This window comes from Dysidea avara, chromosome 10, assembly GCF_963678975.1.
Source record: "Dysidea avara chromosome 10, odDysAvar1.4, whole genome shotgun sequence".
In the NCBI taxonomy this organism is placed as follows: domain Eukaryota; kingdom Metazoa; phylum Porifera; class Demospongiae; order Dictyoceratida; family Dysideidae; genus Dysidea; species Dysidea avara.
The window spans coordinates 21,048,397-21,185,995 of record NC_089281.1 but is presented as its reverse complement, the minus strand read 5'-3'; the positions used below and the strand labels follow the sequence as shown (position 1 = coordinate 21,185,995).

The 137,599-nt window shown below is 38.1% G+C and overlaps 9 protein-coding genes and 1 non-coding gene across 22 annotated transcripts; 7 read left to right on the top strand and 3 right to left on the bottom strand.

Moving 5' to 3' along the window:
* The first annotated feature begins 838 nt into the window (after positions 1 to 838).
* Positions 839 to 4,066, top strand: LOC136268022 (uncharacterized). 2 transcript variants are annotated; one of them, XM_066063252.1, is made up of 8 exons: positions 839 to 987; positions 1,351 to 1,449; positions 1,504 to 1,566; positions 1,624 to 1,671; positions 1,735 to 1,809; positions 1,866 to 1,925; positions 2,247 to 2,354; positions 2,406 to 4,066. In XM_066063252.1, exons 1-8 carry the CDS (start codon positions 954 to 956, stop codon positions 3,944 to 3,946), a joined length of 2,028 nt encoding a protein of 675 aa, XP_065919324.1. In that variant the 5' UTR covers positions 839 to 953; the 3' UTR covers positions 3,947 to 4,066. The 2 variants fall into 2 exon arrangements, with proteins under 2 accessions (XP_065919324.1, XP_065919323.1); XM_066063251.1 differs by having other exon boundaries at positions 1,624 to 1,686.
* Positions 4,067 to 6,403: 2,337 nt separating this feature from the next.
* Positions 6,404 to 8,046, bottom strand: LOC136268023 (uncharacterized). The gene is made up of 8 exons (XM_066063253.1): positions 7,910 to 8,046; positions 7,439 to 7,546; positions 7,322 to 7,384; positions 7,202 to 7,264; positions 7,079 to 7,153; positions 6,963 to 7,022; positions 6,637 to 6,916; positions 6,404 to 6,589 (listed from the first exon to the last, which is right to left on the bottom strand). The coding sequence occupies exons 1-8, from the start codon at positions 7,941 to 7,943 to the stop codon at positions 6,406 to 6,408; spliced, it is 867 nt and encodes a 288-aa protein (XP_065919325.1). The 5' UTR covers positions 7,944 to 8,046; the 3' UTR covers positions 6,404 to 6,405.
* Positions 8,047 to 8,054: 8 nt separating this feature from the next.
* On the top strand, positions 8,055 to 53,609 carry LOC136268021 (protein NLRC5-like). Its single transcript, XM_066063249.1, has 6 exons — positions 8,055 to 8,138; positions 8,196 to 8,328; positions 28,154 to 28,432; positions 40,546 to 41,052; positions 44,155 to 44,244; positions 48,513 to 53,609. The coding sequence occupies exons 2-6, from the start codon at positions 8,304 to 8,306 to the stop codon at positions 53,477 to 53,479; spliced, it is 5,868 nt and encodes a 1,955-aa protein (XP_065919321.1). The 5' UTR covers positions 8,055 to 8,138; positions 8,196 to 8,303; the 3' UTR covers positions 53,480 to 53,609.
* An 11,873-nt stretch (positions 53,610 to 65,482) lies between these two features.
* On the top strand, positions 65,483 to 78,231 carry LOC136236513 (AP-5 complex subunit beta-1-like). Of its 12 annotated transcripts, XM_066026675.1 has the most exons (36): positions 65,486 to 65,694; positions 65,746 to 66,783; positions 66,840 to 67,133; positions 67,177 to 67,239; positions 67,288 to 67,714; positions 68,655 to 68,729; positions 68,781 to 68,831; positions 69,331 to 69,390; positions 69,776 to 69,850; positions 69,924 to 70,001; positions 70,049 to 70,104; positions 70,157 to 70,207; positions 70,260 to 70,316; positions 70,542 to 70,661; positions 70,879 to 70,917; positions 70,968 to 71,042; positions 71,164 to 71,219; positions 71,330 to 71,417; positions 71,468 to 71,567; positions 71,897 to 71,956; positions 72,008 to 72,161; positions 72,890 to 72,979; positions 73,189 to 73,324; positions 74,038 to 74,173; positions 74,227 to 74,274; positions 74,717 to 74,775; positions 74,828 to 74,900; positions 74,999 to 75,074; positions 75,134 to 75,207; positions 75,340 to 75,422; positions 75,466 to 75,565; positions 76,661 to 76,724; positions 76,772 to 76,871; positions 77,681 to 77,745; positions 77,809 to 77,924; positions 77,974 to 78,231. In XM_066026675.1, the coding sequence occupies exons 14-36, from the start codon at positions 70,605 to 70,607 to the stop codon at positions 78,120 to 78,122; spliced, it is 1,998 nt and encodes a 665-aa protein (XP_065882747.1). In that variant the 5' UTR covers positions 65,486 to 65,694; positions 65,746 to 66,783; positions 66,840 to 67,133; positions 67,177 to 67,239; positions 67,288 to 67,714; positions 68,655 to 68,729; positions 68,781 to 68,831; positions 69,331 to 69,390; positions 69,776 to 69,850; positions 69,924 to 70,001; positions 70,049 to 70,104; positions 70,157 to 70,207; positions 70,260 to 70,316; positions 70,542 to 70,604; the 3' UTR covers positions 78,123 to 78,231. The 12 variants fall into 12 exon arrangements, 11 of the variants coding, with proteins under 11 accessions (XP_065882747.1, XP_065882745.1, XP_065882748.1 ...); XM_066026673.1 differs by having other exon boundaries at positions 66,840 to 67,411; positions 67,569 to 67,714; XR_010692151.1 differs by lacking the exons at positions 77,681 to 77,745; positions 77,809 to 77,924; positions 77,974 to 78,231 and adding exons at positions 76,252 to 76,408; positions 76,465 to 76,504; positions 76,570 to 76,606 and having other exon boundaries at positions 65,483 to 65,694; positions 66,840 to 67,714; positions 76,772 to 76,802.
* On the top strand, positions 74,453 to 74,524 carry Trnah-gug (transfer RNA histidin (anticodon GUG)). The gene has a single exon. It is a non-coding gene; the product is annotated as a tRNA-His (tRNA).
* A 1,468-nt stretch (positions 78,232 to 79,699) lies between the features above and the next one.
* LOC136236844 (protein NLRC5-like) lies at positions 79,700 to 133,132 on the top strand. The gene is made up of 6 exons (XM_066027076.1): positions 79,700 to 79,756; positions 79,814 to 79,945; positions 99,821 to 100,099; positions 112,967 to 113,473; positions 117,670 to 117,759; positions 127,857 to 133,132. The coding sequence occupies exons 2-6, from the start codon at positions 79,921 to 79,923 to the stop codon at positions 133,115 to 133,117; spliced, it is 6,162 nt and encodes a 2,053-aa protein (XP_065883148.1). The 5' UTR covers positions 79,700 to 79,756; positions 79,814 to 79,920; the 3' UTR covers positions 133,118 to 133,132.
* Positions 118,933 to 120,722, top strand: LOC136268657 (ATP-dependent DNA helicase Q1-like). The gene is made up of 3 exons (XM_066064052.1): positions 118,933 to 119,396; positions 119,446 to 119,728; positions 119,777 to 120,722. Exons 1-3 carry the CDS (start codon positions 119,186 to 119,188, stop codon positions 120,603 to 120,605), a joined length of 1,323 nt encoding a protein of 440 aa, XP_065920124.1. The 5' UTR covers positions 118,933 to 119,185; the 3' UTR covers positions 120,606 to 120,722.
* On the bottom strand, positions 120,619 to 123,861 carry LOC136268656 (uncharacterized). The gene is made up of 6 exons (XM_066064051.1): positions 123,485 to 123,861; positions 123,305 to 123,436; positions 122,208 to 122,884; positions 122,054 to 122,156; positions 121,695 to 122,000; positions 120,619 to 121,649 (listed from the first exon to the last, which is right to left on the bottom strand). The coding sequence occupies exons 1-6, from the start codon at positions 123,542 to 123,544 to the stop codon at positions 120,681 to 120,683; spliced, it is 2,247 nt and encodes a 748-aa protein (XP_065920123.1). The 5' UTR covers positions 123,545 to 123,861; the 3' UTR covers positions 120,619 to 120,680.
* A 22-nt stretch (positions 133,133 to 133,154) lies between the features above and the next one.
* Positions 133,155 to 135,481, top strand: LOC136236514 (uncharacterized). Its single transcript, XM_066026684.1, has 4 exons — positions 133,155 to 133,394; positions 133,455 to 133,519; positions 133,572 to 133,760; positions 133,819 to 135,481. The coding sequence occupies exons 3-4, from the start codon at positions 133,695 to 133,697 to the stop codon at positions 135,364 to 135,366; spliced, it is 1,614 nt and encodes a 537-aa protein (XP_065882756.1). The 5' UTR covers positions 133,155 to 133,394; positions 133,455 to 133,519; positions 133,572 to 133,694; the 3' UTR covers positions 135,367 to 135,481.
* On the bottom strand, positions 135,114 to 137,366 carry LOC136236515 (uncharacterized). The gene is made up of 2 exons (XM_066026685.1): positions 137,087 to 137,366; positions 135,114 to 136,886 (listed from the first exon to the last, which is right to left on the bottom strand). Exons 1-2 carry the CDS (start codon positions 137,298 to 137,300, stop codon positions 135,487 to 135,489), a joined length of 1,614 nt encoding a protein of 537 aa, XP_065882757.1. The 5' UTR covers positions 137,301 to 137,366; the 3' UTR covers positions 135,114 to 135,486.
* Positions 137,367 to 137,599: the final 233 nt, after the last annotated feature.

Here is a 137,599-nt window from a genome sequence, read left to right as displayed (position 1 = left end):
CAAACATGGGATCGGTATCGGCCATTGATTTCAATATCGGCTAATGGGATAAATCTCTTATTGGCACATCACTAGGAAATTTGACACTAGAGTTTGTTAAATCCCCTGCCCCATCCTACTCCAAGGTGGGGAGGTGGACACTGATAGGTGCATAACACATGACAGGTACATTGCTCTCAACAATGAAAAAAGAAAGCCTACACTTCAAGTATCAACTAGCTATAAGCCATACCCTATTTATCTGCTAATGTGGAAGCCAACCTCAGTGGTAGCAGATATACCTGTGCCACTACTAGCTGCAGACTGATGAAGCAACTCTTAATTGTCTGTACCCAAAGTTCAGAAGTTACAACCATAGATTCATGTTCCAACACAACACAAGCGGGGAAATGGGAGTGCTTCTTAATTTTCATCAGTCTAGTAAATGATCTAGTCACCATAGACCAGCTCACTGAAAAGCATAAACTTGCATGGGTAGGATGGAGGCTAGGAGCTATACCCATGAAAGCTGGACCGTACGTACCAAGGTACGTACCCCTCATTCCCTTTATAGTGAGAATTCACCTTCACTCAGCTTCTGGTCTGGTTCAGCAACTGAACAATCACTGTCATAGTCACCCTGACTCACTTCTCCACAATCACTACCACGTACTGTTCACCCGGTCATCACGAAAACATTTGAACTGATCAGTATCCGCTAGAGAATCCTGATCTACAACAGTACAAGCGCCCAGATAGTATCCGTATATCCTCTACCAGACACTTCGACCATATAGTTCAAAAATAAGGCCTTGTGCACTATTGAACTATATGGTCAAAATAAGTACGAGAATAGGTTGCGTATTTAGTTGCAGCGCAATGGACCTTATCCGCATTGACGTCACGATATAAAAATGGCGGCGTTAGTGTGGGGAGTTTGTACAGGCAACCATTGAGAGGGTTTGTATTTCGCCATGAACAGTGTGAAGAATTCAAGAGAAAGTTCAGGTAAGGTATTTTATTTATTGTCCGATGTAGAAAGGGCCATTTTCGTACTAAATAAGAGTTCTAAGGATGGTTTTTTAAAAGATGGTTCTCGTGAGGCTCCTCCGAAGGGTTGTAAACGCTAGGCAGACCAACTTATTTCCTTCCACAATCTGCTTAAAGGTTGTTGGGTAGTGCGAAAATGCGTAGTAGTGCGATAGCATGCCGGCCCAAGTCGTGTTTCTTGTTGACCCGTCGGCAGTGCGGCGGCGAGGTAACGTGTTTTGTTCAGGCTCTTATACATATACATGTATTCATGATAACAGTTTGTAGCTCTTAATAGAGATGGTCGGTGATTTAGCAAAATTTTATGTTGAATGTTGACAGATTCTACCTTGCTGTCCACCTGGAGTCAAATTGTTAGTAGTCACAGTTCAGTAGATCATGCCAGTGAGACCACTGAGAGTAGTGCCATGAGAAGGCTTGGTAAGAAAATGATCAAGATTGTACATGTGAACTGACTTCAAACATTTTATGTAGAAGCTGAAGGTGATGTTTGTGGCTTTGATCATGATGTAGCAGGTGGTGACAGAAGATATTATGGTTAGAGGCTTTCATCATATCAGCTAGCTAAATAATAATTTGTTTATTTGTATGTAGATGCTGAAGATAATGTCTGGAGTCTTGATGATAGCAGTGTTGCAGTAGGTGACAGAATTCTCGGTAGCTAAGATATATATGTATTTTGCTTACTTATACGATAATTTACAGATGCTGAAAGTAACATTCCTGGCTTTGTAAACCAAGATCACAGTGTGATGGAGGATGAAACAATGCTATCCAATGGTTAGAGATTATATATCACAGCTACTTGCTGATTTGTTGGCATATCCATTTTATAGATGCTGAAGGTTATGCCCAAAGTCTTATGTGTCACACAGGAAAGGATCACAAATTGCTTGGTGAGATACTGCATCATTTGTTTATATAATACAGCCATTTATGTAGATGTAGAAGGTAATGTCCTAGCAAAACCTAAGGGTGTGATGGAACTTGAGTATGATAGTTTCAGGCTCTTACTTTTTGTTGACACATTTTTGTAACCAATATAAAGGGTTTGATGTTGGCAGATTCTGTCTGCCAGGTGGAGACAGATTCTATCTCTACCTGGAGCTTGTAGTGGTAGTGGCGATCGCTTTGCACATTCTGTAGCTGCCCAACAGACTGCAAATCATAGCCATATACCAAGCTTGAGCCATACATGTTGACTTGCATTTTTATAGATACTGAAGCTGATATTTTGTCATTGCCAAACACCAATATTGATGTCAACATTACAATCAGCTCTGGGCCTACAAAATGTGTAGAAGGAAAGACTACAAATTCTTCAGGTAACTAATTGTCGTGCATTGTGATATCTATTTGTAATCATTTCATTCCAGACTCACAATCATTGAACAGTACTAGTTTTCACAGAGCTGTTGGAAGCTCAAGCAAACCTTGGAATGGGTACAATTGTTGTGTGCCTGGGTGTTACAATTCTTCTGGCGAGAATAAGTTTAGGGATGAGTCCTCAAAAGTTTCCTTTCACAACCTTCCTGATGTCAAGTCAAAGAAGGGAAAAACATGGATTGGGTTGATTCATCGTGATCTTAATGAGGATTTTGTTGTCACGAAAAGTACCAAAATTTGTTCTGACCATTTTCTTTCTACTGATTTTCTTTTAAATTGTGAGAGACGGCGGCTAAAACCTGATGCAGTTCCATCCTGTTTTCCTTGGAGAAAATGCTTTAAACGCAGATCACGAACATCTCAAAAAGCATCACAAGCTTTATTGGAGGATGAAAAACCTAATGAGAGGATGGCTAGTGCAACGAATAGCAGAAAGAAAATGAAAGCAGAAATTGTTTCTGTCAGTATGGATTCTACTGATATACAACCTAGTGCAGAAACCGCTGAGGAACCTGACCAACAGGATGTGATTGTTAACCTTCAAACTCAGGTTATTAGTCTTCAAAATCAACTGGCAGAAACAGAAAACAGGCTTAAAAAGAGTTTATTTAGGCTTGAGAACATCAGGGATGATGCAAAGTTGATGAAGTTTTATACAGGATTTGTAGACTACGAAACTTTAATGGCTTTTTATGAGATGTTGGAATCAGATGCATTAGTGATGAGACAGTGGAGTGGGAGGCGCTGTGGATCTAATTATGATGATGTAAAAACTGGACCAAAGTACAAGCTTCCATTGAAAGAGCAATTCTTTTTAACCCTTGTTAGGCTCCGAGCTGGACTACCTGAGCTAGATGTTGCTAATAGATTTGATGTTTCACAAGCAACAGTTTCAAGAATCACTAATACGTGGATTAACTTGATGTTCCACACCCTTAAGTCCATTGAGAAATTTCCACCATGGCATGTAGTAAAAAAGTATATGCCTGATTCATTCAAAAAAGAGTACCCAAATATAAGAATTATTATTGACGCAACAGAATTTGCAGTTGAAAGGCCATCTTCCCTGTTATCTCAAGCTTGTACATTTTCTGCCTACAAAAACAAGAATACGATAAAAGTTTTAATAGGTGTAACTCCCAGTGGAGCAATTTCATTTGTTTCGGAAGCTTACGAAGGATCGATATCTGACCGAAAATTAGTAGAAGTCAGTGGACTATTGGATAAACTAGAGCCAGGAGATGAGGTCATGGCTGACAAAGGTTTTACTATTCATGACTTGTTGATTCCTCGTGGTGTACGTTTGAACATTCCGCCATTTCTTCAAGGAAAAGTGCAAATGACACCCAATGATGTATTTCTTACCAAGAAAATTGCTCATCTAAGGGTGCATGTGGAAAGAAGCATTGGACGAGTCAAAGAGTTTAAAATTTTGCAGGACACTCTTCCTGCAACTATGTGGGATTCTGTTAGTCATGTTGTGTATGTTTGCTGCATGCTTAGTAACTTTGGACCTCCATTAGTATGTTAGCAGTATAATTGTAATTACATTATTGTTTGGTAGAATTATCAATGGACATACATAAATACAAAATAGTAATTGTACGCTAAATTTTTACATGTGATTCATAAAGAGTTTGTGGAATCATAATGATTTATGCCATTATAAATAATGAGAAGAGGTGGTGGGTTATACTTATTCCATTGATCAAGCAAATCTTCCAAGTCCATAGGAATGAAAATCCCACCTCTCATTTTAGGTACAGGTGGAGGGTGGCATAAAAACCTCCGTGCAGAGGTGCATTTATCACCTGATCTTGTGATTACCACTATTTCCCTTCCTATTCCAATGGCAAGCAAGCGTATTTCCAAATCACCACCCCATTCAGTAGCCTGCAAAACTATTTTTTTGTCTCCCATTGCTGTTGTGAGAGTCCTTCCTCAGTTCTTACACCTGGATACTTCTGCATGGTAATTAGGGTTAACATCCTTAATTGCTGTCCAACACATTTGTCTCCACGTGAAGACGGTTCAATATAACCAGCCTGGTGAGCAATGGAATAATACAAACAATTTCCATCACCACACACTGTGTGTGGTGTACAGTGCAGTTACTGTAGTATATTGATTGGTGGTTGTGGCCTGCTCACTGTTGAAACACACAAAAATTCAACTTCATCATATGATTCTACAGGGGCTCTCTTCACTGAAAGGTTGTCTGTACTCAGATCTGTACCTATTGCAGAATGTTCATAAGCCTGTGATATGATGAAATATGGCACAACGGATGGCAAAAATTTATCAAAATAAAATACTCTGGCCTTAGATATTGCTTCTTCAATGAATGCTTGGTCGTAGAAAATCCTTTCTATGTGAATGTCTCCTCCTGGAGCCCACAAAACAAAATCACCCCAGGACAATCGAGTCACGAACAACTGGGTCTGCACCTGATAAAAGTATTGATGGCTTCTCTTAAGTTGCAATTCTCCGTTACTGTTTGTATGCAGACAAAATGTTTTCTCCATAGCAGCTGCAGTTATGGGCTTTTTTGCACATACAAAAGGACATTTTACCTCTAAACATCCCATGTCTTCACCATCTATTATAACAAGGGAATCAGGAGTGGCAGCTAGCCAAGGTATGGCAACATTAATAAACAAGCCGCATTTGTGGACTGTTACGTCTATGCCCTGTTTCTTTTGATAATGAATATAACTATCAATTGCTCTACTTTCATTCTTTCGTCCATAGTTGATGGCTGGAGAATTGATGGATTTTTGAGCCAACTTATTAGTGATAAATGCCTTAGCGTCAGTGTCTTTCTTCCTATGACAAACAGTTTTCATTATTGATGCTGAGATTCGTAGCATCCTCTCATCATGCCAAACATTTGATATAGACTGATTGCGTGTGCTGGCTTCAATATCAATAGCTCTTGAAGGACCAATACAAATATGATCTTCGTACAGATTTCTCACAAGATACGACGGTGGAGGTACTTCAGAATTATCAACTTCATAAGGGACTGCTGTATTAGTAGAGGAACTATAACAATGATCGTGATTGATAATATCTACCAAATTACACAATTCTTGCTGAAATTTTGATTTCATTGCTTTAGCTTTTGAAATCCGTTCTTCTCTAGCCCTTTGAAGTCTATCTTCTGATGGTGCTGGTTCATCATCAAGCAATTGCAAAAAACAAGATGTCCCATATCTACTGAGCATTGTTTGTGCTTCAATGGCTTTTTTTGTCTCTGCTACATTAGTGGCTGAAGCAACGGCATGGACAGCAGCCTCTTTCTTCTTTTGGTCTATAGCTAACAGCCTACTTCTTAAATTAGGCCTCCTGTCAGGTGGAACAGCTCTTCTGGAAGTTGGTCGACAGTCCCATTGGTTAACAGTGCAAACTTTGATTCTTTTCTCTACACCATACACCTTCTTTGTTAGTGTAACTAAGTTGGTAGGTCTTGCATCTACTTTCTTGTCTCTTGGCTGGTTCCAGAGTTGACGTTTTTCTGTACAACTTTTTTCATCTTCTTCATTCAGCTTTAAATGGAAATAGTTCTGTAGACAGTAGAGAGTAGCTGTGACATGATTACAGCAACCAGATAGCCCAGCTGGGCATGCACAGAAAGCCTTAGCGACATCACTTGTTAGTTCTGATAGGACTATATACACTTTATAAAGTTTGTCTTTCTTCATAGACGGTAAGACATCGGCCCCAATGCAAATGTAGTTCAATTGGTTGGGCATAGGATGGTATCTGATGTTTTGAACATGCCCATCCTGAAAGAAACGGTATGCCTTGTCCAATGGTCGAGTGAAACCAATAGATTCCTCTGAGCCAAGATTACTTATCAACTTCTGTTTGCCAACATCCTTAACTGAACAGCTATCTCTCCTCTCCATAGCACTTTCAACATAATCTGCATTTCTTAGAAAACATTTTCGATCGACTAGAAACTTAAAAATGGTGCCAAATGTAATTTTAGGACATTTGTGTATATCCTTGGTCCATTGATTGTCTAGCTTTTGGTACTGACTGTAATAGGTTTTCATCAAGAAAATTTCTATGCTTTGCAGATACGGATTGTAACTTATTCTTAACGTTTATGCCATCATCTGGATCAATCAGATATAGGTCCCATCCATATTTAATGAAATCACAAACTCTGAAATTTTAACTATTGATTTAAAATACATGTATTGATGAACATACCTTTCAATCAGTTCTGGCTTTTTCCCATTAGTTGGTGCCCCACGGCAAACAAGCCATCTTTTCAACTGCATAACATTCAATTCAGATGGATGTTTACCATCCAGCGAAGAGCCAGGAACATCACACTCTGCCAGCAATAGAATACCAGTATCCAAAATATCATCAGGTTCTCCTTCAGCATTATTACAGCCCTCGATATGGTTCTCAGTTCCCAATAATTGGCTATCATACTCAAGTTCCATCACACCCTTAGGTTTTGCTAGGACATTACCTTCTACATCTACATAAATGGCTGTATTATATAAACAAATGATGCAGTATCTCACCAAGCAATTTGTGATCCTTTCCTGTGTGACACATAAGACTTTGGGCATAACCTTCAGCATCTATAAAATGGATATGCCAACAAATCAGCAAGTAGCTGTGATATATAATCTCTAACCATTGGATAGCATTGTTTCATCCTCCATCACACTGTGATCTTGGTTTACAAAGCCAGGAATGTTACTTTCAGCATCTGTAAATTATCGTATAAGTAAGCAAAATACATATATATCTTAGCTACCGAGAATTCTGTCACCTACTGCAACACTGCTATCATCAAGACTCCAGACATTATCTTCAGCATCTACATACAAATAAACAAATTATTATTTAGCTAGCTGATATGATGAAAGCCTCTAACCATAATATCTTCCGTCACCACCTGCTACATCATGATCAAAGCCACAAACATCACCTTCAGCTTCTACATAAAATGTTTGAAGTCAGTTCACATGTACAATCTTGATCATTTTCTTACCAAGCCTTCTCATGGCACTACTCTCAGTGGTCTCACTGGCATCACTGGCATGATCTACTGAACTGTGACTACTAACAATTTGACTCCAGGTGGACAGCAAGGTAGAATCTGTCAACATTCAACATAAAATTTTGCTAAATCACCGACCATCTCTATTAAGAGCTACAAACTGTTATCATGAATACATGTATATGTATAAGAGCCTGAACAAAACACGTTACCTCGCCGCCGCACTGCCGACGGGTCAACAAGAAACACGACTTGGGCCGGCATGCTATCGCACTACTACGCATTTTCGCACTACCCAACAACCTTTAAGCAGATTGTGGAAGGAAATAAGTTGGTCTGCCTAGCGTTTACAACCCTTCGGAGGAGCCTCACGAGAACCATCTTTTAAAAAACCATCCTTAGAACTCTTATTTAGTACGAAAATGGCCCTTTCTACATCGGACAATAAATAAAATACCTTACCTGAACTTTCTCTTGAATTCTTCACACTGTTCATGGCGAAATACAAACCCTCTCAATGGTTGCCTGTACAAACTCCCCACACTAACGCCGCCATTTTTATATCGTGACGTCAATGCGGATAAGGTCCATTGAAATTCATGAAAGGGGCGGTGTCAGATTAGCTATTACCACCCCCGCCAAAAGTCTAGTCCGTTCCTTTTGTTTGCATTTCGATGGTAGCCCTATGTAGGTAAGCTTCGCATGTGTAACAATTAAAAGTGATTCATCACTTCCTTGTTGAACTTAGTAATTCGGTGAAAAAAAACTGATCAAGTTGAAAATTGCTGATGTGTGCAGAGTGACCGACTGACCCTCGGACTGACCGACCGCCACTGATTGGAAAAAGACTCGAAAGATGACCGAAGGACATCATGATCAAGGTAGTTCTGCGATGTTTAGTACCCATGGTGACGGTTATTAAATGCAATTAGATGACAAATGTGGTGTGTAACCTTTTACAGTGTGAAATTTAAAGTGCCAGATTGAATGGCTAACATAAAGTAGCTATGGGCGTGGTTGAATACGTACGCAGTCAATCCCATCCAGCAAAACGCGTTTCTGCAGGATTCCTGCAAGGTTTTGGAAGAGATGACCAAATTTCTTGCAAGAGGAAACTCTTGCAGAATTCTTGCAAAATCTTTGAAAGCACTTGCAGGAACTCCTGCAAGAAATGACCGGTTTTTCTTGCAGGATCGATTTATCTGGCCATGAATGCACCGACCACAGGGTTGGTCAAGCAGAGTTGGGTGCAACTTTTAGTTACAAATTGGCTACCATGTTTAGAGGCATTTTACCTGCCCCAGTAGAGTATAATTATGTATAAATTTTAAGTCACAATACCGCAGTAGAACTGTAATAAAACTGACGGCTTTCTCTCTCTCACATTTTCTTTCTTTCCACCAGACCTACAACAACACCCAGTTTGTGGCTGTGTGGTAATCATCTATATGGATATGTATTAGCATACTAGAAGTACTAGTCTAATTTCTTATACACAATAAAATGTCCCATCTGTTTGTCCACGTATGTTACAATATGGCAGGTATACTGTGGTATTTTAACACTGATTATTTCAGCAAGTACTAACTACATCCTTGTGCTTCATTATCCATTAATAAGTGAATGTCATACTTCCATGAATTAGTAAGGCTGAAAACTGGTAGATCAATTGTTAATTGTAGAAAGACCTTTCAGAAGAATTGAATTAGGATACAAAAACCAACTACGTGTAACCAGTGGACAATCAAGATGCTCTACATAGTACAGCCTCCCTATTAGAGCATTTGGTTATGCAGTACTGTATAGAATGTTCAGCTACATGATATTATGTAACAAGTAATCCTGTAGAGAATTCGGCTATGTCACAAGCCACTGCGTAGAATGGATAGTGCTTGTGGGAATTATGCTCAAATTTTCATCAAATTATTTCCAATTTTTATAACTTTTCTTTTAGTTTTGTGATTAAATTGCACAGCAAGACTTTCAAATAGTAATAACTGATAAATCTAGTTGTATCAATTTGTCAGAAAAGTTATTTTTATAGTTTAATGAGTAATGAACTATTTCATGTTGATCGTTCTATTAGAGTAAGTAACTGCTTTATTGGAGTATCTTGATCTTAAACTGCATCAAAGTACTAGAATAAGTATATGTTAAAAACTAGTTTAACAAAATAACTCATGCGTATTTCACCATAGTATGGCATGGTAGACATTCATTGCATCTTTTGGCAGGTTTTGCTCTCAACCCACAATTGATTCTATTGTGAGTCAGTCACATGGTGAAATAGTTCTGTGATATCTTCAGGACTTGTCCGTTTACATTAACAACGTAACAGCAATGTTACCTTCTCCCACCCATCATTGAAGCATTTAGATATGCCTATAAAAGCAATCCAGTAGTAGCGCTCATGTTGGCTGTGGTGATTGATCACTCAGCACGGTGATTAGTGATTAGTCGTACTGGCGAGAGCGCCACGGGATAATTAGCCTGCACTAGAACATGTGGGCAACTGTGGTTTATTGCCGACAAAGAGTGCTTTATTGCACCACAAAAAGTGCTTTATTGAACGAATAAAGCACTCTTTGCGGTGCAGTAAACTGAGCACTCTTTGTGGGCAATAAAGCACTGTTTGTGGCCTAAAGTGTGCTTTATGAAATTTAAAATACATTTTTCCCTTTGATCTCGCCCATGCAAAGTTCTATAATGTTCTATATTTTATCCCATCAGTATTCCCAAATAATTTGGGCATATAATTCCCACATCCCTAGTATTAAGTCATTCTGTGGAGCATTCAGCCATGTAGCAAGTCATATAATTAACTACAACTGAAATAGTACAAATAAATTATCACATACAAATGAAAATATTTATTTAGATTATTTAGGAGCATGGTGGTGTGTTCTGATCATTTAAGGGCATGGTTGCAATCTGATTATTTCATAAAGTGTAGTTACACATATCTACTCTCTCTTACAAGCACTTCAAATAGTTTTGTGACATCTAAATAATTATGCTTATCTAAGGAGGTGTTGATACGAAAAATTAACTCCTTGGTATGGTTTCCTTGTATGAAGAAGAAGGTGGCAATGTAATTGAAGATAAAATGAAAGACAAAGCACAAAATGCAGACACCTGTGAGTTCTTGACAGTATGTGACAAACCTTCAAATTTCTAAAGCCATATGTACCTTAGTCTATGATTCCTGAAAGTGTGAATGTATCAAGACACATGATAGTGTGTCGTGTGGCCAAGTACAGGCAGTGCGGGTGCGACAGACAAGTGTGTATTTTACAGGAACCAAGAAAACGCCGTTTTCACGCATCCGTAGCTTGATAATGGCTGGACGGAAATTAACCATTTTTGCTGTGGAAACTCCCTCGGGGTAGGGCACCTCCCATTTCAAATTTAAACGGAATCTGCCAGGCCATCACTGAGATATACGCCTTCAATGTTCGTCCCAGTTTATTCGTATTTTCTTCATCTTCTTATTCTTCTTCTTTTTGCACCACTTCGAAAAGTTGCTATAATTCGCGCATGCTTTAGTCAATTTTCTTCAAATTTGGGGGGCTGTAAGAACGTAAAAAAATTATTTAGCATGTTTACAGTCCAAATTTTATACACTTTGGATAAAGAACAAGGGAGTTATACACGATTTCGAAAAATTTGATAGCGATTTTTTGTTGCCGCCACCGGGTAAACCGTTTGAAGGAATGACTTGAAAATCGGTGTGTACATAGAGTAACCCAGGGTAGTGCAAACCTTTTATGGTTTGAAAGAAATCACACCAACAGTCTTGGAGTTATAACAAAACGCCAGCCATATGTAAAATGCGCACGATTGAGTTTTGTTAATAAAAAAAACACCAAAAAGTAATACTTGCCACACCCGAGCCACACCCGAGCCACACCTACCAGGCAAACTAGTTAGTGGAATCAACTGAAATCAGGTAGATAGGTAGATAAATCATTTTAGAGTGATCTTACATTGGTTTACAAGGAATAAGATTAAAATCCACTGAGCTACACTATGGAAGTGAACTAGGTGTAACAAGTGTGCAATCGAGATACTCTAATAATGCAGTCACCCTATTAGAACATTCAGCTGTGCAATAAGTTGCTCTATTAGAATGTTCAGCTACAATCAAGTCACCATTCAGCTAAAAACATAGGGAGTTCAAGTCACCCTTCAACTAGTGTCAACATTCCAGCTCCTACAAACTATTTTATTCTTTAACTTGTACTCTTTATAGCTACCCCTTGTAATTATTATTTGTAGATATATAGCTTATTGTAATTTATAAGTAATTAATTATGGCTACCAGTGCAAGACACTGGTAGACCTTCAGTTCTGTAATTTAACCGTTTAAGCTATTAAATTTTGTTTAATTTTGTTTATTGATCTGTACAGTCCTGTAAAGTATTAATAAAAAATTAAAAAACAAATAGCCCTGTAGAGAGTTCAGTTACAAACAAGTCACCCTGTAGAGAGTTCAACTACAAACAAGTCACCCTGAAGACAGTTCAGCAGCAAACAAATCACTCTGTAGAGAGTTCAGCTACGCTTCAAGTCACCCCATAAAGAGCTCAGTAGAGATCAGCTAGTAACATGTCACCCTGTAGAGAGATCAGCTAGAAACAAGTCACCCTGTAGAGAGTTCAGCTGGAAACAAGCCACCTACAGAGAGATCAGCTAGAAACAAGTCACCCTATACAGAATTGAGCTACATTTCATAGAGTGTTTCAGCTAGAAATAAGCAACCCTGTGGAGAATTCAGCTACAAACAAACTCTTTCAGTAGAAAGATCAGCTAGAAGCAAGTTATCCTGCAAAGAGTTCAAATCCATTTTGAAGTCACCCTGTAGAGAGTCAAGTAACCTTGTAATTAAAGAGATAAGCTACATTTCAAATCATCCTGTAGAGAGATCTTGTAGAAACAAGTCACCCTGTAGAGAAATCAGCTAGACACAATTCACCCGGTAGAGATTAACTAGAAACAAACTACCCTGTAGAGAGATCAGCCAGAAACAAGTCACCCTGTAGAGAGTTGAGTTGAAAACTATAGAGACATCGGCTAGAAACAATTCACCCTGTACAGATCAGCTAGAAACAAATCACCCTGTAGGGAGATCAGCTCAACAAAAATCACCCTGTAGAGAGATCTGGTAGAAACAAGTCACCCTAGCTAGAAACAATTCACCCTGTAGAGATCAGCTAGAAACAAATCATTCTGTAGGGAGATCAGCTGGAAATAAGTTACCTTGTAGACAGTTCAGCTAGAAACAAGTCACTCGTAGAGAGATCAGCTAAAAACAAACCACCTAGAGAGAATCAGGTACATTTTGTAGAGTGATTCAGTTAGAATAAGCAACCCTGTAGAGAGTTCAGCTACAAACAAACTCTTTCAGTAGAGAGATCAACTAGAAGCAAGTTATCCTGCAAAGGATTCAACTACATTTGAAGTCACCCTGATAGCCTTGTTAGGAGATAAGCTACATTTCAAATCACCCTGTAGAGAGATCAACTCGAAACAAATCATCCTGTAGAGAGATCTGGTAGAAACAAGTCACCCTGTACAGAGTTCAGACTGTAAGAAGTCACCCATAGAGAAATCAGTTAGAAACAAGTCACCCTGCAGCGAGATTAGCTACATTTAAATCACCCTGTAGAAAGATCAGCTTGAAACAAATCACCCTATAGAAGGATCAGTTAGAAACAAGTCACCCTGTAGAGAGATCAGCTAGAAACAAATCACCCTGTAGAAAGATCAGCTTGAAACAAATCACTCTGTTGAAAGATTAGTTAGAAACAAGTCATCCTATAGAAAGATCAGATAGAATGAATTCTGCACCATGTAGCACTACCATGAAACACCTATGGATTATCCATGAACAGTAAAATAATCTCCATTAAGTGCCATGAAAGTCATTTCATTGATATTTCATTGTAATATCCATGCCATGAAATAATACTCATGATTTCATGGTAATTTTATAGAACTGACAAATTATTTCATGGCACAAGAAAATTTCATGATTGCAGTGGCCATGAATTGTCAAATTTTCATAGGCAGTGTCCATGAATTTTTATAGGCAGTGTCCTTGAAAATTTCATGATTTACCATCACATTTTCATAGGCTCTTCTCTGAGAGTTCAGCTAGATATAAGTCAGATCAGCTAGAAACAAATCACACTGTAGAAAGATCAGCTGGAAACAAGGCACCCTGTAGAGTGAGGCTGTAGATAGATCAGCATGATTAAGTCACCCTGTAAGAGCCCAACTACTTTTCAAGTCACCCAATAGAGAATCCAGCTATGAACAAATCTCTCAGTAGAAAGATCAGCTAGAAATAAATCACCCTACACAGTATTCAGTTAGAAACAAATCCCCTGTAGAGAGAGATCAGTTAGGCAAGTTACCCTGTTGCCTGCAATGAGTTCAACTATTTTTCCAAGTCACCCTGTAGAGAGCTCAGTAGAAACAAGCAGCCCTGTGTGCGCCAAGTTAAAAAATCGTTTTAAACAGATTGTATACTGTTTCCAACTTTCACACAATAACTAGAATTGTGCTAGAATTAGTTTGCTTCTGCTATAAACATGCTAGAAAACATTTGCTCGACAACTCTATTTAATGCCCACTGCAAGAATGCGTTGTACAATCGTCTAATCTGAACAACGATCACCTAGCTAAGCTGTTAACCTATTTTTTTGTAAGCACTGGTAATATAACATACTGCAGTTTGCGAACTCTCGTAAATCGCTGCCAATAATGGTAGAATTATAGTCGCTTCAGAAAACCAGCGACACATGTACAAAAAGGTTTGAATACCACTACAACATGAAAATACTACAGTAGTTTACCTCTTGGAATGGTAAGGAAGTACTTCTACAACAGGATTAAACTAAACTGGATGGATTTTATTTACACACATCTTACCATTTGGTGGGTATTTAATAGAACTTTTGAGCGAACGATTACTAGCATGCCTATAAATAGAAACAAACCGCTAATTCTAGCATAATTATAGTTATTGTGTGACAGTTGGAAATAGCGCACAATCTGTTTTAAACGATTTTTAACTTGGCGCGCCCCCTGATCGATTCCATTCCGTTCCGTTCCATTCCGGCTTTCATCAGTACCCAAATCACCCTGTAGAGAAATCAGCTGGATCAAGTCACCCAGAAGGGTGTTCAACTACATTTCAAGTCACCCTGTAGAGAGTGTAGCTAGAAACAAGTCACCCTGTAGAGAGATCAGCTAGAAACAAGTCACCCTGTAGAGCGTTCAGCTGGAAAAAAGTCACCCTGTAGAAAGATTAGCTAGAAACAATTCACCCTGTAGAGATCGGTTAGAAACAAATCACCCTGTAGAGAGATCAGCTAGAAACAAGTCACTCTGTTGAGAGATCAGCTGGAAACAGGAGAGAATTCAGCTACATTTTGTAGAGTGTTTCAGCTAGAAATAAGCCACCATGTGGTGAGTTCAACTACAAACCATTTACCATGTAGTCAAATAGTACAGTTACATTATGAGGCTCCCTGTAGAAAAGAACTACATACACATTTCCCTGTAGCTGCAAGCAGTTTAACCTGTGTGACTTATTTTTATGATCTATCAACACAATTAAAAAATTATTGCCTAAAGTACATGTAGCTAAACAAATCATTAAAATCTTCTTCTTCAAAATAATCTTCTTTCTAGATCTGTGGTAAAGAAAAAGACAAGTTAAAAGAAAGCGGCCATAGGCTGGCTTTAGGTATGAAATTACAAAAGAAGTGATATCTAATCAAAAACAGCCAAGGTGTAAAAAAAGGGTGCATCTAATCAAAAACAGCCAAGCTGTAAAAAAAGGGTGCGGCCTCCAAAAAAGCCACGGTGAAAAAAGATGTGAAATCAAAGGTGGCGGCCAAGAAATGGCTGTGATGGTAGGCTAATGGCAAAAAAATTAATAACGACAATTCAGGTGAATTTGGTGCCAAATCCTAGTGGAGGAGGCAACACAAATTCACCTGAATTGTTGTTTTTAAAATTTTTGCCATTAACCTACCATCACAGCCATTTCTTGGCCGCCACCTTTGATTTCTCTTTTCACCGTGGCTTTTTTGGAGGCCGCACCCTTTTTTTACAGCTAGGCTGTTTTTGATTAGATTTTAATTACAAACACTCTACCACCTTACCATTGCTTATGTAGTCAATTTTCCTTAGCCTCTTAAGAGATTCTCTGAGCTACGTAACTCCATTGTTCACCATTTCCAGGTCTTTCCATTGCATAAACTATCATAACGGTACAGCAACTAACCCATCATGGTTAAAATTACCTTAAACAGTCAAAGGACACGAATTTTCCAATACAAGTCCGATCAGTGGTGATTTCCTCGTAAACAGATGCGCATGTGTATAAACAAACATTATTCCTCTGGGAAGGGTAATTACTCTGGCATAAAAAAGCCGATGACTAGAGCCTTTGAATAAGTGCAGTATATCCCTTCTTAGTTTGAATGTCATGTGTAAGTGTCAGTGTGAGCTACTACAACATTAGAAATAACACGGATAAAGTACAGTGCACTTCTAATGTCATTTTCATGCCAAGAATAACAGGCTAGCATAGTACCAATTAAGTGATAAACAAACCTCTAGTAACAGTCCAAAACTGGTAGAACAACAAAACAAGGCAGCTTAGTGTTCTGAAATTCCGTGTTTCTATAATTAGACAATAATACGCATCGAGCTGGCCAATAGTCAATAATTGATTGTATATACTATTATGAAAATATCATACAGTGCGCTAGTACTGTATAGTAGGGACATTGAAGATGTTGGGGGGTGGCCCACGATAAACAATTGCCCAAAAAACAGCCTCAATGTTTCCTCACAATGACATGACATATTGGTTGGGTAAAAAATGCCTTTAGATTGATCCAAAACATTTTCATCAAGTTGCTACAGAATTTTTAAAAATTTTTATTTGACGGAATTTTCTATTGCCTGCCTGATGTGTTCAGTCAAGCGTAGCAGAGAACTGGCTACAGCTACAGCCCTACTTCTTTCACAGAAACGTTTCAAATTCACTTAAGAAGAAACCTTTGGCATATTTATGAACATACAATGCTTGCGCTATTGTCATACTTTTATCCTTCTTTACCAGGGTTCTCCATCATTAGTATAGGGCTTCCATCCACAGGCGTACATGTATATACGTCATGCAATATTATGCAATTACTATTGCATAACGTGTATGTTCTCACCCATGTGTTGAAGACGTAGCGCTGTTGAGCAAGATGCTGAAAGTGAGCTATTCGAGAAGTTCGCAGTGAGCTATTCGATGAGCTAAGCTGAGAGTGAGCTATTCGATACTGAAGTGTTTGTATTCTGTAAAAGGTAACCGGAAAAGTTAAGCTGCTTGCGTTTCTTAACGCATTCTCGTTTGCTGCAACCAGCGTTGTTTACTAGCTGCTATTCTTGTAAAGATTTTGTCACGTAATTGCGTTATTTCGTTAAGCAATTCCTGTGTAGCAAAATAGTAGTTAGCTGACGGATTTTGCTGTTGTCATTGCTTTGTGTGCCCTTTTTGACTGGTAATCTGGAGCTTTAATGTCTTCAAAAGAAGCAGCATGTGGAGGACTACCTTGAACGAACTGGAATGGCCCATAGTGGAACATGGGGTACTGACTTTGAAATGGCAGTACTGGCCCATTTACTTCAAACAGTGGTCTATTCTTTCAAAGCTGGTGAGTTTTGGTTGGTTGTGTTTCCTTGTAGCATTGATAGGACTATTCCAGAAGATCTAGCTAAGTGGTAAATCCATGTACATATACTACACAGGGAGTTGTTACTGCTGTACGGAGGAGGTAACCATACCTGTAGTGAATTATTTAAATCTATTTCAATAAATGCGCATACCTTTTGTCTTTGCTTTAGAAGGACTTGTACTTAATTTCAACCATTGTTATAAACTATTAATTGTACTATTTTCATTGCACATAATGGAACTGTTGCCACTCAAGTAGTACAAAATATACAAATATTGGGTTATAGAATTACATCAAGAGTTAATAATATTAACTCTTGATTACATCTTCAGAAAAATTGGTCGGTCAAGCAGAACACCCCAGGATGAAAGAATAATTTCAACAAAGTAGCATCTCTGGTTTAAAGAATGAGCTTCAAATCAACAGTACTTAGTCTAGCTCTTTATCACAATTGAATATTCTAATGCTGTTGCATAGATATCCTGTCTTTTGCTTCATCATCATCCTGACTGGTAGCATGCTTTCTCTTTCATGACTTTCATTGTGTTTTTCATGTGTAAACTAAACAGAAAAATTATATGCTTAGCTAAGTGCTAAATGTAAACAAAGTTATACAAAAGTAGTGAGTGAACCTTGTATCAAACTACAGTAGATAACTTGCTCAACTTTTAAGTTAATACAATTTAGCAATAAAATGTGGCAGTGTGTTATCAAGACACACGGTAGTGTGTCGTGCGGCCCAAGAAGCCGGCGCGCAACCCCGTGAGTATATTGACAGGAAGAAAGAAAACGCAATTTTCGCACCTCCGTAGCTCTGTGCTGCCTTGATGAAACAAGACAAATTTTACTGTGTACATTCCCTCCAACTTCAGTACTCTACATTCCAAATTTGAGCGAAATCGCTTCAGGCATTCCTGAGATATGCGACTTCAAAAATTGGCTTAGTTTCTTCATTTTTTTTTCTTCTTATTTTTCTTCCTCTTTTCGCACACTTACAAAAACTGCTATAAAACGCGAACGCGTTATCCGATTGCTTTGAAATTTGGCACACAGAAGGGGGGTATAAAGGTGCATCTCTGTACCAACCTTGGCTGGAATACGATAAACAGGCAAAGAGTTATGAGCGATTATGCACGAAAAATAACACCAATATGTTGTCACGCCTACAGGGTAAACCGCGTATGGGAAGAAGCTGAAAATCGGTGGGTGAATAGGTTAACTATTGAACCTCAAACCTTTTGTGGTTTGAAAGAAATCGAGCTAAAAACCAGGAAGATACAGCGAAAAACTCAACAGTGTGTAACAATTACGCAATCGAGATTAGCTAATTTTTATAATTATTATTATTATTATTATGCTTGCCACGCCTACCAGATAAACCACTTGGGGTAATGCTTTGAAAATCGCTGTACAGATGGAGTTATCATCTTAGAAAGGCTCTTCAATGGTGTAGAAAAATCAGACTTAAAGCCACGGAGTTATAACACGAAATCCAACTTGGTGTAGCAAGTGCGAGATCGAGATACTCTAATAGAGCAGTCATCCTAATAGAGCAGTCACCCTGAACAGAATTCAAGAGATCAGTTAGAAATAAGTAACCTGTATAGAGATCAGCTACAAACAAATCACCCTGTAGAGAGTTCAGCTACAAACAATTCACCCTGTTCAGACATCAGTTAGAAGAAGTTTTCTTGTAGAGAGTTCAGTTACAAACAAATCACCCTGTTGAAAGATCAGCTAGAAGATGTCACCTTATAGATAGTTCAGTTACAAAGAAACCACCATGTAGAGAATTCAGCTACAAACTAGTGACCCTGTAGATACATTAGCTAGAAGAAGTTACCTTGTAGAGAGTTCAGCTACAAAGAAACCATTCTGTAAAGAGCTCAGCTGCAAACAAATCACCTATACAGAATTCAGCTACAAACAAATCACCCTGTAGAGAGATCAGCTAGAAGAAGTTACCTTGTAGATAGTTCAGCTACAAACAAATCATCCTGTAGAGAGATCAGCTAGAAGAAGTTACCTTGTAGATAGTTCAGCTACAAACAATTCATCCTGTACAGATCTCAGTTAAAAGAGGTTTCCTTGTAGAGAGTTCAGCTACAGACAAATCACCCTGTAGAGAGATCAGTTAGAAGAAGTTACCTTGTAGATCGTTCAGCTACAAACAATTCACCCTGTAAAGAGATCAGCTAGAAGAAGTTACCTTGTAGAGAGTTCAGCTACAAAGAAACCATCATGTAGAGAATTCAGCCGCAAACAAATCATGTATAGAGAGTTCAGCTACAAACAAATCTCCCTGTAGAGAGATCAGCTAGAAGAAGTTTCCTTGTAGAGAGTTCTGCTACAAACAAATCACCCTGTAGAAAGATCAGCTAGAAGAAATCACCTTGTAGAGAGTTCAGCTTCAAAGAAGCAATCATGTGAGAGTTCAGGTACAAACAAATTGTCCTGTAGAGAGATCAGCTAGAAGAAGTTACCTTGTAGAGAGTTCAGCCGCAAAGAAACCATCATGTAGATAGTTCAGGTACAAACAAATCACCCTGTAGAAAGATCAGCTATAGAAGAAATCACCTTGTAGAGAGTTCAGCTACAAAGAAACTATCATGTAGAGAGTTCAACTACAAACAAATCACCCTGTAGAAAGATCAGCTATAGAAGAAATCACCTTGTAGAGAGTTCAGCTACAAAGAAACCATCATGTAGAGAGTTCAGCTACAAACAAATCGGCCTGTAGAGAGATCAGCTAGAAGAAATTACCTTGTAGAGAGTTCAGCTACAAAGAAACCATCATGTAGAGAGTTCAGCTGCAAACAAATCACCTGTAGAGAGTTAAGTTACAAACAAATCCCCCTGTAGAGAGATCAGCTAGAAGAAGTCACCTTGCAGGGAGTTCAGTTACAAAGAAATAAACCATGTAGAGAGTTCAGCTGCAAACAAATCACCTGTAGAGAGTTCAGCTAGAAACAAGTCACCCTGTAGAGAGATCAGCTAGAAACAAGTCACCTTGTAGAGAGTTCAGCTAGAAGAAGTCACATTGTAGAGCTACAAAGAAACTACCATGTAGAGTTCAACTGCAAACAAATCACCCTGTAGAGAACTCAGCTACAAACAAATCGCCCTGTAGAAAGATTAGCTATGAACAGATCACCCTGTAGAGAGTTCAGCTACAAACAAATCACCCTGTAGAGAGTTCAGCTACAAACAAATCACCCTGTAGAGAGTTCAGTTACAAAGAAACCACCATGTAGAGAGTTCAGCTGCAAAAAAAATCAATCACTCTGTTGAGAGTTCAGCTAGAAGAAGTTACCTTGTAGAGAGTTAAGCTGCAAATAAATCACCCTGTAGAGAATTCAGCTACAAACAAATCACCCTGTAGAAAGATCAGCTAGAAGAAGTTACCTTGTAGAGAGTTCAGCTACAAAGAAACCACCATGTAGAGAGTTCAGCTGCAAACAAATCACCTGTAGAGAGTTCAGCTAGAAACAAGTCACCCTGTAGAGAGATCAGCTAAAAACAAGTCACCCTGTAGAGAGTTCAGCTAGAAGAAGTCACATTGTAGAGAGTTCAGCTACAAAGAAACTACCACGTAGAGAGTTCAGCTGCAAACAAATCATCCTGTAGAGAGTTCAGCTAGAAGAAGTCACCTTTTAGAGAGTTCAGCTACAAAGCAACCACCATGTAAAGAGTTCAGCTGCAAAAAACTCAATCACCTTGTAGAAAGATCGGCTAGAAGAAGTTACCTTGTAGAGAGTTCAGCTACAAAGAAACCACCATGTAGAGAGTTCAGCTGCAAACAAATCACCTATAGAGAGTTCAGCTAGAAACAAGTCACCCTGTAGAGAGTTCAGCTAGAAGAAGTCACATTGTAGAGAGTTCAGCTACAATGAAACTCCCATGTAGAGAGTTCAGCTGCAAACAAATCACCCTGTAGAGAACTCAGCTACAAACAAATATGCAGTGTAAAAAGATCAGCTAGAAGAAGTTACCTTGTAGAGAGTTCAGCTACAACGAAACCACCATGTAGAGAGTTCAGCTACAAACAAATCACCTGTAGAGAGTTCAGCTAGAAACAAGTCACCCTGTAGAGAGATCAGCTAGAAACAAGTCACCTTGTAGAGAGTTCAGCTAGAAGAAGTCACGTTGTAGAGAGTTCAGCTACAAAGAAACCACCATTTAGAGAGTTCAGCTGCAAACAAATCACCCAGTAGAAAGTTCAGCTATGAACAGATCACCCTGTTGAGTGTTCAGTTAGAAACAAGGAATCCTGTAGAGAGATCACCTAGAAGTATCGCCTTGTAGAGAGTTCAGCTACAAACAAATCACCTGTAGAGAGTTCAGCTACAAACAAATCACCCTGTAGAGAGATCAGCTAGAAGAAGTCACCTTGTAGAGAGTTCAGCTATAAAGAAACCACCATGTAGAGAATTCAGCTACAAACAAACACCCTGTAGAGAACTCAGCTACAAACAAATCGCCCTGTAGAAAGATCAGCTAGAAGAAGTTACCTTGTAGGGATTTCAGCTACAAACAAATCACCCTGTAGAGAGTTCAGCTACAAAGAAACCATTCTGTAAAGAGCTCAGCTGCAAACAAATCACTTGTACAGAATTCAGCTACAAACAAATCACCCTGTAGAGAGATCAGCTAGAAGAAATTACCTTGGAGAAAGTTCAGCTACAAAGAAACCATTTTGTAAAGAGCTCAGCTGCAAACAAATCACCTGTACAGAATTCAACTACGAACAAATCACCCTGTAGAGAGATCAGCTATAAGAAGTTACCTTGTAGATAGTTCAGCTACAAACAAATCTCCCTGTAGAGAGATCAGCTAGAAGAAATTACCTTGTAGAGAGTTCAGCTACAAAGAAACCACCATGTAGAGAGTTCAGCTGCAAAGAAATCACCCTGTAGAAAATTCTGCCAGAAACAAATTGCCCTGTAGAAAGATCAGTTAGAAGAAGTTACCTTTTAGAGAGTTCAGCTACAAAGAAACCATTCTGTAAAGAGCTCAGCTGCAAACAAATCACCTATACAGAATTCAGCTACAAACACATCACCCTATAGAGAGATCAGCTAGAAGAAGTTACCTTGTAGATCGTTCAGCTACAAACAATTCACCCTGTAGAGAGAGCAATTAGAAGAAGTCACCTTGTAGAGTGTTCAGTTACAAAGAAACCACCATGGAGATTTCTGTAATCAATATAATATTATGTGACCGGATTTGCGAAAAGGGGTCTTCCACACACATCCAATTCCGTAACCGTTGGAGACCATAACTCAGTGTTCAAGTAACATATTAACCTGAAAATTCACCACGTATTCAGCTATAGTGGTGCTCACCACTGTCCAAAATTCAAGGCAATAGCTCTTTCCAATCTGAAGTTATCAATTGTCAAAGTTGGCAAATTGGATGTGTGTGGAAGACCCCTTTTCGCAAATCCGGTCACATATGTATTATACAGTATATATAATTTGTACATTTACTGATAAAATATTTAAAGTACATCTACTTCATCTTTTCTTCTTCCTGTAGTAAAGAAAAAACATAGGTTAAAAAAGTCCCAAAGCTGGCCATAGGCCGGCTTTGGGGTATACAAATACAAAAAGAAATGAAATCTAATCCAAAACAGCCAAGCTGTAAAAAAAGTGTGCGGCCCTCAGAAAGGCTATGGTGAAAAAAGATGTGAAATCCAAGGTGGCGGCCAAGAAATGGCTGTGATGGTAGGTTAATGGTAAAAATTTTAATAATGACAATTTAGGTAAATTTTGTGAAGCGGCACAAAAATTCACCTGAATTGTCGTTATTAAAATTTTTACCATTAACCTACCATCACAGCCATTTCTTGGCCGCCACCTTGGATTTCACATCTTTTTTCACCATAGCCTTTCTGAGGGCTGCACACTTTTTTTACAGCTTGGCTGTTTTTGGATTAGATACATTTAACTAATCAGCTAAGATTTGCTCACTACTTGCGTATATATAGCTGCAATTAACAATGCCACTAAATGTGAGATTGTGAAAAGGGGTCTTCCACACACATCCATTTTGCCAACTTTGACAATTCATAACTCCATACAGATTGAACAAAGTAAAGACTTTAAATCTGGTCAATAGTCAGCACCAATATACATGTATAGCTAAGCAGCTGTAGCCCTGAAATTTCATCAATTTATAAATTGCAGGGCTACAGCCGCTATATTTAAGTTATAGTCTGATAATTGGATATGTGCTGAAGACTCATATTTTCAAAAATATGGTAAATACAAGGTACTTAGTTGTCATAAACTTGTAAAAAAAGTTCACAAACAAGTATAAGAAAAAAATTGAGATTTTAAATTAAAGTAGGGACAATATAGTGCTACAATAAAAAGTACTGAAACAAGCTGTAGTATGTAATGTCCGATTGCTGTAAAACAATAAGGAGCAAATATACCTACTGTGCTGTGGAGATTGAAACACACAGTAGGGATACTTGCTTCTTATTGGTTTACAGCAATTGGACATTACATACTACTCCAATCCAGCTTGTTTCATGATCCAGCTTGCTTCAGTACTTTTATTGTAGCACTATATTGTCCCTACTTTAATTTAAAATTTCAATTTTTTTCTTATACTTGCATATAGGACTATCAATGCTCACCTATTTAGATAGCTTCCAAATCAGTGTAGCTCAGTCTTGTCCCAGGACATTAAACCTCTCTGTCTTGTTCTTCACACTGACAGGTTAGTGAGCAGGTTAGAATAGTTAGCAAGGCTAAGGTGGTTTGTTGGGCTGGCAATTCACTCATAAAAAATTATAGTAGAGAGAGCAGTCACAGTGGTGACTGCAGTCACGAGCAAGGTCACGACCCTATGGAGAGTTCAGTAATAAACAAGTCACACTGTAGAGATCTCAGTTACAAATTTGCATTCAGTGGTGTAGCGGAGGGTGGGCCTGGGTGGGCACGTGCAATTTCTTTAAGTCTCTACAGGACCAACTCTCTTTACCATATTGCAGCCGCAAACAAGTCACCCTGTAGAGAGTTCAGCTACAAACAATTCACCTGGTACAGAGTCCAGCTACAAAAAAATCATCCTGTTGAAAGTTCAGCTGTACAAACCTGTGGAGAATTCAGTACTAAACAAGTCAGACAGAAGAAATTTAAGCTCCAAAAGTCACTCTTTAGAGAGTTTGGCTACAAGCAAGCCACCCGGTAGAGATTTCAAGTCACCCTGTAGAGAGTTCAGTTACAATAAAGCCACTCTGTAGAGAGTTCAGCTACAAACATGTCACAGTTCAAATTACCCTATGGACAAATCAGGAACAGAAAAGTCACCCTGTGGTGAGTTCTGCTACAAATGAATCACCCTGTGGAGAATGCAGCCACAAACATGTAACCCTGTAGAGAGTTCAGTTACAAACAAATCACCTTGTGGAGAGATCAGCTACAAAAACGTCATGCTGTGGTGAGTTCAGCTACAAACAAATCACTCTATGGAAGTCACACTATAGAGATTTCAGCTACAAATTTGCATTCAGTGGTGTAGCCAAGGGTGGGCCTGGGTGGGCACGTGCAATTTCTCTAAGTCTTTTTAACTCTACAGGACCAGTTTTCTTTACCATATTGCAGCCACAAACAAGTCACTCTGTACAGAGTTCAAATCACCTTGTGGAGAAATCAGCTACAAAATAGTTACCCTGTGGAGAGTTCAGCCTCAAACAAGTCACCCTATATAGATTTCAGCTACACACAAATAACCCTGTGGGTAAATCAGCCACAAACAAATCATCCTGTAGAGAGTTCAGCTACAAAGAAGTCACTCTGTAGAGAGATCAGCTACAAAAAAAAGTCACCCTGTGGAGAGTTCAGCTACAAACAAGCCACCCAGTAGAGTATTCAGCTACAAACAGTTCACCCAGTACAGAGTTCAGCCACAAACAAATAACCCTGTAGAGAGTTCAGCTACCAAGAATTACTCTGTAGAGGGTTCAGCTACAAACAAGTCACCCTGTAGAAAGTTTGGTTGTACAAACCTGTGGAGAATTCAGTATTAAACAAGTCACCCTGAAGAGATTTAAGCAACAAAAAAGTCACTCTTTAGAGAGTTCAGCTGCAAATAAGTCACCCGGTAGAGAATTCAAGTCACCCTGTAGAGAGTTCAGCTACAGTAAAGTTACGCTTTAGAGAGTTCAGCTACATACAAGGTACAGTAGAGAGTTTAGCTGCAAACAAATCACCCTGTGCAGAGTTCAGCTACAAACACAGAATGTAGACCCTGAACGGTACGAAAATTACCCTTAAAATACTACTATTAAACAAATTACGGTGCATTAATCGGTTGCAGTAAAAACAAGTTTTTCAAAATTCCTGTAGTGGGACTTTTTTGCAAACAGAAACGTATAACTCAGGCCTATCGTCCCTCGTCATATACCTGACGATCTAGTAACTACTAACCCCCTTATACAATGTTCCCAATACACGTTCCAAGCCTCCCATCGCCTTAAAAGATTGTTTTGAATAAATGCACACCATAATTTATTCATATACAATCATGTGCATAAATCTAATAATAGAATCAATTGTTCTCCCCCAGGTTTCTTTACTGTGGCTACACCACCATCACAGTGACTCAACAAGGAAGTCAGAGGATCAATACTGCAATGGTATTATGACAGATGAAAAAGCAGTTTCAAACACACCACTGTTTACTTCTCCACAAAACTATCACAACTGTTTTTACTCTGTCATCATTTCACTGTTCCTGTCTAGCCTCATTTGTTTCAAACAAAAGTCTACCGAATTGCAGTCAATTACAAATCAGTTAAGATAAGCATGCCAAATACTTACGTCACAGTTTTCACTTGTTCACAACAGATTCTATTCTCAGTACTTGCAGATTCATTATTTTACTGCTCCTGTCCTTAGTTATTTCAAACAAAAAAAGGGACTACAGAATTACAGCAATTAAAACAGTTAAATAAGCACACCAATACTTACATTTCCACTTGTTCACTATTTATCCTGTAGCTTCATTATTTCACTGCTCCTGTCCAACAATGATGGACTAATTCAACAAGTTCAATAACAACACAGCTACATAAGCATGCTACCGCTTACACTTCACAACTGTAACCATAGTCTTCATTCTTTCACTGCACTACCCCAAGCTAAGAGGGATCTACAACAGAATTATAGTCGATTACAAAACAGTTTGATAAACATGACAACACTTACATTTTCACAACTATTTCTTTTCTGCCCGTATATATAGTTTCATTATTTCACTGCTCCTGTCCTTACAAAATCATTTACAGTATATCATGAAATGGGGTAGCCGTGTGTTGATATACGATAATGTCCCATGATTGAGAAAATTAACATTAACCTGTTAACAACTGTTTAAAGGCCTTCAATCTCCTGTGAAACAAGTCACCCTATGGAGAGCTCAGCTACAAACAAGATACCCTGTAGATATAGCTCAGCTGCAACAAATCATTCTGAAGAGAGTCCAGCTACATTGGAAATCACTCTGTATGCAAACAAGTTTCTGCTACATCTTAGGGATTCTACCTGTAGGAGAGAGGGCATGTGATAATTTTCACTTTAGTAGAAAAAATGCATCATAAAAAATATCCATAGAATATAGCTCTTGATGTATTCCTCCTTTCTGCAGTAAAGAAAAAGACAAGTGAAAGAAACTCCAAAGCTGGCCACAGACCAGCTTTGGAGTATACAGGTTGAAATCACGTCATAAATAAGTAAATATTAATTAATTAATAAATAATGTTTGAGAAAACTACAAGGCCTAGGAACTTTCACTAACCATCGCCTGTGAACAAAGGCACGAATGTATAGTAATCGGGAGTTTTTGTACCAGTGATTGAAACAGTACAACAAATTCTATTCGATGTCAATCAAAACAGATCGACACGTGATTTACATATAGTGTCGGTGCATTTTTGGAACAGATGTTAATCTAGAGAGTCAAAGCAACAAGCCGTCATCCATGAAAGTAGACGTAGAAATGTTAGCGTTAATTAGTAATTAGTTTAGTGCTTCAGAGCCATTTGCCATTTTGCAGGTGACCGAGGTAGCTTAACACTGCCAGTGTTTTGCTGCTTGTCAGGCATTGGAGAGAGGACATTTTCAAGATAATGTTGTTAGAAGGCTGGAAGTAAGTCTGTTGCATTGTACAGTACTGTGCAATCGAGATACTCTAATAGAACAGTCAGCCACTTAACTGTGCAATAGAACACACACATAATTGCTAGTAAAAGTCTAACTCTCCATCCTAAAAATAATTAGTTCTATCCTGTTTATAGAAGCTAAGCTCTGTGTGTCCAGCTTGCAAACTTGCACAGATTGATATACTCTAATAGAGTGGTCACTTATCCTAATATAGCAGTCAGTTTCATACTAGGTATTGTTACATGTGTTTTATTCTCTCTGGTAGCTACATACTGTATATGCCTTGCCCTGGTGTTAGGTTGTCATGTTGGTACATGTACTTGGTTGTATGTGACACAGTTCTACTAAGTAATAGTATGAATAATAATAATAATAAACAAACAGCAAATTTTCAGTTTTGTTCCAAATGTTTCCTCTTTACCTGAAACTTACTAGTAAACCAATACTCATTCCAAATAACCACTAGAGGGTTGTTTTGAGTTAGAGGATGCTTTCCAAGGTGGGTGCGTTCTATTAGAGCTTTCGCAAAAACATAAGTGATCCCTATTATGAACCCACCATCGTGGTTCATGATATAGGTTTTTGATTTGAGCTTTGTTTTAGTGTAAAAACGTATGTAAATTTTTATGTGGCACACGTATTTTTACAATTTAAGTGTATGTGTGTACCAGTATATAAAAACAACATACACACAGACCACGTAGAAAAAATATAGTATGTAACAGCTAGCACAAGGATTTGCCTGTATTGTAATATTTCTTGTCTGGCGCTATCATTATTAGGGAAGATTCAGTCAATGGTGGACCAACAAACAATTTCTTTGCCATACACAACACACTGGAAAGATATTGGAATGTTGTTAGGCATGGATGGTGCTCTACTTAATGAAATAGATGATAGATACTCAAGCAATCCTAATGATTGTTGGGAAATAGTAGAAAAGTGGTCAAACAAAAATGCAACTCAAGAAAAGTTGATGGCTTGTATTAGATTAGTCAGTGGTTCACAGGTATACACTGAAGTGATTTCACAAGCTGCTACACCTAATGATAGTAGTTTCGGTAAGTGATATATTTTTACAGTGTACATAACTTGTTTGTCTGGTATAATACATTCTATAACTAATTACCCACTCTCTTTGAATTGATGGCTTATTCTAAATTTTTGTTCTTATGAATGGACACGTTAAAATGTATAATTGGTTAGTTGCTAACAAAAGTTTGTCTAACAGTTTTGTGGCTAAAGTAGTTTCTTCCTGTATGTATGAAGGTGCATGCCATTCAAGAAGCTATTCAAATTCCAGTATTATCTGGAGAAATCTATTACCTTGACATGTCAGGTATATAGGTAAGTGTCCTACACTGTCTATTGGATGTACATATATATATACTAGCTATTGAAAAATTAAAAATTTAAAAGGAATTAGAGATCGGTAAAATACACATGCTATAAAAAGTGAGGAAACAAATCGAACAAGATTAGATGACTACTAGCTAAAATGAGATGCCTACTTGCTAACATCTTGAAATAAGCCAAAAGTAGGGATTAGAATGTGTGTCTTTTTAGCTAGTATAGCCATCTAATTTTGTTCGACTTGTTTCCTCACTTTTTGTAGCATGAATCATTCTCATTTCAACTGTAACATTTGAGCTTGTTTCCTTACTTTTTATAGCATGTGTATTATATCAATCCCTTAAACTTTCAAAAATAGCTAGTTTGTTCACTTTTTATGTCTAGCTAGCTATCTATATTGTACACAATCACATCCTTTTAAAAATATTTCAACAGGGGCAGATCTAGGATTTTTAACAGGGGCTTCCAGTGATAGTAAGACTCAGATTTGGTGTCTGGGGGCACAGCTCCCAGACGCTGACAAGGTTTTAATTTTACAATTTACTATTTTAAACCTAATATTTTACAGAGTTTATGATCTACTGATGCTTACTAGCACTTAATATGTCATGTTTTCACCAAAAGTTATGTAGTTAGCTATGATAGATTGGTCTACTGAATCTTTATGATTAGCTTCAAGTACTTAGTTAGCTTTACAGATGTGTTTATCAACTCTTAATATACTTGGAATTTCTCCTTCATTATTACTATTACCATCACCTTCTATATCTTCTGTTTGCTGTGTAGTCTAAGGCTTACTGCTATGTCAATAACAGGGGCGGAGAACAGTACTCTAACAGAATAGTATTATAAGTTGCATGGGGCAAAGTAATATGAGGCGATTAACATTCAGGAAGTGTCTAAGAATCATTAACAGCACCTGAGTATGCAAATCACAATATTAGAGCATATTTGTCCCACAGGAAAATTTTGAAGGTTGAGATTGAATTTGAGAACAATTTCAGTGGTTCATGCATGCGTACATGAATACAGTATTCTCATTAAGTACTGCACAAGTAAGTGAAGGCCTTTGAAATACACACATAAATTTATAAACATACCTATTTAATTGCAGACAGGTTTATAAAAATAAATTGCGGACTAGCATATTGTTTAATGTTTCAACTGAATGTTTTATTAGAGTAGATGACTGTTCTGTTAGAGTATCTCAATCTTGTACTCTCAATATGTACTCTCAAAAATATTTGTGATCCTTGAGTTTTACTGCAAGGATAGTGAAGGCATCAGTTAGCAGATGAGCATTGGTGAATATGATTTACGTGTTATAGTTTCCTAAGGGCTGGACAGCTGTTCTGAAATAAGCCCAGCCCCATTGCGGTTTCTGGAAACCCTAGAAACTCCCTAAAACCGCCCCTGTTTGACACTAGAATAGAGCTCAATGCAATACCTCATGGCTCTTCTCTAACTCTTCTTGATATTTTGCCTTCTTTTTGTTAGCTATCTTCTCTTTGTTTTCCACATCACAGTAACTAGTAGTTTTGTTGTAGCTTTTTTCCTTTGCTCCTTTCAAAGGTATGGCTGATTACCTTGCCAAAACGAAAATGGTAAGATCATAAAGCAACTACACAGTGTTAATGAATGCTAGAGATAATGACTCCTTGACTACTACGCCTGTTCACTCTCGTCTTACGTGGACACACATGTTCACACTTCGTAAAATCATGTGTCGGTTTAGGCAGTGATACACGCCGTAACTTAATTATCAATTATCTTTCGGAGACCAATGAATGATGCAAGTGAACAGCACAGTGCAGTGGACAAAACGTAATCAACATAACAGATTTGTGAATCTGACGTCATTACCTTGGCTGTCTAATTTCTGAAACCGTACACCTAACGCTACTGGGTCTTATGGAAACAGGCAGGCAGACGAAATGCAGGTGAATTTCAAAATTCACTGTATATCTAAACATTAGACCGTTCATTTAACGAAGGTACAGCATCATTACAGCTGCATTCCAGGTGGTTTTTCGGCAGAATGTATTGCAAGGATGTTTTTCAAAGTACGAAAAATTATAAAGCCATATGATTTCTTACTGATTCCTACTCATTAAGTACTATCGTACTTAATAATTACATCCACACAAAAACAGCCAAGCTTTAAAAAATGGTGCAGCCTTTAAAAACCTGTGTTAAAAAATGTGAAATTAAAGGTGGTGGCCAAGAAACGGCTGCGATGATGTTAATGCTACTAAATGGAGCTATGCATATGCTGTATTCTTTCTTTCTGTCAATATGTGACCTTCTAAGCAAAAACCCAACTTATTTGCATTTTCCTCGGACTTCATTTTATGATATTTTTGTTGTCTAGACGGAAAAACCAATGGATTGTTAAAGTTTCAGCCTTTTCTGGTAAGTGCTTTTGGAGTTATAGCAATAGGCAACAAGAAGAGCAAAACAATTGAGATGGGGTAAAACCAGGACGGGGACAGGGGACGAAAGTGGATACTAGGGACAGGGAAATGAAAGGCTACAGTCAGGACTCCCTACTAGCTACATGCAAAATGACAGTGCATGGATGGATAAGACCTGCTTAAGGATGGTTTCTGAGTGGTTTCCAGAAACTGGTCAAACTGCAAGATCGAGATACCCTAATAGAACAGTGACTCTAATAGAGCAGCCAAGCAAGCAGTCATGCACCGTAATGCAAAATGATAATAGGGAGTCTAATTTTAATGCTTCCCAAGGATCATTCCCCAGACCCCCTTATAGATTTGAATTCACTGAATTTATCGTCCCACACTAAGACATGCCTTCCATTCTGTGTAGCTTTAGGCCCTGGCATTACATAAGCCTGGATTGCAAACCAGTTATCAAGAATTCTTTTGCTGTGAAAAGTCAAATTTTCATTGGGTGGCCCAATGAAATTGCAATTTTCATTATTCATTACATTTTCATAGGTAAAGCTATGAGAAATTCCAGTGAAAATCAGCACCATAGAGAAGAGCAACCAGATTTTATCAAATAATTTTTCAGCACTCTAGTGCTACTAGGTATGCTGAGCACACTCAACCTACCTACTTTACAATAAGGAAGAGAGAGAGACTTATAAAATTGTTGATGATTTTATCCATAATCATTCATAGAATTTTGATTACTGGTTTTCATTTATCTAATGCTAGGACCTATGGATACACAGCAATAATTACTATTAGAAATGAAGGCATACCTTGGTGTGAGACAAATCTACATGGGTCTGGGACATGATCCTTGGAAAGTTTTAAGTTAGACACCTGAAGTTTTCTAGTATTAGCATTTTATGCTAGGTGACTGCTTTATTAAGGTGACTCTGTTAGAGTGAATGTTCTATTAAAGTATCTCGATCTTGCAGTTTGACCAGTTTCTGGAAACCACTCAGAAGCCACAGGTCTTATCTATCCACTGTCACTCAGCATGTATAGCTGGTAGGGACTCCTGACTGTAGCCCTTCATTTCCCTGTCCTATAGTATCCACTTTTACCAACTCCGTCCCCTGTCCCCGTCCCACTTGATCACTGTCCCCGTCCCCGTCCCGGTTTTACCCCACCCCAAACTATTGATTTGTATAGTGCCTATACAGAAAAGATTACAGGTGCTTGTTTAATCGAACATAACTCTCAAGTACAATGGGCTATGGAGTTGGGACTTGTGTCATTCTATTCACCATGAACTGGGACACCCATGCTATCAAGCAAGAAGGGTGTTTAAGCTTAAAAATGGCAACGATAAAATTAGATTTTACCGCAACGTAAACCATCACATGTAACTCATGTTTACATAAAAACAAAACAGATATTCTTACTCTCCATGGAAAGGCGGATCCATTGCTATATTAGATCATTTTATTAGAGTCTTTCTTCACTGTTTACTGAAGCGATTAAAACGTTGCATAAAATTATTTATGTAGCACATGTTTTTACCCAATGTATTTCAAGGACATTTATCCCTAAAACAGAATTATGCAAACAAGCTGGGTTTTTGCTCAGCGGGTCACGTATATTCACGGTGTGGCATGCCGGCTTTCTTGGCCGCATGACACATTACCATATGTCTTTATCATACGATACAATGGTACTGTATAGTAGGGACAACAATAGTTTGGGTGTGGCCCATGAAAAAACATCATCCAAAAACCAGCCTTATTTTCCCCTGATGACGATGAAACAGGTAAAACTAAGCCCAAACAAGCCTTCAGATCAAACCAAAATGCTTTCAACAAGTTGCTACAGAATTTTTAAAACAGAATTTAATGATGCTTGACTGATGACTGATGACTGACTGATGCTGACAGACAAGTGTAACTTGATAACGGCTAAGGCTATGGGCTTGATTTTTCACTGTTTGACATGGCTTCAACCGATCACGTGGCTTTTGGCATACCGCAGTACGTACAATGCATTCTTCATGGACTTAACAGTGTCCTCCCCTTTGTGTCTCATTCATTTTTGCTGACAGCAAAAGGTGTCAATTTGGCAGTAGCGTGTGATGGCTTTCCTTTGTAAGGAAAATTGTCTGTATTTTTCATAGTGGTTACTTTGATTGCAGAGGTGCTTTTCGAACAGTTCTTGATTTGTAATGCTGTGTAATGGGTTGAACATAACTGACAATGAAGAGTAATGGATACTTTACTTTTCAGATGATAATTGGTAGCTGGGGCACCTGGTGCCATTTCTTTCTTTTGATGCGATATGCGTGTGTTCACCAGTCATAATACTTTATTTTACAACAAAGTTAACAAACAAGTACACAAAAAATTGGAATTTTCAACTAGAGTAGGGACCATAGCACATCGATAAAAAGTACTGAAACAAGCTGGAGTAGTGCATGATATTAATCACAGTAAAACAATAAGAAGTGTTGTATCCCTACAGTGCATTTCCATCATGGTATCTTGAGCACAGTAAGGATTGTTTTACTGTGATTTAATAATGTAACAACTGTGATAGCAGTGGCTCAGTGGTTAAGGATTTGGGAGCTCAGTTTGGAGGTCCCAGGTGCAAATTCTGGCAAGTTTTTTTTTTCCAAATGTTGTACTATTAGCACGTGGTGACTGTTTTATTAAGAGCATCACACCGCGATTTACGGTTGTTTGGTTTGTGCTTTGTGGCTCTGTTGCTTAGTTTTTCAAGCTACAACGGCTAGTCTATGTACACGCCATTAATCCCATGAGCAGTTTACCCTCTGGCTGTGACAAAAGTTCGATTTTTAGGCCATGAACAGTTAATTATATGTGTAGCGGTTCTTGTATATTGGCTTGTTAACAATACAGACACTACACGACACAACACCCGAATTCCAGCTGTCAGCGAGACTAAACGCCGTCCAAATCTTATTATTATATCATGTGTACAACATCAAATAGACGCACACAGTTATTATTAAATATACGATTTAATATATTATCGCAATTCCCCATCCTTTCAAATCAGCGTCCACGTTGATCAGTTTTATCTCTGGGACGTAGTCTTCTGGACCATGGATCCTTCCTTTCTTTCTGGGATGACTCAGGGTTCTTGGTCTCAAAATGTCTCTTTGGCTGATCTACATGTTCCACTTCTGCAACATTTGACTTGTCATTTTCCACATCTACTATTTCATCAGGGCACAAACACACCCGGTTCAGTGCAACTCTAACTTACTGTAAACTAGGCTTGCTAACAAACTTCACTTGAGCACCATTGTCATATAACTTAAGTACTCTGTAGGGGCCTTTGTACAGACAAGCAAATTTGTAAGCCTTCCCTGTTTTCTCAGCAGGCATGTACACAAACACTCGATCACCAACATGTACCTTTACAGGTGTAGCTTTCCGATCATGGTACTCTTTCTGAGACTTCTGTGATTTCTGTATTTCACTTTGAGCCAGCTTCCAAGCTTCAGTAAACCGATGAAAGAATTCTGTCTTGTAGTTGCGCAGGTCTACAGTACGTCGATCATCTGGGGCAGCAAGTACTTCAGCTGCAGGAAGATGGGGGTCTCTCCCGTATAACAAATAAAAAGGACTCTCTTGTGTAGACATCTGTACACTGCTCCTGTAAGCAAATAGTACCTATGGGAGCTGCTCATCCCAATCTTTCCCTGAACACTGTACGTATTTGGCTAACATATCAGTAAGTGTTCTGTGGAACCTCTCCACTAGCCCATCAGTTTGGGGATGATAGGCAGTTGTGTTGGTCTTCTTTATGCCTAACAGCCTGTACTCATCAATCATTATCTTAGACAAAAATGCTGTTCCGTGGTCTGACAGGAGTTCAGCTGGTACCCCATGATGACTAATAACAATCTTCACTAGCAGTTCTGCAATCGTCAGGGAAGTCTGATCTGGGCTGGCAAAGACCTCTGGCCACTTAGTGAGATAATCCATAAAAACAACAGCGTAAGCATTTCCTTTTGAACTCCAGGGGAACTTGACCACATCTACGCCAACTCGATCAAACGGTCCATTGACAGGAATGGGTGTAAGTGGTGGCTTAATAGCCTTTCCTACGTGATGTGAAGCACATTTCTCACAAGATCTACAATATAGTGTTACCTCTATACGCATCCCAGGCCACCAGTAAGTTCTGCTTATTTGACCAAAGACTTTCGCATCTCGCAAATGTCCACCAAACTTTCCATCATGAGCCTCCATGATAATGTCACGTCTGTACTTAACTGGGGGTATTACACATAGTGTGCCATCTGTATAGCCATATGATACAGAACATCATCTAGTAAAACATACTGTTTCTTGTTCAACGTCAATTCTCTGGCAGTATTCTCATCTGTAGGTAAACTTCCATTCTTCAAAAATTCTATGAATGGTCTTAATTCATCATCATCCATCTGACTCTTTGCTAAACCAATCCTTATCTGAAACCTCGGGAACTGAGAGTGTGGCAACTAACTTTTCATCAGGTTCCACAAGCAGTGTCAATGGGTGTACGAGACAGTGTTAGCATTCTGATTGGTTTTACCAGGTCGATAGTGCAAGTGTAAATCCATCTCTTGGAGTGCCATTCTCCACCTGGCCAGTTTACCAGAAGGGTGTGGGGTGTTCAGTAGAGCCTGTAAAGCTTTGTGGTCAGTATACACATCAATGGGTGTCCGTATATACAAATAAGCTCTGAAATGCTTGGTAGCCCAGACCACTGCTAAGGCCTCCAACTCTGATATTCCATACCTGGTCTCATGCTGTTGCAACGTTTGACTAGCATAAGCAATTGAAGCAATCTGTCTATTCAACTGCTCTGAGAAGGCACAGCACCCAGGCCCACTCCTGAGGCATCAGTTTCAAGAATAAATCTCTTCGTAAAATCTGGGAAGATTAGGATTAGGGCAGTTGTCAACAATTGTTTAAGCCTCTCAAAAGCTTTCTGACAACTTGGGGACCACTCAAACAGGGAGTCTTTCTTAGTAAGTGCAAACAATGGGCCCGCAATCTTAGAAAATCCAGGGATAAAACGTCTGTAATAAGATGCCAAACCAACAAAAGATCGTACCTGTTTAACATTAGTAGGGACAGGAAACTTCTTGACAGCTTCAACTTTACTCTTATCAGCTGAGATCCCTGACTCCGACATAACATAACCAAGATACAGTACTTCTCTCTTTGCAAAATGACACTTCTTGGGTTTCAGACAAAGATTTGCATCTTGCAGCTGGTTAAACACTTCTTGGAGATTCAATATGTGCTCGGCAAAACTCCGTCTAATCACTAAAATATCATTGAGATATACCATACACTTCTCATTGATCAGTCCCTTCAACACTCTACTCATCAGTCGCTGAAAAGTAGCTGGAGTGTTACACAACCCAAACGGCATCACAGCAAATTCATTTAGTCCCCTTCCCAACTCCAGGTGATCCATTGCAAAAACATCAGCATGGTCTTTAATCAGTGACTGTAACTGGACTGCATCAGCTTCATCCAAGCTCTGCCAATCCACAGGTACAGACAGACTGGAGAAGTGACTCAACTCTGGGCTGTAGGTTGCACAATGTAACATCTGCATTGTCATCACTCACTGGCTCAAATTGCCTATCCCACAGTCCTTCAGTAACGGATGACAATGACCCCACAACATGTGCGGCTTCTAGATGAACAGGACACACACCATGATTCTCTATAAGTACCTTAAAATATCCATCACTGTTAGGTTGAACAATGGAGGTAGATACAATCACATCTGACTCTCCACTCTGACACTTTCCAGGTTCCAACATAAACAAACATGTTCCACTACTAACAGCACCAGCTGAAATTTGAGCTTGTACTACCTTAGCATGATGGACTGGCAAATGTGTGGCCCGTAACAATTTCACTTCAGGCTTAACCACAACACTTAGCTGAGACTCCCTGGGCTCACCAGGTTTCACATTGGTCTTTATAGACTCTACCTCAGCACACAGCTGAGACTCGCTGGACTCACCAGACTTTGGATCACTGTTCATCTCAATAGATTCAATAACAGCACTAAACTGAAATTCATTAGGAACATCATACTTCAAATTATTGCTGCTCTCCAACTCAGCACTCAGCTGAGAATCACCGAACTTACCAGATGTCAGTGGACTATTGGTCTCAATGGACCCAACCTCAGCACACAGCTGAGACTCACTGGACTTCAATTCACTGTTGCTCTCAATAAATTCTACCTCAGCACACAGCTGAGACTTGCTGGACTCACCAGACTTCAAATTACTATGACCAACTTCAGCTGCCATACCTTGGACAACAGCTGGAATGAAACTAGGAGCATCTGCTTGCAAACAACTACTCTGGGATGAACACTGAGACTTGTCCCACACTTGACCTTGTAACAAATCAGTCATCTTACCATCATCTTGTGGTAGAACTACAGAACTACAGAACAACCAAGTTTAGGTAATACATCAATACCTAACAATAAATCCAGTGATGCTCCTTTCTGTACCAGTATAGTGGATTGACACTCTTGGCCCTCATGTGCTAGATGCACAGATAACTGACTAATACCATTCACTTCACCACCTCCATAATTATTCACTGACAAACTAGGGGACTGTAAACGACTCTCTACTCCTTCCTCCACTCTTCAACAGACTGTCCTGGAGTCCTCAACTTCTCCAAAGTATCCAACAAACACTTCACAGAAACAATAGTAATTGGCGATCCAGTGTCTACCAGTACCTTGACTGGTTGTCCTTCTAGCATAACATCAACAAACAGAGTAGGTCCAAGCATAGGCCCATCAGCGGATCCATGTGGCTCAAGCACATGCATTGTTGTGCTCTTCTCAGTCATCGCCTCTTCCATCTCTGCAGCTTATGAGGGCTGGCTACATTACCCTGAACTTCACTCAATTCACTTGTTACATGATGATTAGCACCATTACCAGAGGTAGTACCAGACTGCTGCTGTGATTTCTGCTGATGACCTCGAGACTCTGCAGGTTTCCCTCTTCTCTGCTGAGGACAGTCCTTAGCCAAGTGTCCTACCACACACATAACACTCACGACTCAGTGTCTCACTATGACTGTAGCGATGATAGTGGTTATTGTCAGGCTTCAACTGGATTGACTTACTATTACTGTCTTGGGATGACAAATCTCTTAATTTGGCCTCTTCAAAACGTGCCTTGATCCACAACTGATCAAGTGATCCTTCAATACCAGCCACCTTCATTTGGATCTCGGGTAGGAGTCCAGACACAAACTGGTAAGCCAATACTGCCTTACCCATGATTTCAGCTACTTGACTACCTTGGTTAGCTTGGGGATAAGCCTTCTGATACAACCTGCTCAAGTCTTGTGCATAGTCATCCACTTTCTCATTAACCTTCTGCATATGACTGTGGAACAATCCACTTTGTACAGATTATATTCGGACTGGAGTAAATCTTTGTGACATAGCCGTCACTAAACTGTCATACGTGGATTGTTGCTGAGTTGTGCAAGTTCTGTAGAAGGCATAGGCCTGTCCTTGCAGTCTCGTCGCTAGGTTAGCGAGTTTAGAGTGAGAGTCCCATTCACAGATGGTCGCCACCAACTCAAACTGTCCGTGCCACTCCTTGAAGGTTTTGTTCTCATTACTCCCACTAAACTGCGGGACTTGAGAAGGGTGTAGCAACATCACTGCAGACTGTACACTAGGGGTGTGTGACGTTGACAACACAGTCGAGTTCAAAGTAGAGACTACATCCGAAGACTTCGAAACATTCACAGTAGGTGTAACATCTTCACTAGACGAACTCTTGCCCACAGTAAGTTCAACAGGTTCTACAAATGGTGAGCTACCACTACTGATGGTACCTTCAACATCGCTGCGCAACAAGGCCTCGTTACTGCACCCAGTGCTTAACTGAACTTGCAGTCTTTTGACTTTATTACGTTCAGCAGACAAACGAAATTCACACAATTCAAATTGTTGTTTAGCACACTTTAACTCTAATAGAAGCCTACCATTTGCTTCCCAGAGCTCCGTAATCTCTTGTATCGCTGCCACCTCTTTCCCTCCAAAATCTTCATTCGCTTGCTCAAACCTTTTCTTTGCCTCGCTCAATTCTTCAACTGCTTATTTCTGCTGACTCAGCTGAAGTTCTTTCTCCCTGCTAACGAAGTTCTGATGAAGTTCGTCCACTTCATTCTTCACAATTGTCAGCTCCTCCCTTTCCGTATCAATTTCCAGTGCAGTTTCTGGGTTTTCACCACGCAGTTTAGCATTCTCTACTTGTAAGGCTTGATATTCTAATTGCAGGGTGTCCAGCTGGATTTTAAGCACTTCAGTGGCCATTAAGCGTTCTGCTTCTGTTCGGGAATTTTCCAAGTTCTGGTCGTCTGCTTGTTTACTTGCTCTGACTTGTTCCTGTAGTGTTTGTACAGCTTCTTCTCCCCGGACGTACCCCCAATTGTAGCGGTTCTTGTATATTGGCTTGTTAACAATACAGACACTACATGACACAACACCCGAATTTCAGCTGTCAGCGAGACTAAACGTCCACCCAAATCTTATTATTATATAATGTGTACAACGTCAAATAGATGCACACAGTTATTATTAAATATACAGTTTAATATATTATCACATATGTTTCTGGTTCCCTTCCTGGTCATTTTTTAACTGAATGAATTGTGTAATGAATAATTTTTAATGTTAAATCTGTTGAAAGGTTTTCATGTCTTGTAAACACTCTTTTCTTATAAAGATGCGCTAACTTTATACGTTAACTTTGTTTTATCCTATAATTCCATGTACTGCTAGCTATGTTAAATGTATACGCAGTGTACCACATCAAAAGTTACAAAAAAAGCCTGGTCAAGTGGTCAATTTTGGGGAATTGGTAGGACCAGAAACATATAATTAACTTTGCATGGCCTTATGCAAATAAACGTTCAAAGCACCGTGGATATATATTCATCAGGTTCATTGGAAACATAGTGCATGAATTCACCTTGATACGTAGACCCCTGCAGACCCCTTAGAAGAAAAAATTAAGAAAAATTGAAGCCTTGGCTGTTCATATATCATAAATGGGTTGAGTGAATTTAATAAAATTTGCTGTGTGGCTTACCCTACCTGATGGACAGCTATAATGCAAAACTGGTGTGCTTTGGAGAGGGGACCATGGAGCTATGCATACGTGAAAACATTCTTCCTGTCAATATACACGCACCAGATGTCTTGGCCGCATGACACATTACCATATGTCTTAATAATATTATAGGCATACCGATTTATAAATATAATCTACTCTTGTACTATAGTACATGCATTTTGTAACTATAGTCCAAATGAATAATGTACACCATGCTTGCTCTGAAGGTCATCAACAAACTCCTCAACATCAATTGCAAGTTCATCAACATAGTCAAATGATAAGTCATCAACAAACTTCTCATCATCAATTTCATCAACAAGGTCAAATGATTAGCTGTCAACAAACTGCTCTCCATCAAGTTCATCAGCAAAGTCAAATAATAAGCCATCCACGAACTCCTCATCAAGTTCAACAGCAGCAAAGCCACCACCAAGGTCATATAAAAAGTTACCAACAAGGTCATCAACATTTTAAACCTAAACTAAAGGAATTGTGTCGTTACTCTGAGGCAATTTCATCATGTTGGAAGGATCTGGCACTTGAGCTTGACCTTCCACAGGAAACAATCAACACAATTGATAATGATCATAGTCGTAGTAAAGACAAATGCTATCACATGTTCAATGCATGGCTGGAAAGATCACCTGATCCCTGCTGGTTTGAGATTGTGGAGGCTTTTAAAATGATTAAATTGTTACAAGTTGCTAAAGAAATAGAACAAGCTTATTTGGGTAAGTTGCTACTCAATTTAGAGGAGGTGGAACATTCATGTATCCAATACTAAGAAAATTGCACACGAATACAAACTGTGGAAGAAATATAATTTTAAATATACGCTCATTGGGACGGTAACATTTAATATTAATAGTCTATTGATAGATTACTTTACCATGCATCTCAAAATAAGAAAGTGACATTGTAAGTCACAATATTGCAATGTTCAGGGTGATGTTGCTGCATAGGGAAAAGGACCTATAGCAGTTAGATGCAAAATTTGAGTTATGCTAATCAAAGAATTCCACAACTTGTTAACTATTCATATTTCAAATTTCAAGTCAATACTCAATTGTTTCATAAAGTTATAAAGAATTTAAATTCAAGTATATCATACAGTATGGTAGTACTGTATATTAGGTATCATGGAAGTTTGGCGTAAAATATTACCTAAAAACCAGCTTCACAATACCATCATGGCACCTTGGCAGTATTGGTTAGGTTACCGTATAACCAGGCCAAAAAGTGCCTTTAGTATGACCCTAAATGCTTCCAATAGATTGTTACAAATTTTTAAATAAATTATTCAATGAAATTTTCTACTAACTGCTTGATGCCTTCAGGCAAGCGTAACTTAATAGCTATATAAGACTACGGGCTTAATTTTTTCACTGTTTGACATCGGTTTGTCCCGAGTTGTGCCTTTTGGCATACTGCTGTACGTACAATGCACATATCATGGACTTACCTTTGTCCTCTTTTGTATCCCATTTCGTTTTGCTGACAGGCCAAGGTGTCTATTTGAGGTATCGCTGGCTTCCTTATGCTTGCAAACAGGAATTTTCCATATTTTTCGAGGTGACTGGATTAATTGCAGATGTATTTCTCATACTGTTCTTCATTTGTAATGCTGTGAAACAGGCTAACATAGCTGAAAAACAAAGCATAATAGCACTTCAGTAATTGATAATTGGGGCACTCAAACTGTCTGTATGTTTTGTGGTGATTGGATTGATAGCAGAAGCGCTTCTCCTATTGTTGTTTTTTTGTAGTGCTAATAGTTGAATGCAAAGTGTTATTGCTGTACGTTAAAGTGAATGCAGTGTCAGGTTAAAATGATGTCTACCAGTGAAAATTTCATTGTCTAAAGGCATCAGATCAGTTAGTCAGTAGAAATAATAGTATAATATTTCAAAACAACTCATCCGAACCATTTTAGGTCACACTGAGCCAATACTGCCAAGTTGTATATTGTACAGCTAGTTTCTGGTCCATATTGTTTAAAGACACGATCTGTTATGATACTTACTTATTGGTGTACTGCACTGTATGATACATTGTGCATCTGGGCAATAGTTGATTAACAGAGTTATCTCTGCAATGTGGCTTTGATTATAACAGTTGCATATCTGGGGGTGGGCCTAGGTAGGCCAAAGAATTTTGGTATGTGAGATCGAGATACTCTAATAGAGAGCAGTCAATCACTTGTCATGCACTATTCAGAGAAGTAGTGTAGCAAACTGCGCAGTTACAAGTAGGAATTTTTATCAGCAATAATTATAATGTATAGTTGGTAGAGGTGTGCCATTGTGAGCAGGCTGTGACCTTTCTTGCTCTTCAGTGCCCCACCAACCCAGAGAGTCTGGATACATCACCGGCATTGACTAAAGGATGTCGATTAGCATTTCTATCTAGTACATGTTGTTTGTGGCAGCAAGTCTGACAATGAGAAAATTTTAACAAAGAGGAATCAAACATTTGTACCAGTATCCATGTGATAGTTGTAACACGAGCATGAGGGCTTTGCCTGAAATGTATGCCTGACTGCCCGAGGCCACAGGCCTGAGGACAGAGAGCATACATTTCAGGCAAAAGCCTGAATGCCCTGTGTTACAGCTAATATGTAACACTTCCCATCCGTATCAGGTTGATCAATCTCCCAATCCCGTTCTGGTTATGTTCGATTATGATGAATGGACAAATCTTAGAGATATCACGGAGAATTTCAGTTACATGAGTTTAATGTTTTAATCAGTGCTATTGAATTGTTTATGGAATGATTACAGAGATTACTAAAGGCCTAGATAGGTAAGCCTGTTTGTGGAGTGATTACTTCATGCAAAGTGGCTACTTTGTGATGGAGGTGTATCCGTATTTGGAAACGTGTGGAAACGATTGGTGAATAAGCTATAGCACTAGTTCTTACCTTAGCACAACATTTTCAACTTGTAGGATAGCGAGGATAACAATCACTGTCTATCTGAGTGGTTTTCGTAGCAAAATTCAACTCATGCATACTGAGTATTAATCGATCCCCACATCGATTTCGGCCTTAACGTCTATATAATTGCTGCCCAGGTGTAGCCCAGTCTACATTTCGTATGTAGCCCGGCTAGCTGAGCTACATATGAAATGTAGCCCGGGCAGTTCCTTTGATCAGAGGTGTGAAAGTGTTACATATGAATAAATATAATGTTGGTTAAGTTATCTCAACATTCACCTAGCCTTCAGAAAGTACTTCCACTCATTCTTCACTTGCTTTTGTGGGTTTGGCCTAGGACTTCTGCTGGTCATTAGTATAGTGATGTGCAATATACCGAAAAATTATAGACATTGCAATATTTTTTCAATACCGATATCATATCAAATCTCAATATTTTTGTAACTGATACAATATTTATTGTATAGTCAATATTTTGCTACAATTTTCAATATTTTAAGTAATATTTTGGTAAATTTACAACTTTTGGTATGTGATTGTGCAATCACAGTAGAAATGAAGCCCAGTTCTGTACAGTTTAGCCATTTTAAAAAGCATTTACCAGTTTCCAAGGCTTGTTATTACCTTCATCACAAATTCTGTAAAGCATAGCTGCTAATTATAAACGTTTGCCCCATGCAATTAATCAAAAGAAAAGAATACCGAAAAAGTATCAAAATTTCAATATTTTACCAATTATCGTTTGATATCGTACCGAAACCAAAATCCTAATATCGCACATCACTAGTCGTTAGCCTAGTCATAAATGTATTTGACCTGTGTGCATAATGTTGATACCATTTGAAGTGGCAATTTATGTTTCCAAAGGGACAACAGATTTATTACTATTATTTTTTAGGTCTTGAAGAAGGTGTGGAACTTGGTCAAGCCAAACTGGTGGAAAATATTTTGGTAAAGAATCAGATGACATCTGATAACACTACTACTAGTAAGATGATTTAATCTTGACAACCATAACTTATGCAACTTTTGCAGTACCTAATGTGTCAACTATCTGTGCCAAAACAGCTGAGATAGAAGGGTGTGTCCCTAAAATGTTTGGGTTAAAATGAAAATCAAAGATTGCAGCCAAGAAAATAGTTGCAATGATGTGATTGTCATTAACATCATTGCAGCCATTGACATCTCTTGGTATAACCTTGATTTTGGTGCCACACACTTTTTTCACAGCTTAGCTGTTTAAGTAGAGATACCATAGAGTCTAGTTGTTAGGTGCATAAGCCTAAAAGAGCTCACGAAAAAATGTTGTGATTAACATATAATTGTTAAGCGCATGTGCCTAATAAATAAACCTTGTCGTGATTATTACGGATTCGCTCACTTGGGATGGTGTGAATTGCAGTCATTAAATGTACCAATATTTTGAGCCCAGCTTTTTGTGCACTGAATCCTTCGTGTAAAGCATACTACAGAAGACCACTTTGCTTGGTAAGTATAGTAAGGCACATACTTCGTTTGTACTTCATGAAATTTCACGCTATACTCTACAGTGGAACCTCAGTTATCCGAACCCATTAGGACCAGGGGTGGTTGATAAGTCTGAATATCTCTGAAACTGTGCATAAATAACCGTTAAAAATACATTTTAAAAAGTATCAGTATTATCAACCACCCTAATAGAACAGTCACAACTCTAATAGAGCAGTCATTTTCATAGTTCAGTAAACTGAGAATCTGGATAAGTAGGGTCTGGGTAACTGAGGTTCCACTCTACCTCTAGCATTTCTTCTCTTGTATAGCTTTGTCTCATGTTGGAACTTCATGTTCATCCATATGTGGTTATCAACCATGATTAAGTATAAGAAACAGGTATGCACTTAACAAGTAATATGCGCTTACTATATATGTGTGCTTAACAACCAGAGTCTATGGTATTATTTCTGTTTGTAATTGCTAGTCCCAAAGTCAGTTGTTGCCTGGCTTTCCACTGGGTCTTTTTCCTTTATTAAAGGAATAATAGTAAGACCGAGGTGAATTGTTACATAGCTGAGCGCTCTACAGTGTGACTTGTTACAAAGCTGAATGCTCTGTTAGGGTGATTTCTATACTGAATGCTCTATTAGGGTAACTGCACTGCAATTGCGTACTTGTTGCAGGAAGGTTTTTTATTCTTAGATTCTAAACCACTGAAAAACTTTTCTATTATATGACCGGATCTGCAAGGATCCCATATGTTTGCGCAAGGCTAAATTTACCCTAAGCGCAAAGGGTGGAATATCTACGAAGTCAAAAAATTCCATAAATTGTTAAGCGCTTGTTTCACTATGAAGAAATGTAATAACACAATAAACCTTGGTAGCATCGTAGCATCCAACTCCTCTTGCTTGATAGCATCCCCAAAGCAAGAGGAGTTCCAAAATCTTTGTTTGTATCAGTACTCTCGAGGAGGAAGATATGTGTTAGTCTGCCTAGCATTGGACTAGCCGTTCACTATAGTTTTTTCTCATTTTTTCGCCTTGGCCCTAATTGTAGGAAGGCCCTGGAAGACAAAACTTACCCATTAATAGATTCGCCTATTCATGGAAAACCTGATGGTGTAACTTGGTAGAAGACTGTGTTCGTAAGTTATGATTGTTTAATCCATTGTGTGGATTTCACTCCTTTTTGTACTTTATAAGGCCCCAAAACCAGCCTATGGCTGACTTTGAGGTTTGTTTTTACTCACATTTCTTCTTTTCTATGTAGATACAATGATGATTATTGAAGACAGACTTATAAATGTATTTCATTGCATGGTTTAATTCAATATTTGATAATATTATTGTAATACTCTAATAGAGTGCACATTTTTTTTGAGGACTTCTAATAGAACATACATAGAATGTTCTAGAACAGTCTAGAACTTCTATTGGTAGATCTATGAAATTACAAACGTTTGATTATAAGCAGATTTCAACTAGAAATTTCATTTATAAAGCAGAAATTAAGTGAGGTGATCAGTCAAGGTAGCAGTGGTTCAGTGGTTAAGGATGCAGGTGTTAGGTATGAAGGTCCCTGGTTCAAACTCTGGTAAGTTTTTTTTCGACATTTTTTGCACACCTTTTTTACCCCGTGGTGACTGCTCTATTAGAGTATCTCGATCCCACGATTTTACACTTGCTTAGTTTTTGCTTTATAACTTTGTCTCTATAACTCTATTGCTATTCAAACTATCAAAAGGCACTACTACGATGATCAGCCTATCTACACACCAATTTTCAAGTTGTTTCTATACTTGGTTTACCCTGTAGCCGTGACAGAAGTTTGATCTGTTTTTACGTGAATAAACGTCCATAATTCCTTGAATATTACTCAGACTTACAACAAACTTGGTACGTGAATCCACCGTTACACGTTCTTCATTTGTGCCAAAGATCGAGGCAATCGAGTTACACGTTTGCATTTTATAGCAATTTTTGCAAAGTGTGTGAAAAGAAATCAAAGCCCCCATAGCCCCCCCCCCCGTACAGCATAAGAAGAAAAAAACGAAGAAATTAAAATGAAACTTTGGACGCTTATATCTCGCAAATGGCTGTTGTGAATTTAAGCAAATTTTCTTGTGTAGTGTACCCTACCTGGGGGACAGCTATAATGCAAAAATGGTGTGCTTTGGAGAAGGGGCCATGGAGCTATGCATGCGTGAAAAAGCTGTTTTCTTTCTTCCTGTAAATATACTCACGGTGTGGTCACTGGCTTTCTTGGCCGCATGACACACTACCGTGTGTCTTGATTATGCGCCTGTAGTAGTTTATTTTCTGTATTGTTACTGTGCAAATCAATTTTTCTGCTGTTGCCACTTTGTAGCACTGTAACTTTGAAAGTTCTAGAGCTGGAAATTTGGTTGACCATCTCTTTGGCTATCTAATGTAATAAAATGGAATTTGAAAAATCTGCTAACATATGGGAGATCCGGTCACACACGATGATTTATTTATCTATGTATAGGAAGACAAGGTAGTGTTTAAAATGAAACAAATACTTTTTAAGTGGCACTGAACCAATTAAGTCCAGCTGCACAAAACAAACTTGTTACAACTCACACCTTTATTGAGCTATTCTATATAATAGGGTGGCCCAAAACTTTGCTAGTGTACAACTTATGTAGCAATCATTTGTAACCCCCAGTACCCCCAGTATGGGCTAAGTAGGGGAATTGTAGAGGGATTTGGCTTTTGACTCCATGCTTTAAATTGGTGAATGAGTACAGGCTTGTGTGCAGGCCACATGCTTGTAAACATGAGGTGAATTGCTAGTAAATTGCGGTGGGGAATAGTGGGGTGTCGGTAGGGAATTAAACAACTGACTACACCCCAGTAGTGGGACTTTTGCTCTTACAAATTGTCAAATCCTCACCTAATCCCCACATAGTCCTTACTTGGGGTTGATAGGTGCATACTTAATTTACGACTTAAAAGCTTTTGTGATAGCCTGTGATGCTTTAATTTAGCATTAAAAGTTTCATAAAATGACACGCCTTCATTTCACACCTGTACAGCTCTGAAGTTTCAAGTCAATTTTTAAATTACTTGGCCAATGAACAATGTATATTGCTTAGACACTGAGGTTTCAACCATTTCTCACCTTGTAGAACAATTCTACACTTTCTGTTTTACTGACAACAAGAAGGAAAGTAGTGAAAACGTACAACATTGGCTAACAACCCTATTAAAGCAACAATTAAAGTGTACTATTGTAGTGCAATGCCTTCCTGATGACTGTACCAAATTTGGATAGTCTGTGGTGCATAATTTTGAAGTTTTTTTAGTGAGAAAGGAAACTGTATGGCTAGTCAGGGTGCTCTCCATGTAAACAGTAATCATGCGATGGCAGCTGGTCTGTTAATGTATTTAATTAAAGTGTGATTAACATCAGCTTGACGGTCTGATAGACTTTTCTGTTAGTTCACTGCGAGTGCTTCACTTGGTCTATAGGTTTTCGTATTTGTTCATACATGACCACATGCATGCTGTCCAATTAACTTTGTACGAATATCCTTAATCAGTTCAGTGCCACTGTAGCATCACAAAATTTAGCAATCAAAGGCAATTGCTAAATTCTTGTTATGGTATATAAAATACGTATTTAAACTTACTGCAACAATAAAACTAAACCCGTGAAACCGTGTATGTATAAGTGTGAAGCTCACAACTAGACATGCACAATAGTCACATTTGTGTATGTATCAAAAAATTATCACTAATCTGTTTGTATCTACAGAGCCAGCAATAGTTGATAATCTGTATAACAATTTATCTGACATGTACAAGAAGACAAGATATAGACCTGTTGGAGCAGAATGGCCACCCAACCAACCTAAATCAATTGTTAGTGTTGCGCTTATGCACTACAGAAGTGGACGAACACGACAAGAATTATTTGAAATAGCTAAACGTCACAGAGAAGGTTCTTCTGGTGTAGATGAATTAGTTTCATCACATTTTGAACCTCCTCCTACAAAGAAAACATGTTTTGATCATTCCAGGGTGACAAAGGATATTGTTGACATATTTATCCCAGATCCTGCATGTGGAGCTATTACAGATACAAGTAGTAGTTCTATTGAACACCCTAAACATATACTGATAGAGGGCGCACCGGGAATAGGAAAAACTGTATTAGCAAAAGAAATAGCATATCGTTGGGCCATTGGTGACATACTATTAGAAATCGATCTATTGTTTTTAATTTACCTTAGAGATCCAAGACTGCAAGCAGTAGAATCTGTTGAACAACTTCTTCAACTTTACATCTCTGTTAACTCTGCCTCTACTGTGAGTGAGTATCTAAAGGATTATTTTGGGCAGAATGTGGCTTTTGTGATTGATGGGTTTGATGAATATCCAGCCTCACTACGACAGAGTTCGTTTATTGTAGACCTCATTACTGGCAACGTTTTAACTAAAGCCGTAGTAGTTGTAACTTCCAGACCAAGTGCTACAATGTTTCTACATGATCAGGTTGATAGAAGAATCGATATTCTTGGATTTGCTAAGGAAGAACGAGAAAAGTATATTTCACAGTCACTGCAAGATTCACCTGAAAAGATAACAAAACTTCACAAATATCTAAGGCGTCAACCCACAATTAATGGATTTTGTTACATTCCTCTTCACTTAGCAGTGCTCTTGTATCTGTTCCAGCAGGGTAGTCTACCTGAAACACTAACTGATATGAATGAATCCTTTATTGTCCATACCATCTATCGATTTCTGAAACAGAAACAAAATCTAATTCCACATGGTGTGGTGTACAAGTTAGTAGATATACCTAAACCTGTACTTGATACTGTTTTAAAATTGTCACAGCTTGCTTATAAAGGTTTACAGGAAAATCAGTTAGTGTTTACTTTTGACCAGATTAAAGAAGTGTGTCCAGATATTAATTATGTACCAGGAGCTATTAACATGTTTGGTTTACTACAAGCTGTAGAACACTATCCTCCAGAAGGAGCAGGAACAACCACTTCATTTAATTTTCTTCACTACACCATGCAAGAATATTTAGCTGCGTACTATGTTTCTACCCTCACAGGTGAGGAACAGTCATCACTGATGAATAAGACATTTTGGGATGATCATTTTAACTTTATGTGGATGATGTATGTTGGCATTAATGGAATCAACTCAGACCAATTTGTTCAGTTCATCACCCAAGGAAAAGTGTATAAAAGAATAGATGGTGTGAGAGTATCAGATTCTATTCAAAGAGACAAACGAAAACGTTTACATGTATTTCAGTGTTACATGGAGGCTAAGAGCAAAACAGACCTGCCCAATATGATTTCATCAATGTTTAAGGATGGTAAAGTTAGTATTGTTACTGTAACATTATTTCCAAATCACATTTCATCATTAACATCCTTCTTGTCTCATTCTTCAATTCAGTTAAAAGTTCTAGAATTGAAAGATTGTCACCTTGGAGATATTGGAATAAGCATTTTGGAACAATTTATTATTGACAGTGTAGAAACAACCTCATCACTGGAGTATGTTGACTTCAGTGGAAATGACTGTTCCCCATGGGGTGTGTACTGTGTGATCATCAGACAATGTAGTCTTGATAGTTTAACATTGTGTGGAGACTATGGAATGGAAGATCACGTTGGTAATATACAAAGTAGTTTACAAACAAATCCAGCATTGCTGTCAATTACCATATGTAATATTGGAGGAGTTGGAATTAAGGTGATAAAAACGAGTTTCTTTAGTAATCAGACACTGAATACACTTAATTTGCCATGTGGTAAAGTTAATAGTAAAGAAATCAAAAAAATCACAAATGTTCTTCTTCATACAACAATGTCACCTCTTAGTACTAAAGTGATAGATATAAATATTTTATGGGACAAACCAAGTGATCCTACAGGTGTTTCATTAAACATGTCTCATAAACTCAGTGAAGACAATGAAATTCTACTACTAGCACTCGGTTTGTGCAATAACAAGACATTACAAAAACTTGATATTTCTGATAATATTATATCTGATAATGGATTGGCAGCTATTTGCGATAGTCTCGAGGGTAATACCTCATTACAAGATCTTAATATATCAGGTACTCACTTGTCTTATATAGAAGCAAAAAATGTTGTTGAAGCTTTACAGGTAAGTAATGTATTGCAGAAACTAAACATTTCAAATAACAACATAAGTGATGATGGTATGTTAGCCATTACTAACTGGCTCAAGAATACTGCAACACTGCAAGTATTAAATGTGTCCAGTAATCATATAACTAATACAGGAACAAGAGAGTTTGATGATGTCAAAAGCATGCTGCAAAACCTTGACATTTCAAGCAATACCATAGGTGATGATGGTATGTTAGCTATTAGTAGATGGCTTAGGAACAATACAACACTGCAAGTATTGAACGTGTCCAATAATAATATTACTAGTACAGGAACAAAAGAATTGGAAATTATTTACAATGTACTGCAGAAACTTGACATTTCAAATAATCGGTTGTCTGATGATGGAGCACTGGATATTAGTAATTGTCTCAACCATATTAGTTCTCTATCAGATCTTAATATTTCACTTAATGAAATAACTGATGAAGGAGCAATACAAATAGCTAAAGCTGTTAAATCTAATTCATCACTACTACAACTTGATATATCTAAAAACTACATTGGTATTAATGGATTAATGTCTATTATAGAAGTGTCAAACTGCTCATTACAATTTCTCAAGACAACATATAATGATGTTACAAAGTCTGACTTTACAGAAATCCAGCAGTGTATTAATAGAAGTTTGCACTGCATAACTATAGCTAATATTTATGCGTCTTGGAATAAGATAATATTGACTGATGGTGACAGTTGTTTTATGACAACAAAATGTTTGTTATACAAAACAACTGGTGATCACGAAGATGTATATACTTTTGATATTGATGATATCAAAGAAGACATCTGGCCTATCAAGAAAATAGCAAGTGTTCGGTTTAGGGTAAAACTTCTAAACAGCTGTATTAAGGAAGATACAGTACTACAAGAAATGAATTTGTCTAAAAAGTTAACTGGGATTAAGTATGGGTCGTACTTTGAAACATTTGCTGAAGCCATTGCAGTAAACAAAACTTTACATAAACTTGACATTTCAATTAACCATTTACCTGATGATGTTGTAGTAACTATGGGTGAATGTTTGAAAATTAATAATTCATTAAAAGAACTCAACATGAGTCACAGCAACATTCATAGTAAAGGAGAAATAAAATTGGCTGAAGCCATTAAAGTAAACAAGAGTTTAGAAAAACTTGATATTTCAGTTAATGATATATCTGATGATGGAGCAGTTGCCATAGGAGACTGTCTAAAAAATAATAATTCATTAAAAGAACTCAACATGAGTCACAGCAACATTCATAGTAGAGGAGGAATAAAATTGGCTGAAGCCATTAAAGTAAACAAGAGTTTAGAAAAACTTGATATTTCACGTATTGATATATCTGATGATGGAGCAGTTGCCATAGGAGACTGTCTAAAAAATAATAATTCACTAAAAGAACTCAACATGAGTCACAGCAACATTCATAGTAGAGGAGGAATAAAATTGGCTGAAGCCATTAAAGTAAACAAGAGTTTAGAAAAACTTGATATTTCCCATAATGATATATCTGATGATGGAGCAGTTGCCATAGGAGACTGTCTAAAAAATAATAATTCATTAAAAGAACTCAATATGTGGTCCAATGACATTAATAGTGAAGGAGGAATAAAATTGGCTGAAGCCATTAAAGTAAACAAGAGTTTAGAAAAACTTATTATTTCACATAATAATATATCTGATGATGGAGCAGTTGCCATAGGAGACTGTCTAAAAAATAATAATTCACTAAAAGAACTCAATATGGGGTGCAATAACATTCATAGTAAAGGAGGAATAAAATTGGCTGAAGCCATTAAAGTAAACAAGAGTTTAGAAAAACTTGATATTTCAAGTAATGGTATATCTGATGATGGAGCAGTTGCCATAGGAGACTGTCTAAAAAATAATAATTCATTAAAAGAACTCAACATGAGTCACAGCAACATTCATAGTAGAGGAGGAATGAGATTGGCTGAAGCCATTAAAGTAAACAAGAGTTTAGAAAAACTTGATATTTCAGGTAATGATATATCTGATTATGGAGCAGTTGCCATAGGAGACTGTCTAAAAAATAATAATTCACTAAAAGAACTCAATATGCTGAGCAATAATATTCGTAATAAAGGAGGAATGAGATTGGCTGAAGCCATTAAAGTAAACAAGAGTTTAGAAAAACTTGTTATTTCACTTAATAATATATCTGATGATGGAGCAGTTGCCATAGGAGACTGTCTAAAAAATAATAATTCACTAAAAGAACTCAATATGTGGTCCAATAAAATTCATAGTAAAGGAGGAATAAAATTGGCTGAAGCCATTAAAGTAAACAAGATTTTAGAAAAACTTGATATTTCACATAATGATATATCTGATGATGGAGCAGTTGCCATAGGAGACTGTCTAAAAAATAATGATTCACTAAAAGAACTCAATATGCGGTCCAATAAAATTCATAGTAAAGGAGGAATAAAATTGGCTGAAGCCATTAAAGTAAACAAGAGTTTAGAAAAACTTGATATTTCAGGTAATCAGTTTTCTGATGAACTGTTAGCCAATCTGAGAGGGATGAACACTGTAGAGGTATAACAAATTTCCAAAAGATCACTTGATGCAGTTATCATTCTGTAGTTTACCCCTATTGTGTGAATTCATTGAAATATTTACACCAGTATAGCTAGTAAGTTTGAATTATATTATAATACTGTGAAAACCAAAAGTGAACTTCGATTATTGACAGTTGTTTAAACATTTAGCTAGTTAGAATTCTAAATCAGGATTTTGGATAAAAGAATATAAAACATGGCAGGTAATTTGTGTGTATTGTAAAGATCATTTTGCAATAACCTCAGCTTGACCTTTGGTGACCTTGCCTATACATGTGCTTAGGATAGATGTATAAGAAAAAACATGAGTATTGGGGGCAGTTCCATGAACTATCAAAAGGTATGTTCTCAGGTAGTTTATCTCCAGGCTGGCAAACGTGAAACTAGCCATTTTAGAGAGGCTTTATTTCTATTTTAATTAGAAATTTTAAGGGATGATATTTTCACAAATAGTGACAAAACTTTGTGAAAATGTAGTTGTAAATATGGTTGAGGACATATCAAGCATACGCTAGTGTGTCATGCCACCAAGAAAGCCATCGCTCTACAGATACATAATTTTTTTGTTTGTTTTAAAGAGAACTAAATTACAATAAGCTTAAAATTAAAGATTAAATTAGTCCATTAAATGAGACTCCACCCTAACCAGATCCATCGGAGGTGGAACTCTGTCAAAATGATCGGATGATGACCAAACACCATGAATGTAGGCAATGGCAGATCGTAAGAGAGACAGCAGCAAAGCCAACCCAGGATAACAGAGTAATTTCCCCCACTTAGTGGACAAAAGACATTTTATTATTATTATTAACACTTTACAGTGACCAGCACTGAAGGTCTGACAGCAACATGAGCTGCAGCCTTAAGATTACCTAACCTAATTTCAGGGACTTAGACCCACTGACTTGACTTTGTAAAAGATGGTAGCTTCATGAGCCAGACCCCCAGCAGACCACTGGGGTCCAGACCCCCTCTAGACCCTTAGTGACTGAAAAACAAGAGGGAATGAAGCATGTTCCACCTCATGAATGTGTTGACCATATAAGCACACAGGTTGACGTTCTCATGCTTCCTGTAGGCTGCAGACAGTGAGGTGCACTTATTAGTGTGTTGTGTGGCCAAAAAGCCATTGTACCATACCGCGAGTATAAAGAAAACAGCTTTTTCACGTGTGCATAATTCCATGGCTCTCCCAAAACTGTGTTTGATGTGTTGAAGGAAAACATCCTTGTGGTTGTGCTGGTGACCCTGATGCTATTCTTGATCCTTTTGACTCCTTTCGTCCATTCTTTTCTTATTTGATGGCCTAGATGCTGCTTTAATTAGATCAGTGTCTTGCAGGCCCGGTTGCTTGTGCTTGGAAACACTTTGGTATGGCTTTTGATGACACCTCTAATGACTTGTGTGGAGCTATTTCTGCTTTTTCCCATCATATTTACACCTCTTATGTTAACCCAAAATATCTATCTGCTTATTGTGCTTGTCGCCTATATAATTCCTCTTGACAAACGTCCTGCTATTAGTGTGTGTGTGAAGTTTTGCAAAAAAATCATTGGAAAGGCAGTGATGAGAATTGTTAGGCATGATTTACAGCGGGCCACTAGATTCTCTCAGTTATGTGCTGGCTAAATGGGAGGTTCTGAAGCAGCTATCCATGTAATGAAACAAATTTTCGGTCTGCCTGAGGTTGATGGTGCATGTTCTCCTTGTTGATGCTAAAAATTCCTTCAATGAGTTAAATCGCCAAGTAACACTTCGAAACGTTGAAGTCCTTTCCCCTCCCTTGCTCCCATCTTAATACTTAATATTAGCTCTTATTGTTCTGATGCTTTTCTGTTTACAAGAGTTGTTACCATATTTTCTAGTGAAAGAACTACCCAGGGTGATCCTCTGGCTGTGGCCATGTACACTATTGGAACCTTACCTCTGATGTCTCGTCTTACTGGTCTAGTAAAGCAGTGCTGGTATGCTGATAACTCTGCTACTGTTGGCAAGCTTTCTAAGCTTAAGCAATTGTGGGACTTGTTATCAACTGTAGGACCCTTTTATGGCTATTTTCCAAATGCTACTAAAATAGTTAAGCAAACCGTTGCAACTTACGCTAGAACAATCTTTCGGAGACTGCAACATTCAGGTCACTACTGAAGGGCATCGTTATTTGAGAGGTGTAATTGGCACCCCTGCATTTGAACAGTCTTTCTGAAACGTAAAGTAGATGACTGGCTGATGATCTTAAGACCTTAAGCCTCTTTGCTCAAACACAGCCTCATGCTTTCTATGCTACTTTTTGTCACGGTCTCTCTTTCTGATGGAATACTTTTTTGTGTTTCGTCTTGCTCCACACACCTTTTTCTTCCACTTGAACATTTTATTTGATCTGCCTGGTTTATGTTTATTAGGTCGAACAGTCAGTGGTGATGTTGAGAGAAAGCTGCTTTCCTTTCTAGAGGGCCTTGGTGTTTTTGATCCTTCAATTGTTGAATCCCTGCAGCATTGAAGTAAATACTAATCTTGTTGGTTTGATTATCTGTCACTTGGTGACTGTGTAGACAAACAGTTTCAGTTACGGTCTAGAATTCACTCTAGGCACTATCAGGAGCAACTTTAATTTGCCCATCATTTGTTAGATGAAATTCCTCCTAACATGTGTTCCTCAGTTAAGCTGGTTCAGGAGAAGGGTGCATCCAATTGTCTGTCTAGGTTTCCATTGAAGTCTCATAACTTAATGATTCATATAGAACTTCTTTTCATGACACAATTGCATTTCATTATCATTGGCTAACCATCTGTCTGCCCTACCTCCTGTGCTTGTGGTCAATCTTTTACCATAGAACATGCTATGTCTTGTCCAAAGGGTGGGTTTCCTTATTTGAGACAAAATGAAATATGGGATGTAACCGCCAACCTACTTTCTGAGGTCTGTACTAACTATGATGTCACTGAACCCCACCTTCAGCCCCCTTTTGGTGAGACAAAACTGCCAACTGTGATAATGCAAGGCTTGACATTTCAGCCAATGGTTTTTGGGGAGGAAAATTTAAGAACTCATACTTTGATGTCTGAATTTTTTACCCCAGTGTACCCTCAAATCAACCTCTCCTTCTTTTGGAGAAGTGATGGGATTGGTGAGATGTAAATTGAGCCTTTCTTTGCTAAGAGTAATAATTATACTGTAACAGTACATGTAAATTCTGCATAAAATAAAATACAACAGCTAATGTACTGTAATAGTACAGCCACCATGCAGACAGTATATACAATAATTATTGCTATATACCTTAATAGAGCAATCGATGCATCGATGCATTTTATTGAGTTCAATTGAGCATATCTGTGTATTCTCTGTGCCCGGTCCAGTATGCATTGTCCAGTTACTGAGACGTTGATTGCTGTGCAGGTCAAGCTTGTATTTAGGTCCGTTTTTGCTTGTTAGTCTATTTTTACAGTGTTCAAATGCCCCCTCCCAAAATACATGCCTTGTAAAGTAGCCTATATTTCTTTTGAGTAAAATGCTAAACTTTATGTCAGGCCAAGATGAATTTATAACTCATGAAATATGCACCTTCATTTACAAATTCACCTGAAACCGAAGTCAAACTAGTCACCAAGCACCTTCATGCATACTAAGCACCTCTAAAATAATTATTGTGTTGTTTTATTTAAGACATTCATAGCCTTTTAAACAGCCTTAAGACCTCACAAAGGTCAAAATGGCAAAGTCAACAGTGAGACACTACTAAGAGGTGATTATGTGCTGCCTCAAAAATGCAACAACTAGCAAGAGAATCTGCTCCCCCAATCACTCACAACATAGCCTGTTTGTGCCCACCAACTCCTGGATCCGCCCCTGATAAGTCATCAAACAAGTACAAGGAAATAATGTTGAGATTTTTTTAAATGCAAGTAGGGATTAAAGAAATAAAAAGTACAGAAACAAGGGAGGCCGCTTACACCTGCAGTTATACTAGTGGATATTTAAAACATAAATTGTGCACAGAGCTAACTGTTTAGTAGTAGACAGGCACAAAAAAGCAACCACAGTAGTGTTTTGTGAACTTGTGTGAAAAGCAATTTTTGCATTCTTTTATTCTAGTTAGTAATATAATCCACACAAAAACAGCCAAACTGTGAAGGTGTGGCCTTAAAAAGCCTGCATTGGGTGAAAAGGTTGTGAAATCAAAGATGGTAGCCAAGAAATGGCTGCAATGATGTTAATAAATTTTAACAATGCACACAGCCATTAATTAATATCATTACAGCCATTTATTGGCTGCTACTTTTGATTTTGCAACTTTTTCCACCCAGGCTTAGGCCACAGCATTTTGTCACAACTTGGCTGTTTTCATGTGGATTTCATTTCTTTTTGTACTTTATAAGGCCCCAAAACCAGCTGCCTATGGATGACTTCGGGGTTTGTTTTTACTCACATTTCTTCTTTTCTATATAGACACATTACTATTGAAGGCATGCTTACAAATGTATTGCATTGCATAATTTACTTCTATATTTAGTAATACTCTAATAAATAGTGTTGCACCGATAATCGGATTGGTTATCAGAAAAATCATATATTGGTTGTGTTTTTGTATATCGGTATCGGATCGGCACCATGATGAAAAAAGCAGCAGATACAGATATAAGTATGTATATGCTCATGTACACCAAATGATATTTACAAACACATTGAGTTGCATTTTCCAACATTACTGTGTTGTTATAATTGCTTCAGTGTACTGTCAACTGTTGTAGCAATATATACTGCCACTATAAACAAGCTAAATTGGTCCTTCACAATCATATTTCCAGTAAAAATTGTTACAAAATAGACATGCTGTACTATATCGGATCGGCTACATTTATCAGCTTGAAAATATTATTCAATATCAGTTATCGGAATATCGGCAAAATCTCGTATCGGTGCAACACTACTAATAAAGTGCACATTTTTGAGGACTTCTAATAGATCATACATAGAATGTTTCAGAACAATTGGTAGATCTATGAAAATACAAACGTTCATTTATAAACTAGAATTATAAAGCAGCAGAGGTGATCAGCCAAGCTAGCAGTGGTTCAGTGGGTAAGGATGTAGGTGTTAGGTATGAATGTCCCTGGTTCAAACTCTGGTAAGTTTTTTTGACATTTTTTGTGCACCATTTTTTACCCCGTTGTGGCTGCTCTATTAGAGTATCTCAATTCCCAAAATTTTACACTCATTTGGTTTTTGCTTTATAATTTTGTAGCTGTAACTCTATTGGCATTGAAACTATCAAAATGGCACTGCTATGATAATCGACCTATGTTCACACTGATTTTGAAGTTATTCCCATACTTGGTTTACACCCTGTAGCCATGACAAAAGTTTGATCTTTTTTACATGAATAAATGATCATTAAACTCCTTGGATATTAATCAGATTCACAACAAACTTGGCACGTGAATTCACCTTTATATGCTCTTCAATTGTGTCAAAGATTGATGCAATCGAATTACACATTTACGTTTAATAGCAAAGCGTGCAAAAAGAAATCAAAGTCCCTGTATGGCATAAGAAGGAAAATAAAATGAAACTCTGAATGCCCATATCTCACAAATGGCTGTGTTGCAAATTTAATCAAATTTGCTGTGTGGCCTACCCTACCTTGCGGACAGCTATAATGCAAAAATGGTCTGCTTTGGAAAAGGGGTGAAGGCATTTGCAAATGCCCATCCTGAATTCGCCATTGCTTTTGTAGAATAGTTTATCTCCCAGTATGGTGCACTGGACAAAGTGGCCACTGTATAGAGTCTATGTTTTTATGAATAGGATTGTATATATAAATGCACATATTAATATTTTATGATACTCGTATATGTAAGTACCTTAGTACATGCAGATTTGTATACTGAGAGTTCGTAGAGTCAGATTCATTCATTCATTAACTTTAAAAATTGGAGATACAGTATGTAGTAAAGCAAACCCACTTACTTCAATCCCATGAGAATAGCTGGTTACAGATGGCATATATTGCTATGGATCAGGAACACTCAAATCTTTTGTTCAAAAAGTTTGATGCACAACTATTTTTTGTCACTTTGATCGGACAGTAAGAAATTCAACAAGTAATAAATTGACAGATCTGACCAATGTAAACTAGCCAAGGTGCTTTCTCAAAGTAACAGTCATTAAAATTTGCTCTACGTTTGAAGTCAGAGAGAGAGAGAGAGCAGTTATGTCAACGATGATGGAAAGGACAAGCTGGTGATATGAAGCCTCTTTTATGCTCATTTATCAACTGAAGTGAAATGGGATTATCCTTGAAATTATCCATAACGTATAGTGTAGTGCACATGAGCCTGAATAAATATCTTTTCTTTTAGTTCAGTGCTTATTACTTTACTATAATTATAACTGATTGCAAATTGTAGGTACAGTATGCTTTGCCGGTTTTATGGTAGAATATCCTACCCTTGCATATAATATATGCCCAGATTATAAATGCAAGTCCTTCGACAGCACTCAGTGTTTCTTTTAAACCTGATTGGTGTTTTTGATAACTGGCTCATCAACAGATGTGGTGGTGTATGCCAGGGGTGGCTCCAGAGGGAGGGTTTCTGAGGTTTCCAGAAACCGGTCATGTTTAGATTGAGATACTCTAATAGAGCAGTCAATCACCCTAATAAAGCAGTCTCAGTATTTAGAGCAGCAGTGTAGCAAGCTATGTAGTGGGGAATAATGAAGATTCAACAGCTTTAATTAACTTTTAAACCTGAGTACCTTAATATCTTTTCATTGTCTGTGCCATGTTATGCTTAAGATACTACCTGTAGCTTCTTCTATAGCTAATTCATTATTGGTAAATTTTTACAGAATACTTCAGGACCCCCTAAACCTACCTCCAGCATCCCAAATGGCAAGTATGTTGGCTTTAGCTGAGGCCACATTAATTTTGGCAAGTGTATCTATAGCTTTACCTCTCCCGTTATACATACTAGTGCTCTAGGTAAATTCTCTATGCTAGCTATTAACCATGAGCACTCATAATATTATTATAGCAATGGTAGGAAACTCTCCAATAGAAAAACTTTCCAATAGAACAACAATGGATATGTTTATTTAAAGATAAGAAATTAATGCATATGTGGTGAAGATGTAGTGACTATACAAAACGAATTTTTGCAAGCTGCAGCCAAACATTAAAGTTGCAATTTCCACCAACTGTCCTAAGTGAACACACTGTATGGGCTTCACTGAAAGCATAATAATATTATGTGCATGTCGCTATGTCAAGTTTCATATGAGCACATACAATAAATGAAACCTATTGTTGTGTACCAAACTTTAGGATGTGTAAACTGCAGCGTCACAGACAATCGGACAGTATTATTATCTAGATTAAACACTGTTACTATTTCAGAACCATTTACAGAGTATATATCACTGCCAGCAAAACTCAAATTCCATATAGCTAATGGATGAAATCCTACACCTCTGACTGTCAACATCATTCACCACCAGACATATAACTTGACATCATTCACAAAAACTGCCTCAACCTTGGTGTATTTCATTATCGAAAATATTTTGCTTATTGCTAACAATAAGCGCACTGTTTGCATTGTTAATTGATCTGTCCATCTTCTTGTTTTGTAAAATAGCACAAAAATTTAGTCAGTTTTATACCATGCAATTAGATAAATGACATCACCTAGCCTTTCAGCAGTCTGCATGCTGTTTGGTTGGATTGCAATAAGCTAATGCATATAGTGTTAATTAATAGTTAACCAGAAAAATAAGCACAGATTGTCTAACAGCAATGGCAGATCCAGGATGGGGTATTTGGGGCAAATGACCCCCCCAAGGAGGCGAGCCATACTTCTGATTAAAGTACTAAGCTTTGCAGGCTAAGATCAGTTTATAAAACTCATGAAAATATGCACATTTTACTAGCATTTATTACAAATTTGTCTGAGACTAAAGCAAACCAAAGTCAAGCTAGCTGTGAAAGTCACCCAGCTTTGTGTGTACTAAAGTGCCTCTAAAAATAATTATCGTATCACTGTTGTTTAAGACATTCAGAGCCTTTAAAACATCTTTTAAGACTTCACAACCATCTGCAACCAAAATGGCAAAAATCAACAGTGCAACACTACTAAGAGGTGATTATTTGCTGCTTCATAAATCCAGCAACTAACAAGAGAATCTGCCTCTCCCCAACCACCTACAACTTAGCCTGTTTGTGCCCCTCCCCTTGCCAGCTCCTGGATCCGCCCCTGCAACAGGCGCATAAGGTTGCACACACTTGCATTTTAAAGTTCAGCTGTCTATAGACCAGTAAAATTAGATTAGACTACAGTTAGCTGCAGGGCCGCCCAGAGAAATTAAGGGGCCCAGGGCAAAGAGTTAAAGTGGGGCCGTTGACCCAAGTTGTAAGGTGAAGACAAAAAAAAAAAAAAAAAAGGTCACAACCTGCTGGCAATGACAATAACTACCCATCACCAACCATATCTCCTTATCTATAAGCTTGCTATACTGCTCCTCTGAAGAATACTGTGACTGCTCTATTAGAGTATTTAGATCTGACTGCTCTATTAGCGATCTTTTAAACAGGTATTCAGGGGGCCCTTCATGGGGCCTCCTGGGGCCTCCTGGGGCCCCTTTCAGGCTGGGGCCCGGGGCAAAATTCCCCAGTTGCCCCCCCCCCCCCCCCCCTGTGGGCGGCCCTGGTTAGCTGACAAAAATTGAGAGCCCTGAATATGTCTGTGGTATATGAAGTAGTGGTCAAATATCTAATCAGTTGAAAAGGGTGTCTGAGCAAAATGTATGAGTCCAGTAGTCCAGCCCAGTGAATTGATACACCCAACTGATTATATCTATTGCTATATGTGAATATACTAGTCTCATGTAGTTAGACCACTCCTTTCCACCCACAAAATAAAGCAGTGTGGTCATGCCAGATTTGTCAACTTTGCCTAGCTGTATCGGTTATCATTGGATGGAATATCAACTGTACAACTTATACCCCATGATACGAATAGTTTAATGGTAGTCTTATAATTATAATGGAGATTATTCCAAGAGAAAGAAGTTTGACTGTACATGTACAATGGACAAATTTAATTCAATATAATAATAATGTTCATTTAAAAGTCACTAATATATAGCTACTTTCATTTAAACTCAGTGGTATAGTTACTGCACAGAATTCACGATTAATTGGCAAATTATACCTGCTCATACAAGTTGTTGTTACATTAATTGCACACAATGCTAAGATAAACAGGCAGTCCAAATAGACAATACCACCTGCATATTTTACATTCATTTTAGCAGAAGTACAACAAGTTGCTCAAATTCGTATGTGCAAAAAAGAATAAAAGACCCATGGCCAGTGATATAGTATACAACTGTTGGGGGATGTACGTACTTGCTCATGCAACTCACTTTCATTAATAACATTATTTACAATGCTCACACATTTCACTATAAACACAACATGAATTTGAAATGAATATACACAACAGTATAATTGTGTCACAGAAAGTATTTGATGTAACTACTTAAGGATGAATTGTTTGTGGTCTTGTGCTTAGTAAGAAAATAGGTATCATTCTTGGATCTGGATCTTTACTTCCAATCTTTGATATTTATACGTATCTTACTGGAAGATGGGGTTACTTTAATGGATGTGATGGACTGGCATTCGGCAGGCTGTGTATCTGATGAGTGTGAATGGGATGACAAACTTGATCCACACATGGAGGTCGATGACTGCTTGTTGAATGGCTACCAACCAGGCAACCACTCATCTCACTCCAATTTCTTGATTTACATGCAAAATAAAAAGCAAACTTCTTGTTCTTCGCCAGCAGTGCATTTGGCTTTTCCCTTTCTAGCCTGGATGCATTGCAGTGATGTGTCCTCCATAAAGATCAATAGCATGAGGAAGTTTACTTACAGTGTGAGCAAGTGTAATAGTTGTCTACAAGAGAGTTGTGGGTGAAGCACTTGTGACCTCATGTGCTTTTTTCTGTCATGGTGCAGGGGCGTATGGAGGGGGGTTTCCAGGTGGGTTTCCAGGGTTTCAGGAAACCCCTTTGGATTTTACGCACTACTTGAAACATTAAGAAATTGAAACTTCAGATTTCCAGAATCTGGAATCTATCAGGAACAGGACACATTTTAAACTTTTATCTTAGTTAAACAATAGTTTCTCACATGATAGCAACACTGTACTTATAGCAATTGTTCTGAATTATGATTTTATCTAGATACTCTAATAAAGCAGTCAGGCAATATAGCTAAACTACTCTAATATAACAGTCACTTAGCTGTAATGGAAACCCCTTTTCAAAATTCTTGCGTACACCCCTGTGGTGCTTATCAATCATAAATTATTGTGATTTCTTTATTTTGACTTGATTTGTGCACCACTAGGCTCCAGCCTATCATGCTGGCACAATTTGGAGCATGATAACTAAAGTGAATGGTGCTAACATGATATATGGTCAGAAAATAAGTTACTATCGCTAGTGAAAATGCTTGTCAAGGATTAAATCTAACTAAGTAATAGAACACCTAATGATTCTAATAGAATACAATTTTTATTAGATACGGCTACTTTATTAGAGCACATTGATGTAGAACTGCCAAATGTGTTTTTCTATGGGAAACAATGTCTCAACAGCTGCCAACAGATAATTAGCTATACAGAAAGTGAGGATTTTGTGAATAAATTTAGCGAGCATAATAATATTAATTTTGAGCATATTAGGTCAAGTTATCAATTGTTGATATTGTGTGTTTTAGTAGCTACTCGTTTTTCAGTTGCAGACAATCCTTCCTATAGTGTGAACCGTATAATCTATGCTATAAATGTAGGGCTAGCTAAGAGAGTTTAGGACTTGTGAAATGTTAGATCTAGCTTTTGACGTATGCCTCTGGTTTAATTATATCAGATCACAGCTGGATCAGATCTGGGTCCTATACTATTCAGGCCAGCAGGTCAACTGGCCATGGGTCAGCAGTGTTGACCCACTTACAACAGTGACACACAGCTAAACACATAATGGAAAGCAGTACTAGCTAGCTATATGTTTTACACATGAAAAGTTTAAACATTTTGGAGTGTGTACATATCTTCATATTTCATGGGCTATTTTAGAACAATACAAAAAACTAACAGTTAAATTAATACTTCACACCAGAAGTCCTACAAGAAAAAGACCTAATGCATGAAAACTTACAAAAGCAACCACAAGTGCAAAATAATTACAGTTCACTGAAATAATTTTAAAGGTATATAAACTAAATATGTTTCCTAAAACAAAAGTCACACTACATACAATTACAATACATTACTTAAAAGTGTATCATTTCCCAACTCAAACATACTCAACCCATGGCCATGCACTAAATTGACTAATGCAGCACCCAGGCTTACCAAATCAGTCACACATGTATGGCTGTTGTTCCCCCTTAAAACATCTTTATACACACCTTCATGGTCCATGGAATGCTATTGTACACTGACTATAATGTATAATATTGCAGGTAAAGATTGTAAGGCTAGACAGCCTGATCAACAGGTAAAGTACAAGTCAGTCAGTGGAGGGGCTTTTGCTCTTCAGTGCAAACTGATTAGCAGGGGCCCCATAAGTCTGAGCTACCATTCTATCATAGTTATACAGATCTAGTCTTAGTTATAGCTATTAATAACCAGCAGGTAAGGTTGCACATACTTGAATTTAGTGTGCACAAGACTGCAGTTAGCTGACAAGAATTGAGAACCCTGTCTAGCTCTGGTGTCCGGCAGTGTCTGGTGTGGTATATGAAGGGTATCACTCTTTTCACCCTATTTGAGAGCAACAACTACAGTAGGAAGTCTGGATGTTTTTGAGCTTATATATTACGTAAGGGTTATGAAAGGTGAGTAAAAAATGGGCGCATTTTTATTACTAATCTGGCAGCGCGCCGCCAGACTAGTTAGTTGACACGTATGCACCTGGAGCACGTGATTAAATAGAGTAGGCTTTGAATAGAGTTGTGCTCAGGGCGAAGTCGAAGTTGTCCAAGATTGGTCACGCGAAAGCGCCGATGATATATTCACCGGTTGTATTTGTTGTGGGTGGAGTTCAGATCAGATCATAACCGTACCAGCAAACGTTTGTGCACGATTTGCTAGCTACTGCCGGGGGCTACACCCTCGACAGCTCGACGTATGATATCCCATGTGTCGTGTTGTTGGGTGATCGTGTATATCCACTTAGCAACTGTACCTTGATGAGAAGACCACAGCCTCCAAGCTAATGGCACCAGGGAAAGGTACCGTGCGTCACTACAACCCTTGACCACAACAGGTTGTGTACAATCACTGGACTCAGTTTTTTTCTTCTTTATACTTTAGCACATACGTATTTGGGCAACTAGTTTTAGCTACATTGAGTATAAAATATGCAGGTGAACCTGTTTGCTTGGTACTGCTTAGGAATGTGTGCATTTTTTGCATAACAACTCTCTTGGTATAATCTCCATTTTGTGACTACCATTTGTCTTATCGTGAAGTACAAACCATACACTACATGTTATATTATTATTATTATTATTATTATTAATTAGCAAAGCCCACCAGGGGCAACACGCTAATGTTCATTACAATTACACACAATACCAATCAGATTGTTCTTAAAAGTGTCAATGTCAGTCTTGTCAATATCAGAGATAGGTAGTTGGTTCCATTGAATAATTGTTCGTGGTAAGAAAGAGTATTTGTAAACATCGATTCTTGTTGGTAAGTGAAATAGCTTGAGGGAGTGGTTGGAACGAGTATATGATACTGGAACTGATAGTGGTATACAACGATCAGGTATGACTATTAACCTTCTCAAAATTTTAAATAGCAAAATAAGTCGAGTCATTGTCCTTCTGTCTTGGAGACTAGGCCATTCAAGGTATGTCAGCATATCTGTTATACTGTCGTGTTGTTGCTCACTAGATCTGAACCATGGTTTGTTTAGAACAAAACGAGCAGCCCGATGCTGGATCATTTCAAGTTTGTATATACTTGTATTGTGGTAGGGATCCCAGATGGCTGAACAATACTCAATGGATGGTAGTAATAGTTGTTTGTATAGGTGGTCTTTAATTTCTATTGGTGCAGTGTGCAAGGTCCTTTTTAGGAAGCCAAGAAGTTGGTTAGCCTTGCTGCAGATATAGTTGATATGGGGGTTCCAGGATAATCTGTGATGAAGACGGATACCTAGATAGTTATGTTCCAATACTGTATTGAGTGGGATGTTGGACATTTTGTATGTAAAGCTACTTTTGTTGTGATGTAATGTTATTTGTAAAATGTTACATTTAGGAATATTGAACTCCATCAGCCAGTCGCTTGCCCATTTGGTTAAAGAATTTAGATCATTCTGCAGAATGTGATGGTCATTTGGTGTTGCTATAACTTTGTAGAGTAATATATCATCTGCAAATAGTCGTATTTCACTTTTGATGTTCATAGCAATGTCATTGATATAAATTAAGAACAGTACAGGGCCAAGTACAGACCCCTGAGGGACACCAGATATCACTTCACAAATAGATGATTTGGAACCTTCCACTACAACTTGTTGTGTTCGATCGTGGAGAAATGATTTCAGCCAATGTAACATGTTTCCTCTAATTCCATAATATTCTAATTTGTATAGGAGTCTTGAATGTGCTACTTTATCGAATGCTTTGGAGAAGTCTAGTATTGCAGCATCAACTTGGTGGTTGTTGTCCATGTGTTTAGTAATATCATTAATGGTAACAAATAGTTGAGACTCACAGGAGTGTTTGGATCTGAAACCAAACTGGTTTTCTGATAGGATGTTTTGGTCTTCTAAATGCTTCATAATTTGGCTTACTAAAATATGTTCCATTGTTTTGCAGACTACAGATGTGAGTGAAATAGGACGATAGTTTCTTGGGTCAGATTTTGTGCCTTTTTTAAATATTGGAGTAACATAGGCATGTTTCCATTCTGATGGAACAGTACCAGACTCTAATGATTGTTTAAAGATATGAGTTAATATAGGAGAGATTTCGGTTGCTGTAGTTTTCAGTACATATGGATGAATGGAATCTGGTCCAGGAGATTTGGATGAATCACAGTTGGATATTAAGTTGTAGACTCCTTGCTCAGTAATCTCAAACATTGGCAAAGATGGAAATAGAGATGGACCTTTATCAGGGATGGTGGAGGTATGTGTATGTAGTGTTGTGGTAACCATGCATCCTAAATACAAGTTATAGTTGAGTCAGCTAAATTAAGTGGTGACAGTTAAACTGTTTGATATATTCTATGGCTGATACATAGCTGCAGCTGGGCAATGTTGAAGATCACATCTTTCTTTGTGTGTGTGTGTATGAGTTTCTTTATGTACAGGGGAGTGGTCTAACTACATGAGACTAGCATACTTATAACCAGTTAAAAAGGGAAAATACGCGAGTCCAGTCCAGTGATTGTATGCAACCATACAAAACATGCCGTATGGCCTAAATTAGTATTTCAGAGGGGGGATTTTTTTTTGTGATTTTGGGGGTTATAATACCAGTGAAATTTTTATCCTTGAAGTATATAGACCTCCATATAATCAAGAGTAAATAATCTCTTCCATTATTTACTCTTGATATAATGTAATGCATATTTGGAGTGTTTGCAAATCCACGAATAATCTACATTGCTCAACAAAAATTTGCTCCTTGAAAAGGGTATCAGTTAATTAGGAGCTGCAATAATGCAGTACATTACCATAAGTACTGATGAAATTTTGTTAATTGACTGAGCTACAGCTTATCATTTAGGTATAGCTATTATAGAACATGTTGAAGACAATCTGACTAGATTGTGTGACTGGCTGGATAAAACCTCCAGGTCCATACCACATGTGTTGCATTAGTGTGTGGAATGGCCAGTCATATCAAATATGTTTAGATTGGCCGCTCATTCCAAATTTTAGTCTCAAGATGTCGTCTTAAGAACTGCCGTACTTGTACATCTAATTTTAATAAAATGAGGCGACTATCAATGAAGTCCTGTCTATAAAACGCCCATCAGTAGGCTTACCAATGAGGTATTACTGCATTGGCTAATATCTCTTACTATACCAATTAAATGTTTTTGGTAACCCAACTTTGTTAGAGTACACAATGGCAACACTGAAGAATTTACTATCTCACAATCAGTTCATGAGTCAGCCACTACTACATAGCTAAGGTATGTCTTGTAATATACTGGTGTCTTATCATCATGTTTGTCTGTGTGTAGGTGTTGTGTACGTGTACCATGGCTACTGTGTTATGCGTGGTGGATATTAAGGTATGTACAGGTGTATATATGCAGGTGTGTCTGTTTTTCTAAACATCAACTGCAGTGTATAGAGCAAGTAGTATGTAGAATATTTTTTGTGGCTTATTTGATGATCACTTATTGGAGCTTTCCATGTATGTCAATTATCAGTACCTAGGTATGTACATAACTAGTTAACTATTCACTACTAAAAATTGGTGGTGTTTTAAAGTCTTTACAACACCTGTCCTTTGTAATAAAGTTGGAATCATCTTTCAGTTGCTAGGGCACATCATCTTGTTCTTATTAGTCAAAGTAGAACAGTTTTAAAAAATAGATTTGTGTGCGTACATATGTACAGTATTTCAGATTTGATTGTACAGCACTTATAATTTGTAATTGTTTAGCTTTGCTGTCTGCCCTTCCCCACCCCCCCCCCCCCCCCCCACCCCCAAATAATGATAATAATGATGTGCATGTGTTTTGTATTTTATAATTTTAGTAACATGTGTATTTAATTTAATTACAGGGAGGCCAGGAGAAACTTTTAACCAATTACATTGATCTGTTGCTTACTACTATTGAATTGGTAAGTGTAGCACTCCTTATGCAGCACAAAGAGGATGGTATATGTGTATGTTGATACATTCTAATTTTGTTTGCTGTTAGTCTGTCTGTACGTACCTATAATTAATTTGTCATTTTACTCTAGTGGTTTTTAAATTAGGTGCCCGCCTAGATGTGTGTATGTATGTATGTATGTACCTGGTTTGCTGCAATTTGTTAGGAAAAATCGTGTGTCTGCATTTGCCTGTCCTTTGGTGTGAGTAACTTAACTCATGACGAATGGTCACAAAAAATCAAATACACACATTGTTATTTGCAGTCTGTAGACATCAATACCTTGATTTTAATGTCAAGCACATACATTTTAGTGAATTGTGTGTTAATGTCTTGTTATACTACTGTTACAGATCACTAGTGACCATACCAGGGTGGTGAGGATGACTGCATGTGAGTGCCTGAAAGAATTAGAGATGAAATATCCTGTAAGTAATTGTGTGTGTGTGTGCGTGTGTGTGTGTTCTGTACAATGACACTGATGTTGTAATGTACCTACAGGGGTTATTGTCATGGAAACTTACTCAATTACTTGACTTGTGTGCTGAGGAAAATTCTCTAATATAACAACACTACATGGTGGGTGGGTATTATATAGAATCATACTTGACACATTGTGATATCAGGCACTGGCTTCCGCTGTGCTGCATCATGTTGTGTTGAAGATGATTGATGATTTGAAGTACTAATGTGTACTTTGAGATTTACACTGTGTAAAATATGTATACTTATAGCCGAGATGTAAATTGTGAAAGGAGTAGTTTTGGTCAGCCAGAGATCTAGTGGTATGTAAGTGTAGTTAGTTGTGTAGCATTATGATGTGATGTGTACATATAGCCATACTCACTACCTTCAGTGGATCATCTCAAGACCTCAACTGAACTACTGATCAATGTGAGGAATTGTGTTTGTGTGTATCTGTGTGAATTGAGCATAATCAGTTACACGGGTACTATATTTAAAATGTAACTGCTGAATAATTTACTCTTGGTAGCACTCTATTATCAAGAGTAAATTTACTCTTGGTAGCACTAATTTAAATATTGAGCAAGGATGCATAAAAGTGCCAAGCGGTATTACAGATTGGGTGCATATATGACGGACAATTCCCCATTACAGCCTCCAGAGAACAAATTGGTGTAGTTGCTTGATACACATGAGCTGAAGAGGGGTGTGTCTCTGATGATGGATCACCTGAACTTGGCCACACCCCCAGTAATGGTCCATACTGTTAGAATGGTACGAATAATGGTTTAGTTGTGAGTTGTTGTCAAGTTAGAAGTTATAACCACCTGCTCTAAGATACTCTCTAGTTGATGTTAGTATTGTACAGAGAGATGGGTTTGTCCGGTCTAGTTACTTTCAACACGTGCATTTTTAATGTATGTATGTATGTATGTATGTATGTATGTATAACTACTTGTGTTAGTGTATGTATTTTTTTGTGTTTGAACAGTTGTTGAGAGCTGTACAGTTGTCAGGCATATCTGCTATGGTGAGTAGTGATCATTGTAGTGATGTGTGTATGACATGTTACTGGTGTAGACATTTAAGTCTTTCCTCATGAGATATTCATCAAGTCAAGAACTGATGTTGTTCTACATTTTGTTCTTATTAAAGGTATGTCTTCAAATACATGCACGCATGCATGCACCACGAACACATGCACGCACGCACACGCACATCACTTACATAATGTTCAAATATTTGGCGCTCTCAAGGAGATCATGTGTCACTACAGGTGTTGTTTGGGAGCGAATTGTGTAATGCTAGTGAAGATGAACTAATACTTAAGAGGTAAGCTATAAACTGTAGTTGGACCATAGATACTAGAGACTTGGACTCTGTGTGTCACGTTGTGTACTAACCAATGTACATACTGTAGATTATTGTGAGTATACTTCCAGGAATATCATAATAGCTACTCATCCTTCATTGTCCACCCACCACAAGCTGGTCACATTTAACTGGCTCCTTCACTACCCACTCAAACAGGTACACTACACACACTATATGTGATATGAGGTGTACTGTATGTGTATCAGGTACTCAGTGGTAACAGGACTCCCATACAATACAGCTTACCATACATCATTGACTACAATGATCTTGCTACTTTATTCCCTACCGGTTTTGATCATGTTGGTAAGTCAAGTACACAAGTCATAATGTTTAGAGTTGTTGTTAAAAGAAGGTTCTAAACTACTGCTCTTTGGATTAGTTTGAAAGTTACTTCACTCATTACTTAGCAACATGGCCTATGTAGCTTCAGTCACATATTGTAGTGCAATATACACTGCTCTTCTCTTGTACTGTTGTTGTATCACCAGTAATTGTGATGGAGGGAGTTTATGGCAAGTGTCAAGTACAAAAATTATATGACTGAGTGTATGTTGTGTTTAGTAGCACTAGGACAGTCTGTATGTTGTATTAGGACATTTATGTAATGAATGACACAATGTTGTAATTCTCAGATATTGTGGCTGCTAAACTGGATGCACTCAGTCAATGCTTCACTCCAGGGACAACTAATGGTCAGTACATATCATGTGTTGTGAGTGTTGATAGTGTGTGTGTCCCTTCAGACTCTTCCTCTGCTACTCTGATGAGCTGTTTGATGGGCCTACAGAAGGCAGTTTATCATGGAGTATTGGGACCTCAGCCAGTCACTCTCTACCGTACACTCTACATTTACTACAAGCGACATCACAACAGTGTACTCCAACAAGATATCTTCCGGTAAGTGTGATAGAATTGGTTACAAAGTGAAAAGCCTAATAGCATACTCGCATGCCAGATGTCAGCCATAATTGAGGAGGGAGTGTGGGTGCATGGGTATTTTTACCTTGAGGTTTAGAAACCGAGATTGCTGTGTGAGTCAACAAACGCCAGCACATTGAAATTATACTTGTAGTCCAAATGATGAACTTTTTATTTACTGCAGAAAATCACTTTAATATTAGTAGCAGCTGGTGAGTAGTCTGTGTGGTGGTAGATACAGCATTATTTTATTGAGACAATATGCAACTACTCTAGTAGGGCCGAAACAATCATGGTTTTTTAGTATTCGAGTACTCTCTAGAGTTAACGATCAAGTACTCACGAATACTAGCTACTTGTAGTTATACTCATTTGACATATTTTATACCGACTTTAAGCAGTTTAAAGCTTTTTCAAGTAACACAACTATGATACACACACTGTATTACAGTACTGATGTTAGTGTTCCTGAACAAGAAATTATGTCAATCAAACTCTATAGCCTTCATTGTGTCACTCCCTGATGGCAAATGCATCATGTGAGCTGGGTCATGTGATCTTAATGAGTAATTTTACTATCTGAGTACCAAAATCCTTAACAGGTATTTGCAGTATTTTTCAGCCCTATACTCTAGTACCCTACGTGGAACAATGATTTTCGTGGATGTATTCTAATGCAACATTCATTCATTACTACAATATCACAGGTTACTGATCACTGTGGTGATGCAACATCCAAAGTATACCTCACACACTATCAACTTCATCAGAGCTGTGGCCAGATTTCAACCCAAAAGGTAACATCAACACAACACAAAATGTGGAGTATTGCATACTTGTACAACAGTGTACATACCACAAGGATGTCGGTACATCAATAATAATGCACCAATAATGCACAGTGACTGACACGCACGCACGCACACACGCACGCACGCACACACATACACACTTTAGTCTATTGATTACCACAAGACTTACCAGTGTGTGTATTATTTGTTGACAGTGATTTACCAGTTAACTTGTTATCAGCTCTCAATGATCAGATTATGAGTACTCCAATGCAGTCAGTTTTGATGAACTTGTCTTACCACATAGTAATGTTGGAGACTGCAGCACTGTATCCTCAACTGAGTCCCTTGGTATGTATAGCAGTGTTGGCAGAGGAGTATGCTCTACTGTAAAGCTATAACACTATAGAGTTGTGTAGAGCAGCCATGCAGTTCTGCTGAAGTTATCCATTTGTTTCTGTGAAGCTGCCTAGAGATGTCATTATAGACCCATTGTATGAATTTATGTGGTATTGATGGAGCAAACTGGAGTGTTTACCAAATGGTTTTCTTATGCACCTATCAAAGATTTGCCCCCTACCCCCATGTGGGCAAATAAGGGCATAATGAGGGAACTAGACAAAAAATATAGGTCCCAGGTGTAGGGGTTTAGGCAACACTAGAAACAAAGGTTGAGATATTCTGATGGAAAAAGGAAGGGATTAGACCTACAAATTTGGCCCAGTGTAGAGGAATTAGGCTTAGAATTTGGTCAAATCCTCCCTCCTTGCCTGCATGCGGGTAGGTGGGATAAAGTTTGATAGGTTCATTATGATTTAAGTCCAGCAATACAGGCATTCCTTGCTGGGCTATTTATGTATAAACCCATGCTGAGATTTGCAAGATGATGATAGTACAGTACCACATTTTTGTGCTTTTCAAGTCACAACTTACACAAATCGCAGTGCCTCATAATAACTTTTATGATATGTACACAATCAGGACTATATATGGGAGTAGGATACTCTTTCTTTATAGAGTATTTGTAATGTAATAAATAAGACTGTGTTTCTTGTGTATTTCAGGAGATTCTAAAGATCCTCAACAAATTGTTGTCATCTTCAAATCTGTTGTCAGAAGGGAACTGGTCGCTAGGCAACTCATTCCTCAGTATCTGTCACAAACTCATGCAGACACACAACACCAGCCTCATCTTTAAAGCTCATCATTTTCTGTTTGTATGTATTGTTTATACTGTGCACCTGTCACTGTAGACCTTTGTGAGGTGTTAATACAAATCAGTCTTCACTACTGTAATATTGGTATCCTTCAGTACAGTGTAATGTTTCTTGAGTTAAATTGTGTAATTTGACATATTTTGTAAAATAAGCTTTCATTTATCCTCCATGTTCAAGCTTATAAGTAAGATTGGTGGTGTAGCATGTGCTCAATCTACATGAAGGCTATTTATGCATCCGTTTGATAACACTGCTCCAGTGTGCTGTGATAGTATAGTGGTAAGTACTTTGCATTGTGGCTGCAAAAACCCTGGTTCGAATCCTGGTCACAGCATTTTTTTATTCCAGAAGCTTATAGGATTTTGTGTGACATTTTCTCCATTCCAAATGTTTGCAGTAATGAATTGATCATTTTATGTTGAGACACACAATGGCCATTTAACAAAAAAAGATGAGGTGTTTTGGACATACTCTACATGTAAGATTTTTTAAAAAGATTTAGGAATTCTCCTTGACTGAACGACAGACATTAGAGATCGTGCACTCTTCTATCGTCACCTCCTGCTTACAGTGTCAGGAGACAAAGTACACATAATACATAGTATAACACTATCATTGGACATTGTTTATATTATAGCTATCTAGTATATTGTCAATGGCATCATCTGATTTAGCAAGTGGCTCAGCAAGTTTGTCACAAATTGTGGAAGGTACATCATGTCATGTCATGCTACACACACAACACACACGTTTTCAATAGTTGCACCATCATAACACTTGGTACTTAATGTTACAATGTTTACCACAGCAAGAATATCAGACACTTCATATCCAACTACTCCTCCTGTCCAGAACATCAGTGAAACTTTTCTTAACCTAACCAGGTATGTACATGTAGTGATAGTAATACATACCAGTTATGTTATTGTTGTACTACTGGTAGGATTTGTGGTAGTAGTAAAGATCCAGTGTATTTGTTAGAGTCTGGAAATCACCATCATCAACTGGGAACTGATTGTGAGTAACACTAGTGACCTGTCTAATGTCATGAATGTATACATAGCAGTTTATTTAACAATTGAGATTATTTACTATGTCCGAAATATTTTATTCTTCATTTGTCCAATTATATGTGTTCACTGCTGGTAGCGTTAATTGAGGACTACTTGACAAAGTTGAATGAGACAAGTAGTAATCCTCCAGTGGTACAGATTCATTATCAACTACAGTTTGTAAGCTCCAATGGGTTGGTCATGTTAACATGTGAGATTGTAGGTTAATGATATACCACCAGCTGTATCAGTGTCTGCACTGGAGCAAATATTTGCAGTGTCTTTGCAGTTTTCTACCATCAGTCCTTACAGCCCCATACCAGGTATGTGTGTGTGTGTGTGGTGTGCGTGTGCGTGTGTGTGTTGTGTGTGTGTGTGGGTGGGTGCGTGCGTGCGTGCGTGTGTGTGTGTGGTGTGCGTGTGTGTGTGCGCGTGTGTGTGTGTACATGCGTGTACATGCATACATGCATACATGCATGGGTGTACTATATTTTCTTGGTTAAACACCGCACCTTTAGTACGTAGTTGCTGTATTTGAATAGTGGCCACATAGGTAAAGCATAAACGCTGCCTTTGAATAAACACTGTGGCTATTATTTGAACCTGTAGTGCTTAATTGCTCTAAGGAGTGTTCTGCTTATCCTTGGGTTAGGAAGGTGAAGTAGACTATTCTCTAGTATTATCCAGTATAGACTCAGTAAGGGTAAGAGCAATAGTTTTTCTAAATTGTGTGTCTAGAGGTATCTCCTAATCAAAGTGAAATGCAGTAGTCAAGAGCTATTAAGCATGAAGTAAACAAGCACATACTCTTCATTCAATTTATGGTTGCTTCGTATACTGAATAGTTGCCGCACTTTAAGAGCTGCTTAGGCTACAAACACCACCTTCGTTAATAGTGGTCACCTTTAAATAGTAGCTGCACTGATATTTGACACTAGGCTAATAGTAGCTGTGATGTTTTATATATGGTATGTGTGTTTGTCTGTTATAGTAGTTTATGTTTGTGTAGTGTGTGTGGGTGAGCATGAGAACACTTGTGCAAAAGTGTGCATGAGTGTACAGTGGAAGTGGAACCTCAGTTATCCGGACCCCACTTATCCGGATTCTCGGTTAACCGAACTACGGAAATGACTGCTCTAGGTTAGAGTAGTGACTGTTCTATTAGGGTAATTGATAATACTGAAATTTAAAAGAATACTATTTTAAGATTATTTATACATAGTTTCAGAGATACGGACTTTTCTTACTCATGGACAACTGAGGTTCACTGTATATGCTCATGTAGTACATAAGTGTGTATACGTTTACTGATGTACTTATCCTACAGATGTACACGTATCACACTTGACTGCTAAGAACTGCATGTATGATGAAGGAACAGTGTTGAAGTGTTCACTTCATTTATTCCCCCTATGTAGCTTATCATAATATTACTGTGTCCATTACTCCAAAGGAACCTGTTCCTACTAAACTTCATGTCAAGTAAGTTGGACAGTTGGTGTGGTGTTACCATAACAATGACATTTCAGTGCTGTGTTTACATCCAATGAGGGACAGACTTGTGCTACAAAGTTAGGATGTTTAGATATCAGATTTGAGGACTTGTTTCAACCAGTCCCAACTGATTTGGTAAATAACTTGTATTGTGAATATGTCATTGAGCTAGTGAACTAACCATGTCATTCTTGTGTTTTATAATTGCTAATCTGTTGGATGTATTGATTTCAACTCAGAGGAAGTTGGACATGCTTTAAGCACCGCCAAAGTAAACTATACGAAGGTCAAATAGCAGTGTCAACAGTGTCAATGTAAAGCAGCAAGACATCATCATTTCTATTTATGATTATATGTACACAATCAATCTGATGAAGTTATACGTGCAAAAAAGTGGTTTGGTATTTTCACCACGCTTTTGCAAAACAAAGTATATCGTCCTTAAACCTTACGTGAAGAATGATGTGAATAGCAAGTCTATCCCGCTACCCCACCATTTGCTTATTTTGTATTGTGACTATTGAGGGTCATGTGAAATACCAAATGAAACTATGCAATAAAAGGTAATAATTTTAGGTAGCACGTAAAGTGTGTGCAACCTCCTCTGATTTCAATTTGTGGTGAATTTTATGGTAGCATGTGATATAGTGTTTGTATCACTTCACATTTTGGAAATATTTGCTTGATCGATGATTTTGAAGGAGCAATGGTACAAATATGTTTACCATAGAACCACTCTTAGTACCAAGACAAATTAAAATTTTTTTGTAACTTAGTTGATAACCATGTACAGCGTAAGTTGGGTTACTACTGTATGACATGCTAAGAATTTGAGAGATCAACACTTCCAGTGTCATAGCTCATAACCTGATTACTATCTGGAAAATGCACACAAGAATTACATTGTTCTATTGTTGAACTAATTTACATGTACAATAACACAGGTCTCTGACATGGATGTTTTCTTTAAGAAGATGTGGGCTCACATTCGTAATAATGAATACTCTAAGTAAGAACTATCAGTTACTGAACTATACAATTTCATGTTATTATATAATGGGTGAACTACTAGGTCTAGTCCCAATCAACAAGGAGCTGCATCAGTGATAAGACTAAAGGCAGACAGTGTTAGGACAAAGGAAGTGTACAAAGAGTTATCCATGTTTACCACCAATAAGAATTCTAATGGTAGGATGGTCGAGTACGCAAGTTGTACCTCTTATCTCTCCCTCCACAGGACTGAACCACTTCTTAATATTCCTACCACCCAAGTATCACTTGTTACTACAACTGGAGCATCATAGTGAAGATCAAAGTGTTGTGGTGTCCATAGCAACTGACTATTGGAAGATTCTTCCTCTAGTAAATAATTACTTTAGAACATGATAAAATCTACCATAACATGTACTTGACATAAAATGAAAATTGACAGTCTAAATTACTTTCTACATACAGTGCTTATGTAATCTGTTGTGATAGCTATGTCACCAAGAAAGTTGTTATTTGCATGTGTGTTTATCGCTTAAAGGATTGCTTGGTAGAAAGTAGGGTCGGGCAAGTGAAGCAACCGGCGTACATCTCAGTAAGAATATTGATATAATTGCTGCAGATACCTCACGATAGCTACATGTGTAGAATTTAATTTATTTAACCATTAAATCTACGATTTAACCTCCAGACAATCGGCTACAGCCGCTCTTTCTTGCCCAAAGGAACACATCACACACACACATATATTGATAAGTAAGGTAAATGAGGGTAATTCCGGACACTCTTTGATAAAAGCGATCTAACATTGGACTCACAACGAGTTAAGACAAACTCTAGGAATCGTTGTAAAGCCTATCTTATGGTGCATCTGCAGTACAAGTTTCGTTTCGATACGATGAACTGCTGAGGAGTTATGAACCAAAATTTAACAGCGTGTAAAAATGCAACGTGCGGCTAATTCCGGACACTTCGAAAAACAAGCAAGTAAAGCCTTCCACAGGTTACCAATTCTCTTTTACAAGTATGCAGACTAAAGTACCACTTATCTGCAGCTTATAAATCAAGTAGAAAGTTCATACCATTTGGGAGAAAGCAGCAGTGCGTATTTTTTTAAAAGTTTATGTAGTTCGCGAATATGATTTTCTTTGTAGCTATTTCAACCGAACAGCTGCTGATAAATCGACTGCCACTCCGCCTGTGCTGCATGGATTCTTACGGTTTTTGGTGTGCAATTAGCTGAGCTATGAGCTGAGGGTATGGTCTTCTATAAATCCTTGAAAATCGAAAATATGAGATTGGGCTGACAGGTTAGATTAACATTTTCAAAGTTTTTGAACAAAATTACCCGTGATTGCGCTACAAATTCGCGTCAAACTTCGCAATGGAATAACGGATTCGCTTCATGCAATTTTGGTTTGTAGATAGGCCATAGGAGACTGCATTAGCATACCAAATTATAGGCCTAGGGCCTGTCTGAATTATAGGCCTGTCCGGAATTACCCGCACTTACCTTACAACACCAAAACAATGCATAAAAATAGCTAGTTACACATGCACAGTGGCGGATCCAGGATGGGGCATTTGGGGCAAATGCCGCCCCCCCCCCCCCCCCCCCCCCCTTCAAGAAATTGCATGCAAGATCGAGATACTCTAATAGAGCAGTCAATTACTCTAATAAAGCAGTCACAATGTTCATGAGGCAGTGTAGCTTACCTATGAAGCTACAAATAGGATTTTATTTTACATAACAGACGTGATATAGTTGGTAAGGATAACTAGCTATTATTGTTGTGATCTTTTTTTTTTTTTTTTTTTGGTCTTCAACTGGTTTTCAGCAAGTTTTTTTGGTCTTCAACTGTTTTTCAGAAAGGTGCCCCCCCTCTTTCGAAACTCTGGATCCGCCCCTGCATGCATGCAACAAGGCGGTAATTGAAATTCATGAAAGGGGCGGTGTCAGATTAGCTATTACCACCCCCGCCAAAAGTCTAGTCCGTTCCTTTTGTTTGCATTTCGATGGTAGCCCTATGTAGGTAAGCTTCGCATGTGTAACAATTAAAAGTGATTCATCACTTTCTTGTTGAACTTAGGTAATTCGCGTGAAAAAAAAACTGATCAAGTTGAAAATTGCTGATGTGTGCAGAGTGACCGACTGACCCTCGGACTGACCGCCACTGATTGGAAAAAGACTCGAAAGATGACCGAAGGACATCATGATCAAGGTAGTTCTGCGATGTTTAGTACCCATGGTGACGGTTATTAAATGCAATTAGATGAAAAATGTGGTGTGTAACCTTTTACAGTGTGAAATTTAAAGTGCCAGATTGAATGGCTAACATAAAGTAGCTATGGGCGTGGTTGAATACGTACGCAGTCAATCCCATCCAGCAAAACGCGTTTCTGCAGGATTCCTGCAAGGTTTTGGAAGAGATGACCAAATTTCTTGCAAGAAGAAACTCTTGCAGGATTCTTGCAAAATCTTTGAAAGCACTTGCAGGAACTCCTGCAAGAAATGACCGGTTTTTCTTGCAGGATCGATTTATCTGGCCATGAATGCACCTACCACAGGGTTGGTCAAGCAGAGTTGGGTGCAACTTTTAGTTACAAATTGGCTACCATGTTTAGAGGCATTTTACCTGCCCCAGTAGAGTATAATTATGTAGAAATTTTAAGTCACAATACCACAGTAGAACTGTAATAAAACTGACGGCTTTCTCTCTCTCACATTTTCTTTCTTTCCACCAGACCTACAACAACACCCAGTTTGTGGCTGTGTGGTAATCATCTATATATGGATATGTATCAGCATACTAGAAGTACTAGTCTAATTTCTTATACACAATAAAATGCCCCATCTGTTCGTCCACGTATGTTACAATATGGCAGGTATACTGTGGTATTTTAACACTGATTATTTCAGAAAGTACTAACTACACCCTTGTGCTTCATTATCCATTAATAAGTGAATGTCATACTTCCATGAATTAGTAAGGCTGAAAACTGGTAGATCAATTGTTAATTGTAGAAAGACCTTTCAGAAGAATTGAATTAGGATACAAAAACCAACTAGGTGTAACCAGTGGACAATCAAGATGCTCTACATAGTACAGTCTCCCTATTAGAGCATTTGGTTATGCAGTACTGTATAGAATGTTCAGCTACATGATATTATGTAACAAGTAATCCTGTAGAGAATTCGGCTATGTCACAAGCCACTGCGTAGAATGGATAGTGCTTGTGGGAATTATGCTCAAAATTTTCATCAAATTATTTCCAATTTTTATAACTTTTCTTTTAGTTTTGTGATTAAATTGCACAGCAAGACTTTCAAATAGTAATAACTGATAAATCTAGTTGTATCAATTTGTCAGAAAAGTTATTTTTATAGTTTAATGAGTAATGAACTATTTCATGTTGATCGTTCTATTAGAGTAAGTAACTGCTTTATTGGAGTATCTCAATCTTAAACTGCATCAAAGTACTAGAATAAGTATATGTTAAAAACTAGTTTAACAAAATAACTCATGCGTATTTCACCATAGTATGGCATGGTAGACATTCATTGTGTCTTTTGGCAGGTTTTGCTCTCAACCCACAATTGATTCTATTGTGAGTCAGTCACATGGTGAAATAGTTCTGTGATATCTTCAGGACTTGTCCGTTTACATTAACAACGTAACAGCAATGTTACCTTCTCCCACCCATCATTGAAGCATTTAGATATGCCTATAAAAGCAATCCAGTAGTAGCGCTCATGTTGGCTGTGGTGATTGATCACTCAGCGCGGTGATTAGTGATTAGTCGTACTGGCGAGAGCGCCACGGGATAATTAGCCTGCACTAGAACATGTGGGCAACTGTGGTTTATTGCCGACAAAGAGTGCTTTATTGCACCACAAAAAGTGCTTTATTGAACGAATAAAGCACTCTTTGCGGTGCAGTAAACTGAGCACTCTTTGTGGGCAATAAAGCACTGTTTGTGGCCTAAAGTGTGCTTTATGAAATTTAAAGTACATTTTTCCCTTTGATCTCGCCCATGCAAAGTTCTATAATGTTCTATATTTTACCCCATCAGTATTCCCAAATAATTTGGGCATATAATTCCCACATCCCTAGTATTAAGTCATTCTGTGGAGCATTCAGCCATGTAGCAAGTCATATAATTAACTACAACTGAAATAGTACAAATAAATTATCACATACAAATGAAAATATTTATTTAGATTATTTAGGAGCATGGTGGTGTGTTCTGATCATTTAAGGGCATGGTTGCAATCTGATTATTTCATAAAGTGTAGTTACACATATCTACTCTCTCTTACAAGCACTTCAAATAGTTTTGTGACATCTAAATAATTATGCTTATCTAAGGAGGTGTTGATACGAAAAATTAACTCCTTGGTATGGTTTCCTTGTATGAAGAAGAAGGTGGCAATGTAATTGAAGATAAAATGAAAGACAAAGCACAAAATGCAGACACCTGTGAGTTCTTGACAGTATGTGACAAACCTTCAAATTTCTAAAGCCATATGTACCTTAGTCTATGATTCCTGAAAGTGTGAATGTATCAAGACACATGATAGTGTGTCGTGTGGCCAAGTACAGGCAGTGCGGGTGCGCGACAGACAAGAGTGTATTTTACAGGAACCAAGAAAACGCCGTTTTCACGCATCCGTAGCTTGATAATGGCTGGACGGAAATTAACCATTTTTGCTGTGGAAACTCCCTCGGGGTAGGGCACCTCCCATTTCAAATTTAAACGGAATCTGCCAGGCCATCACTGAGATATACGCCTTCAATGTTCGTCCCAGTTTATTCGTATTTTCTTCATCTTCTTATTCTTCTTCTTTTCGCACCACTTCGAAAAGTTGCTATAACTCGCGCATGCTTTAGTCAATTTTCTTCAAATTTGGGGGGCTGTAAGAACGTAAAAAATTATTTAGCATGATTACAGTCCAAATTTTATACACTTTGGATAAAGAACAAGGGAGTTATACATGATTTCGAAAAATTTGATAGCGATTTTTTGTTGCCGCCACCGGGTAAATCGTTTGAAGGAATGACTTGAAAATCGGTGTGTACATAGAGTAACCCAGGGTAGTGCAAACCTTTTATGGTTTGAAAGAAATCACACCAACAGTCTTGGAGTTATAACAAAACGCCAGCCATATGTAAAATGCGCACGATTGAGTTTTGTTAATAAAAAAAAACACCAAAAAGTAATACTTGCCACACCCGAGCCACACCTACCAGGCAAACTAGTTAGTGGAATCAACTGAAATCAGGTAGATAGGTAGATAAATCATTTTAGAGTGATCTTACATTGGTTTACAAGGAATAAGATTAAAATCCACTGAGCTACACTATGGAAGTGAACTAGGTGTAACAAGTGTGCAATCGAAATACTCTAATAATGCAGTCACCCTATTAGAACATTCAGCTGTGCAATAAGTCGCTCTATTAGAATGTTCAGCTGCAATCAAGTCACCATTCAGCTAAAAACATAGGGAGTTCAAGTCACCCTTCAACTAGTGTCAACATTCCAGCTCCTACAAACTATTTTATTCTTTAACTTGTACTCTTTATAGCTACCCCTTGTAATTATTATTTGTAGATATATAGCTTATTGTAATTTATAAGTAATTAATTATGGCTACCAGTGCAAGACACTGGTAGACCTTCCGTTCTGTAATTTAACCGTTTAAGCTATTAAATTTTGTTTAATTTTGTTTATTGATCTGTACAGTCCTGTAAAGTATTAATAAAAAAATTAAAAAACAAATAGCCCTGTAGAGAGTTCAGTTACAAACAAGTCACCCTGTAGAGAATTCAACTACAAACAAGTCACCCTGAAGACAGTTCAGCAGCAAACAAATCACTCTGTAGAGAGTTCAGCTATGCTTCAAGTCACCCCATAAAGAGCTCAGTAGAGATCAGCTAGTAACATATCACCCTGTAGAGAGATCAGCTAGAAACAAGTCACCCTGTAGAGAGTTCAGCTGGAAACAAGCCACCTACAGAGAGATCAGCTAGAAACAAGTCACCCTATACAGAATTGAGATACATTTCATAGAGTGTTTCAGCTAGAAATAAGCAACCCTGTGGAGAATTCAGCTACAAACAAACTCTTTCAGTAGAAAGATCAGCTAGAAGCAAGTTATCCTGCAAAGAGTTCAAATCCATTTTGAAGTCACCCTGTAGAGAGTCAAGTAACCTTGTAATTAAAGAGATAAGCTACATTTCAAATCATCCTGTAGAGAGATCTTGTAGAAACAAGTCACCCTGTAGAGAAATCAGCTAGACATAATTCACCCGGTAGAGATTAACTAGAAACAAACTACCCTGTAGAGAGATCAGCCAGAAACAAGTCATCCTGTAGAGAGTTGAGTTGAAAACTATAGAGACATCGGCTAGAAACAATTCACCCTGTACAGATCAGCTAGAAACAAATCACCCTGTAGGGAGATCAGCTCAACAAAAATCACCCTGTAGAGAGATCTGGTAGAAACAAGTCACCCTAGCTAGAAACAATTCACCCTGTAGAGATCAGCTAGAAACAAATCATTCTGTAGGGAGATCAGCTGGAAATAAGTTACCCTGTAGACAGTTCAGCTAGAAACAAGTCACTCGTAGAGAGATCAGCTAAAAACAAACCACCTAGAGAGAATCAGGTACATTTTGTAGAGTGATTCAGTTAGAATAAGCAACCCTGTAGAGAGTTCAGCTACAAACAAACTCTTTCAGTAGAGAGATCAACTAGAAGCAAGTTATCCTGCAAAGGATTCAACTACATTTGAAGTCACCCTGATAGCCTTGTTAGGAGATAAGCTACATTTCAAATCACCCTGTAGAGAGATCAACTCGAAACAAATCATCCTGTAGAGAGATCTGGTAGAAACAAGTCACCCTGTACAGAGTTCAGACAGTAAGAAGTCACCCATAGAGAAATCAGCTAGAAACAAGTCACCCTGCAGCGAGATTAGCTACATTTCAATCACCCTGTAGAAAGATCAGCTTGAAACAAATCACCCTATAGAAGGATCAGTTAGAAACAAGTCACCCTGTAGAGAGATCAGCTAGAAACAAATCACCCTGTAGAAAGATCAGCTTGAAACAAATCACTCTGTTGAAAGATTAGTTAGAAACAAGTCATCCTATAGAAAGATCAGATAGAATGAATTCTGCACCATGTAGCACTACCATGAAACACCTATGGATTATCCATGAACAGTAAAATAATCTCCATTAAGTGCCATGAAAGTCATTTCATTGATATTTCATTGTAATATCCATGCCATGAAATACTCATGATTTCATGGTAATTTTATAGAACTGACAAATTATTTCATGGCACAAGAAAATTTCATGATTGCAGTGGCCATGAATTGTCAAATTTTCATAGGCAGTGTCCATGAATTTTTATAGGCAGTGTCCTTGAAAATTTCATGATTTACCATCACATTTTCATAGGCTCTTCTCTGAGAGTTCAGCTAGATATAAGTCAGATCAGCTAGAAACAAATCACACTGTAGAAAGATCAGCTGGAAACAAGGCACCCTGTAGAGTGAGGCTGTAGATAGATCAGCATGATTAAGTCACCCTGTAAGAGCCCAACTACTTTTCAAGTCACCCAATAGAGAATCCAGCTATGAACAAATCTCTCAGTAGAAAGATCAGCTAGAAATAAATCACCCTACACAGTATTCAGTTAGAAACAAATCCCCTGTAGAGAGAGATCAGTTAGGCAAGTTACCCTGTTGCCTGCAATGAGTTCAACTATTTTTCCAAGTCACCCTGTAGAGAGCTCAGTAGAAACAAGCAGCCCTGTGTGCGCCAAGTTAAAAAATCGTTTTAAACAGATTGTGTACTGTTTCCAACTTTCACACAATAACTAGAATTGTGCTAGAATTAGTTTGCTTCTGCTATAAACATGCTAGAAAACATTTGCTCGACAACTCTATTTAATGCCCACTGCAAGAATGCGTTGTACAATCGTCTAATCTGAACAACGATCACCTAGCTAAGCTGTTAACCTATTTTTTTGTAAGCACTGGTAATATAACATACTGCAGTTTGCGAACTCTCGTAAATCGCTGCCAATAATGGTAGAATTATAGTCGCTTCAGAAAACCAGCGACACATGTACAAAAAGGTTTGAATACCACTACAACATGAAAATACTACAGTAGTTTACCTCTTGGAATGGTAAGGAAGTACTTCTACAACAGGATTAAACTAAACTGGATGGATTTTATTTACACACATCTTACCATTTGGTGGGTATTTAATAGAACTTTTGAGCGAACGATTACTAGCATGCCTATAAACAGAAACAAACCGCTAATTCTAGCATAATTATAGTTATTGTGTGACAGTTGGAAATAGTGCACAATCTGTTTTAAACGATTTTTAACTTGGCGCACCCCCTGATCGATTCCATTCCGTTCCGTTCCATTCCGGCTTTCATCAGTACCCAAATCACCCTGTAGAGAAATCAGCTGGATCAAGTCACCCAGAAGGGTATTCAACTACATTTCAAGTCACCCTGTAGAGAGTGTAGCTAGAAACAAGTCACCCTGTAGAGAGATCAGCTAGAAACAAGTCACCCTGTAGAGCGTTCAGCTGGAAAAAAGTCACCCTGTAGAAAGATTAGCTAGAAACAATTCACCCTGTAGAGATCGGTTAGAAACAAATCACCCTGTAGAGAGATCAGCTAGAAACAAGTCACTCTGGTGAGAGATCAGCTGGAAACAGGAGAGAATTCAGCTACATTTTGTAGAGTGTTTCAGCTAGAAATAAGCCACCATGTGGTGAGTTCAACTACAAACCATTTACCATGTAGTCAAATAGTACAGTTACATTATGAGGCTCCCTGTAGAAAAGAACTACATACACATTTCCCTGTAGCTGCAAGCAGTTTAACCTGTGTGACTTATTTTTATGATCTATCAACACAATTAAAAAATTATTGCCTAAAGTACATGTAGTTAAACAAATCATTAAAATCTTCTTCTTCAAAATAATCTTCTTTCTAGATCTGTGGTAAAGAAAAAGACAAGTTAAAAGAAAGCGGCCATAGGCTGGCTTTAGGTATGAAATTACAAAAGAAGTGATATCTAATCAAAAACAGCCAAGGTGTAAAAAAAGGGTGCATCTAATCAAAAACAGCCAAGCTGTAAAAAAAGGGTGCGGCCTCCAAAAAAGCCACGGTGAAAAAAGATGTGAAATCAAAGGTGGCGGCCAAGAAATGGCTGTGATGGTAGGCTAATGGCAAAAAAATTAATAACGACAATTCAGGTGAATTTGGTGCCAAATCCTAGTGGAGGAGGCAACACAAATTCACCTGAATTGTTGTTTTTAAAATTTTTGCCATTAACCTACCATCACAGCCATTTCTTGGCCGCCACCTTTGATTTCTCTTTTCACCGTGGCTTTTTTGGAGGCCGCACCCTTTTTTTACAGCTAGGCTGTTTTTGATTAGATTTTAATTACAAACACTCTACCACCTTACCATTGCTTATGTAGTCAATTTTCCTTAGCCTCTTAAGAGATTCACCTTGCTTTCTGAGCTACGTAACTCCATTGTTCACCATTTCCAGGTCTTTCCATTGCATAAACTATCATAACGGTACAGCAACTAACCCATCATGGTTAAAATTACCTTAAACAGTCAAAGGACACGAATTTTCCAATACAAGTCCAATCAGTGGTGATTTCCTCGTAAACAGATGCGCATGTGTATAAACAAACATTATTCCTCTGGGAAGGGTAATTACTCTGGCATAAAAAAGCCGATGACTAGAGCCTTTGAATAAGTGCAGTATATCCCTTCTTAGTTTGAATGTCATGTGTAAGTGTCAGTGTGAGCTACTACAACATTAGAAATAACACGGATAAAGTACAGTGCACTTCTAATGTCATTTTCATGCCAAGAATAACAGGCTAGCATAGTACCAATTAAGTGATAAACAAACCTCTAGTAACAGTCCAAAACTGGTAGAACAACAAAACAAGGCAGCTTAGTGTTCTGAAATTCCGTGTTTCTATAATTAGACAATAATACGCATCGAGCTGGCCAATAGTCAATAATTGATTGTATATACTATTATGAAAATATCATACAGTGCGCTAGTACTGTATAGTAGGGACATTGAAGATGTGGGGGATGGCCCACGATAAACAATTGCCCAAAAAACAGCCTCAATGTTTCCTCACAATGACATGACATATTGGTTGGGTAAAAAATGCCTTTAGATTGATCCAAAACATTTTCATCAAGTTGCTACAGAATTTTTAAAAATTTTTATTTGACGGAATTTTCTATTGCCTGCCTGATGTGTTCAGTCAAGCGTAGCAGAGAACTGGCTACAGCTACAGCCCTACTTCTTTCACAGAAACGTTTCAAATTCACTTAAGAAGAAACCTTTGGCATATTTATGAACATACAATGCTTGCGCTATTGTCATACTTTTATCCTTCTTTACCAGGGTTCTCCATCATTAGTATAGGGCTTCCATCCACAGGCGTACATGTATATACGTCATGCAATATTATGCAATTACTATTGCATAACGTGTATGTTCTCACCCATGTGTTGAAGACGTAGCGCTGTTGAGCAAGATGTTGAAAGTGAGCTATTCGAGAAGTTTGCAGTGAGCTATTCGATGAGCTAAGCTGAGAGTGAGCTATTCGATACTGAAGTGTTTGTATTCTGTAAAAGGTAACCGGAAAAGTTAAGCTGCTTGCGTTTCTTAACGCATTCTCGTTTGCTGCAACCAGCGTTGTTTACTAGCTGCTATTCTTGTAAAGATTTTGTCACGTAATTGCGTTATTTCGTTAAGCAATTCCTGTGTAGCAAAATAGTAGTTAGCTGACGGATTTTGCTGTTGTCATTGCTTTGTGTGCCCTTTTGACTGGTAATCTGGAGCTTTAATGTCTTCAAAAGAAGCAGCATGTGGAGGACTACCTTGAACGAACTGGAATGGCCCATAGTGGAACATGGGGTACTGACTTTGAAATGGCAGTACTGGCCCATTTACTTCAAACAGTGGTCTATTCTTTCAAAGCTGGTGAGTTTTGGTTGGTTGTGTTTCCTTGTAGCATTGATAGGACTATTCCAGAAGATCTAGCTAAGTGGTAAATCCATGTACATATACTACACAGGGAGTTGTTACTGCTGTACGGAGGAGGTAACCATACCTGTAGTGAATTATTTAAATCTATTTCAATAAATGCGCATACCTTTTGTCTTTGCTTTAGAAGGACTTGTACTTAATTTCAACCATTGTTATAAACTATTAATTGTACTATTTTCATTGCACATAATGGAACTGTTGCCACTCAAGTAGTACAAAATATACAAATATTGGGTTATAGAATTACATCAAGAGTTAATAATATTAACTCTTGATTACATCTTCAGAAAAATTGGTCGGTCAAGTAGAACACCCCAGGATGAAAGAATAATTTCAACAAAGTAGCATCTCTGGTTTAAAGAATGAGCTTCAAATCAACAGTACTTAGTCTAGCTCTTTATCACAATTGAATATTCTAATGCTGTTGCATAGATATCCTGTCTTTTGCTTCATCATCATCCTGACTGGTAGCATGCTTTCTCTTTCATGACTTTCATTGTGTTTTTCATGTGTAAACTAAACAGAAAAATTATATGCTTAGCTAAGTGCTAAATGTAAACAAAGTTATACAAAAGTAGTGAGTGAACCTTGTATCAAACTACAGTAGATAACTTGCTCAACTTTTAAGTTAATACAATTTAGCAATAAAATGTGGCAGTGTGTTATCAAGACACACGGTAGTGTGTCGTGCGGCCCAAGAAGCCGGCTCGCAACCCCGTGAGTATATTGACAGGAAGAAAGAAAACGCAATTTTCGCACCTCCGTAGCTCTGTGCTGCCTTGATGAAACAAGACAAATTTTACTGTGTACATTCCCTCCAACTTCAGTACTCCACATTCCAAATTTGAGCGACATCGCTTCAGGCATTCCTGAGATATGCGACTTCAAAAATTGGCTTAGTTTCTTCATTTTTTTTCTCTTCTTATTATTTTTCTTCCTCTTTTCGCACACTTACAAAAACTGCTATAAAACGCAAACGCGTTATCCGATTGCTTTGAAATTTTGCACACAGAAGGGGGGTATAAAGGCGCATCTCTGTACCAACCTTGGCTGGAATACCATAAACAGGCAAAGAGTTATGAGCGATTATGCACGAAAAATAACACCAATATGTTGTCACACCTACAGGGTAAACCGCGTATGGGAAGAAGCTGAAAATCGGTGGGTGAATAGGTTAACTATTGAACCTCAAACCTTTTGTGGTTTGAAAGAAATCGAGCTAAAAACCAGGAAGATACAGCGAAAAACTCAACAGTGTGTAACAATTATGCAATCGAGATTAGCTAATTATTATTATTATTATTATTATTATGCTTGCCACGCCTACCAGATAAACCACTTGGGGTAATGCTTTGAAAATCGCTGTACAGATGGAGTTATCATCTTAGAAAGGCTCTTCAATGGTGTAGAAAAATCAGACTTAAAGCCACAGAGTTATAACACGAAATCCAACTTGGTGTAGCAAGTGCGAGATCAAGATACTCTAATAGAGCAGTCATCCTAATAGAGCAGTCACCCTGAACAGAATTCAAGAGATCAGTTAGAAATAAGTAACCTGTATAGAGATCAGCTACAAACAAATCACCCTGTAGAGAGTTCAGCTACAAACAATTCACCCTGTTCAGACATCAGTTAGAAGAAGTTTTCTTGTAGAGAGTTCAGTTACAAACAAATCACCCTGTTGAAAGATCAGCTAGAAGATGTCACCTTATAGATAGTTCAGTTACACAAAGAAACCACCATGTAGAGAATTCAGCTACAAACTAGTGACCCTGTAGATACATTAGCTAGAAGAAGTTACCTTGTAGAGAGTTCAGCTACAAAGAAACCATTCTGTAAAGAGCTCAGCTGCAAACAAATCACCTATACAGAATTCAGCTACAAACAAATCACCCTGTAGAGAGATCAGCTAGAAGAAGTTACCTTGTAGATAGTTCAGCTACAAACAAATCATCCTGTAGAGAGATCAGCTAGAAGAAGTTACCTTGTAGATAGTTCAGCTACAAACGATTCATCCTGTACAGATCTCAGTTAAAAGAGGTTTTCTTGTAGAGAGTTCAGCTACAGACAAATCACCCTGTAGAGAGATCAGTTAGAAGAAGTTACCTTGTAGATCGTTCAGCTACAAACAATTCATCCTGTAAAGAGATCAGCTAGAAGAAGTTACCTTGTAGAGAGTTCAGCTACAAAGAAACCATCATGTAGAGAATTCAGCCGCAAACAAATCATGTATAGAGAGTTCAGCTACAAACAAATCTCCCTGTAGAGAGATCAGCTAGAAGAAGTTTCCTTGTAGAGAGTTCTGCTACAAACAAATCACCCTGTAGAAAGATCAGCTAGAAGAAATCACCTTGTAGAAAGTTCAGCTTCAAAGAAGCAATCATGTGAGAGTTCAGGTACAAACAAATTGTCCTGTAGAGAGATCAGCTAGAAGAAGTTACCTTGTAGAGAGTTCAGCCACAAAGAAACCATCATGTAGATAGTTCAGGTACAAACAAATCACCCTGTAGAAAGATCAGCTATATAAGAAATCACCTTGTAGAGAGTTCAGCTACAAAGAAACTATCATGTAGAGAGTTCAACTACAAACAAATCACCCTGTAGAAAGATCAGCTATAGAAGAAATCACCTTGTAGAGAGTTCAGCTACAAAGAAACCATCATGTAGAGAGTTCAGCTACAAACAAATCGGCCTGTAGAGAGATCAGCTAGAAGAAATTACCTTGTAGAGAGTTCAGCTACAAAGAAACCATCATGTAGAGAGTTCAGCTGCAAACAAATCACCTGTAGAGAGTTAAGCTACAAACAAATCTCCCTGTAGAGAGATCAGCTAGAAGAAGTCACCTTGCAGGGAGTTCAGTTACAAAGAAATAAACCATGTAGAGAGTTCAGCTGCAAACAAATCACCTGTAGAGAGTTCAGCTAGAAACAAGTCACCCTGTAGAGAGATCAGCTAGAAACAAGTCACCTTGTAGAGAGTTCAGCTAGAAGAAGTCACATTGTAGAGCTACAAAGAAACTACCATGTAGAGTTCAGCTGCAAACAAATCACCCTGTAGAGAACTCAGCTACAAACAAATCGCCCTGTAGAAAGATTAGCTATGAACAGATCACCCTGTAGAGAGTTCAGCTACAAACAAATCACCCTGTAGAGAGTTCAGCTACAAACAAATCACCCTGTAGAGAGTTCAGTTACAAAGAAACCACCATGTAGAGAGTTCAGCTGCAAAAAAAAATCAATCACTCTGTTGAGAGTTCAGCTAGAAGAAGTCACCTTGTAGAGAGTTAAGCTGCAAATAAATCACCCTGTAGAGAATTCAGCTACAAACAAATCACCCTGTAGAAAGATCAGCTAGAAGAAGTTACCTTGTAGAGAGTTCAGCTACAAAGAAACCACCATGTAGAGAGTTCAGCTGCAAACAAATCACCTGTAGAGAGTTCAGCTAGAAACAAGTCACCCTGTAGAGAGATCAGCTAAAAACAAGTCACCCTGTAGAGAGTTCAGCTAGAAGAAGTCACATTGTAGAGAGTTCAACTACAAAGAAACTACCACGTAGAGAGTTCAGCTGCAAACAAATCATCCTGTAGAGAGTTCAGCTAGAAGAAGTCACCTTTTAGAGAGTTCAGCTACAAAGCAACCACCATGTAAAGAGTTCAGCTGCAAAAAACTCAATCACCTTGTAGAAAGATCGGCTAGAAGAAGTTACCTTGTAGAGAGTTCAGCTACAAAGAAACCACCATGTAGAGAGTTCAGCTGCAAACAAATCACCTATAGAGAGTTCAGCTAGAAGAAGTCACATTGTAGAGAGTTCAGCTACAATGAAACTCCCATGTAGAGAGTTCAGCTGCAAACAAATCACCCTGTAGAGAACTCAGCTACAAACAAATATGCAGTGTAAAAAGATCAGCTAGAAGAAGTTACCTTGTAGAGAGTTCGGCTACAACGAAACCACCATGTAGAGAGTTCAGCTACAAACAAATCACCTGTAGAGAGTTCAGCTAGAAACAAGTCACCCTGTAGAGAGATCAGCTAGAAACAAGTCACCTTGTAGAGAGTTCAGCTAGAAGAAGTCACGTTGTAGAGAGTTCAGCTACAAAGAAACCACCATTTAGAGAGTTCAGCTGCAAACAAATCACCCAGTAGAAAGTTCAGCTATGAACAGATCACCCTGTTGAGAGTTCAGTTAGAAACAAGGAATCCTGTAGAGAGATCACCTAGAAGTATCGCCTTGTAGAGAGTTCAGCTACAAACAAATCACCTGTAGAGAGTTCAGCTACAAACAAATCACCCTGTAGAGAGATCAGCTAGAAGAAGTCACCTTGTAGAGAGTTCAGCTATAAAGAAACCACCATGTAGAGAATTCAGCTGCAAACAAACACCCTGTAGAGAACTCAGCTACAAACAAATCGCCCTGTAGAAAGATCAGCTAGAAGAAGTTACCTTGTAGGGATTTCAGCTACAAACAAATCACCCTGTAGAGAGTTCAGCTACAAAGAAACCATTCTGTAAAGAGCTCAGCTGCAAACAAATCACTTGTACAGAATTCAGCTACAAACAAATCACCCTGTAGAGAGATCAGCTAGAAGAAATTACCTTGGAGAAAGTTCAGCTACAAAGAAACCATTTTGTAAAGAGCTCAGCTGCAAACAAATCACCTGTACAGAATTCAACTACGAACAAATCACCCTGTAGAGAGATCAGCTATAAGAAGTTACCTTGTAGATAGTTCAGCTACAAACAAATCTCCCTATAGAGAGATCAGCTAGAAGAAATTACCTTGTAGAGAGTTCAGCTACAAAGAAACCACCATGTAGAGAGTTCAGCTGCAAAGAAATCACCCTGTAGAAAATTCTGCCAGAAACAAATTGCCCTGTAGAAAGATCAGTTAGAAGAAGTTACCTTTTAGAGAGTTCAGCTACAAAGAAACCATTCTGTAAAGAGCTCAGCTGCAAACAAATCACCTATACAGAATTCAGCTACAAACACATCACCCTATAGAGAGATCAGCTAGAAGAAGTTACCTTGTAGATCGTTCAGCTACAAACAATTCACCCTGTAGAGAGAGCAATTAGAAGAAGTCACCTTGTAGAGTGTTCAGTTACAAAGAAACCACCATGGAGATTTCTGTAATCAATATAATATTATGTGACCGGATTTGCGAAAAGGGGTCTTCCACACACATCCAATTCCGTAACCATTGGAGACCATAACTCAGTGTTCAAGTAACATATTAACCTGAAAATTCACCACGTATTCAGCTATAGTGGTGCTCACCACTGTCCAAAATTCAAGGCAATAGCTCTTTCCAATCTGAAGTTATCAATTGTCAAAGTTGGCAAATTGGATGTGTGTGGAAGACCCCTTTTCGCAAATCCGGTCACATATGTATTATACAGTATATATAATTTGTACATTTACTGATAAAATTTTTAAAGTACATCTACTTCATCTTTTCTTCTTCCTGTAGTAAAGAAAAAAACATAGGTTAAAAAAGTCCCAAAGCTGGCCATAGGCCGGCTTTGGGGTATACAAATACAAAAAGAAATGAAATCTAATCCAAAACAGCCAAGCTGTAAAAAAAGTGTGCGGCCCTCAGAAAGGCTATGGTGAAAAAAGATGTGAAATCCAAGGTGGCGGCCAAGAAATGGCTGTGATGGTAGGTTAATGGTAAAAATTTTAATAATGACAATTTAGGTAAATTTTGTGAAGCAATAAAAATTTTAATAATGACAATTTAGGTAAATTTTGTGAAGCGGCACAAAAATTCACCTGAATTGTCGTTATTAAAATTTTTACCATTAACCTACCATCACAGCCATTTCTTGGCCGCCACCTTGGATTTCACATCTTTTTTCACCATAGCCTTTCTGAGGGCTGCACACTTTTTTTACAGCTTGGCTGTTTTTGGATTAGATACATTTAACTAATCAGCTAAGATTTGCTCACTACTTGCGTATATATAGCTGCAATTAACAATGCCACTAAATGTGAGATTGTGAAAAGGGGTCTTCCACACACATCCATTTTGCCAACTTTGACAATTCATAACTCCATACAGATTGAACAAAGTAAAGACTTTAAATCTGGTCAATAGTCAGCACCAATATACATGTATAGCTAAGCAGCTGTAGCCCTGAAATTTCATCAATTTATAAATTGCAGGGCTACAGCCGCTATATTTAAGTTATAGTCTGATAATTGGATATGTGCTGAAGACTCATATTTTCAAAAATATGGTAAATACAAGGTACTTAGTTGTCATAAACTTGTAAAAAAAGTTCACAAACAAGTATAAGAAAAAAATTGGGATTTTAAATTAAAGTAGGGACAATATAGTGCTACAATAAAAAGTACTGAAACAAGCTGTAGTATGTAATGTCCGATTGCTGTAAAACAATAAGGAGCAAATATACCTACTGTGCTGTGGAGATTGAAACACACAGTAGGGATACTTGCTTCTTATTGGTTTACAGCAATTGGACATTACATACTACTCCAATCCAGCTTGTTTCATGATCCAGCTTGCTTCAGTACTTTTATTGTAGCACTATATTGTCCCTACTTTAATTTAAAATTTCAATTTTTTTCTTATACTTGCATATAGGACTATCAATGCTCACCTATTTAGATAGCTTCCAAATCAGTGTAGCTCAGTCTTGTCCCAGGACATTAAACCTCTCTGTCTTGTTCTTCACACTGACAGGTTAGTGAGCAGGTTAGAATAGTTAGCAAGGCTAAGGTGGTTTGTTGGGCTGGCAATTCACTCATAAAAAATTATAGTAGAGAGAGCAGTCACAGTGGTGACTGCAGTCACGAGCAAGGTCACGACCCTATGGAGAGTTCAGTAATAAACAAGTCACACTGTAGAGATCTCAGTTACAAATTTGCATTCAGTGGTGTAGCGGAGGGTGGGCCTGGGTGGGCACGTGCAATTTCTTTAAGTCTCTACAGGACCAACTCTCTTTACCATATTGCAGCCGCAAACAAGTCACCCTGTAGAGAGTTCAGCTACAAACAATTCACCTGGTACAGAGTCCAGCTACAAACAAATCATCCTGTTGAAAGTTCAGCTGTACAAACCTGTGGAGAATTCAGTACTAAACAAGTCAGACAGAAGAAATTTAAGCTCCAAAAGTCACTCTTTAGAGAGTTTGGCTACAAGCAAGTCACCCGGTAGAGATTTCAAGTCACCCTGTAGAGAGTTCAGTTACAATAAAGCCACTCTGTAGAGAGTTCAGCTACAAACATGTCACAGTTCAAATTACCCTATGGACAAATCAGGAACAGAAAAGTCACCCTGTGGTGAGTTCTGCTACAAATGAATCACCCTGTGGAGAATGCAGCCACAAACATGTAACCCTGTAGAGAGTTCAGTTACAAACAAATCACCTTGTGGAGAGATAAGCTACAAAAACGTCATGCTGTGGTGAGTTCAGCTACAAACAAATCACTCTATGGAAGTCACACTATAGAGATTTCAGCTACAAATTTGCATTCAGTGGTGTAGCCAAGGGTGGGCCTGGGTGGGCACGTGCAATTTCTTTAAGTCTTTTTAACTCTACAGGACCAGTTCTCTTTACCATATTGCAGCCACAAACAAGTCACTCTGTACAGAGTTCAAATCACCTTGTGGAGAAATCAGCTACAAAATAGTTACCCTGTGGAGAGTTCAGCCACAAACAAGTCACCCTATATAGATTTCAGCTACACACAAATAACCCTGTGGGTAAATCAGCCACAAACAAATCATCCTGTAGAGAGTTCAGCTACAAAGAAGTCACTCTGTAGAGAGTTCAGCTACAAACATATCACCTTGTAGAGAGATCAGCTACAAAAAAAAGTCACCCTGTGGAGAGTTCAGCTACAAACAAGCCACCCAGTAGAGTATTCAGCTACAAACAGTTCACCCAGTACAGAGTTCAGCCACAAACAAATAACCCTGTAGAGAGTTCAGCTACCAAGAATTACTCTGTAGAGGGTTCAGCTACAAACAAGTCACCCTGTAGAAAGTTTGGTTGTACAAACCTGTGGAGAATTCAGTATTAAACAAGTCACCCTGAAGAGATTTAAGCAACAAAAAAGTCACTCTTTAGAGAGTTCAGCTGCAAATAAGTCACCCGGTAGAGAATTCAAGTCACCCTGTAGAGAGTTCAGCTACAATAAAGTCACGCTTTAGAGAGTTCAGCTACATACAAGGTACAGTAGAGAGTTTAGCTGCAAACAAATCACCCTGTGCAGAGTTCAGCTACAAACACAGAATGTAGACCCTGAACGGTACGAAAATTATCCTTAAAATACTACTATTAAACAAATTACGGTGCATTAATCGGTTGCAGTAAAAACAAGTTTTTCAAAATTCCTGTAGTGGGACTTTTTTGCAAACAGAAACGTATAACTCAGGCCTATCGTCCCTCGTCATATACCTGATGACCTAGTAACTACTAACCCCCTTATACAATGTTCCCAATACACGTTCCAAGCCTCCCATCGCCTTAAAAGATTGTTTTGAATAAATGCACACCATAATTTATTCATATACAATCATGTGCATAAATCTAATAATAGAATCAATTGTTCTCCCCCAGGTTTCTTTACTGTGGCTACACCACCATCACAGTGACTCAACAAGGAAGTCAGAGGATCAATACTGCAATGGTATTATGACAGATGAAAAAGCAGTTTCAAACACACCACTGTTTACTTCTCCACAAAACTATCACAACTGTTTTTTACTCTGTCATCATTTCACTGTTCCTGTCTAGCCTCATTTGTTTCAAACAAAAGTCTACCGAATTGCAGTCAATTACAAATCAGTTAAGATAAGCATGCCAAATACTTACGTCACAGTTTTCACTTGTTCACAACAGATTCTATTCTCAGTACTTGCAGATTCATTATTTTACTGCTCCTGTCCTTAGTTATTTCAAACAAAAAAAGGGACTACAGAATTACAGCAATTAAAACAGTTAAATAAGCACACCAATACTTACATTTCCACTTGTTCACTATTTATCCTGTAGCTTCATTATTTCACTGCTCCTGTCCAACAATGATGGACTAATTCAACAAGTTCAATAACAACACAGCTACATAAGCATGCTACCGCTTACACTTCACAACTGTAACCATAGTCTTCATTCTTTCACTGCACTACCCCAAGCTAAGAGGGATCTACAACAGAATTATAGTCGATTACAAAACAGTTTGATAAACATGACAACACTTACATTTTCACAACTATTTCTTTTCTGCCCGTATATATAGTTTCATTATTTCACTGCTCCTGTCCTTACAAAATCATTTACAGTATATCATGAAATGGGGTAGCCGTGTGTTGATATACGATAATGTCCCATGATTGAGAAAATTAACATTAACCTGTTAACAACTGTTTAAAGGCCTTCAATCTCCTGTGAAACAAGTCACCCTATGGAGAGCTCAGCTACAAACAAGATACCCTGTAGATATAGCTCAGCTGCAACAAATCATTCTGAAGAGAGTCCAGCTACATTGGAAATCACTCTGTATGCAAACAAGTTTCTGCTACATCTTAGGGAGTCTACCTGTAGGAGAGAGGGCATGTGATAATTTTCACCTTTAGTAGAAAAAATGCATCATAAAAAATATCCATAGAATATAGCTCTTGATGTATTCCTCCTTTCTGCAGTAAAGAAAAAGACAAGTGAAAGAAACTCCAAAGCTGGCCACAGACCAGCTTTGGAGTATACAGGTTGAAATCACGTCATAAATAAGTAAATATTAATTAATTAATAAATAATGTTTGAGAAAACTACAAGGCCTAGGAACTTTCACTAACCATCGCCTGTGAACAAAGGCACGAATGTATAGTAATCGGGAGTTTTCGTACCAGTGATTGAAACAGTACAACAAATTCTATTCGATGTCAATCAAAACAGATCGACACGTGATTTACATATAGTGTCGGTGCATTTTTGGAACAGATGTTAATCTAGAGAGTCGAAGCAACAAGCCGTCATCCATGAAAGTAGACGTAGAAATGTTAGCGTTAATTAGTAATTAGTTTAGTGCTTCAGAGCCATTTGCCATTTTGCAGGTGACCGAGGTAGCTTAACACTGCCAGTGTTTTGCTGCTTGTCAGGCATTGGAGAGAGGACATTTTCAAGATAATGTTGTTAGAAGGCTGGAAGTAAGTCTGTTGCATTGTACAGTACTGTGCAATCGAGATACTCTAATAGAACAGTCAGCCACTTAACTGTGCAATAGAACACACACATAATTGCTAGTAAAAGTCTAACTCTCCATCCTAAAAATAATTAGTTCTATCCTGTTTATAGAAGCTAAGCTCTGTGTGTCCAGCTTGCAAACTTGCACAGATTGATATACTCTAATAGAGTGGTCACTTATCCTAATATAGCAGTCAGTTTCATACTAGGTATTGTTACATGTGTTTTATTCTCTCTGGTAGCTACATACTGTATATGCCTTGCCCTGGTGTTAGGTTGTCATGTTGGTACATGTACTTGGTTGTATGTGACACAGTTCTACTAAATCATAGTATGAATAATAATAATAATAAACAAACAGCAAATTTTCAGTTTTGTTCCAAATGTTTCCTCTTTACCTGAAACTTACTAGTGAACCAATACTCATTCCAAATAACCACTAGAGGGTTGTTTTGAGTTAGAGGATGCTTTACAAGGTGGGTGCGTTCTATTAGAGCTTTCGCAAAAACATAAGTGATCCCTATTATGAACCCACCATCGTGGTTCATGATATAGGTTTTTGATTTGAGCTTTGTTTTAGTGTAAAAACGTATATAAATTTTTATGTGGCACACGTATTTTTACAATTTAAGTGTATGTGTGTACCAGTATATAAAAACAACATACACACAGACCACGTAGAAAAAATATAGTATGTAACAGCTAGCACAAGGATTTGCCTGTATTGTAATATTTCTCGTCTGGCGCTATCATTATTAGGGAAGATTCAGTCAATGGTGGACCAACAAACAATTTCTTTGCCATACACAACACACTGGAAAGATATTGGAATGTTGTTAGGCATGGATGGTGCTCTACTTAATGAAATAGATGATAGATACTCAAGCAATCCTAATGATTGTTGGGAAATAGTAGAAAAGTGGTCAAACAAAAATGCAACTCAAGAAAAGTTGATGGCTTGTATTAGATTAGTCAGTGGTTCACAGGTATACACTGAAGTGATTTCACAAGCTGCTACACCTAATGATAGTAGTTTCGGTAAGTGATATATTTTTACAGTGTACATAACTTGTTTGTCTGATATAATACATTCTATAACTAATTACCCACTCTCTTTGAATTGATGGCTTATTCTAAATTTTTGTTCTTATGAATGGACACGTTAAAATGTATAATTGGTTAGTTGCTAACAAAAGTTTGTCTAACAGTTTTGTGGCTAAAGTAGTTTCTTCCTGTATGTATGAAGGTGCATGCCATTCAAGAAGCTATTCAAATTCCAGTATTATCTGGAGAAACCTATTACCTTGACATGTCAGGTATATAGGTAAGTGTCCTACACTGTCTATTGGATGTACATATATATATACTAGCTATTGAAAAATTAAAAATTTAAAAGGAATTAGAGATCGGTAAAATACACATGCTATAAAAAGTGAGGAAACAAATCGAACAAGATTAGATGACTACTAGCTAAAATAAGATGCCTACTTGCTAACATCTTGAAATAAGCCAAAAGTAGGGATTAGAATGTGTGTATTTTTAGCTAGTATAGCCATCTAATTTTGTTCGACTTGTTTCCTCACTTTTTGTAGCATGAATCATTCTCATTTCAACTGTAACATTTGAGCTTGTTTCCTTACTTTTTATAGCATGTGTATTATATCAATCCCTTAAACTTTCAAAAATAGCTAGTTTGTTCACTTTTTATGTCTAGCTAGCTATCTATATTGTACACAATCACATCCTTTTAAAAATATTTCAACAGGGGCAGATCTAGGATTTTTAACAGGGGCTTCCAGTGATAGTAAGACTCAGATTTGGTGTCTGGGGGCACAGCTCCCAGACGCTGACAAGGTTTTAATTTTACAATTTACTATTTTAAACCTAATATTTTACAGAGTTTATGATCTACTGATGCTTACTAGCACTTAATATGTCATGTTTTCACCAAAAGTTATGTAGTTAGCTATGATAGATTGGTCTACTGAATCTTTATGATTAGCTTCAAGTACTTAGTTAGCTTTACAGATGTGTTTATCAACTCTTAATATACTTGGCATTTCTCCTTCATTATTACTATTACCATCACCTTCTATATCTTCTGTTTGCTGTGTAGTCTAAGGCTTACTGCTATGTCAATAACAGGGGCGGAGAACAGTACTCTAACAGAATAGTATTATAAGTTGCATGGGGCAAAGTCATATGAGGCGATTAACATTCAGGAAGTGTCTAAGAATCATTAACAGCACCTGAGTATGCAAATCACAATATTAGAGCATATATGTCCCACAGGAAAATTTTGAAGGTTGAGATTGAATTTGAGAACAATTTCAGTGGTTCATGCATGCGTACATGAATACAGTATTCTCATTAAGTACTGCACAAGTAAGTGAAGGCCTTTGAAATACACACATAAATTTATAAACATACATATTTAATTGCAGACAGGTTTATAAAAATAAATTGCGGACTAGCATATTGTTTAATGTTTCAACTGAATGTTTTATTAGAGTAGATGACTGTTCTGTTAGAGTATCTCGATCTTGTACTCTCAATATGTACTCTCAAAAATATTTGTGATCCTTGAGTTTTACTGCAAGGATAGTGAAGGCATCAGTTAGCAGATGAGCAGTGGTGAATATGATTTACGTGTTACAGTTTCCTAAGGGCTGGACAGCTGTTCTGAAATAAGCCCAACCCAGAAACTCCCTAAAACCACCCCTGTTTGACACTAGAATAGAGCTCAATGCAATGCCTCATGGCTCTTCTCTAACTCTTCTTGATATTTTGCCTTCTTTTTGTTAGCTATCTTCTCTTTGTTTTCCACATCACAGTAACTAGTAGTTTTGTTGTAGCTTTTTTCCTTTGCTCCTTTCAAAGGTATGGCTGATTACCTTGCCAAAACGAAAATGGTAAGATCATAAAGCAACTACACAGTGTTAATGAATGCTAGAGATAATGACTCCTTGACTACTACGCCTGTTCACTCTCGTCTTACGTGGACACACATGTTCACACTTCGTAAAATCATGTGTCGGTTTAGGCAGTGACACATGCCGCAACTTAATTATCAATTATCTTTCGGAGACCAATGAATGATGCAAGTGAACAGCACAGTGCAGTGGACAAAATGTAATCAACATAACAGATTTGTGAATCTGACGTCATTACCTTGGCTGTCTAATTTCTGAAACCGTACACCTAACGCTACTGGGTCTTATGGAGACAGGCAGGCAGACGAAATGCAGGTGAATTTCAAAATTCACTGTATATCTAAACATTAGACCGTTCATTTAACGAAGGTACAGCATCATTACAGCTGCATTCCAGGTGGTTTTTCGGCAGAATGTATTGCAAGGATGTTTTTCAAAGTACAAAAAATTATAAAGCCATATGATTTCTTACTGATTCCTACTTATTAAGTACTATCGTACTTAATAATTACATCCACACAAAAACAACCAAGCTTTAAAAAATGGTGCAGCCTTTAAAAACCTGTGTTAAAAAATGTGAAATTAAAGGTGGTGGCCAAGAAACGGCTGCGATGATGTTAATGCTACTAAATGGAGCTATGCATATGCTGTATTCTTTCTTTCTGTCAATATGTGACCTGCTAAGCAAAAACCCAACTTATTTGCATTTTCCTCGAACTTCATTTTATGATATTTTTGTTGTCTAGATTAGGCCTGTGCCTATTATGCCGGCATAATCTTGAGAATAATAGGTCACCAATTTCGTGAGAATAATTCCGGAATAATAGGATGGTTACAGGCATAATTTTAGAATAATCGGACGACCACGGGAATAATCGGTGGAATTAGGGGGCGTGACTCTTCTTGATTATCTAGAAGAAAGAGTTAAGCTACTACAAATGATATAAAGCTGACAGGAGTGCTGGATGAAAGGAGCTGAAAAGCCTCTAAAAGATCGATATACTCTAATAGAACGCTCAAATACTCTAATAGAGCAGTCAGATCGTTTCATGTTAACAATCTGCAGCCAGCATCAGGGATTTAACTGCATGATTATCTGCAATTCTGAAACTTGTACATCTTATACCAGTGTATCTCCTTCAAGCCTTTGAGCATTATTATCTACCTAACTTAGTAGCTATACAGTAGTTACAGCATAGTATTATAATACACTAATAATTAAATACACTTGAATTATTACTGTAGATAGCTATTCTAACTCTGCTGTAACTATTATGGATAGAAAAATGATGTGTAAGGTGGAATGCTTCATATATGGCTATTAATAATTCGGACAAAACTACTTATAGCAGCATCTTGAAAACTAAGTGACTAGCCACAGATATATACTGAATGAGAATAATTATGGAATAATAGGCTGGATGTAAGAATAACAAAAAGAAAAATAGGAGAATTTTTTGGGAATTTCTGGAAAGAATAATAGGTAAAATTTTGAGCATAATAGGCTCAGGCCTAGTCTAGATGGAAAAACCAATGGATTGTTAAAGTTTCAGCCTTTTCTGGTAAGTGCTTTTGGAGTTATAGCAATAGGCAACAAGAAGAGCAAAACAATTGAGATGGGGTAAAACCAGGACGGGGACAGGGGACGAAAGTGGATACTAGGGACAGGGAAATGAAAGGCTACAGTCAGGACTCCCTACTAGCTACATGCAAAATGACAGTGCATGGATGGATAAGACCTGCTTAAGGATGGTTTCTGAGTGGTTTCCAGAAACTGGTCAAACTGCAAGATCGAGATACCCTAATAGAACAGTGACTCTAATAGAGCAGCCAAGCAAGCAGTCATGCACCCTAATGCAAAATGATAATAGGGAGTCTAATTTTAATGCTTCCCAAGGATCATTCCCCAGACCCCCTTATAGATTTGAATTCACTGCATTTATCGTCCCACACTAAGACATGCCTTCCATTCTGTGTAGCTTTAGGCCCTGGCATTACATAAGCCTGGATTGCAAACCAGTTATCAAGAATTCTTTTGCTGTGAAAAGTCAAATTTTCATTGGGTGGCCCAATGAAATTGCAATTTTCATTATTCATTACATTTTCATAGGTAAAGCTATGAAATTCCAGTGAAAATCGGCACCATAGAGAAGAGCAACCAGATTTTATCAAATACTTTTTCAGTACTCTACTGCTACTAGGTATGCTGAACACACTCAACCTACCTACTTTACAATAAGGAAGAGAGAGAGAGACTTATAAAATTGTTGATGATTTTATCCATAATCATTCATAGAATTTTGATTACTGGTTTTCATTTATCTAATGCTAGGGCCTATAGATACACAGCAATAATTATTATTAGAAATGAAGGCATACCTTAGTGTGAGACAAATCTACATGGGTCTGGGACATGATCCTTGGAAAGTTTTAAGTTAGACACCTGAAGTTTTCTAGTATTAACATTTTGTGCTAGGTGACTGCTTTATTAAGGTGACTCTGTTAGAGTGAATGTTCTATTAGGGTATCTCGATCTTGCAGTTTGACCAGTTTCTGGAAACCACTCAGAAGCCACAGGTCTTATCTATCCACTGTCACTCCGCATGTATAGCTGGTAGGGACTCCTGACTGTAGCCCTTCATTTCCCTGTCCTATAGTATCCACTTTTACCAACTCTGTTCCCTGTCCCCGTCCCACTTGGTCACTGTCCCCGTCCCCATCCCGGTTTTACCCCACCCCAAACTATTGATTTGTATAGTGCCTATACAGAAAAAGATTACAGGTGCTTGTTTAATCGAACATAACTCTCAAGTACAATGTGCTATGGAGTTGGGACTTGTGTCATTTTATTCACCATGAACTGGGACACCCATGCTATCAAGCAAGAAGGGTGTTTAAGCTTAAAAATGGCAACGATAAAATTAGATTTTACTGCAACGTAAACCATCACATGTAACTCATGTTTACATAAAAACGAAACAGATATTCTTACTCTCCATGGAAAGGCAGATCCATTGCTATATTAGATCATTTTATTAGAGTCTTTCTTCACTGTTTACTGAAGCGATTAAAACGTTGCATAAAATTATACATGTAGCACGTGCTTTTACCCAATGTATTTCAAGGACATTTATCCCTAAAACAGAATTATGCAAACAAGCTGGGTTTTTGCTCAGCGGGTCACGTATATTCATGGTGTGGCATGCCGGCTTTCTTGGCCGCATGACACACTACCATATGTCTTTATCGTACGGTACAATGGTACTGTATAGTAGGGACAACAATAGTTTGGGTGTGGCCCATGAAAAAACATCACCCAAAAACCGGCCTTATTTTTCCCTGATGACGATGAAACAGGTAAAACTAAGCCCAAACAAGCCTTCAGATCAAACCAAAATGTTTTCAACAAGTTGCTACAGAATTTTTTAAAAATCATTAAACAGAATTTTCTACTAACTGACTGATGCTTTCAGACAAGTGTAACTTGATAACGGCTAAGGCTATGGGCTTGGTTTTTTCACTGTTTGACATGGCTTCAACCGATCACATGGCTTTTGGCATACCGCAGTACGTACAATGCATTCTTCATGGACTTAACAGTGTCCTCCCCTTTGTGTCTCATTCATCTTTGCTGACAGCAAAAGGTGTCAATTTGGCAGTAGCATGTGATGGCTTTCCTTTGTAAAGAAAATCGTCTGTATTTTTCATAGTGGTTACTTTGATTGCAGAGGTGCTTTTCGAACAGTTCTTGATTTGTAATGCTGTGTAATGGGTTGAACATAGCTGACAATGAAGAGTAATGGATACTTCACTTTTCAGATGATAATTGGTAGCTGGGGCGCCTGGTGCCATTTCTTTCTTTTGATGCGATATGCGTGTGTTCACCGGTCATAACACTTTATTTTACAACAAAGTTAACAAACAAGTACACAAAAAATTGGAATTTTCAACTAGAGTAGGGACCATAGCACATCGATAAAAAGTACTGAAACAAGCTGGAGTAGTGCATGATATTAATCACAGTAAAACAATAAGAAGTGTTGTATCCCTACAGTGCATTTCCATCATGGTATCTTGAGCACAGTAAGGATTGTTTTACTGTGATTTAATAATGTAACAACTGTGATAGCAGTGGCTCAGTGGTTAAGGATTTGGGAGCTCAGTTTGGAGGTCCCAGGTGCAAATTCTGGCAAGTTTTTTTTCCAAATGTTGTACTATTAGCACGTGGTGACTGTTTTATTAAGAGCATCACACCGCGATTTACGGTTGTTTGGTTTGTGCTTTGTGGCTCTGTTGCTTAGTTTTTCAAGCTACAACGGCTAGTCTATGTACACACCATTAATCCCATGAGCAGTTTACCCTCCAGCTGTGACAAAAGTTCGATTTTTAGGCCATGAACAGTTAATTATATGTGTAGCGGTTCTGGTATATTGGCTTGTTAACAATACAGACACTACACGACACAACACCCGAATTCCAGCTGTCAGCGAGACTAAACGCCATCCAAATCTTATTATTATATCATGTGTACAACATCAAATAGACGCACACAGTTATTATTAAATATACGATTTAATATATTATCGCAATTCCCCATCCTTTCAAATCAGCGTCCACGTTGATCAGTTTTATCTCTGGGACGTAGTCTTCTGGACCATGGATCCTTTCTTTCTGGACTGTAATGAGATGACTCAGGGTTCTCGGTCTCAAAATGTCTCTTTGGCTGATCTACATGTTCCACTTCTGCAACATTTGACTTGTCATTTTCCACATCTACTATCTCATCAGGGCGCAAACGCACCCGGTTCAGTGCAACTCTAACTTACTGTAAACTAGGCTTGCTAACAAACTTCACTTGAGCACCATTGTCATATAACTTAAGTACTCTGTAGGGGCCTTTGTACAGACAAGCAAATTTGTAAGCCTTCCCTGTTTTCTCAGCAGGCATGTACACAAACACTCGATCACCAACATGTACCTTTACAGGTGTAGCTTTCCGATCATGGTACTCTTTCTGAGACTTCTGTGATTTTCTGTATTTCACTTTGAGCCAGCTTCCAAGCTTCAGGAAACCGATGAAAGAATTCTGTCTTGTAGTTGCGCAGGTCTACACTACGTCGATCATCTGAGGCAGCAAGTACTTCAGCTGCAGGAAGATGGGGGTCTCTCCCGTATAACAAATAAAAAGGACTCTCTTGTGTAGACATCTGTACACTGCTCCTGTAAGCAAATAGTACCTATGGGAGCTGCTCATCCCAATCTTTCCTTGAACACTGTACGTATTTGGCTAACATATCAGTAAGTGTTCTGTGGAACCTCTCCACTAGCCCATCAGTTTGGGGATGGTAGGCAGTTGTGTTGGTCTTCTTTATGCCTAACAGCCTGTACTCATCAATCATTATCTTAGACAAAAATGCTGTTCCATGGTCTGACAGGAGTTCAGCTGGTACCCCATGATGACTAATAACAATCTTCACTAGCAGTTCTGCAATCGTCAGGGAAGTCTGATCTGGGCTGGCAAAGACCTCTGGCCACTTAGTGAGATAATCCATAAAAACAACAGCGTAAGCATTTCCTTTTGAACTCCAGGGGAACTTGACCACATCTACGCCAACTCGATCAAACGGTCCATTGACAGGAATGGGTGTAAGTGGTGGCTTAATAGCCTTTCCTACATGATGTGAAGCACATTTCTCACAAGATCTACAATATAGTGTTACCTCTATATGCATCCCAGGCCACCAGTAAGTTCTGCTTATTTGACCAAAGACTTTCGCATCTCGCAAATGTCCACCAAACTTTCCATCATTAGCCTCCATGATAATGTCACGTCTGTACTTAACTGGGGGTATCACACATAGTGTGCCATCTGTAGCCATATGATACAGAGCATCATCTAGTAAAACATACTGTTTCTTGTTCAACGTCAATTCTCTGGCAGTATTCTCATCTGTAGGTAAACTTCCATTCTTCAAAAATTCTATGACTGGTCTTAATTCATCATCATCCATCTGACTCTTTGCTAAACCAATCCTCTCCCCATCCTTATCTGAAACCTCGGGAACTGAGAGTGTGGCAACTAACTTTTCATCAGGTTCCACAAGCAGTGTCAATGGGTGTACGAGACAGTGTCAGCATTCTGATTGGTTTTACCAGGTCGATAGTGCAAGTGTAAATCCATCTCTTGGAGTGCCATTCCCCACCTGGCCAGTTTACCAGAAGGGTGTGGGGTGTTCAGTAGAGCCTGTAAAGCTTTGTGGTCAGTATACACATCAATGGGTGTCCGTATATACAAATAAGCTCTGAAATGCTTGGTAGCCCAGACCACTGCTAAGGCCTCTAACTCTGATATTCCATACCTGGTCTCATGCTGTTGCAACGTTCGACTAGCATAAGCAATTGAAGCAATCTGTCTATTCAACTGCTCTGAGAAAGCACAGCACCCAGGCCCACTCCTGAGACATCAGTTTCAAGAATAAATCTCTTCGTAAAATCTGGGAAGATTAGGATTGGGGCAGTTGTCAACAATTGTTTAAGCCTCTCAAAAGCTTTCTGACAACTTGGGGACCACTCAAACAGGGAGTCTTTCTTAGTAAGTACAAACAATGGGCCCGCAATCTTAGAAAATCCAGGGATAAAAGTCTGTAATAAGATGCCAAACCAACAAAAGATCGTACCTGTTTAACATTAGTAGGGACAGGAAACTTCTTGACAGCTTCAGCTTTACTCTTATCAGCTGAGATCCCTGACTCCGACACAACATAACCAAGATACAGTACTTCTCTCTTTGCAAAATGACACTTCTTGGGTTTCAGACAAAGATTTGCATCTTGCAGCTGGTTAAACACTTCTTGGAGATTCAATATGTGCTCGGCAAAACTCCGTCCCATCACTAAAATATCATTGAGATATACCATACACTTCTCATTGATCAGTCCCTTCAACACTCTACTCATCAGTCACTGAAAAGTAGCTGGAGTGTTACACAACCCAAACGGCATCACAGCAAATTCATATAGTCCCCTTCCCAACTCCAGGTGATCCATTGCAAAAACATCAGCATGGTCTTTAATCAGTGACTGTAACTGGACTGCATCAGCTTCATCCAAGCTCTGCCAATCCACAGGTACTGACAGACTGGAGAAGTGACTCAACTCTGGGCTGTAGGTTGCACAATGTAACATCTACATTGTCATCACTCACTGGCTCAAATTGCCTATCCCACAGTCCTTCAGTAACGGATGACAATGACCCCAAAACATGTGCAGCTTCTAGATGACACACCATGATTCTCTATAAGTACCTTAAAATATCCGTCACTGTTAGGTTGAACAATGGAGGTAGATACAATCACATCTGACTCTCCGCTCTGACACTTTCCAGGTTCCAACATAAACAAACATGTTCCACTACTAACAGCACCAGCTGAAATTTGAGCTTGTACTACCTTAGCATGATGGGCTGGCAAATGTGTGGCCCGTAACAATTTCACTTCAGGCTTAACCACAACACTTAGATGAGACTCCCTGGGTTCACCAGGTTTCACATTGGTCTTTATAGACTCTACCTCAGCACATAGCTGAGACTCGCTGGACTCACCAGACTTTGGATCACTGTTCATCTCAATAGACTCAATAACAGCACTAAACTGAAATTCATTAGGAACATCATACTTCAAATTATTGCTGCTCTCCAACTCAGCACTCAGCTGAGAATCACCGAACTTACCAGATGTCAGTGGACTATTGGTCTCAATGGACCCAACCTCAGCACACAGCTGAGACTCACTGGACTTCAATTCACTGTTGCTCTCAATAAATTCTACCTCAGCACACAGCTGAGACTTGCTGGACTCACCAGACTTCAAATTACTATGACCAACTTCAGCTGCCATAGCTTGGACAACAGCTGGAATGAAACTAGGAGCATCTGCTTGCAAACAACTACTCTGGGATGAACACTGAGACTTGTCCCACACTTGACCTTGTAACAAATCAGTCATCTTACCATCATCTTATGGTAGAACTACAGAACTACAGAACAACCAAGTTTAGGTAATACATCAGTACCTAACAATAAATCCAATGATGCTCCTTTCTGTACCAGTATAGTGGTTTGACACTCTTGGCCCTCATGTGCTAGATGCACAGATAACTGACTAATACCATTCACTTCACCACCTCCATAATTATTCACTGACAAACTAGGGGACTGTAAACGACTCTCTACTCCTTCCTCCACTCTTCAACAGACTGTCCTGGAGTCCTCAACTTCTCCAAAGTATCCAACAAACACTTCACAGAAACAATAGTGATTGGCGATCCAGTGTCTACCAGTACCTTGACTGGTTGTCCTTCTAGCATAACACCAACAAACAGAGTAGGTCCAAGCATAGGCCCATCAGCGGATCCATGTGGCTCAAGCACATGCATTGTTGTGCTCTTCTCAGTCATCGCCTCTTCCATCTCTGCAGCTTATGAAGGCTGGCTACATTACCCTGAACTTCACTCAATTCACTTGTTACATGATGATTAGCACCATTACCAGAGGTAGTACCAGACTGCTGCTGTGATTTCTGCTGATGACCTCGAGACTCTGCAGGTTTCCCTCTTCTCTGCTGAGGACAGTCCTTAGCCAAGTGTCCTAGCACACACATAACACTCACGACTCAGTGTCTCACTACGACTGTAGCGACGATAGTGGTTATTGTCAGGCTTCAACTGGATTGACTTACTATTACTGTCTTGGGATGACAAATCTCTTAATTTGGCCTCTTCAAAACGTGCCTTGATCCACAACTGATCAAGTGATCCTTCAATACCAGCCACCTTCACTTGGATCTTGGGTAGGAGTCCAGACACAAACTGGTAAGCCAATACTGCCTTACCCATGGTTTCAGCTACTTGACTACCTTGGTTAGCTTGGGGATAAGCCTTCTGTTACAACCTGCTCAAGTCTTGTGCATAGTCATCCACTTTCTCATTAACCTTCTGCATATGACTGTGGAACAATCCACTTTGTACAGATTATATTCGGACTGGAGTAAATCTTTGTGACATAGCCGTCACTAAACTGTCATACGTGGATTGTTGCTGAGTTGTGCAAGTTCTGTAGAAGGCATAGGCCTGTCCTTGCAGTCTCGTCGCTAGGTTAGCGAGTTTAGAGTGAGAGTCCCATTCACAGATGGTCGCCACCAACTCAAACTGTTCGTGCCACTCCTTGAAGGTTTTGTTCTCGTTACTCCCACTAAACTGCGGGACTTGAGAAGGGTGTAGCAACATCACTGCAGACTGTACACTAGGGGTGTGTGACGTTGACAACACAGTCGAGTTCAAAGTAGAGACTACGTCCGAAGACTTCGAAATGTTCACAGTAGGTGTAACATCTTCACTAGACGAACTCTTGCCCACAGTAAGTTCAACAGGTTCTACAAATGGTGAGCTACCACTACTGATGGTACCTTCAACAGCGCTGCGCAACAAGGCCTCGTTACTGCGCCCAGTGCTTAACTGAACATGCAGTCTTTTGACTTTATTACGTTCAGCAGACAAACGAAATTCACACAATTCAAATTGTTGTTTAGCACACTTTAACTCTAATAGAAGCCTACCATTTGCTTCCCAGAGCTCCGTAATCTCTTGTATCGCTGCCACCTCTTTCCCTCCAAAATCTTCATTTGCTTGCTCAAACCTTTTCTTCGCCTTGCTCAATTCTTCAACTGCTTATTTCTGCTGACTCAGCTGAAGTTCTTTCTCCCTGCTAACGTATAAGTTCTGACGAAGTTCGTCCACTTCATTCTTCACAATTGTCAGTTCCTCCCTTTCCGTATCAATTTCCTGTGCGGTTTCTGGGTTTTCACCACGCAGTTTAGCATTCTCTACTTGTAAGGCTTGATATTCTAATTGCAGGGTGTCCAGCTGGATTTTAAGCACTTCAGTGGCCATTAAGCGTTCTGCTTCTGTTCGGGAATTTTCCAAGTTCTGGTCGTCTGCTTGTTTACTTGCTCTGACTTGTTCCTGTAGTGTTTGTACAGCTTCTTCTCCCCGGACGAGCCCCCAATTGTAGCGGTTCTTGTATATTGGCTTGTTAACAATACAGACACTACATGACACAACACCCGAATTTCAGCTGTCAGCGAGACTAAACGTCCGCCCAAATCTTATTATTATATCACGTGTACAACGTCAAATAGATGCACACAGTTATTATTAAATATACAGTTTAATATATTATCACATATGTTTCTGGTTCCCTTCCTGGTCATTTTTTAACTGAATGAATTGTGTAATGAATAATTTTTAATGTTAAATCTGTTGAAAGGTTTTCATGTCTTGTAAGCACTCTTTTCTTATAAAAATGCGCTAACTTTATACGTTAACTTTGTTTTATCCTATAATTCCATGTACTGCTAGCTATGTTAAATGTATACGCAGTGTACCACATCAAAAGTTACAAAAAAGCCTGGTCAAGTGGTCAATTTTGGGGAATTGGTAGGACCAGAAACGTATAATTAACTTTGCATGGCCTTATGCAAATAAACGTTCAAAGCACCATGGATATATATTCATCAGGTTCATTGGAAACATAGTGCATGAATTCACCTTGATACGTAGACCCCTGCAGACCCCTTAGAAGAAAAAATGAAGAAAAATTGAAGCCTTGGCTGTTCATATATCATAAATGGGTTGAGTGAATTTAATAAAATTTGCTGTGTGGCTTACCCTACCTGATGGACAGCTATAATGCAAAACTGGTGTGCTTTGGAGAGGGGACCATGGAGCTATGCATACATGAAAACATTCTTCCTGTCAATATACACGCACCAGGTGTCTTGGCCGCATGACACATTACCATGTGTCTTAATAATATTATAGGTATACCGATTTATAAATATAATTTACTCGTGTACTATAGTACATGCATTTTGTAACTATAGTCCAAATGAATAATGTACACTATGCTTGCTCTGAAGGTCATCAACAAACTCCTCAACATCAATTGCAAGTTCATCAACATAGTCAAATGATAAGTCATCAACAAACTTCTCATCATCAATTTCATCAACAAGGTCAAATGATTAGCTGTCAACAAACTGCTCTCCATCAAGTTCATCAGCAAAGTCAAATAATAAGCCATCCACGAACTCCTCATCAAGTTCAACAGCAGCAAAGCCACCACCAAGGTCATATAAAAAGTTACCAACAAGGTCATCAACATTTTAAACCTAAACTAAAGGAATTGTGTCGTTACTCTGAGGCAATTTCATCATGTTGGAAGGATCTGGCACTTGAGCTTGACCTTCCACAGGAAACAATCAACACAATTGATAATGATCATAGTCGTAGTAAAGACAAATGCTATCACATGTTCAATGCATGGCTGGAAAGATCACCTGATCCCTGCTGGTTTGAGATTGTGGAAGCTTTTAAAATGATTAAATTGTTACAAGTTGCTAAAGAAATAGAACAAGTTCATTTGGGTAAGTTACTACTCAATTTAGAGGAGGTGGAACATTCATGTATCCAATACTAAGAAAATTGCATATGAATACAAACTGTGGAAGAAATATAATTTTAAATATACGCTCATTGGGACGGTAACATTTAATATTAATAGCCTATTGATAGATTACTTTACCATGCATCTCAAAATAAGAAAGTGACATTGTAAGTCACAATATTGCAATGTTCAGGGTGATGTTGCTGCATAGGGAAAAGGACCTATAGCAGTTAGATGCAAAATTTGAATTATGCTAATCAAAGAATTCCACAACTTGTTAACTATTCATATTTCAAATTTCAAGTCAATACTCAATTGTTTCATAAAGTTATAAAGAATTTAAATTCAAGTGTAGTTCCCTAATGTATCATACAGTATGGTAGTACTGTATATTAGGAATCATGGAAGTTTGGCGTAAAATATTACCTAAAAACCAGCTTCACTATACCATCATGGCACCTTGGCAGTATTGGTTAGGTTACCGTATAACCAGGCCAAAAAGTGCCTTTAGTATGACCCTAAATGCTTCCAATAGATTGTTACAAATTTTTAAATAAATTATTCAATGAAATTTTCTACTAACTGCTTGATGCCTTCAGGCAAGCGTAACTTAATAGCTATATAAGACTACAGGCTTAATTTTTTCACTGTTTGACATCGGTTTGTCCCGAGTTGTGCCTTTTGGCATACTGCTGTACGTACAATGCACATATCATGGACTTACCTTTGTCCTCTTTTGTATCCCATTTCGTTTTGCTGACAGGCCAAGGTGTCTATTTGAGGTATCGCTGGCTTCCTTATGCTTGCAAACAGGAATTTTCCATATTTTTCGAGGTGACTGGATTAATTGCAGATGTATTTCTCATACTGTTCTTCATTTGTAATGCTGTGAAACAGGCTAACATAACTGAAAAACAAAGCATAATAGCACTTCAGTAATTGATAATTGGGGCACTCAAACTGTCTGTATGTTTTGTGGTGATTGGATTGATAGCAGAAGCGCTTCTCCTATTGTTGTTTTTTTTGTAGTGCTAATAGTTGAATGTGAAGTGGTATTGCTGTACATTAAAGTGAATGCAGTGTCAGGTTAAAATGATGTCTACCAGTGAAAATTTCATTGTCTAAAGGCATCAGATCAGTTAGTCAGTAGAAATAATAGTATAATATTTCAAAACAACTCATCCGAACCATTTTAGGTCACACTGAGCTAATACTGCCAAGTTGTATATTGTACAGCTAGTTTCTGGTCCATATTGTTTAAAGACACGATCTGTTATGATAGATTAGATTAGATTAGATTATCCATTTTTTGTCAAAAGACAAGGGTACACAAAAGGCTAAGCCTGTAAACGTGCTCCCCTTCACAAAAAGCACATACAAAACAACACACACACATGTACACTGAATAAAAAACAAACAAACAAACAAACAAACAAACAAACAAAAAAACACTAAACAGATGTATTAAAAGCTTATACAAAACTGAAGACATATAGTTGATGCTACACAAAAAGAAATCGACGAAGAGCAGAGTGAAAAGCAACACGATTCGACAGTTGAAGAATACTGTGAGGTATTGAGTTCCACAGAAAAGGAGTGTTGACAAAGAAAGAGTGACGATAAGGGTTGATGGTCGATGAGGGAATGGAAAGTGATTGAGGGTGAGATCTTGTGTTTGTAAAAGAAAATTGGAAATACTTGTTAAATGGGATTGAAATTCGATTGTGTAAAATATCATGAGCTAGGCTAATAGAACTGAAGGATCTCCTAGAGTGGAGGGTAGGCCACTTAAGCTGATGCAAACATGAGTCAGAGGATTTAGTCCAGTTTCTAGTAGCAGAATTCCACCTGCTACCACAGACCCAGCGTGCAGCACGTCTTTGAATTGATTCCAGCTGCGAAATATCTTTAGAAGAATGAACACACCAAACTGGAGAGGCATATTCAAGGATTGGCCTGACCAAACATTTATATGCTACTGCTTTAACATGTGATGGACATGAAAACAAAGTGTGTCGTAGGTACTTACCAAGAGTACATAATATATATATTTAGGAGAGTATCCAACGCTGTATTGCCCCTTCAAAACTCACTGTGTAATAATGTTATGCAATAGTCATCATCACCAAAGGTGTTAACTTGCTTCAAGAGCTATAAGGGGCTTGAAGTGCTTGCAGGTCTTCCCTTTGGTATATCAACGCCTATCAACAAGTCTTTCATGGCGAAGCCATGTGTTAGAGTTTACTGAAATTATACTAAAATATTCCAATATGTTACAATTATTATGCAGTGTGTTTTGAAGGGGTAATACAGGCGTTGGATACTCTCCTAAATATATATATTATTATGAACTCTTGTACTTACTTATTGGTGCTACTGCACTGTATGATACATTGTGCATCTGGGCAATAGTTGATTAACAGAGTTATCTCTGCAATGTGGCTTTGATTATAACAGTTGCATATCTGGGGGTGGGCCTAGGTAGGCAAAAGAATTTTGGTATGTGAGATCGAGATACTCTAATAGAGAGCAGTCAATCACTTGTCATGCACTATTCAGAGAAGTAGTGTAGCAAACTGTGCAGTTATAAGTAGGAATTTTTATCAGCAATAATTATAATGTATAGTTGGTAGAGGTGTGCCATTGTGAGCAGGCTGTGACCTTTCTTGCTCTTCAGTGCCCCACCAACCCAGAGAGTCTGGATACATCACCGGCATTGACTAAAGGATGTCGATTAGCATTTCTATCTAGTACATGTTGTTTGTGGCAGCAAGTCTGACAATGAGAAAATTTTAACAAAGAGGAATCAAACATTTGTACCAGTATCCATGTGATAGTTGTAACACGAGCATGAGGGCTTCGCCTGAAATGTATGCCTGACTGCCCGAGGCCACAGGCCTGAGGACGGAGAGCATACATTTCAGGCAAAAGCCTGAATGCCCTGTGTTACAGCTAATATGTAACACTTCCCATCCGTATCAGGCTGATCAATCTCCCAAGCCCGTTCTGGTTATGTTCGATTATGATGAATGGACAAATCCTAGAGATATCACGGAGAATTTCAGTTACATGAGTTTAATGTTTTAATCAGTGCTATTGAATTGATTATGGAATGATTACAGAGATTACTAAAGGCCTAGATAGGTAAGCCTGTTTGTGGAGTGATTACTTCATGCAAAGTGGCTACTTTGTGATGGAGGTGTGTCCGTATTTGGAAACGTGTGGAAACGATTGGTGAATAAGCTATAGCACTAGTTCTCACCTTAGCACAACATTTTCAACTTGTAGGATAGCAAGGATAACAAACACTGTCTATCTGAGTGGTTTTCATAGCAAAATTCAACTCATGAATACTGAGTATTAATCGATCCCCACATCGATTTCGGCCTTAACGTCTATATAATTGCTGCCCAGGTGTAGCCCAGTCTACATTTCGTATGTAGCCCGGCTAGCTGAGCTACATATGAAATGTAGCCCGGGCAGTTCCTTTGATCAGAGGTGTGAAAGTGTTACATATGAATAAATACAATGTTGGTTAAGTTATCTCAACATTCACCTAGCCTTCAGAAAGTACTTCCACTCATTCTTCACTTGCTTTTGTGGGTTTGGCCTAAGACTTCTGCTGGTCATTAGTATAGTGATGTGCAATATACCAAAAAATTATAGACATTGCAATATTTTTTCAATACTGATATCATATCAAATCTCAATATTTTTGTAACTGATATCAATATTTATTGTATAGTCAATATTTTGCTACAATTTTCAATATTTTAAGTAATATTTTGGTAAATTTACAACTTTTGGTATGTGATTGTGCAATCACAGTAGAAATGAAGCTCAGTTCTGTACAGTTTAGCCATTTTAAAAAGCATTTACCAGTTTCCAAGGCTTGTTATTACCTTCATCACAAATTCTGTAAAGCATAGCTGCTAATTATAAATGTTTGCCCCATGCAATTAATCAAAAGAAAAAAATACCGAAAAAGTATCAAAATTTCAATATTTTACCAATTATCATTTGATATCGTACCGAAACCAAAATCCTAATATCGCACATCACTAGTCATTAGCCTAGTCATAAATGTATTTGACCTGTGTGCATAATGTTGATACCATTTGAAGTGGCAATTTATGTTTCCAAAGGGACAACAGATTTATTACTATTATTTTTTAGGTCTTGAAGAAGGTGTGGAACTTGGTCAAGCCAAACTGGTGGAAAATATTTTGGTAAAGAATCAGATGACATCTGATAACACTACTACTAGTAAGATGATTTAATCTTGACAACCATAACTTATGCAACTTTTGCAGTACCTAATGTGTCAACTATCTGTGCCAAAACAGCTGAGATAGAAGGGTGTGTCCCTAAAATGTTTGGGTTAAAATGAAAATCAAAGATTGCAGCCAAGAAAATAGTTGCAATGATGTGATTGTCATTAACATCATTGCAGCCATTGACATCTCTTGGTATAACCTTCGATTTTGGTGCCACACACTTTTTTCACAGCTTAGCTGTTTTAGTATAGATACCATAGAGTCTAGTTGTTAGGTGCATAAGCCTAAAAGAGCTCACGAAAAAATGTTGTGATTAACATATAATTGTTAAGCGCATGTGCCTAATAAATAAACCTTGTCGTGATTATTACGGATTCGCTCACTTGGGATGGTGTGAATTGCAGTCATTAAATGTATCAATATTTTGAGCCCAGCTTTTTGTGCACTAAATCCTTCGTGTAAAGCATACTACAGAAGACCACTTTGCTTGGTAAGTATAGTAAGGCACATACTTCGTTTGTACTTCATGAAATTTCACGCTATACTCTACAGTGGAACCTCAGTTATCCGAACCCATTAGGACCAGGAGTGGTTGATAAGTCTGAATATCTCTGAAACTGTGCATAAATAACCGTTAAAAATACATTTTTAAAAGTATCAGTATTATCAACCACCCTAATAGAACAGTCACAACTCTAATAGAGCAGTCATTTTCATAGTTCAGTAAACTGAGAATCTGGATAAGTAGGGTCTGGGTAACTGAGGTTCCACTCTACCTCTAGCATTTCTTCTCTTGTATAGCTTTGTCTCATGTTGGAACTTCATGTTCATCCATATGTGGTTATCAACCATGATTAAGTATAAGAAACAGGTATGCACTTAACAAGTAATATGCGCTTACTATATATGTGTGCTTAACAACCAGAGTCTATGGTATTATTTCTGTTTGTAATTGCTAGTCCCAAAGTCAGTTGTTGCCTGGCTTTCCACTGGGTCTTTTTCCTTTATTAAAGGAATAATAGTAAGACCGAGGTGAATTGTTACATAGCTGAGCACTCTACAGTGTGACTTGTTACAAAGCTGAATGCTCTGTTAGGGTGATTTCTATACTGAATGCTCTATTAGGGTAACTGCACTGCAATTGCGTATAGTCTCGCGTTGCCAGACCCTAATTCTCCGCACGGCGCTTATCGATTGGAAATTATAAGCGCCTGCTCCGAAGGGTCTGGTGACTCTACAATAGACTATCCGTGTTCAGACTTCACCAGCGGCATGGTTGGTGTTGATTGGTTGTGGGTCCACACTGAAGAGGCGTTAATGGAGACTATGTGTCGTCATCGAATTGTAAGGGCTGCTTTCAACGTAGGTTTGGCGCGCAATCCAGTGAGTAACACGCTTCGAGACACGCCGTTGCAATGACCGCCAGTACAGAAGCTACCGCCACTGTTAATGAGAGTATGATAGACGATGTTGCTCATCAGATGGGGATAAACAGACTTAAGCCAAAACAGATGGAAGCTATTACAGCGTTTTTATCTGGAAGGGATGTGTTCGTAGCTTTGCCAACTGGATATGGTAAATCTATCATCTTTGCTTTGCTTCCTGCAATCTTTAATAGAATAAAAGGTAAGATCTTTGGTGTATAAATAATGGTGAAAGTGGTTATCTTGGCTAGGTTGCAATAGCAGCCTGGCTGTTTGTATAAGTCCTTTAACATCACTTGAGGTGGACCTAACAGTCAAGCTACAGAGCAGGGGGATTAATGCTGCATATGTTGGTGAGCAGCAAATAGATTGGCAGGAGACCAAGAGAGTGTTAGAGGGAAATATTGAAATAGTTTTTATTAGTCCTGAAAGCATTATTCACAATAAGGCTTTTAGGAATATGCTGCGCAGTGAAGCATACAAAGAAAGAATGGTTGCTTTAATCGTTGATGAGGCACATTGTGTAAAGACTTGGTGAGTTTACCATTTCGTTTTCTGTCATCTACATAACTGTCCTTGTAGGGGTGATAAATTCCGAACAGATTTTTCTAAACTTGGAGAGTTACGTAGCTTGATTGCGGTGAATGTTATGGCTTTGACTGCAACAGCCACATTGGATACCCTGAAGGTAGTTCAGGAACGCCTGTCTCTTCATGACCCTGCAGTTATTGGATTGTCCCCTAATGTTCCTAACATATTGTATTCAACTGCAAAGCTCCCTAAGCTGGAAGATTTCTGTCGCCGTTTGTCCACTGTATTGATGAGACATCGTGTGTCATACCCAAAGACAATTATTTTTTGTCGGAGTTACAGTGATTGTGGTGACATTTATCGTACATTAGAAATAATGATGGGGTCAAGTTTCACCGAGCCTATTGGCTATCCAAAGGGATTACATCGCTTTAGACTTGTTGACATGTTCACTAGAGCTTCCAAAAGGAAGATGAAGCAGAAAGTACTGGAATCATTCGTTTCTATGACCAGTAGATTAAGAGTGGTTATTGCGACTACAGCTTTCAGCTTGGGAATAGACTGTCCTAATATAAGAAAAGTAATTCACTATGGTACTCCAGGCACTATTGAGGAATACGTTCAAGAGACTGGCCGTGCTGGTAGAGATGGAGAACCAGCCAAAGCTTGTTTGTTTTATGGGAATCCGCCAAAAGATGTAACACCAGAGATGAGATCATACGGCACTAATGCTTCACAATGCCGCAGAAATCTTTTGTTCAAGAGGTTTTTGTTTTACAACGTAGACACCGTTGGAGAGATCTCACCAAAATGTCAGTGCTGTGACAACTGTGCAAAGAATTGTGATTGTATAGACTGTGTGCATCGTTATCAATCATAACAATTTATAGTCATACAGTAATATACTTTGAGTAAAATTTGATTGAGTAAAAAAAAAAATTACAAACAATATAATTTAATAATATTTCTTGACACTTTCAATTTTATCTTGTAGCCATTTATGAATCTTATCATCGTTAAAACCTTGCATGTGTCCTTGTGGCAGAGCAAAACTCTTGTGTGCCCTGTTTGGCTTGTTTGAGAACACATCCTTTTCCTCGAGAATTGCTAAGATCAAGTTAAAATCCTGTGTATATGGCTTGCGTTTGTGATTATCACTGTCTTTAACAGTACACGTCTCCTTTTCAAATTGTTGGCACACCTTGCTCACCACACCAACAGTCTTAGCCGCCCGCTGAATAGTATCAGTTTTATTGTTGGGTCCAAGATTACACAAAGTTCCTTTTAGTCTATTATTCAGGTGCTCCAAATATAAATCTCCTGAAATATTGCATCCCTGCCTTCCGTGCGTATTAATAAACCTTCCCCACTTCAATTGAGCTGCTAACCTGGGAGACAAGGTGTGTGTCTGATAAAGCAGTTTAACAGCCTCAATAGAGTAGTTGCGACATCCTCCACTCTTAAAGACTAACAGAAGAAACTTCCAGTATACAAAGACTTTATCCCCATCACCTTCCTTAATTGCATCACTAAATCCCAACCACAAGAGTCCCAGTGTTAAGACATCAGTTCCGTAAATGTGAACGCCATCAACTGGTACAGGTTGTTGTCTGGTTCCACGACGTCTTGATCTACCCGGCTGCTGTGTTTGAGATGGCTGTGTATTGGGCAAATCAATCTGAAGAAAGCTATCAACTATCGATGCGGCTAAACCAAAGACAGACTCATACTCGGTAGATGATAAAAGGGTTTTTGCAGCAGCCACAATGTGTGCTTCTAAAACCACTCCCAAGAAGTCTTCACAAGCATTGAGGTTGTCTTTGGGATCTGAAGGGACGTTTGTTCTGTTTATTGTGTTTTTGAGCTGGTAGAGAGTTCCTATTTCAGTCGATGACTGCTTCGAATATAGCCACTTCCATATCACCTACATAAAATTATACAAGTCTTACAAAAGTGTTCACAACTTTACCTTCACGAGCAATTGCTTGGTATGCCAATCTTCAACAGATGGAACCAATCCTTCTAATCGATCTAGTTCATCTTCGGAATGGTGCCGTACAGCTTTGGCAGTACGCTGACGGGCTACTGTCAGTTGATCACCTGTGCACGCAATCTGATGAAAGTTGTATCCTCTGTGTACTAACTCTTCTCCCTCATCAATCAAGTGTGTAGTAACTTCATACGACTTAGCAGGGACGTATTTGTGTAACCGGTCCAATATTTCAGCCATCTCGTCAACTCTGTTTTCATTCTGATCAATTATGCCAAGTGGTACCTGAACGATATGGACAATAAACACCCTGTAACAGTAAACTGGGATGAACGTACTACGGTGGATTTCATTGACATCTCGTTGCTGTATGCACTAGGTAAGTGCCACTGAACATCTCTCTTCTGGGATGAAAATTGTTCCAAACGCTGCACAAGCACCCTAGTGATTCAAGCAACATAAACATTTTTTGTAACATACAAAGACGCAAACCTTGAAACAAGTACTTTAAAGTGCTCCTTTATACCAGAAAAATCACTGTAATTTGGCAAAATGTCCTCTGGTGTCACACTAACTTGTTCCGGCTTAGAGTTAGAAAACGATGAAAAGTCAATTCGGTCTTTGGAAGCATACATGTGGACACAGTGCAAAGATTTAGTTTGGTGGTCAACTCGTTGATATCTGGGTCGAAAGTTTTTATCCACATTGTCAATGACTATTTTAAACCCAGACCAATGAGACTGGTTTCCCGGATTAAGAGTGGGAGTACAAGTGATATCGTTTGCAGGGACATCTCGAAGAGTATAGTTTGTCACCATCTGTTGATCGACACTGTTTTCCGCAGCAGTAGGATACACTTCCTCGGTTTGTCGAGGAGAGGTACAGTCTTCATCTGAAAGCCTGATTGGACTGTGCGGTGGTGGTATAAAGGAAGCCTCCAGCTCACTCATTGATGTCTCTTGTACAGTGTATGACCTATCAATTGGTGAACCCATGACTGATGATTCACTATCATCTGTGGGCACATCATCGTCACTGCTCGATGTTGATGAGCTGCTGTTTATTGGGTTGCTATCAATCACAAAATCCTCGTCTTGGGCAGGAGATTCGAATTGATCCATGTCAATCTCATCACCAGCTATTAAAATGTCATGGTGTACTGGCTGCTCCTGAATGATAATGAATAACAAAGAGTACGATGTGTCCTTAAACACATAGTTGTTATAAGGAGCTCACACAAAAAAATTAGCAATGTGGTAAACTTAAGTTATTTAATCAAGGAAACCGACCAGTCTCACATGACCTAACCATTTTCTTCTTTTGGAAAGTAGTTCATTACCAACATTCATTCTCAAGATCCTGGTTGTGGTCGAGATTAATTCTATGCGTGAGTATTAAATTGAAGAGACAGATTTCAAACTTTCAATGAAAAACAGGAACGCTATGATTTTGTAATTTTTACATTGATTGTAGTAACAGAGTATAAAAAATATCCCGGCCACAACTGGGATCTTGAGAACAAGTGTGGGTACTCAAACCGAACCAAATAAAAAAAAAGAATGGTCTGGCCCTTAACAATACATACTTACCTCGATAAACCTCTTCAAATCTTCTGCCCAAAATAAAACATCTGCGTCATGGTCCTCTGATAGCCGATTGACAAGTGCAATTGTTCTCTTGTGAGAAAGACATACCATTAGTGGCTGCAAGCTCTTGTAAACCTATGTATGAAGTCGTTACCACAAAATTGATTAAAAGTACCTGTGTACCTGTTTGCCAGCACCATGGGCATACAACATAACTGACACTGCTCGTTGGATGAGAGCCATGTGTGGTGATCTATTCTTCAGAATAATTCCAATAATAAAGCACAAAACTGCTTTGCTAGAAGATGGCAATATTAACTGGAGCAAGCCAACCAATGTAGGTAGCCTTCGCTCAAACTCTAACCACACTGTCTCCCAGCTGAACTGCTTCACTGCTTCATTGACATCTCGTAAGAGTGAATCGGCCTTCTTACTGCAAATATCTGCCAGCTCACTGCAGACCTTTCTTCCAAAGGAATCACGGAAGCATTTAGCTGTAGTGCTTGAATTGACTAAGAGACCAGCAAGTTTCTTGTATCTTTTAAACGTCAGTTTTCTAATATAGCTCTTACGCAGAGGGTCTGTTATCTTGTAGCGACGTGGTCCAGATTGATAATCTATCACTACCTGCAGTACATAATATCAGTATCATTAATGCATTTAACAAACTATTTATCAAAATCTATTGAACTAAACTGTAACTTACAGAGAGATCAATTTGTGAACTTGATTGATGGTTAGGCTGACCAGGATTGGTGGCACTAGAAGTTTGTTGAGGTGGAATTACACTTGGTCTCTTTTGTCGCTCAAGCATTGATGGATTGCTGCTTGTAGAAGCTACAATAGGCCTCTTGTGTCCTATTGTCACTTGTGTTGATTGAGGAAGTACAGTCAAGCGGTTTAGCTTGTCCAAAACCTTCTGTGTTTTCGTTTGCAAAGCCCTCTCTAACTTATCAATCGACTTGACTTCATCAACGCAGCGATGGCATAGGTACGCATCACGATTGCTAGTTTCTTGGTAGGAAGAAAATGGACGCTTGGCACATTGTAGACTCAGTCTTTCAAGTACAACCTTGTACTCGGCACAGCTGACATTGTAAAGCTTTCTTCGCTTGCTTTTGGATGTACTGTCCGTCACAAGCGACAGACAAAGGCAGCAACGCTCCATCCTTTGATTCCGGGACTGGATTGCGCGCCAAATCTACGTTGAAAGCAGCCCTTACAATTCGATGACGACACATAGTCTCCATTAACGCCTCTTCAGTGTGGACCCACAACCAATCAACACCAACCATGCCGCTGGTGAAGTCTGAACACGGATAGTCTATTGTAGAGTCACCAGACCCTTCGGAGCAGGCGCTTATAATTTCCAATCGATAAGCGCCGTGCGGAGAATTAGGGTCTGGCAACGCGAGACTAAATTGCGTACTTGTTGCAGGAAGGTTTTTTATTCTTAGATTCTAAACCACTGAAAAACTTTTCTATGGATCTGCAAGGATCCCATATGTTTGCGCAAGGCTAAATTTACCCTAAGCGCAAAAGGTGGAATATCTACAAAGTCAAAAAAATTCCATAAATTGTTAAGCGCTTGTTTCACTATGTAGAAATGTAATAACACAATAAACCTTGGTAGCATCGTAGCATCCAACTCCTCTTGCTTGGTAGCATCCCCAAAGCAAGAGGAGTTCCAAAATCTTTGTTTGTATCAGTACTCTCAAGGAGGAGGAAGATATAAGTGTTAGTCTGCCTAGCATTGGACTAGCCGTTCACTATAGTTTTTTCTCATTTTTTCGCCTTGGCTCTAATTGTAGGAAGGCCCTGGAAGACAAAACTTACCCAGTAATAGATTCGCCTATTCATGGAAAACCTGATGGTGTAACTTGGTAGAAGACTGCGTTCGTAAGTTATGATTGTTTAATCCATTGTGTGGATTTCACTCCTTTTTGTACTTTATAAGGCCCCAAAACCAGCCTATGGCTGACTTTGAGGTTTGTTTTTACTCACATTTCTTCTTTTCTATGTAGATACAATGATGATTATTGAAGACAGACTTATAAATGTATTTCATTGCATGGTTTAATTCAATATTTGATAATATTATTGTAATACTCTAATAGAGTGCACATTTTTTTTGAGGACTTCTAATAGAACATACATAGAATGTTCTAGAACAGTCTAGAACTTCTATTGGTAGATCTATGAAATTACAAACGTTTGATTATAAGCAGGTTTCAACTAGAAATTTCATTTATAAAGCAGAAATTAAGTGAGGTGATCAGTCAAGGTAGCAGTGGTTCAGTGGTTAAGGATGCAGGTGTTAGGTATGGAAGTCCCTGGTTCAAACTCTGGTGAGAGCTTTTTCGACATTTTTTGCACACCTTTTTTACCCCGTGGTGACTGCTCTATTAGAGTATCTCGATCCCGCGATTTTACACTTGCTTAGTTTTTGCTTTATAACTTTGTCTCTATAACTCTATTGCTATTCAAACTATCAAAAGGCACTACTACGATGATCAGCCTATCTACACACCAATTTTCAAGTTGTTTCTATACTTGGTTTACCCTGTAGCCGTGACAGAAGTTTGATCTGTTTTTACGTGAATAAACGTCCATAATTCCTTGAATATTACTCAGACTTACAACAAACTTGGTATGTGAATCCACCGTTACACGTTCTTCATTTGTGCCAAAGATCGAAGCAATCGAGTTACACGTTTGCATTTTATAGCAATTTTTGCAAAGTGTGTGAAAAGAAATCAAAGCCCCCATAGCCCCCCCCCCCCCCCGTACAGCATAAGAAGAAGAAAAAAACGAAGAAATTAAAATGAAACTTTGGACGCCTATATCTCGCAAATGGCTGTTGTGAATTTAAGCAAATTTTCTGTGTAGTGTACCCTACCTGGGGGACAGCTATAATGCAAAAATGGTGTGCTTTGGAGAAGGGGCCATGGAGCTATGCATGCGTGAAAAAGCTGTTTTCTTTCTTCCTGTAAATATACTCACGGTGTGGTCACCGGCTTTCTTGGCCGCACGACACACTACTGTGTGTCTTGATTATGCGCCTGTAGTAGTTTATTTTCTGTATTGTTACTGTGCAAATCAATTTTTCTGCTGTTGCCACTTTGTAGCACTGTAACTTTGAAAGTTCTTGGCTTCTAGAGCTGGAAATTTGGTTGACCATCCCTTTGGCTATCTAATGTAATAAAATGGAATTTGAAAAATCTGCTAACATATGGGGTTTTTCAGATCCGGTCACACACGATGATTTATTTATCTATGTATAGGAAGACAAGGTAGTGTTTAAAATGAAACAAATACTTTTTAAGTGGCACTGAACCAATTAAGTCCAGCTGCACAAAACAAACTTGTTACAACTCACACCTTTATTGAGCTATTCTATATAATAGGGTGGCCCAAAACTTTGCTAGTGTACAACTTATGTAGCAATCATTTGTAACCCCCAGTACCCCCAGTATGGGCTAAGTAGGGGAGTTGTAGAGGGATTTGGCTTTTGACTCCATGCTTTAAATTGGAGAATGAGTACAGGCTTGTGTGCAGGCCACATGCTTGTAAACATGAGGTGAATTGCTAGTAAATTGCGGTGGGGAATAGTGGGGTATCGGTAGGGAATTAAACAACTGGTTACACCCAAGTAGAGTGACTTTTGCTCTTACAAGTTGTCAAATCCTCACCTAATCCCCACATAGTCCTTACTTGGGGTTGATAGGTGCATACTTAATTTATGACTTAAAAGCTTTTGTGATAACCTGTGATGCTTTAATTTAGCATTAAAAGTTTCATAAAATGACTCGCCTTTTTTCACACCTGTACAGCTCTGAAGTTCCAAGTCAGTTTTTAAATTACTTGGCCAATGAACAATGTATATTGCTTAGACACTGAGGTTTCAACCATTTCTCACCTTGTAGAACAATTCTACACTTTCTGTTTTACTGACAACAAGAAGGAAAGTAGTGAAAACGTACAACATTGGCTAACAACCCTATTAAAGCAACAATTAAAGTGTACTATTGTAGTGCAATGCCTTCCTGATGACTGTACCAAATTTGGATAGTCTGTGGTGCATAATTTTGAAGTTTTTTTAGTGAGAAAGGAAACTGTATGGCTAGTCAGGGTGCTCTCCATGTAAACAGTAATCATGCGATGGCAGCTGGTCTGTTAATGTATTTAATTAAAGTGTGATTAACATCAGCTTGACGGTCTGATAGACTTTTCTGTTAGTTCACTGCGAGTGCTTCACTTGGTCTATAGGTTTTCGCATTTGTTCATACATGACCACGTGCATGCTGTCCAATTAACTTTGTACGAATATCCTTAATCAGTTCAGTGCCACTGTAGCATCACAAAATTTAGCAATCAAAGGCAATTGCTAAATTCTTGTTATGGTATATAAAATGCGTATTTAAACTAACTGCAACAATAAAACTAAACCTGTGAAACCGTGTATGTATAAGTGTGAAGCTCACAACTAGACATGCACAATAGTCACATTTGTGTATGTATCAAAAAATTATCACTAATCTGTTTGTATCTACAGAGCCAGCAATAGTTGATAATCTGTATAACAATTTATCTGACATGTACAAGAAGACAAGATATAGACCTGTTGGAGCACAATGGCCACCCAACCAACCTAAATCAATTGTTAGTGTTGCGCTTATGCACTACAGAAGTGGACGAACACAACAAGAATTATTTGAAATAGCTAAACGTCACAGAGAAGGTTCTTCTGGTGTAGATGAATTAGTTTCATCACATTTTGAACCTCCTCCTACAAAGAAAACATGTTTTGATCATTCCAGGGTGACAAAGGATATTGTTGACATATTTATCCCAGATCCTGCATGTGGAGCTAATACAGATACAAGTAGTAGTTCTATTGAACACCCTAAACACATACTGATAGAGGGCGCACCGGGAATAGGAAAAACTGTATTAGCAAAAGAAATAGCATATCGTTGGGCCATTGGTGACATACTATTAGAAATCGATCTACTATTTTTAATTTACCTTAGAGATCCAAGACTACAAGCAGTAGAATCTGTTGAACAACTTCTTCAACTTTACATCTCTGTTAACTCTGCCTCTACTGTGAGTGAGTATCTAAAGGATTATTTTGGGCAGAATGTGGCTTTTGTGATTGATGGGTTTGATGAATATCCAGCCTCACTACGACAGAGTTCGTTTATTGTAGACCTCATTACTGGCAACGTTTTAACTAAAGCCGTAGTAGTTGTAACTTCCAGACCAAGTGCTACAATGTTTCTACATGATCAGGTTGATAGAAGAATCGATATTCTTGGATTTGCTAAGGAAGAACGAGAAAAGTATATTTCACAGTCACTGCAAGATTCACCTGAAAAAGTAACAAAACTTCACAAATATCTAAGGCGTCAACCCACAATTAATGGATTTTGTTACATTCCTCTTCACTTAGCAGTGCTCTTGTATCTGTTCCAGCAGGGTAGTCTACCTGAAACACTAACTGATATGAATGAATCCTTTATTGTCCATACCATCTATCGATTTCTGAAACAGAAACAAAATCTAATTCCACATGGTGTGGTGTACAAGTTAGTAGATATACCTAAACCTGTACTTGATACTGTTTTAAAATTGTCACAGCTTGCTTATAAAGGTTTACAGGAAAATCAGTTAGTGTTTACTTTTGACGAGATTAAAGAAGTGTGTCCAGATATTAATTATGTACCAGGAGCTATTAACATGTTTGGTTTACTACAAGCTGTAGAACACTATCCTCAAGAAGGAGCAGGAACAACCACCTCATTTAACTTTCTTCACTATACCATGCAAGAATATTTAGCTGCATACTACATTTCTACCCTCACAGGTGAGGAACAGTCATCACTGATGAATAAGACATTTTGGGATGATCATTTTAACTTTATGTGGATGATGTATGTTGGCATTAATGGAATCAACTCAGACCAATTTGTTCAGTTCATCACCCAAGGAAAAATGTATAAAAGAAAAGATGGTGTGAGAGTATCAGATTCTATTCAAAGAGACAAACGAAAACGTTTACATGTATTTCAGTGTTACATGGAGGCTAAGAGCAAAACAGACCTGCCCAATATGATTTCATCAATGTTTAAGGATGGTAAAGTTAGTATTGTTACTGTAACATTACTTCCAAATCACATTTCATCATTAACATCCTTCTTGTCTCATTCTTCAATTCAGTTAAAAGTTCTAGAATTGAAAGATTGTCACCTTGGAGATATTGGAATAAGCATTTTGGAACAATTTATTATTGACAGTGTAGAAACAACCTCATCACTGGAGTATGTTGACTTCAGTGGAAATGACTGTTCCCCATGGGGTGTGTATTGTGTGATCATCAGACAATGTAGTCTTGATAGTTTAACATTGTGTGGAGACTATGGAATGGAAAATCACGTTGGTAATATACAAAGTAGTTTACAAACAAATCCAGCATTGCTGTCAATTACCATATGTAATATTGGAGGAGTTGGAATTAAGGTGATAAAAACGAGTTTCTTTAGTAATCAGACACTAAATACACTTAATTTGCCATGTGGTAAAGTTAATAGTAAAGAAATCAAAAAAATCACAAATGTTCTTCTTCATACAACAATGTCACCTCATAGTACGACTAGTACTAAAGTGATAGATATAAATATTTTATGGGACAAACCAAGTGATCCTACAGGTGTTTCATTAAACATGTCTCATAACCTCAGTGAAGACAATGAAATTCTACTACTAGCACTCGGTTTGTGTAATAACAAAACATTACAAAAACTTGATATTTCTGATAATATTATATCTGATAATGGATTGGCAGCTATTTGCGATAGTCTCGAGGGTAATACCTCATTACAAGATCTTAATATATCAGGTACTCACTTGTCTTATATAGAAGCAAAAAATGTTGTTGAAGCTTTACAGGTAAGTAATGTATTGCAGAAACTAAACATTTCAAATAACAACATAAGTGATGATGGTATGTTAGCCATTACTAACTGGCTCAAGAATACTGCAACACTGCAAGCATTGAATGTGTCCAGTAATCATATAACTAATACAGGAACAAGAGAGTTTGATGATGTCAAAAGCATGCTGCAAAACCTTGACATTTCAAGCAATACCATAGGTGATGATGGTATGTTAGCTATTAGTAGGTGGCTTAGGAACAATACAACACTACAAGTATTGAACGTGTCCAATAATAATATTACTAGTACAGGAACAAAAGAATTGAAAATTATTTACAATGTACTGCAGAAACTTGACATTTCAAATAATAGGTTGTCTGATGATGGAGCACTGGATATTAGTAATTGTCTCAACCATATTAGTTCTCTATCAGATCTTAATATTTCACTTAATGAAATAACTGATGAAGGAGCAATACAAATAGCTAAAGCTGTTAAATCTAATTCATCACTACTACAACTTGATATATCTAAAAACTGCATTGGTATTAATGGATTAATGTCTATTATAGAAGTGTCAAACAGCTCATTACAATTTCTCAAGACAACATATAATGATGTTACAAAGTCTGACTTTACAGAAATCCAGCAGTGTATTAATAGAAGTTTGCACTGCATAACTATATCTAATATTTATGCGTCTTGGAATAAGATAATATTGACTGATGGTGACAGTTGTTTTATGACAACAAAATGTTTGTTATACAAAACAAGTGGTGATCACGAAGATGTATATACTTTTGATATTGATGATATCAAAGAAGACATCTGGCCTATCAAGAAAATAGCAAGTGTTCGGTTTAGGATAAAACTTCTAAACAGCTGTATTAAGGAAGATACAGTACTACAAGAAATGAATTTGTCTGAAAAGTTAACTGGGATTAAGTATAGGTCGTACTTTGAAACATTTGCTGAAGCCATTGCAGTAAACAAAACTTTACATAAACTTGACATTTCAAATAACCATTTACCTGATGATGTTGTAGTAACTATGGGTGAATGTTTGAAAATTAATAATTCATTAAAAGAACTCAACATGAGTCACAGCAACATTCATAGTAAAGGAGGAATAAAATTGGCTGAAGCCATTAAAGTAAACAAGAGTTTAGAAAAACTTGATATTTCATTCAATGATATATCTGATGATGGAGCAGTTGCCATAGGAGACTGTCTAAAAAATAATAATTCACTAAAAGAACTCAATATGGGGTGCAATAACATTCATAGTAAAGGAGGAATAAAATTGGCTGAAGCCATTAAAGTAAACAAGAGTTTAGAAAAACTTGATATTTTACATAATGATATATCTGATGATGGAGCAGTTGCCATAGGAGACTGTCTAAAAAATAATAATTCACTAAAAGAACTTGATATGCGGTCCAATAAAATTCATAGTAAAGGAGGAATAAAATTGGCTGAAGCCATTAAAGTAAACAAGAGTTTAGAAAAACTTGATATTTCAGTTAATGATATATCTGATGATGGAGCAGTTGCCATAGGAGACTGTCTAAAAAATAATAATTCACTAAAAGAACTCAATATGGAGTACAATAAAATTCATAGTAAAGGAGGAATAAAATTGGCTGAAGCCATTAAAGTAAACAAGAGTTTAGAAAAACTTGATATTTCACATAATGATATATCTGATGATGGAGCAGTTGCCATAGGAGACTGTCTAAAAAATAATAATTCACTAAAAGAACTCAATATGGGGTACAATAAAATTTATAGTAAAGGAGGAATAAAATTGGCTGAAGCCATTAAAGTAAACAAGAGTTTAGAAAAACTTGATATTTCAGTTAATGATATATCTGATGATGGAGCAGTTGCCATAGGAGACTGTCTAAAAAATAATAATTCACTAAAAGAACTCAATATGCGGTACAATAAAATTCATAGTAAAGGAGGAATAAAATTGGCTGAAGCCATTAAAGTAAACAAGAGTTTAGAAAAACTTGATATTTCATCTATTGATATATCTGATGATGGAGCAGTTGCCATAGGAGACTGTCTAAAAAATAATAATTCACTAAAAGAACTCAATATGGGGTGCAATAAAATTCATAGTAAAGGAGGAATAAAATTGGCTGAAGCCATTAAAGTAAACAAGAGTTTAGAAAAACTTGATATTTCAGTTAATGATATATCTGATGATGGAGCAGTTGCCATAGGAGACTGTCTAAAAAATAATAATTCACTAAAAGAACTCAATATGGGGTGCAATAAAATTCATAGTAAAGGAGGAATAAAATTGGCTGAAGCCATTAAAGTAAACAAGAGTTTAGAAAAACTTGATATTTCATTCAATGATATATCTGATGATGGAGCAGTTGCCATAGGAGACTGTCTAAAAAATAATAATTCACTAAAAGAACTCAATATGGAGTACAATAAAATTCATAGTAAAGGAGGAATAAAATTGGCTGAAGCCATTAAAGTAAACAAGAGTTTAGAAAAATTTGATATTTCATTCAATGATATATCTGATGATGGAGCAGTTGCCATAGGAGACTGTCTAAAAAATAATAATTCACTAAAAGAACTCAATATGCGGTACAATAGCATTCATAGTAAAGGAGGAATAAAATTGGCTGAAGCCATTAAAGTAAACAAGAGTTTAGAAAAATTTGATATTTCATTCAATGATATATCTGATGATGGAGCAGTTGCCATAGGAGACTGTCTAAAAAATAATAATTCACTAAAAGAACTCAATATGCGGTACAATAGCATTCATAGTAAAGGAGGAATGAGATTGGCTGAAGCCATTAAAGTAAACAAGAGTTTAGAATATGGTGTAGTATTAGTGTCAAAATAGTACAGTATTTTGGTAGATACAGTGTAATTTTTTTGTGTGCCAGGTGTTGAAATTACAATGAGTCGCACAATTAATTTTTGATGGGTGATGGAATATTTATGAGGGCAGTATAAATAAATTAAAACTGCACATCGATAGAGCGTTTGCATATCCATGGTAACCGTAAATGACGTTGACTGACACACCTCCGCCGCCATATTGCTGTACCACCTGTTATACGAGTGGTCCTATGATTGTGGTAACCGAAGTGGTAATGACTGTTTAGATAGTGAATATGGTATGAAATCAATGCGAATACATAGTAGTGCTGTTACTATTGCATGGCTGTTGTTGATAGGATTCATCTAGTGATGTTTGTCTTAGTCAGCACGCACAGCTATTGAAAGTGAGTGATAAACGAAGGTACCTCAGTGACAAAGATAGCGGATGTTGGCGATCCCTATTGTATACCAAGTGCACAGCTTAGTAAGGAAGTTATCCCGTCGGTCACAAACACAGACATCTTCAACTATCTTGTTTTGACTACAAGCTTCTGTACCTCTGAGATGTGTAAAGCTTTGATGCTTACAAGTACTTTATGTGTGACTTTGTGAACTGTTTGGGATCAAAGAAAATTGGTAGTAAAATAGTTACAGTTGCCAAGGTATGTAAGAAAGATAAGTACCCATATTATGTAGTATAGTAGTTTAATACAATTACAGGTGAGACATTCGCAACGAGCTAATGACCCTCCACTTGAATCATGGGTGATGTGTCTACTTGATGGAACTGTCGATTGTGGACATTGTACCTGCATGGCAGGACTTGGAGAAATTTGTTCTCATGTAGCAGCAATCCTTTTCTACCTGGAATCTGCAGCTCGATCAAAACTAACTTGCACACAAACTAGTTGTATGTGGAAGGAACCTACCTTTGTTGATGCTATTCCATACTTGCCAATTTCAGAGCTGCCACTGTCCAAACCAAAGCCTAGAATCAGCTGTAACAAAAGGAGAGGGGCTCATCATCTAAGTGACATTACACCATTTGAGGATATGTTTCAGGTAGCAGAAGAATTGCCAGTTTCTGAGCACCCATCCACTAGTTCATCAGCCTGTCAGTCAACAAGTTCCTTGTTGTGTGTTCCTCCATCTGCTGAGGAGCAAATGGTCTTCCTTAGAGATATTGCTCACAACCGACCGGCAATTTGTTCCATAGTACCTCCATTTTCTAATGAATTTAAACCCACAGCAAATACTATTCAGCTACCTCCATCACTGCTTGATCTGTACAACCCAGAAAATGAAGAATTGCTTTACACTGAGTTGTTGGAAGTATGTGATGAATTGCAGTTATCAGTTAGACCAGAAGAGGTACAGAATATTGAAGTTTACACTCGAGAGCAAGCCAAGAGTCCAGCTTGGTTTAAACAAAGAGCAGGAAGGATTACTGCATCAAAAATGAAAGCAGTTTGTGCCACAGACCCAAGCCATCCTTCGCAATCATTACTAAGCCAGATCTGTTATCCACATTTGAAAAAGTTCACAACGCCAGCAACCACATGGGGGTGTGAACATGAAGCAGTTGCAAGATTGGCATACATTGAGATGATGAAACCCATGCATACAAATTTTCAGTACAGAAATAGTGGATTCGTAGTAAGCACAGAATATCCATACATTGGTGCCAGTCCTGATGGAGTGGTGCAGTGTGACTGCTGTGGATGTGGGGTACTGGAAATCAAATGCCCATACTGCGTCAGAGAGAGCACTCCAGATGAAGCACCCTATCTCAATAATGGTAAACTCTCTGAAAAGCATGAATATTATTACCAGGTTCAGACACAACTGCTTGTTTGTTCAGCAAATTATGCTGACTTTGTTATAGCTACAGTCAGTGATGCTTCCCCCAATTTGTCATGTGAACGCATCTTTCTAAATGAAAGTTTTATAGAACATGTTAAAGCTGCCAAAAAGTTTTTCAAAATTTGTCTTTTACCAGAGTTACTTGCTATGTGGTACTCTCGGAAGGCAGTTATGCCTGATCAGACTGCTGCAGCTTCAGTGGTATCTGTTGAATATACATACTGTTACTGTAAGGAAGATAAGGGTGGTGAAATGGTTGGATGTGACAATCCTAATTGTTTACATGGCTCATGGTTTCACCTTGAATGTCTCAAGATACCTAAACCACGTTCCAGTAAGTGGTATTGTCCAAACTGCAGGACAATGCCTGAGTTTTCCCGTAAACGGCAGCGGACTAAGCAGTGACTTCACCTTGTGTTAGTTTATTATTAACTATTAAAAGTTTGTATAGGTTTTTTAATGAAGTAAATAATAACATGACAAAGTTCATCTATTAATAATAATAATAATTGTTCAATTACATGACTATTTTACTGGTACAACTGAAACACAAAGATTGTTCAGGGCCGAACGCACTAATATTATTTTATCGATTGGTGGTTTGTTGCCAGGGTGTTTAGGCTTTAAAAAATCAATAGGGATACAACTCATCAAAATTGAGTACCTCTGACGGGTAGCTCCAATGACACGTTCTATGTGTATCCGTACATTCGCTAACTTCCTTGTTGCCTCAACATCTATGGGTGAGAGTTGGGAACAGCCTCTTGTAAATGATGGTATATGAAGTGTTTCCTGCATTCTGGCCACATCTTCAGCAATATCAAATCCCCGGTCCGCAAGAACACAATCTCCTGGAAGTAATTTGTTTAAAAATCCAGAGTTGACTGTCAAAAGTTTGTCACTGACCCTTCCACCCCAGGCAGGTGAAATAAAACTTGTTACACCTTGTGGACACATTGCAATGAACACTTTTGCTGTATTTGCATGCTTGTATTGAGACCAAGTGGATGATTTTGCCACTAGATGAGTAGGGGTTTCAATTTTAATCTCAATCACTACAACAACCTTAGTGCCATATGTTGCCCGAAAACTGCTGGGCATAGTCTTCCATAATTCCTCTCTTTCAGGCCACTTGATGAGCCACTCCAAACGACAAGACATTATATCCAACATTTCATGGAAACGCCTACTGACAGTTGATGTACAAATTCCTAACCGGTAAGCAATGTCTTGTAATCCCAAGTTAAGCCTCAATTTCATGAGCACTATCATGAACGACCTCCAATAGTATGAACGTTTATCACCTAGTGCAAAGGAGCCCATCACTAGTTCAAATGTTTTTAACAGGAGAAGACTAGTAGCTAACCCAGTGTAGTATTGTACCTTGGCATCATCAGACATAATGTTGTTCTCACAGAAAAAATTATCGTCATCCGTCTGTACGGCTTTGTTACACATTTTAGGTGGCCTTGGAGTTTGAGTTTCACCATCAGCTGTCTGTATTGCATGATCTATCAGCCCACTGTTTGAATTAAGTGACAACTGACTGGACTGTCCTGTTGTTGTACTAGTTGAAGTCAAGGTACCGTTTGTCAAAATAAAGGTTGGGCTAGTGATCAAGGTACTGTTTGTTGTAGAAGTTATGGTTGACATAGTGGTTATTGTAGAGGTACTGGTTGAGGTACTAGTTGTTGTAGTTGAGGTACTAGAGGTAGTTGCCAAGGTAGAGGCTGAGGTACTGCCTGATGTACTAATATTTGAATTCGTCTCGAAAACTCTTTTGTTCCTCTCTTTGGCTCGTGCTTCTCTTTCTGAGGCTCTTTCACTAGCTGCATGTGTTACTGCCACATCTAGCTTGCTGTGTCCAAGTTCCAGTGTGGGGAACCAATCAACATTATGCTTATCCATTGTGTCAGCAGGCTTCCCTACAGATCATTTGACAAATGTTAAACTCATGAGTATCAATGATATCAAATCATGGATTATAAATTTCCTAGCTACTCAGGAAATGTATAATCTGAACTGAAAGCCAACACGCATACAGTGTACAAGTATAACAAATAATACACTATAAAATATTTTGTATATAATCAATGCATGCACTTTCAATAGATACTGTACTCACTAGCCACAAAATGACACTCGCAAACCCAGACATTTGCTAGCTTCTCCTCCGTTAAATCCTCTCTCGAAATAGCTTTCAGCCAGGCCCTCCTTCGCTCTCTAGTAATCTCCAACATTTGCTGACCTTGATGCTGAATAATGGCTGGAAGCCTATAAAATGAACATTTAGTCTTGGATGACTTCTTGGAGCTGTTGATTATCGCACATCCAACCATATTTAAGCAACAAATAAACAAACAATTAATCCTTGAATAAGCCGTAAAACCTTGAATAAACAGTAAACCATGAGATACGCCACTCATAACCACTGTCCACGTGTTTCGGTACAGCAATATGGCGGCGGGGTGTGTCAGCCAACGTCATTTACGGTTACCATGGATATGCAAATGCTCAGGGCGATGAATATTTAATAGCCCTCGCCAAAATTAATCATAGTATTGAATCGACCTTTTTAAAAAATCATACCGCCCTCAGAAATATTCATCACCCTATGGAAAATAATCTATGTGCAGTT

Excerpts from the sequence above, each read along its gene's own strand:
- LOC136268656 (XM_066064051.1), bottom strand. The coding sequence starts at position 123,544 with ATGGCTCTCATCCAACGAGCAGTGTCAGTTATGTTGTATGCCCATGGT. Across the intron at positions 123,437-123,484 it reads CCCATGGTGCTGGCAAACAG|GTTTACAAGAGCTTGCAGCC; the intron begins GTACACAGGTAC and ends CTTCATACATAG. Across the intron at positions 122,157-122,207 it reads TTTAAAGTACTTGTTTCAAG|GGTGCTTGTGCAGCGTTTGG; the intron begins GTTTGCGTCTTT and ends TTGAATCACTAG.
- LOC136236514 (XM_066026684.1), top strand. The coding sequence starts at position 133,695 with ATGTGTGACTTTGTGAACTGTTTGGGATCAAAGAAAATTGGTAGTAAA. Across the intron at positions 133,761-133,818 it reads AAATAGTTACAGTTGCCAAG|GTGAGACATTCGCAACGAGC; the intron begins GTATGTAAGAAA and ends ATACAATTACAG.
- LOC136268022 (XM_066063251.1), top strand. The coding sequence starts at position 954 with ATGAACAGTGTGAAGAATTCAAGAGAAAGTTCAG. Across the intron at positions 1,450-1,503 it reads TAGTGCCATGAGAAGGCTTG|AAGCTGAAGGTGATGTTTGT; the intron begins GTAAGAAAATGA and ends CATTTTATGTAG. Across the intron at positions 1,926-2,246 it reads AAAGGATCACAAATTGCTTG|ATACTGAAGCTGATATTTTG; the intron begins GTGAGATACTGC and ends GCATTTTTATAG.
- LOC136268657 (XM_066064052.1), top strand. The coding sequence starts at position 119,186 with ATGACCGCCAGTACAGAAGCTACCGCCACTGTTAATGAGAGTATGATA. Across the intron at positions 119,397-119,445 it reads AATCTTTAATAGAATAAAAG|GTTGCAATAGCAGCCTGGCT; the intron begins GTAAGATCTTTG and ends TATCTTGGCTAG. Across the intron at positions 119,729-119,776 it reads GCACATTGTGTAAAGACTTG|GGGTGATAAATTCCGAACAG; the intron begins GTGAGTTTACCA and ends CTGTCCTTGTAG.
- LOC136236513 (XM_066026681.1), top strand. The coding sequence starts at position 70,605 with ATGATGGATCACCTGAACTTGGCCACACCCCCAGTAATGGTCCATACT. Across the intron at positions 70,918-70,967 it reads TGTCAGGCATATCTGCTATG|ACATTTAAGTCTTTCCTCAT; the intron begins GTGAGTAGTGAT and ends TTACTGGTGTAG. Across the intron at positions 76,725-76,771 it reads CCTACTAAACTTCATGTCAA|TGCTGTGTTTACATCCAATG; the intron begins GTAAGTTGGACA and ends ATGACATTTCAG.
- LOC136236515 (XM_066026685.1), bottom strand. The coding sequence starts at position 137,300 with ATGGTTGGATGTGCGATAATCAACAGCTCCAAGAAGTCATCCAAGACT. Across the intron at positions 136,887-137,086 it reads CGAGTGTCATTTTGTGGCTA|GGAAGCCTGCTGACACAATG; the intron begins GTGAGTACAGTA and ends AATGATCTGTAG.
- LOC136236844 (XM_066027076.1), top strand. The coding sequence starts at position 79,921 with ATGACCGAAGGACATCATGATCAAG. Across the intron at positions 79,946-99,820 it reads CGAAGGACATCATGATCAAG|GGAAGATTCAGTCAATGGTG; the intron begins GTAGTTCTGCGA and ends TATCATTATTAG. Across the intron at positions 100,100-112,966 it reads ACCTAATGATAGTAGTTTCG|GTCATCAACAAACTCCTCAA; the intron begins GTAAGTGATATA and ends CTTGCTCTGAAG.
- LOC136268021 (XM_066063249.1), top strand. The coding sequence starts at position 8,304 with ATGACCGAAGGACATCATGATCAAG. Across the intron at positions 8,329-28,153 it reads CGAAGGACATCATGATCAAG|GGAAGATTCAGTCAATGGTG; the intron begins GTAGTTCTGCGA and ends TATCATTATTAG. Across the intron at positions 28,433-40,545 it reads ACCTAATGATAGTAGTTTCG|GTCATCAACAAACTCCTCAA; the intron begins GTAAGTGATATA and ends CTTGCTCTGAAG.
- LOC136268023 (XM_066063253.1), bottom strand. The coding sequence starts at position 7,943 with ATGAACAGTGTGAAGAATTCAAGAGAAAGTTCAG. Across the intron at positions 7,023-7,078 it reads TGAAACAATGCTATCCAATG|ATGCTGAAGGTTATGCCCAA; the intron begins GTTAGAGATTAT and ends TCCATTTTATAG. Across the intron at positions 6,917-6,962 it reads AAAGGATCACAAATTGCTTG|ATGTAGAAGGTAATGTCCTA; the intron begins GTGAGATACTGC and ends CCATTTATGTAG.